The sequence below is a fragment of the Strix aluco genome, chromosome 20 (assembly GCF_031877795.1).
Source record: "Strix aluco isolate bStrAlu1 chromosome 20, bStrAlu1.hap1, whole genome shotgun sequence".
Taxonomy (NCBI): Eukaryota; Metazoa; Chordata; class Aves; order Strigiformes; family Strigidae; genus Strix; species Strix aluco.
In genome coordinates this window covers 8,321,354-8,465,532 of record NC_133950.1, presented here as the reverse complement: position 1 = coordinate 8,465,532, position 144,179 = coordinate 8,321,354, and the positions used below count along the sequence as shown (strand labels likewise).

The 144,179-nt window shown below is 44.0% G+C and overlaps 1 protein-coding gene across 1 annotated transcript; it reads left to right on the top strand.

The window, feature by feature from the left end:
* The first annotated feature begins 48,560 nt into the window (after window positions 1–48,560).
* Window positions 48,561–138,154, top strand: BRINP1 (BMP/retinoic acid inducible neural specific 1). The gene is made up of 8 exons (XM_074846419.1): window positions 48,561–48,935; window positions 77,731–77,998; window positions 110,067–110,257; window positions 115,437–115,606; window positions 116,832–116,937; window positions 123,539–123,775; window positions 129,776–129,998; window positions 136,480–138,154. The coding sequence occupies exons 2-8, from the start codon at window positions 77,781–77,783 to the stop codon at window positions 137,618–137,620; spliced, it is 2,286 nt and encodes a 761-aa protein (XP_074702520.1). The 5' UTR covers window positions 48,561–48,935; window positions 77,731–77,780; the 3' UTR covers window positions 137,621–138,154.
* The last annotated feature ends 6,025 nt before the right edge of the window (window positions 138,155–144,179 follow it).

The window sequence follows — 144,179 nt, the reverse complement described above, 5'->3', positions numbered from 1 at the left end:
TTCAAACACTTGTTATTTTCATGCAATTCATCACTATGTTACGTTTAAAAATCTAGATGGGCTTTGCAAAACTGAGCTGTCCCAATCCACCAGCAGTGTCTTGAGACCTTTCCTTGCCACCTCAAGAGGACAAAACCTTTGTTCCCTCAAAAGGTGTTCCTTCAACTCAATACCATGCTCCTGTGCCTGTCCTGAAAGCCTTACTTTTCCTCTGCCTAAACATGATGTTTTTAAAGGGGTCATTTTAAGGACAAGTTTGTTCTGTTACATTTTTCCTCTGTAAATTGAACCAGTCTCATTGTGTTCCTCACACTGCTCGCTCTCTGGTTTACTCAGCTTATCACCTTCGTCTCTCTTCCCTGGGCCAACCTATTTCCCAGAGAAGGAACCTATAAATATTTTATTGTCCATCTTTGTGAGTCAGTCTTTGCTTTGATTGAATTCAACAAGTTTGGGAACAACAAGTAAACACTGTTGCTGGAACAGACAGCGAGGCAGGCGAGGGATGGTCCATCGCCAGCTGCTGGGCTGAGCTCTCAGCAGAGACAGAGAGTGAAACAGGGGTCTCCCTGTCCCATTTTTGGACCCCTTTGAAGTCCCACTACTCATAACAGCAGGATGTGCACAACTGTTTAGACAACATATCATCATTTCTGTCTTTGAACATCTATTGGAATCATGCAAGTTGCCAGGAAATAATAAGCCAAGCACAAAGTTCAAACCCCGTCTCTGCTGGGTCATGGTCTCATCAGCATCTTCATGCCCCCACCCTGCCTCCCCTCTCCCCTGTGCATAATCTCCAACAAGATTATTTGAGGTTTAGGAGAATAGGTTTGGTCTATAATTAAAAAGAACCTTTTTTTTTTTCATTGTTCTATTGAAACAAAAATATAATTCTATTGAAACAAAAGCTTTTCTCAGTAATGCTTCAATTTCCAACACATTTTCAGCAGAAGAAAACATAAACACATAGTTTTGTTTTTCATTTTGTTGAAGTGGGACTGGTTTTTTTGGCTCTAGTGAAAATGTTCATTTTGATGATATTGTTGAAGTCAAACTCCTTAAACACATAGCTTATATTGAAACAATGAACAAATATTATTGGATGTTTTCTGCTATGTTTGCTTTTCATTCTAATAGCTCGACATTGTTGAGTTGAAGATGTTCATAAAAATCAAGCATCGTGATGCTTCCCAATAATATTTTGACATTTTTGATCAGGGAGTAATTTTGCATTTGCATTTTGATGTATAACAAAAACAAATGTTAAAATTTCAGGGAACTAGCTGTGCCTGTTCTGACCAAGAGCAATGGAGTATTTCCCAGTGATTGTGTTTGGACAGTGGTTGTGATGAGAAGCCCTTCTGCAACTGATCTACTAAAAGAGGAATTTTTTTGCTGTAATTAAAGACGGTTGGCAGTTTAAATTTCTGATGTTAAAGAATTAATTATTAACCCAAATAAAAATGCTTTAGAAATCCAACAAGATTTTATTTAACAAAAAGAAGAATCTTTCCGGGGGAAAAAAATCAGGGTTTTTTTCAACCAGTTCTCTCTCTGTTTAAATTTGAATGACTAGCAAGGGAAGAGCCTCGCATCCATCACTCAGTTTTCCTAAAAATACAGATTTTTTAAAAAAAAAAACCCAAACAAAACTTTGTCTTGTTTGTTAAATTAAGGTATTAGAACCTGTCTCCCTGCTCATCTCTTCTTCTCCAGGCCAGGATTATGTTTTGATTTGTAATAAAATTTGACACAAATCTGACACTATTTTGACCAGGCTTTACATTCTGGAGATTAAAATAAGCATCTGAAAATGGCAGCATCCCCTGCATTTACATTCCCTGGCTTCTTCTCCTTCCTGCTGCTTCTCCTGCCGGTCGCCTCTGCCTCCTGCATCCCTGACACCTCTCTGCTTGCCATCGCTTCCTTGCTCCTCATACCCAGGCTCCATGGAGCCTCCTCAGTCCCTTTCCTCTGCCCAAGGCCCTTGCATCACCTTGATGAGAAGGACTTTCACCCGCTCCCTCCAGCCGCTGGATCCCTTCCACCGCTGTGTCCTCACGTCACAGCAGCATCGCATGGGGACCGTCGCTGTCCCTTACATTTCCTCACAAATTGAATTCATCATGAACGTATGAATAAATCCCCAAGAGAATAAAAGTTCTCAGAGGTAATTGAATCACACAAGACTGATGGGGCTTTCTTTTTTTTTCTTGACTCATTCCCAGCCGAGGTTCAATCAGCATTCATTACTCCCACCTCCCTCCATCTGAAACGGCAGAGGAACTGGGTGAAGGAGGACTCTTAGCCTTCTGATTAAATCTTCCAAACATGATGGCCTATCAAGCCCAGTAATTTGTGAGCCAGGAAACATGAGATTTTAATCCAACATGGATAAAAAAGCACAACCCATAGAACCAGCTGAGAAGAACAGAGCAACAGAATCACATTGAGGGTATGATGGCTTAAAATTTTCTTTTGAAAGGACAGTTTGATTAAAAAGTGTTTAAAAATATTTTCAAGCGTAGAGCCACTTTACAGTAGAAAAATGCTGAAGCAATTAGCAATCAAAATAAAATATTTTGATTTTACATTTTTGCCCTCTTATTTGATTTTGTTTCAGTTTAAGGAATATATTAGAAAAAAAAACTAAAATTGAATGGAAACAATAGCAATATTCCACATATACATGCCACTTGATTAAACACTTAGATTTCAGCGTTTTGACATTCTCAAAATGAAACATTTTGACATTATGAAATGGAATTTTTCAATAAGCTTGTTTTGATCTTTCTAGATCAAAAATATCCTGGAATTCTCCATCAAAACAATGTTTCGAGATTTCACTTCTGGGGCTGATTTGAGGGAATGAGATTTGTGCTTTGCAAAGGCTCCAGGAACCGGTGAGGTGTGGAGGCTGTCAGGCCCGCAGTCAGCGATGGAGAGACACATCTCACCTGACACCATCCCCGGCGAAGGCTCTGATGTGGCACCTCCGGATTACACACAGAGGCACAGCCGAGTAGATATGTCGAAGACTCACACATGCTTTTATGCCGATGAAACTGAGTCAGCCCTCAGACTTACACCATGAAGGCTCTGATGTCCTCAGCTGGGATCTAACCTGTGACCTTCAGCACTAAAAACACAAGACTTTGCCACCTGAGCTAAAGAAAATATTCCGCAGCTGCAAGAAAATCCCAAACTCTGCAGTGCTTTTGCCCACTAGAGGGAAGTGCATTCACACGCACACGGGGTGAGCGTACAGCAGTGCACAAGCGATGGCTTTTACACTCACTCCCCATGCCAGGACTGAGCTGGACCCATTGGGAAGGCTGCTGGAGCGTCCGTCTGCCCATCGCGATGTCTCTGCCCGAGTGCCGATGGCAGCTGAAGGGGCAACAGGTATTGCCCGAGTGACCAAATCCACTCTCCCCATCCCTTGCCATTTCTAGCACGCTTGCACAGGCACAGCCCCACTGTTGGCAGATGTCCCCTTAGTGGATAAAAATACAGTGTCAAAACTTGAGCTCTGCAGGGAAAGGATTGAGCTACATGCTCGCTTGAAGAATATTTATAAAGTTGTGCTTGAATTGGTGGAGGAACACTGAAGATCTGGCCCTAAGCCATTTCAGCGCTGTCTGCACTTGGAAAACTGCTAAATGCACAGATGTAATCCATGCAGATGGGTTTAAACATGAGCATCTAAGGCAATGCAGTAAAGTGCACGCAGTGACAGTATGTATATGTAAGCAGTCAAACACAGGCTGTATGAAATTATGTATATGTGACCAAATACACGCTGTGCTGTCTGACTGTTCAGCCAGCAAGGTTAACATATATTCTCCTGAGTAGATTGGCTTTTAAAACAAAGCTCCTACATGCTAATGCAAATGTAAAAAAAATATATGTCTCCATGATCACAGAAGCAAGGTAAACGTATTTCTGATATGCAGATTTAAGTGAGCTGCACAAACCTATGGCTATAAGCTACCTAATTGCCTGTATAAAACTGGAGTACTGACACGTGGGTACGCACAGAAACACAAGCCGCACTCCTCAGTCCTTTGTGGATGTACTGCTATGGATGCACAGAAAGACTGCTGCATGCATGAGTACACAACCTCCCTCCCCTTACAAAAATATGCTCCAGGTGTGAACAACCCTTAGAAAAGGCAACAGGCAAACCAAGTCAAACGTACCTTTAAAATCCTAGCTAGAGACCTCAGGTCTGAAGAAATAGTGAGCGAAGCAGGAGGGAGACAATACAGCTGGAGAGGAGATGATGAGAGGTCATGGTGAGGAAACCTTCAAGTGGTCTGAGAAACCATGTCCCTCCCCTGGGACACTCAACAGCAAGGCACAACTGCCAGTGCATGACTGTCTCGATGGGGGACACAGTGAAGTATGTCCCTCACCCCTTGAGAGGGGAAATTGCTCTGTCCTTCCCCCTTGGAGCCTCTGTCTCCCTGGGGCAGCATCTCTGGAGGAGGCCAGTAATGCTGATGCTGGTATTGCACAGAGATTCGGTCCAGCAGTGTCAAGCATGGGGTGGAAAACCTTGCTCCTCAGCTTTCACATTAAACCACACTTTTGGACAAGAGTGGGCATCATAATTAACCTGTTGATTTCTGCCCCCAACCCCCCCCCAAGTGTTCAAACTTTTATGAGCTTTAACACTTCAGTTATTTTTTTTCTTGGCCTTCTAAAGAGCTGTCTCCATTCTGGGGAAAGCCCATTGCTATTTCCACTCCTGTTTTGGCATTTTATTGCAAAAACTGATAAAACATGTCCCTTTTCCCTGGTCCATTCCAAGAGCTCTCAAGAGCAAAGTCTTCAGCCAATTTAAATTTGTGATACCCTGTGGAAGGCAATAGAGATTTAATGGAGCTACTTTGTGTTAGAGCATCTGGCCCCAAATTCTCCAGGGAAGCAGAGTATCATGTACCAGATCAAAGGGTCGGGTTGATGTGTGCTACAAACAGGGAATGGGGAAATTTCTTGAGATGGAAAATGATTTTGCCACCTGCTTCCTCACCTTGAGCAGGACCTAAAACAAAGTCCCTGGCAGAGTTCCTAAATGGAGTTATATTACAATAATTAACAGGAATATTATTACTACTAGTAGTAATTTTTGATTTACAGTTTTATGCTTGTTCTTGACTTCTTTCATTCTTTCACCACTGAAAGAAAGAAGCAGCAGAATATTATGAGATGAGGCTGTCTGATGGCATGTTTTAAATATATTTGACAGCTAGAAATACCAAAAACCCATAAAGGAAGCCTGTCTGGGTATAGTGAAATTTCCAGGGTAATTTTTTCCTGATCTGGATACATTGGTGAAAATTCAGCTCAGATTCAGGGTGTTTCTCCAACAAGACCCTCCTGAGTTTTGATCTCATTTCTTGTCCCAGACACCAAATTCTCTCTATGTGCTTATCTTTAATGTGGAATCACTGCAAAACTCCAAAACTGGAAGATTTTTTTTGTCAATGTGTTAATCCCATGCAATAATAGGATGAAGCAGACAGCATATGGAGTGCTGCTTTCTGACCCTGAATTTTCCAAATCAGAAACAGGTACTAGTAGGTAACTGAGTGTTTTCTTCAGGTTCACATGGAAAGATAAAAGAACAGTGTTCAACCCTACACGTGAGCGACAAAACTTAGCATGAGTTAAAATGTCAAACTGACTTTTAAAAGACCAAAAGTAAAATAGAGACCTTATCCCAGATTATTTCAAAGTGACCCATGAACACTCATGACACATGAGCAGTATCTCTGGAGTAAAAGAGGTCCCATCTTGATGACACCAAGCGTTCTGCCATTTTGTGATCCAAAACCCCCACTTATCACCAGTCTTGACCGTCTAAAACACGGCCTATCTCCTCCATCAAATCAGCAGAGCATTTTGTGATGGCCTTGGGGGAGATTTTAGTCTCATCAGGTTTCTTCTTCCCTCTTCTTTTTTTTCCTGTTGTGGGACCAGTTGCCAGGTTTCCACTCTCATTCTGTAACTGGAACCCCTGAGAAGAAGCAGCCTGAAGAAGAGCCAGTTTATTTCATTTACTGATGCTGTAAACCCTGTCCAGCTGCTCTCCTTGTTCTCGTGAGCACCACAGCCAGGACTGCTGCTGTCTCCACATTGCAGTGCCGCTGTCAGTGCGACAAGGCTGCAGCAGCACACAGAGCATCCATCACCACGGAGCAGCGTGACAGGACAGATTCCCTGACACTGTACTTGGCAAAACACACCTCTGCAAAGAAATACCCACATAGGCCTGCAACAGTGTATATGTGCATTTGCATGCATGCTAATATATAAATGTACGTAGTCATCTGCCTGCACCTCAAAGGTCTACACAAATACATTCCAAGGATCTCTACAGAAAGAAATGTATAAAGCTGCCCCATCCCGCCCATGGGACTGAAAAGGAATATTGTTTTATGGGACTGATAAGCTATGTATTGGAGACAACAGGACAAATATCAGAAATGGCAAATTAGCTCCTATCCAGGGTTCACATGCTGCCAAATGAGGTTGTGGAAAAGCATAAGATAATCCTTCCAAAAAAGACAGGGAAGTTGTCTTTTTCATTAGCTTTTGGGGGTAGATTTCTGAATCTGCTACTGTTAGCCAAAAGATTGATCCTGGTTGGCTTTCACACAGTGAAAACCTTGTCTTGTATCTGTGTTGTTACCAGGAACAAGATCAGTATTTTTTTCTGATTTGACTGTCTTAGGGTTTAATTCTTAACTGTTGTATGTTCCCAGTGTGACTCTGATCATGGTCAAATCTCCTTTATAACTACACGTTGTAACAGAATAATGCCTAAAGTGATTCAGAAATGCAAAACTTTGGGCCCATTTATTTCCTTGTAGATCTAACTTGCATATGTACTTTTGAAAACCCTGCTAACCATCCAACTGTCTCTGTGAGTCTTCATCCATCTCCCTAATGTGGAAAATCAGATTGAAGGGCAAAAAATTGAGATATATTAGGCGACTGAAGCTGGAAACAACTGAAATATTTATTAATTAGACACGTTTAGGCAGGTTATTTTGTGGGGAAGAACTTTCCTTCTTTAATTTTTTCTTTGAAAAAACAGAATAACAGATCTTCCCTTCCAAAATTTCAGAATAGTTTATCCATGGGGATGTTACCTTTGGATGCATGGATACCCCAAAGAATGAAGGCATAATGTGGTTCAGGCTCAACTACAAGGTGATTGCAAGCTGGGATCAAACTGGCACAAAGGTTTTGGTCACGTGAGGAGTCATCCCTTTCTCTGTGTGTACCGGAAGCTTTTTCAATCTGTCTAGCCCCTATTAATCTGCCAAGATGGATGGACCATATCAGGTCATTTTCTCTTTGTCTATCTTTCAGAAATACTGTCAGAACTGTTTCCTTGCTGGTAATCCAGGACCTCTGCATCTGATTCCATGTGGAATCAGAATGATTGGAAAACATTGAAATGAACACTTATACTTTTAATGAAAAAGAAGACTCTTGGGTAGGAGTTGGAGGCTTAATTTTTTTTTTTTTTTCATTAATCTGAACCAAGATTTTTCAAGCCTTAGATCTCAAAGAACATCTTTATCCTAACTAGCAAACATGTCCCAGTAGGTCTCCACTTTAACAATGCTTCTTACCTAAAGTCTGTCTGAAGTGGAGGAAACATGAGTGCATCTGTTTGGGTTTCTTTTTTCCCAGCCATTTTTGGTTTGTTCTTTTTGTTTACACAGGCTAATGATAAATTAATGGGATAAACCAAAGGCCTTGCTGGAACAGCTGTAAACTCAAAGCAGGAAGTCATTCAAAGCCTCCGAAACCTGGTTGTGTAATGCTGGAGGAGTTAATGATGAAGAACCAAATCCTCAGCTGGAGCAAATTGGCATGGTTTGCCTGAAATACATGAGTTTCACTGATTTACAGCAGTTCAGGATATGGCCTGAAGTGTCTCACTATTCTGCTTTGTTTGCATTTTAAAGTGATCTCTGCTGGTTTCTTAATGGTTTTGTCTCCTATTGATGTATTCGTGGGATGCCAGTAACCGAGCTGGTCTCCAGCAAACGCAGATGGTAAAGCATGGAAAAGCACTAGCTCAGTTTCCTGGGAAAATCTTTTTCTAAGAATTTCAGAATAGCACTAAGGCTATTCCTATTCCTGCAAAGGTTTCTGTGTGCTGACAGCTGGTACTGCCATAAGATCTAGTATCTGAGGTTCGTCTGTGCTCTTCTAAACATGAGGCAGTTTAATTTTGGAGTGGCTCAAAGATGGTCTTACATTATAGAGGATATTTAGATTAGCTTTCTGACACTATTGAGAGAGAAGTGCTGGAAAAAAATAGCCCAGGAAGATGGTGGAATCATGATGACTGGAGTGTTTAAAGGGTAGACTGGAAAACACCTTTTGGGTACAGTACTGTCAGAGCTGATTCTCCCTTGGGCAAGTGGGATTGACTCAGAATACCGGTTGTGTTCCTTTGTAGTCTTATGTTTTCTAATACTAAAATTAAACCAGCTTGAAAGATTGCTAAATTTACCAAGAGAAAGAGTGAATAAGAAATGAGTTATACATTTGCTCTTTGGCAGAGCCAGAGCTTTATCAGTCAGCCTAACCAAGAGATAGTCTTTCTTCTGCTGATCATATCACCCGATGATCCCAGCATCATCTGGGTCTCCAGTCTGTTAGCAGTGGCAGAGAATATTTTCTTAACACTTATTATAAAGGGGTTTTAGTGGAGAACACATGAGCATTCAGCTCTGCTTTTGCCTGAAAATGAAAGACTTAAAAATTGGAGGAAACAACCTTGTTGCAATTAAGCAGAGGCAAAATTGCCCACAGTTATTTGCAGCTACTAAACTGGAGGCCACTCTCTGAAAGCCAGACTATCAGACGGAGCAGCTACTTCCAATTATATCCTACTGGAGGGGACTCCTAAGCTGCCAAGATTCATGGAGGAAAGCCATTCAGAAAAATCGTGACAAACTTTTCCCCATGGAAAAAAAAGCTGCTTTATCAAAGTCTAAACATTTCCTGGAAATAAGCCAAGTGCAAAAATATTTCCATAAGGAAGATTTATGAGATCCAAAGAGAAATTTCAAAAAGCAGGAGAGAAAGAGAGACAAATAAACAAACGAGCAAACAAACCAAGTGACAGAGGCCAATTTTAAAAGTATGTGGTTAGGTAATAGACCTGGGACGCAGAGAACAAGGCCGAACCTCCAGACCCCAGAGAAGGAGCCTGAAACTGGGGATCCCTCACCTGAAGTAGCTCTGGGCAATGCTGAAAGGTATCAGCTTTGCTCCAGATTGGAGCGAAAATGTAAATGTGCTCTTCATTTCAGATTTTCTCCCCAGACAGAAGAAAAGGCTCTGTCTACTCTTACCACTTCTCATAACCTGTTTTCAGCTTCAGCCAGGGCATCATCTCAATTGCTGTTATCCATTGTGTGTGGCATGCAACAGTTCAGGCTCCAGAGAGCTGAACGGGATTTGCATGACCTGTCACCTTGCTTAACGTGTAGATAACTAGAGGAACCCAAATGGCCTGTCCAGGGAAGGAGGTGGACCAAGTGCCTTGCTTAGCCTTTTAAAGCCTTTGGGCTTTAAAATCTGTGAAACCAAGAGAGTGTCTAGTCAACGTGTAGCACCTGGAGGCAGAGAAAAAGGCATGCCCCAGTAGAGGAACCAGGAATTTTTGATTTTTATATATTTTTTTTTTTAGATGACAATTCATGAAAGGGAGGGAAACAAAATTCCCAGAGTGTCATGTTGTGAAGTCTGTAACCGGAATTTGCTGTTTCTAAACTGATTTGGTTCAATGACAGTTTTGATTTAGAAAATGGGATTTTTGCATGGATATATTGTAAAAGGTGATAGCAAGGAGGGTAGGAAGCAAGAAGTCAAGAGGGAAATAAAATAGAAGTCATTGCAACAGATTGCTTTATACAACCTGTTCTGATTTTTTTTCCCCCAAATTATTGGTTCACACTGCCCTTAACATTTAGATTTTCATCTGTTTGCTCCTTTTTGTGAGAGGAAAACTATGTAGGCATCTCATAAATGCTTACATGGAGATGTTTCCCATCTGCTTGCAGATGCACCATGCCTGCTTTCTGCTAGAGACCTGGCAGTTCTCAATGTTTAAATGAAACAGAACCCACTCCATTTACTGGATGAGCAGAATCCAAGGAGCAAAAATGAACATTTCTCAGTGCTGGTGATTCCGTTGCAGTGCATTGAGCTCTGAAAATATTTCCAAACATCCGTTGCAGGTTGCTTTCTTAAGGAAAGACCCCTTCAATTAAGACCAAGAATTAAGACATCCAAAGCCATTCAAGACGCACATACTCATTTGTATTTTGTGCATAAACAGAATTATTATTTCCATTTTCTTGGCCTCCTTCCAACTAATTCTCCTCCTTCACCATACAACATATGTATCTCTTTCTGATCATGTAGCACCCCAGTACTTTGCCATACATTGTTCAGCGTGGGCTGCCTCCATCCCAGGATGGCTTCACTTCAGCAGTAGGTGGGAAGCACCAAGTTTGCTGTGTTCACTCTGACACTGAGGTTTCGCTGGGCATTGTTAGTTACTGCTTTTGGCACACTTTGAAATACTCAGATGTGTAGGACTCTGCTTTACCCTCTTCATAGGCAACCCAGCCAAAATGCAGCACTGCCATCCAACCACTCAAAACCTTCCCAGTTCTCTGCTTGTGCAAATCTCATCTGTCTCTTTCTCTTTTGATTCGCCTGCCTCTGAAAGGTTTGTGGATTTTGCAGACAGCATGGAGGCGGAGGGCGGGGGTGGCAGGGAAGATGAAGAACTCAGTGATATACTGAGTATATAGAACAGTGTATAATATACTGAGTGATGTAACAGCGAGAGAGCTAAGTGAATGCTACTGCCTTGTGATTTACTGCTTGCAAATGGCTTCTCTTCTTCTGAAATACTGTTAATTTAATAGACAAACATCCTAGGATAAAGGCTCGCCAGAGACGCAACTGATGGGATAAACATCGAGAGATTAAAGACCTGTGGGCAAAGTGTATAATTCTGTTATTAAAATCCCAAAGTGCTCCCTTAAAATTAGACCCTAGCAAAGGAAGAGGAGTGGAAAACCTATGCTTAAAAGGGGGAGTAATTGTGTTGAGCACTTCAGAATCATTTGCTAAGCAAAGTTAAAAGAAATAATAGCACTGAGCTGGGTCTTCCGCTTGTTTTCCTCCTGCTGTCCCTAACTATCAAAGAGGTATCAAAGAAACCTACTTATTAGCTATGTGTTGAGAACATTTTCCAAAGGCAGCCAGAAAGCCATCAGTGACAGCATTTCTGTGACCTCCTAATTGCACCCCACACAATGTGGCTGCTGTTAGGCCCAGAAGACAGATGCATTTGCAAAGTGTGTCCCATGTCATTATATCTTAGCTCACCAGTGAGCATAGCATGCTGAACGGCGCCTGTTAGTGTTTATTTTTGCAATATCTAGTGATTGCAGCTGAGATCAAGCTGTCAGTAGACTAACTGCTGCCCAGGCTATGACACGGTCCGTACCTAAAAAACACAGTCTCCACAGGGAGACCACACAAAAGGAGTTATCACCACCACCAGACTGGACAGCCAGAGGAAGCTGAGGCACAGGGATCCCAATCCTCTGGATAAACCCGATCTGAACAAATCTAGCTCTTGATTCTTTACACACCATTGACCAGTTTCACTGCAGATTCCTTCAACCAAGGACAGCTTGGGCTTCCTCGGTATTGAACACCCTTTCTGAATGTTTTCCATGAATGCAGAACAGAATGCAGAAGTGAGTCCTTTCTGATGTGCAGGTCATGGAGACAGCTAGTTTGGTTTTCTTGAATGAAGGAAGGTCCTGATCTAAGAGAGGAAATGCTGAAGTAGTTGCAATGACACAAAGGAGGTATTTGAGGAAGACCACTGTAAAGCAAGAGAGGGCTTCATTGCCTTGCCAGCAGTCACATCAGCTAGAAGGACATAGCTGCTGTTGGTGACCAAGAGACTAGCAGCTTGGCAGTGGAATGTGAGCATTAGGTAGCCAAAGAGAAAGGCAAGGAGAGCTATAGAACCTGGGTCTGCTTTCTGCCTGAATGCCAGATGTTCTGGCTGCTTCTGTTAGATGAACACTGCTGGTGATATCATGTGGGTACAGTGGGTAAATAATTGGTGAAGACTTAGTTGCTCGTTGCTCGGATAGTATAGTTTGGTATACGAGAGGTTTTTTGACAGGAAGTTTCTTTGGATACAGCTACTGATTAGTTGGTCCTATCACTCTGAAGGAATTTTTAATGCTCTGGTCAAAACTTGGAATTTCTCTTTCAGTGCACATTCCAGTTTTTCAACCTTTTTTTTCTAAGGTGTACTGAAAAATCAACAGTTTCCCATGACCTATGATGGGAAAATTTTGAAGAAAATAATTTTTTACACATCTCCAACAGTTTTCCCCTACAAAATACACATGGATTTTGTTTTGTTTTGGTTTTGTTTGTATTTTTTTTTTGTATATGAGAAGGATAACACGCTTTAAGGGGAAAGAAAGTTCTTTAAGACTGAAAAAATCAAAATATTCTTTTACTGCAGACTAAACAGCTGTCTTCAATTGCAATTTTACTGAAATCAGTGTTTGTTCCTGTAGTACATTTTGATTTTGACAAATGGATGTTTTCCAGTGGGAGAACATCCCATCAAGATGCCAGCTACTTCTGTGATCGGTGGAAATTAAGCTCTTTTTCCATGAATATGTATCCTGTAGTTGAATTCCTGGGTGTGCAGTTAATTAGGAACTCCAACAGAATCAGCTTTTTCATGAAACTTGAGAGAACTTAATATTTTTGAGGCTATTAATCTCTATATCACGTTTAATTAAAGCTGGTCAATCAGTCCAAAAATTACTGGATAGGACTGTGTAGTGGAATAGGTAGATAAAGGTATTCTCATACATTTGCACATTCAAATGCAGAGCATGATTTCATTAGGAAATCAGGCAAATAATGCACCTTTCAAAGGTTAATTTTGGCTCTGCTTTGATTGAGGTATGTCATGTTTCCAGCCAGACACTAGAGATAGGAAAGATCTTCGCACTAAAAATCTCCTTCACTCCCCAGATGCTCCCAGTGAACCCAGAGACACACAAGAAATCAGTGCCACACACCATCCCAGACTGTGGGTCTCTCCATGAGTGGATCACTCCACTCCTTTTTTTATGCAAGGACGTTATACAAGGACACATCCATAGCAAGGCTCCCCCCAGACACGTCTTTTGGAGCTGCATTAGGAGAGAGTGGAAGAGAACCCCCAGATTAACAATTGTCAATGACAAATTACTCTGGAATCAACCGATCATGACAAAATGCATTTTACTATGTATTAGTCACATGTCACTGATAGCAATATTAGAGTCCATAAACATGCTTTTAATGATCAAATATTATTTAATGTATGCCGAATCTCACAGTAAGTGGAAATTAAATGGACAATTTAGTGTATCATCTCTATGCATAGGCTCAGAAGCATTTCTCCAGCGGATAAACAGTGACAGTAAAGCTGTTGTTCAACAGACTACTACAGCTGCCAGATGTTAAAGGTTTTGGCCTTTGAATGTGTTGTCCCAAAGAAAAAGGTTGACATTTGCTGTTATACTGGCATATATTCTGTAGTGAGAAAAAAGGAATTCCAATTCTATTCTGAAGGCAATAAGAGCTGGTGGGTAAAGGAGAGGACCTAAAAGACCTAAAAGATGACTGTTTCCAGGCCTGTATTTGGTCAGTGAGTGGCCATGTCCTGTTAATCTGACCCTTTTTTTCACCACCTTTGTCTTCTGTGCAACAGCTTATGCACTTAGGTATCGGCAGTAAATTATGCTATCAGCTCAGTCAGGTATCAGCCCTGACATTGAGACCAAGTTGCAGCAAGGAGAGGAACGATTTATTTAACTGTCCTTGGCATGACTCTGTCCATTAGTAGTCATATGACCCCCCCTCACCTCAGAAGAAAAGATTTCTATGCGTTTCCTCTTCTAACTTGTATTAGTCCAGCAAAGCGACACAGCAATAGAAAGTATTAAATTAATTTGGCATGCAAGACAGAGCACCTGTTAACTCTCTGGTACCATACTGCATTTGCAGAGGTGGTTGTTAAGAAAACAAATTTCTTTTTTGATTTGTAGACAGAACAAATTTAAACTGGAGTCCTTGAACGCAGTCACTGAACCTCATTGTGCTTTCTGTTTAAAGACCAAAAAAGGAGACACTCTTCTCAAGAAAATGTTTTAAATACAATGAACTCTCTGCAATTCTACAGTTCTTTCAGACTCCAGCATAATGAAAAAATACTGTTAAATTCACATTATCCCACAGTATTGTAGATTGAGGAACCAGGTCTTGGTATACCTGTTCACAATGAGGGAAATCAGGGGAAAAAAATCTGGGTGGGAAGGAAAATGAAAAACAGACCCAAAGAGTGCCAGGAACATCCTGAGACAGACCGTATTCACATCAGGATTCCTTCTCCTTGAGTGGTTTGCATGGACATATACATTTAAAAGTAAACCAAATTAAGGACCTTCGGCAGGTCTCACATATTCATGGGAAATTTCAGTCCCCAATAACTTCCTTTTCTATCTGTGATGTGATCCCAATGTATTATCAAAGCTAGAGCTTCCAGTGGAAAAAATGCTGCAAAAGAATTCCTGCAGACATGATGAGCAAGGTATTCTCCTCTGGGGAGACTATTTACAACCCCAAATCAAAATAACTGGCTTGCACCATAAAACTCCCTAACTCAAGCTTCACCTTCAACCCTGCAAACGCTAAAGGTGGCACATGATGCATTTCCCACTCTCCCACTTTCAGAAAATCCATTTAAGATTCTTTGAATAAATGTCCAAAGAGAGGGCACATGAGCAACAGCTAACTCCTTGTGCGCTGTGACGGCACCTGTATCAGAGGACAGCCTTACCCTGGTCGTGATCGCGAGCAGCTGATTATATCCTCCGATAACCTGCTCTGAAATAAACTCACAAGAGTCTTCCCACGCTTTGCTCAGACTCTTGTACACAAAACGCCAGTTTATCCATAAAATCACAACGATGAGCTAGGGAAAAAAAAATGAATTTTTGTGCGTCCCATCTTAATATTTTATCTTGTCCCTTTGCACAGACTTGCCTTCATGCACAGGAGCCATAAATCTGTGCTGTCACTTTTATGATTATTAGTGGTTAGACCTGATGAATATTGATATGTGGCAAGCGCTCTTTCGACATTAAATACATTTGCCAATTTTCCTCCTCCAAACTCCACCCGTTAATGCTTCATCCAATATGAATCAATATTGGTTTAATAATTAACATGTTTAAACATTTTTTAATGTATATTTCATGATGAGAAGATCTATGTTTATTTTATGATGATAAATTATTTAGAGCTCAGGGAATTTTACTGTGCTGTCATCACAGCGTTAGTTGGGCCCTTTTCCCTCTGCCTGAGGGGGCATCTTTCTGTCTCTTCTCGGCAAAGTCGAGGCTGAAAAGGTTTCAGCTACTTGTACAGAAGGTCTGTTTATGTGCAACTGAAGTTATCTGAAATATGTGGCGGTGCTGGAAGGGAAGGACCGCCTGTGTGTTTGCTGCAGAGGCAGAGTGCCCACTGTTAGCAGAGCAAGCTCAAAACAACAGCAATGGAGATGGACGGGGATCTGACCTGGAGAAACGTGTAACAGGTTCAGCTTCAAAAGCAATTCAGACTAGAAGTTCAGACTCTTGGAAAACATGCACAAAAGTGAGAAAGGAAAGAGAGAAGAGAGAGACTAAACCTGGCACTGGGAAGGCTTTAAAGAGCCCATGGTGCTTGCTGCATAAGTGGGGGCTTACTCTTCCTCTTGAAGTCAGCAGGCTTGACTTTTTGCTGCTGTTTCTGTACTGGCAAAAGCAGGTGTTAAAACAGGTTTCCTGGAGTGGGAAGGTTTGGTGGGAGTTGAAAACCTCCCTACATAAGTGAAGGGGTTATTCCTTAGCGCCTATGTAACATGCAGAGGGTCTTGACAGCCTGACAGGGAAGAAAAATACTTGTAAGGTGGAAAAAGCTTAAGAAACACAGATTTGGTGCTCTGCTGCCTGGCCTTAGCGGTGTCTGGCTCCTCAGATCCTACAAGACCTCACCAGCACATCACCTCGCAGAGGACAAATGCAAAGAGCACGGACTGCAGATCCACGCAAATGGCATTCAGGTGATGCTTTGGCTTTACACCGGCTCTTACACAAGGGTGAATTCTGCTCTGGCTGCCCGGGGCCACCAGGGAATCAGGGATAATGAACGAACTGGCTCTGAATTCACTGAAATCCAGGTGAACGTTTCCTATGAGACTGTGATTAATGTGATAAAGATGATTATGTTTATTTCCATGTATTTGTTGAAAATTATTCAACTGGTCACAGTCCAGCAGCTCCTGATGTTCCACTTCTGGGCAGCAGAACAAATACCTTGTAGTACATCTGATCTGGCTCTAATCAGGTACCAGCCCTGACAACAGCCCTCTCAGAGATGGGTTGGAGGAGCACTGCAAGCCATTTTCAGCAGGGCTGCTGATTGCAGGAAAATACTTTTCTTGCAAGATTTGCTGTGGAACATTTTTATTCCAGAAATGGATTTAAATAAAAAAAAAAAAAAAAAAGAAAGAACATATCAAAGTTATGATGTCTCCTGAGAAGAGATTTCCTTGTCAAGGTGTTTTTGTTTGATAGCACATCCAGAAGGTGGAAATGTAATGTGGTTTCACACTTCACTTTTTGAACCCATGTAAACTTCTGGCATTCGCAAAAAACAGATTTTTACAGCTTAACTATGCATTTTGTGAAGCTATTAGATACTTTATGGAAGAAAAAAAATCCATCAAGGGCATTAAACCCAATGATAACACCTCTGACTCAGGCAGTCCCTGAGCTGCTGATCACTGGAGGCTGAGAAAGTGTAGGAGAGAAATACAGCCACTTACTTGCCCTGTTTATATGGTCTTTCCTCGTGGCGATTTTTGGCCACTATTGAACATATGATAATAGGGTAGGTGGACTTTTCCTTTCATCTAACAAAGCTCTTCTTTTTTTCTTATGGAATGAAATGTGAAGCAGAGCTGGAGGAAGGTCAGTTAAGATGTTGCTTTCTAAAAATACCCTGTGTTTTGATTTAGGCTTAAAAACCTTCCTTTAAAATAGGGGGGAGAAGGTGAGTGCTTGCACATCCTGTTTGACATCAGGAAACTTCCTGCAAGATTTGCACAAATAAATAAATACATTTTAAAAGGAAAAAAAACCAAACCAAAACAACAAACAACCTGACAGGTTTCAAAGGTTTTATTTAACTTCATTGTGATTATTTTCCGCAGCTCTGGTTAGGAGCAGCAATTATATTAATCCTTCTCCTCCAGGTTGTTAATCCTAGTAAAGCAACCTGTTGCTTGGAAGATTGTATGTTGTTAAGGTGCTCCCTGAGAACATTTATTCATGCTTGGGGAGTGCTTTCCTAATGCACGCACGTTTTCATTTAGGCTGAAATCCACCCCTAGGAGGAAGGGGGGCTGTGGTCAAAGCCTAGGTATCACTTAATTCATGCTTAAACCCTTCAAATCAGAGGATAAAGAGAAATCCAATGGAAAACTCTACCGATGTGGTTAGGAGACCTCAGTGCAGAAATCTGTGGGGCTTTGGGTGAGAAAAGGAAGATCACTGAAATTAAAATCACTTCCTTTGCATTTGATGGATCTGAGCCGGTGTGAGAGATGGGAGACAGAAGAAAGATGCTTGAATAGTTACATGAGCTTGTGTATTTATGCTCCAAACCTGAGTGCATAGTGTAAATTGGATAAGACAAGTAAATTGCACCCAACGAGCAGTGAAAGCAGGCAACGGCATTCATGCGGAATCTCAATTTACACCGCAGCTGGGGTCCGGAGGAGCTTCACTAAGGAAGCGGGAGTCTGAATCACAATCTGCTTTTTTTTCCCCTCTTTTTTTCTCCCAGTTGTTCAACATAGTAGGTATGCTCCAGTGAGACCGGCAATAGAGCACTATGAGTCTGCAAACCAGTCACCCAGTGCCTGCAAAGAAGTGTCCCACATCTGAGGACGCGTTCCACATACTGCTAATAGCCTAAGAAAGATTTACATGGGCACCGTGCTCTGACATGGATTGCTGTCATTTCCATGTTAATACGCTGCTGTTCACCAGCCAGCAACCTTTGTCCTTGTAAAATGCTCCCATGGCTTTGTCACAGCAGAGTGGCTCTGGGCGAGCCAAGCAGACTTGCTGCCTAATGCTAATGGTGATATGTTCCCTGACTTTTTCCTTTAAACCTATCAGGGAAAAATTCTAAATTTTGTTGCCCTGAGCATATTAAAAACTCTTCATAACATGGCTGTATCCCAGCCCCTTGCAGATCATTCTACCACCTGCTTCCCACGAGATGCGTGCCCTGCAGTTCCTGGGGCACTGCTGAGGGATGCTGTGGGTGTGGAGCCAGCAACAGGCTCAAGGGGCTCTGGGCAGACACTGTGGGGCAGCCCATCTGCACATTGGGGCTGGGATTCATCTCTTCTTACTTTCAGCAGCTTCAGCACAACTGTCTTCAGCCAAGCTAGCTGTCTAGACTCCCCTTATAGTTGGGAAAGAAAAACAAGCAATTCCACAGCACAATTCATCTGACTTGTTTTAGACGTCTGCCTTAGAAAGAGATGAATTGGGCCCTACAAGTGACAGTTTCTCTGCCTTGATCGTAAAGGGAGGCTTGCCAACCTGCAGGGATGCAGACCTGTAAGCTCTAGATATCTGTACACAGACAGATAAATTCCAGAGTACATGCCTTTTACTGATGTAGCCCAGGGACCCTCCACTCTGGGGTGTTGGGTAACACCCATGGTTGTGCCCTCTCCAGAAGCAAGATCTCCTCTGCTTTAAGAAGTGTGAGGTCCCAGTGCCTCATTTCTCTTGATCACAGTGGTTTGCTATGACAGATATTCCGATCTGTCCCTGTATAAATCTCTTCTGAAAAGCTGTCAGGCCATGTAAGAAAGAAAGATGGAGCTCCTTCTTGCAAAGTGCTGACAGGGTGCTGCCAGCCGGGCACTGTGCACAAGCTGGCCACTTCTCTTTCTCCACAAGAGTCTTTTCCTCTTGATCAGTTTCTTCTGTACCCAGCTGAAGCATGAGAAGGCGTTTTGTTTTGTTCTATTTTTTTTTTTTAGTCCAGCAATAGAATGCAAATTTTTTTCCTGATGGTCTTCTTATCATATTTAAATCAGTGTTTGATTCAATTCTGTTCTTGCCAGTTGTTTGTTTATTTTCTCATATCACTGACTGCAAAGATATTGTTGTTCATAGACGTATTTCCAGGGGAGAATTTGTTCAGTGGCAGCAGACATCTTCCCCTGGAAAGTACTATTGAGTGCCAACTGTCCTCGTGTGTTAGGAGGCATTTTAGCCCAGTTCTCTACAACATGCTCTTCATAAGTGTCTCCATCAAGCTCCACTCCCAGTTTCTGCTGCAGGTCTTCCCAGAAGCCTCATCACCCACTGGTCCCAGTCTCCTCGATGCTGACCCAGCATAATGCACCCTGACCCCTTTACCAGAGTTGTCAGTGACATCTGACAACATAATCCTAAAGAAAGAAACAGGAGAAGCCCAAGAAGAGGAAAAATATTTTCAAACCTTCATTGGTAGAGGTGATTTTCTATGCACACCTCTCTCCACACACTTCCATGGTGCTCGGATGTCACTGAGGGCATGAATGAAGGAAAGTTAAATGGTGAAATTGTTGAACCACAGTATTTGAATGCTGTTGACCTCAAGGTGTGTGAATCACCTTCCTCCCGTGGGTATCAGTGTGCACTCTGAAAGGGCTGAAATGTGTCTTTTCTTGCAGGTGCCTGTCTTCAGACTGGAAGATCTAGCCAACATCAGGTATTTTGGTCATCAGTTGTACAGCTCAGCTCCCTCCTGTTACCCATCAGCTGTGTGTGGTAAGCAATGATGTATGTGCAATCAGAAACCTCCTCTACACACATGGGCATCTGTTTTTTGCTGCTTACATGCTCTCTGCAGGCACACTTGCTTCAAAAACAAGCATGGTCTATGAATGCCAGACATGTCCTGCTATAGCTGCTGCATCAACTGGACATTTCTATAGGAAATGTATATATGTCAAACACACACACATAGCATGGAGACACACAAGAATGGGGTGAGTCATGCATACTTACTAGCACACACCCCCACATACAAATGCAGTGAGACACACTACATGAGCAACCATAGTGTATTTATTTACTGGAATACAGTCCTGTAAAGATCCACAGTGATCACATCCACGTAATCTTATCTCCATGCACAGACGTGCATGCACAAACTCTTTCCCCTGGATTTTTCTGCTGTGCCGTCTTCCAGGGTGAATGTAGCTGGTCTGTCTCCCAGATCTATCACATTCCAGGACTTTATCCAGACCCCTTCAATGCGGTTTTAAATGTTTCTGTGCATGTTTCAATCAGTTCAGGCATGTCAGACAAGTAAGTGCTGTGGAGGTACCTGCAAATTACACCATCTGGCTGCCTCAGTGAGCCAGACAAGAGGCAGACTGCAGGGAAAGGGAGAATCCAGACTTTAAAGGAAGGAGGGGAACATAAAACTAACCATTTGCAGAGGAGGAACACTTAAAAATCACTCCAAATAATATTGCAGTAAAGGTTTACCCGTTTTATTTTATTAACCAAATCTGATAAGTGTGAAAGAATTTTCTTTGGCGTGAACTGGGTTCACTGGAAGATCATTTCCAGCTTAACCTTCGTGCTTTGAGTAAGGCCAGGAAATGTCCTGTGTGGCTAAATCTGCAGATTCCCAGGTTTGGGCCTCTGGGGGTAAGAAATGGTTCATAATGGGAAGACAGTGGGTTCAGTACAACTGACATAAAGAGATAACTCCATGGGTAAATAACAGATGACAGGGCCCTTTCCCCCCAGGCCTGTTTAAAGAAGAATATAAGTAAATTTTCATGCATGAGTCTGCATGAAACAATGTAATTTCCAGCTAAAGAATGGGCTGGTCAGGCTTTTTGTCTTGTGTACAGCATTTCAAGTTTTCATTAAAAACAAAACCCCTCACACCACCTTTGAAAGGTGGCTTTAAATCAGAACTGGAGGATTATTATAGGGGGAAGAAGTATTTTCAGGGGAAATAAATTATTTTCAGACAAAGTAGACCTTTTCTCAGAAAGTTTAAAAGGAGTGGGGAAAAAAAGAGATTTCTACTAGCAAAATAAGGAAAACCAGTTAAGCAGGCTCAGGCTGGGTTCTCAGACCAGGATGGATGGATAACCCTCTGACTGGGAGCAAGTGCTCAGAGCCAGGCTCGCTTGTCCAGGTTGAGGGGCAGGAACAGCCAGCGACACAAGGGCTTGTGTTACCATGATGCAGACTGTACCTAATCTGGAGGTAAATCAAAGATGCTCATCTGTTGCGATGTTGATCTGGCAATTTCCCTTAGCAGAAAGCTCCTAGTGGGAAAACAAGGAGGGGGAATAAAAGTGTTTATTTGTTGAAAGGGAAGCATGCTTTTGTTAACTCAACCTTCATTAAATGGCTCTCATTATTGCCACAGTGTGAGCTGCTGGCACAAGCCTCTGCTCTGTCACTAAACCCTAATGCCATCTGGAAAAGGAGGAGAAGTGAAGCTGGGCAGAAGAGCCTGAGCGTCCGTCCCTCTTCCCATACCCCATCCCCGAGTTTGTCCTGATCTAAAAGAGAGATGCTGTGCTGGGAGGTGCTGGGAGCCCCGTGGCTGAGCTATAAATCTCTCTCAGTCAGAGAGGAAGATTTATACTCACAGCTTGGAAACAACGCCTGTAGCATACATACACACACACACACTTACACGCACACACATTCCCACCCGGCAAAAACCAGCAGCTTTGCCAGAACTGAAACTGAAGACAAGGTGCAGTCCCAGGAACAGCTAAATTGCTTTCATGACTTTCCAGAAGCGTTTTGAAGACAAATTGGGGGCTTGTGTTTTAAATGTATCCCAAATTTGCATTTTGATTGGCTAACAGGCCATGCAAATTCCACAGTAAAGTACTGATCTGTCAAAGGCATCTGACAGTTTTCAACAATCGCTGAAATGGCTTTAAAACAGACCTGAGAGACCTGGGGAGAGAAAAAAAAAAAAAATCAAAAAACTCCGCCTGATGAGTGAGTTCTTTCATCTGCTAAAAGCTCTCCAAGCCCACAAGCCTGAGGCTGACTTTCAATAGAGTCAATGGAGAAATGTCTTCTAGACGGGGAATGATGAAGCCCTCCAATAGTCTCTCTCCCTTTCATTCACACTCTCTCTCTTTCACACATGTAACCATGTGTGAAGTCTCTCCTTCTCCCTCCAGAAAAAGTCCTATCCAGGCTGGTGCTGGGTCCCCTCACTTCTCATGGAAGTCGGAGATGTGTCTGCCATTCAGCATCTCATGGGGCTGAACGTTAGGATGGTCCTGCAGCCACAGGATCATGGGATCTTCTCCAGCGTGAATGATGTTGAGGCTTTAAGGTAATTTTATTATGAAGTAAAGGGATTCTTCACTTTACAATATCTTTAAATGAGTCACAAGGGATTTTGGCACTTGGTTGCCTGTCAGACACAACCTGTTTCTGGATTCAACCAAGAGACAAAATATTTCCTAAGGACATGCCATAGGGAGGCATTAAACTACCCTGGATTCCACTTGGCAGTGTGAGATGAAGCTAGTTGCATGTTCCCACAGCAGGCCACTGCACAAGCACGTCAGCCAGAGCAAAAGAGGCTTTGAGATGCAGTGGCAAAGGGCCCACAGGGCCCTTTTACCAGTTTGTCACAACATTTTTGGGAGACATAAGGCAACAGAAAGAGCCTAAATTTTCGAGGGTTCTACAGCTGCCCTGAGTTACATCTGCAAGCATTTTGTAAGTTCAAAAGATGTTCATATCCTGAAGCAAGTTGCAAAACCAAAAATTCAAGTAGTCTACAAAGTCAAAATGAGTAAAAGAAATATATAAACCCGATGTCTTTTGGTCAAGTGAAACTTTCTCTTTCAATAGGGTATAAATCTTTTTCTTTCATTTTGTCATGTATTGACAAAGCAAACAGAAGCCCTTCAATCCCATAATTTGCTAAGCTACAAAATGAGAAAGACATTGCGAACTGTCATTTTCCACATTGCACAGGAGATATCCTTTGGATGGTTTCCATCACCACCCCAAATCTTTGAGTGAAGAAAATATTAAAACTGGCCCTATCTCCATTTTAAAAAGACTTCAATCAATTTTCAGTTTGGGTTGAGAGAGTCCTGAGACAGTCACATCAAATAGAACCTGAAAAGCATTTAGAAGAATGATGGATAATGAAAACTGCAGTTTCAGGATACCAAGACTTCAAACTGTTTCTGAGTCCAGGGACTGAAAGATCTCACCCACTCCTTTTCTGTGTGAAAGAAGTCAGCTCATCTCTGGATGCCTTTTTATAGATCAGCCCGCGGACCTCTGCGGAGCCTTTAGGCCATCTCCATGCACAGTGACATAACAATGATGGATAAGAATCATTTACCATTTGTGGGGAGCGGCAGAGCAAAAACAATGTTTCTCAGGCCTGCCCCAAACTGTGGAGCCCAGCTCTGCACCGACCTGCCCCCTTTCCCAGAGCAGTGTGCAACTTCTCAGCCCGACAGCACATTCCTCTCCCTGCCCTACAGCTGAGCTCTGATACCCCAGCAGCTTGTATACTTTTGACCTCACACGCATTGCACAATCTGCCTATGAGTCTGTTCTTCCTTTTGCTTCATCTCAGTGATGCAGCATCAGCCTTAGGCGAACTCAGCTGTGAAAAAATGACTATGCCTTGAGGCTGAAAACCTTTTGAGATATGCATGCAGACTCTACCAGCTCCAACAGGTACTTTTACCTACTTGCTTCACTTCTCTTGCTCTTCCTGGTTTCAGGTGTGATGCATTCCCTCTGCGTGGTTCCTAGCACAAATCCTGCTGGATTCTGTTATGTGTCATAAGGTGATATGTAAAATCATCCATAACATGGTGGGATGAGGAAAGAAGGTTGGCACTGAACTAGTGTGGTCTGGGAGAGATCAGTGGTACCTTTGGACTAGCTACACTGAGAAAAAAACAAGGTAATGTGTTTCTGACATATCTGTGAGAATGACAAGGCTGTGAAGGCAACATACTCTTTGTAGCGTGGTGCGATTCTCAAGTGCTTCAGGACTTGGGATCTATATGTCCCATGGGGATGGTGAATATTCCCTCCATGCTTGTCCCAGGTGAGATGATCCCACCAGGATAAGGAGACAACTGAGTCTGGTGTGGAGGTGCAGAGGAGGAAGAGCTGCAGTCAAGGGCCCCCATCCCAGAGCTAATATCCCTGAAGTGTCTGATTCTGACCCAGCTCTGCACAATGATGTATGGCTTTCCCAGCCTGCATTAGCCTTGCATTAGCAATGACTGATGAATCTCTGCACCACTTGTCTTTGCATGCTCTGGATGAGGCCTCAGCAAATTACCTCAATCATCCGCTTCTCCTACACACAGCTTTGGCCTCACTGCACCTCTCCAGTCACCTCTTCCCCTTTTCTGTTCAATATATAGTCCCCAATCTTAACTTACTGGTTCCTTCCTTTAGTGTTCTCTCCCTATTTAACCCAAGCACATTAGTGACTTGGGTACCTATTTAATCCTTAGCTAAGGTCACTGGAGTTGTATCCTTGAAAGAGGAAAGAGCATGCAAGGTATTTTTCTCACTACATTCCCTCCTTCCCCAGGCCTCCCTCTAGGAGGATTTCCCCTTGGCCTTAGCTAATCAGATGATCCAGCTCAGTGAGTGGGGAGAGCTGCCTCAGGACAAAGTTCAAGCCTTTTTCTCCTCAACAGGTTCTTTGTGACAGTTCCCATTCAGCCTTTAGCAGCAAGTAGTTAGTTATTAATTTCCCATCTCCATCAGGTGGATAGTGCACAGGGTTGGCTGGTCTTGGGGCTTACAGACGTTTTCCACTCGGGAACAATTTTTTTTAACGTGTTGCCCTTGGCACAAACTGGATATCTTGGTGGGTTAAACACAAAGATGAGGAGGAGGTTGGAAGGAGAGGACAACGTGACTCCCATGCGCAACTCAGCGATTAGAACTGGATTTCTCTTTTCTTGTTCTTTCCCATTCTCCTCTCGTGCCTTGTAATGGTCATTGGTAGCAATTTGTGTCATGCCGTCCTGGGCTCTGAGATTCCGCAAATCCATTCATTACGGCCCCTAGGAACAAATCCCATCAAATCACCAGTCTATAAACTGCATTTCAGATATGTTATATGAGCACTGATTGCAAATCTGAAGACATTTCCATTTTGCCTGAGGCCAAGATTTTTAATTTAAAAAAAAAAAAAAATCCCGTCAGGGTCTGTGCAAAGGCTCTTTAGATATTCCAACCAGCACAGTTTATTTAAAAATTCAATAAGGCAATTTTCATGCCAGCAAGGAAAAAGCAGCAGTGCTGGTGTCTGCACACCCAGTAAGGAGGAAGAAGCAGCCAGGATCTCATCTCTCAGACCCACTCAAGCCAGACTATGCTGCTACCTCATTTTAGCTCCTAACAGCCTACAGCCCAAAAATCAAGGTACCCTTTCTGCTTGACAATTAAATTTTCTCCAACAGTGGAACAAGGATTAGGGAGTGGAGTGCAGAAATGGCCCTTTTAGAATAATCTGCTGCCCAGGAGACACATTAGCTAACACAGAGCAAATATAAATGATCAAACCTATTTCTGGACTTCATGAGGCTGGTGGCAATGGTTAGGAGAAGTGAATGGTTAGCTTTGTGTAGACATAGCCATGGGAAGTGGACAGAAGGTAAGTTGAATGCATATCAAAAGCAGTTATTTGCTGCTTTCTGTGAACCATAAGGGGCTCCTTGGGAAGTAGAGACAAAACTGAATTGCTGTATTTAGACCAGAGATGAAGAAACATCCCTGGCTGCTCTAGAATAGTAGTAAAGGTAAATTCTACCGCCTTATGGCCATTGCTATCTTGCTATCTGTTCCTCAGTCAGGCACAGACAACAGCCAAGACATCCCCTTGCCTTGACATGGCATCAGGACACGCCCAGGCCCAGTCTTTGGAGGTTTGGGAGGTTTCTATCCCATCAGGAAAGAAGTAGCCAGAAATTTGTGGTGCTTACAGAGAAGAGAACGCAGAGATCTCTATCCCCTATCCTTCCCCTTGAGACTTTAGCCCAAACACCCACCCCACCAAGGAGCAGAGGCACCTGTGTGACTTCCCCCATGATAAGTATTCAGGTCTCAGCCCACTGGCAGAGGAGCTGAAGGACTTTCTGAGCCTGCTGCTAACGAGATCATTAAGACAAACACAGCGATTACATGAACCTTTCCAGTCAGAAGGATGAGGTGGGGTTTTAATTAAGGTAATTATACTCAGCTGGAAAGGCTATTTGCAAAGGCATTTGAAGTCTCTAGGAAGGTGCTGTGCTGACAAGCTGGGTTTAAAGATAGTAATACTGATAAAGTGTGTGAGACCTACTGCCTGGGTGGACCACTGGACTCAAGCTACCAACATTGTGAGTGTCTTGCTTGAGAAACCTGATGCTATGTGAGAGGTAGGCAATGCTTTGCCAGTGGCAATGTCAAGGATGAGTTTGTGCTGAAGCATGTCCATTATGGAGAGGACACTGCTCCCCAAGCTCAGGGGAGTTTTTGGTGTCAGCACTTTTTTCTCACCAAAGAGGACAAAGACTTTTAACTTCAGAAATGTTCCCAGGTCAGTAATTTGTGGGGAGTGGCCAGTATCTGTGTCAGGTCAGCTAGCATTTTGTGTTTGTAATTGAGTGGTTTGGGTGCTTTTTTTTGTTGTTGTTGTTGCTAAACTCTTTTAGTGCACTGATCTACAATTTCTATATGACAAGCCATTGCAACCTGAAATTGGGAACTTGACACTTTGGCAGTGTCACACTTATGACAATTCAAAACTTTTATGAATTGTAGAAAATGTGTCAGAACTGACCCTGGCCTGCAAGAAGTTGGGATTTTGACAAATCAATGCTTTCCTGTACAAGCCCCCATGGAAAACTTCTGATCACCTCTGTTTGTGTCCACTTTACTCCCTTTTTTCACTTTTTCTGACTAAAAGCCATTTACAAACCTATCACCCCTTGTTAGAGGCCTGTCTTTCTCTTCCTTTGTAACAGCTTTACTGAGTATTGGGGGTCCACAGCAAGGACATCTCATTGTTTCCTTATCCTCAGCAAGAAAGATAGAACAGATCAATGTGACTTACACTTTACCCTTTCCCATTCGGTGCTGCCTCTCATTTTGTTCTGCTTTTAATATCATCTTTATTGCAAGTCTGTTCTAATGCTGCCTGTTTATTTATGGCTATTACTGAGACGATGCTTTAATTGTCGGATCAGCGCCTCCAGTCCATCAGCAAAGGAGCAGGCAGCTCTTTATAAACATCATTTTTTATTTAGCTATGCCACATGCACGCACAACACACACACACAATTAGGAACAACAATGGTGTTATTCCCAATGAACCCTTGTGCAGTTCTTTGTCCTTTGCAAGACGGGGTAAAATTACAGCCTTTGAGTCTGTTTACTGTTCTTTCTGCACTGAGCATTTTGCCTTGTAGATCTGGAAAAAGGAAATTTAATTAGAGTAGTATTCAGGATGGTTTTTATATATATTTTCTACCAATTAGCATTTCATTAAGGCAGTTAAATTGCATTTGCCAGAGACAGACACAACCCATTGCAGAGTATTATTTTAAGATCTCATTTCTTTTTTTCATCTTGCAAGCTGAAAATGAAATCAGGTAGTGATTGATTAATTATTAATTCATTACTAGTGATTGGGTTGGGTTGGAACTGGTCGGGAGTGTGTGAGAGAGAGGGAGAAGTGCTAAGACACAATCTTGTTTTATTTCTCTGGACAACTTTGTGGGAGCTACCTGAGATGGACAGGCTCATCCTAGAGCCGAGCAGAGATGCTGGGCTGCCTTGTATGCCTGACACTGCCCGCTGCTGAGTGTTTCCTCACCCTGACCTCCCTGCAGGATAGACATGGTAGATAGAGAGTGGCAATATCTCATCAGTATCACGTCCGAAGCCTTTTGGGCAAGAACCATCCTACTCCTTGGTTAATGCCCCTCTTCCTCATGATGCAGCCCATCAGTGGGATGGATGACTGCTCTTCTGCTCTTTCTGGAGGGCTGATGAAACAGGACACATGCCCACATGTGGTGTGCTCCTGTTGGCTGGCACCAGCTCTCCAACCTGCGCCTCTGCCTTGCTCTAGAAGAGGGTTAAGCTTGCCTTCCCTTTCCTTTCTGCTTGCTCTGAAGGCTCCTCTCCATCCCTCCCTCTGCTTGCAGCATGGCTTTGTCTCTCTTCATTGCTCTCAAGGTCAACATTGATCAGATTGAGTACTTTACAGCTGCAGCCTTGGACGGGCAGAAAGAGAAATTGATTGCAGTCAATTCAGCAGCAGATTGAACTGTATTGACTTGTCCCCTATTCATGCAGACGTGGAACTTTGCTACCTTTTAATTACCACGGCTATCCCTTCTCAGCATCGATGGAATGGTTGGGTGTGTGCACAGGAGTGTGGGTGTTGTGGTTTAAATCCAGCTGGCAGCCAAACACCACGCAGCTGCTTGCTCACCTTCCATAGCCTGGGCGATGGGGGAATGTATTGAAGGGGTCAAGGGAGACTCGTATGTTGAGATAAAAACAGTTTAATAATTGGAATAAAATAAAACAATAACAATAATAGAAAGTACAAACGGGTAATGCACAATGCGATTGCTCACCACCTGCTGACTGATATCCAGCCTGTTCCTAGCTAGCAATCCCAAAATACCAAGATCCCGCAATTGCAATCCCAGAAGTGAGAGAGAATCCCCTCCTTCCCGGCCACCCCTCCTTTATATACTGAGCATGATGTTACATGATATGGAATATTTCATTGGCCAATTTGGGTCTGGTTCTCTGGCTGTGCTCCCTCCTAGCTTCGTGTACACCTGTGCATGGGCAGGACATGAGGAGTTGGAAAGTCCTTGATCTCATAGTAACACTGAAAACATCAGTTTATTATCAACATTCTTCTCATACCAAATCCCATACTGAATCCAGACCACAGCACTATTCTAGCTACTAATAAGAAAAATTAACTCTATTCCAGCTGAAACCAGGACAGTGGGGGACCATATGACCTTGAGGAAAGACCTCTCTGGAGGTCTGTAGGGATTTTTTTTTTCTGACCAGTCAGGACCACATGAGATAGAAGGACCAGTGCTGGTGGCCGGTGAGGGAATCCCAGGGATAGAGTCATCTTTCTTCTGTTTATAGTGACTCTTCTTGGAGGACTCTCTGACATTGGAATTGATTTGTTTTCCATAGTGGAAGGTGGCCATTTTCAAGAGAGTGGCATTCTGCTGAAGAAATGGCAGCCACTTGTGATATAAGGGTGCTGCTCCTTTGAACTGGACACACTTGGCAAGAAAGGCAGAGGTTCATCTGGCAGAAGTCACACTGTGAGAAACATTGCGCTTTCCCTGTCTTTGAGCACACAGAGGAGGGGCATGCTGCTGCAAGCTTTCTCTAATAGCTGGATAAGCCAGTCTCCTGTTTAGCAAAGCTCTTTGGCCAAATCCTGAATTCTCTTGAGGAGGAAGAGCTGGTTTTGTGGTCCTTGCTAACATCTAGGAATCAGGAGAGACTGGGATGTGTTCAGCTGACTCCTGTGGAAAACAAGATGTACGTGATTGATTTCCATGGAGCTGCTCAGGCTTCTCACCCTGGACTCTGCTTCTGGCTCTGTCCGTGGGCTTGCAGGCTTCACCAGCACAGTAATTCATCGCTATCATAGAAAGTGCAGTTGGCATTTTTGAAAAGTGCAGGATTGGCAGCTTTAGAAGACTGAAATCCTCTGTTCATCTACTGAATTGATGCCAGTAGTACCAGCACTAGGAGTGAGAGAAGAGTAGTGATTCCAGCAGGGCTGGTGAATAACAGCTTTTTCAGCAAATTGAAAAGTAAAAAGCAAACCAGAACAACAAAATGACTTCCATTTAGGGTCAGAGAAAGTATTGCATTTTGATTATTTTCTTACCATTAAAACCATTCTGACTAAGACAACAACATTAAAGGAAATTTCGGAAAGAAGTAATTTTCAAAGTAGGGCTAAAATAAACACTTTAAAGACAAGTGGGGGGAAAAAATTGGGTTTTTTTTCCCCCCATTCCCTCTTCTTACACAGAGATCAGAAATTCTGTGCAGTGTGCTGATGTGACCAAATACACCATTTTAGCCTCCTTCCTGGGACTTATGTCCTACACACTTCTCCTATCTCCAGGACTATTTAAGTCTGGACCAGGCACTTTTTGTAAGGATAGAATCACAGAATCATTTGGGTTGAGAGGGATTTTAAAGATCATCCAGTTCCACCCCCCCCCGCCACAGGCAGGGACACCTTCCACTAGCCCAGGTTGCTCAAAGCCCCGTCCAACCTGGCCTTGAACCCTTCCAGGGAGGGGGCAGCCACAGCTTCTCTGGGCAACCTGTGCCAGGGCCTCACCACCCTCACAGGGAAGAAGACATTAGGATGGTAACCCCTGGCTGGGTTTGAGCACTACGTGTCCAGTCACTGAAAGCTGGATTAAGACAAACAATTAATTTTATATGAACTATTAAAACACCATCAGCTGGTCACAAACACAGGCCACAGTTTTTCTTAGAACCCAGACTAATGACCTGTAGGACTCTTTCCTAGCCCTCTCCATATGATGTGGGGTGGTTTTTTTGACTGACTGGGTAGGCAGTGATGTAGGGATCCTGACTTAGAGGCTTAGATGAAATAAGCGAAGGGGCTTCACCTTTTCAATTACCTGCCAAGGATAATAATCCTTTCTTCTAATCTTGCACCAGGCAAATGTACTGAGATGACATGTTTCATATCTGTATATGCATGACTATGACTTTAGCCCCTGCTTTCCAAAAAGTCATTGTATGAAAGTCATCCCTTGTCTTAGAAAAATCACAAACCTTCTGGACAGAATGGGCTCAGCCCTGTACCAACTTCCATGGTGGAGGGATAGGGTTGTTATTGTTAGCAGACCAATGATATCTGTTGACTATTGCAATCCAAACATAACATAGACCAGCTTTACAGTATACAGCCCTTTCTCCTGCCCTTGTAGAGAGACCCTTCCTCTTTTCTTTGCAGCATCCCAAAGCGAACTGAATTCCAGCAGTTTAAAACTCCCAGGGAGAGAATGTACTGTGATAATCTCCCCCAGTTTCTAGCTGTTAAAATAAATTCTTCCCATGTTAGTAAGACTCCCCTGAGGCCTCAGGAGAACAGGTGCTCACTTGACCCAAGTGTCACCTGCACCTAATATATCACATCAGCCTCAGGGGAAAAAAATGCAGCCAAAGCTTCCCTCCCCACACCCACCCAGGGGAGGCCTGGCTCAGCACAACCACAGATGGAGACCTGCATGTGCGCTAGAAACGGCACAGAGCACTCCTCGCGAGGGAGAGATGGGATTTGCTCATTGTGTCACTTAGCCAGCCTGTCTGCTGCCATTTTCGAGGTGAGGCATGTATACCAAATGTCCTTCTACCAGGTGGCCATCCCCTGGCTTTTTGAAGAAGGCCTCTGGGTTCTTATGGCTTTCTGCTGCATAGCCAGTACTGCTGGTCTTGGTCATGGAGATGAACAGCTTCCTCTGATTTTGGTGAATGAGCATTTTCTTGTGCAACCCTCTCAGAAGTAGAAGGAAGTCAAACAAAAATTTTCTTTGGGGATTACATTCCTTCCTGCTGTAGAAAGTCCCGGGTCATCTAGTAACAACAGCTCTTCTGTCTTCTCCCACAGCAACATTAAATTGGCAAGTGTCACTCGAAGTAGCTTCAGTGATGATGCATCCAGAGGAAGATAATTCAACTACAGAAATCCAGGCCTGAATATGTGATTCTAGAGGTGTGTGGGAATATTATGATGAAAATAACAAGGCATGTCCTTTGTACACATGGTTCTGGTTGCCCACCGTTAGTTTCTGGAGGTGGGTTTAAAGGACAGTAAATCCTACCTCTTCTGAAGTTATTGGGGACAGAGATGCTATAAAAAGAAAGTAGAGAAGATTGCCCCTGATATTAATCAACAAGGGATGATAGAAGAGAGAGAGATGTCACTTTATCTGAATAACATCAAGACCCACATTACATCATTACAGCAGTTACCCCAAAGCCACAGCAGCCAGGTTATGCAATGATGGGCTTAAAACATAATTTGCATTCTGATCTTGTTCACTACAACCCAAACTCGAGGAGCACACATACTTAGGCTCTCATTTTTGTCCATATCTAATCATGTGTGCTAATTATTTAGCAGGTTATTAATTATTTTGCTAATTATTTAGACTCTGCATGTGACTGGTCATTCCAAATGATGTACAACATGGGTTAATTTCACACTTCATGCCATGTTTATGCCAAAGTCAAAAAGACATGTTTTTTCATGATTAGAGAGGTGATTGTGGAACAGTTGTTCAACACAAGGTTCCTGGGAATCTCAGCTGGAATTTCTAAGTAGCCATCTCTCTTTGTGTTCGCTTCCAGGCTACATGAAGCTGAGCAGTCATGTTTTGCTGAATGCTATGTCACATGAGGACTTGCATAAACTTTCTATGAGCCTCTAGTTGCAAGTGTTTGGGAACCATCATCTAATATGGAAATAGGTTCAACAGGACCTTATGATTTAAGTGACCAATTGCTGCACAGTAATGATCAGCTTGTGAACAGTTCGAGCATCTGTTAAAAGAGGAGTCTGGGTGGTGAGACTAATGGTTTTGCACTGCAAAGATGCTTCAGAAAATTAAAATCTGTTCATGGAACACTCTGGCAGCAGTGAAAGAGTTTATATTTGTCTTGTAAATTCTTCACCAACCTCTAATAACAAACTGCTTGCAGAAAAAAAAATGGGGATGCACACAGAGAGACATGGGTAAATAGGAATCACTGCATTTATTTGGGGTGCAATGGTGAGCAAATGGAAGCAGGTAAGAAATACACTGATGCTTTCAAAAGACTTGAAGTCAGTTTTTCTGAGTGGCTGTCCATAATTTACTTTGCCTCACTTCCCATAGAATCACAGAATCATCTAGGTTGGAAAGGACCTTGAAGATCATCTAGTCCAGCCGTTAACCCAGCAGGGACAGATCCCAACTACACCATATCCCTAAGTGCTATGTCAACCTGCCTCTTGAACACCTCCAGGGATGGGGACTCCACCACCTCCCTGGGCAGCCCATTCCAACACCTGACTACCTGTTCTGTGAAGAAATACTTCCTAATATCTAGCCTAAACCTTCCCTGGCACAACTTGAGGCCATTACCTCTTGTCCTATCACTTATTACTTGGTTAAAGAGGCTCATCCCCAGCTCTCTGCAACCTCCAAGACATGTCTTGGCTAATACTGATGCTCATTCAAGGATGGACATAGGTCCAGGGGGATGGGATGGGAAAAGAGGAAGAACAGAGAAGCGAAATAGCCTTACATCTCTGTCATGTCATCACAGTGCACACCGAGGAACTGCAGAAGAGAGGACAGTCAGAGTATGGGTGGAAAAGGCATGGATAAACTCTTTCCCATGATTCTCATTTCACTCCCATTATCAAGGCACAGGAAAAATACAGTCCTCAGTTGGGGAGCTAAAAGCTTGTGCGAGTTTTATCTTGTAATCAGACTTACAAACTTTACCTGAGGGCCACCCGTAGAGCAAAACCCTCCTCACTGCAGCCATCTGGGAGTCACTAGAGGCAGGCTGAATATTGTTATTATTTATTCCTCTATTTGCTGTAACCAATTAAACAAAAGCTTACTCAGTCCATAAAGAGCAATACCTGGGGAGTGTGGGAGGGAGAGGCATTGTGAAGAGGCATTTTATCTTTGACACAGGCTCCTGGGCAGAGGATTGAAGGTCAATGAGTACACGTCATACTGGGCTGATTGCAGTGTTGACAACTGTTTACTTAATTTTATGAAATTATCAATTGATCTGTGATTGCAGAATCTAATCAATGCTGAGAAACTACAGTGTGTGGAAAAGCCAGTTGGGCTGGATTGTTCACCCTTCCCTGGCTCTGTGGGAGGGGTGTCTCCAGGAACCGTGCAGCTTCCTGGGACAGGAGTTAATGCCACTTTCCCTTTTACAGCTTGGTAGGATGACAACCTTTACTATCAAATGCCTTGTTTCTTAGCTGACAGGTCATCCTGTCCTATTGTGGTTTAATTCAAGGAGCACAAATTTGCTCACCCACTACAGAAAATGACATAGAATTTTGAACGTATTAATGTTATGAAGATACTCACTTGGATTTGGCTCTGGGTGAAAAGTTTGCATATCACAAAAGAAGTCTCTGGCAACATTTTAAAGTAATTGAAGATCTCTGGGTATTGGCAATTCCATATCCCCAAGAAAGCAGTGCAAATTTCATCTTATGACAGTAATTATTAAAGAATGTTCAACAAACTTCCCATAAAAGGAAGCCACCATCTCTGAAACAAGACAACCCTTGGGAATGCTCAGCAGTGTTTGCTGGAGCCTGAGAATGGAGTCAGAAAGGAGTATGGAACATCAGCAAGGGAAAATCTGATAATTTGTATTATTTACAAAATAATGAAAAGTGCAAGGTTTATCAAAAGGCATCCTGACAAAATATGGGAAAAAAGGACTTTATCAGTAATGTGCACTGGTGTAATATTAACTGGGTTGTTATAAATCTCATAATATCAATTACTTTCTGAAAGACCCAGATCCAGGTGTCATGATTTGGATAGTTCATCTTTTAGCTACTTTAAGAATCAAGTTTTCTGTTTTCATAGCAGAAAAGTTAGAAAATATCTTTTGTGACCCTTCTAAAGGATCAGAAAATAGAAGTAAAATAAAATATCTTTTTCTGTTTAAGTTAGTTTTGTATTTTTGAGAAAGTACCTTACACAGACTGTAGAGAAAAATGTTGTAATTCTTTAAATGCTTGAACTTATCAGTACTGAGCAACATGGAACTGGTGTCAATGTATGGATTTTTCTCCTGAAGCTTTCCCTTCAGAAGACTGAACAACCTCCTACGTCACCATTCTTTTTCTATCAGGATATAGTATTTTTTTAGCTATCTATACTATTTTTTCCTATATTATTTTCTAATCTAAGTACACAGCACTTCCCTTTCAACTCCTTTGCTCTGTCACTGGAAGAGAAATTATGCAGAAGTTGCGGTCCAGCGTTAACCAACCATTAATTAAAAGAATAATGGCACAAATGTTACTTCTACACTTTTGTAAGCATTCCTGCACACCTCAGCCTTCCAAAGTTGGTAAGCTTGACAAGATCCAGAACGCCAGGTGGGGTGATATTGATGATTTTGCCTGCTCTGACTAACCTTCAAAAGGCAGAAAGAACACGCATTAAGAAACCTTAGGAACATTCTCCTTGTTTTGTGTAGCAACTGATGAAACTACTGCAGTGAAAAAAATCAGGAAAACATTTCCATTAACTGCTATAGGAGAGCAATTCAGAGTTCTTGCAAAGACCAGGGCTCTATTGTGCTAGGGGATGCTCAGACACATAAGTAGAGACATACCTGGTCCGAGGAGATTCCTGTCTGAATAGTCAGATGAGTTTTTGGAATCCAGAATATTCTAAAATTCTGTTTTCCAAGGTAACAGTACTGACTTAAGAATACAAGGCTTTTAAAATCAACAATAATGAAGGGATTTGGAATGGTGGAGTGTGACCTTTCTTCTGCAATGTAAGATTTGTTTGTTGGGGTTTTGGATGTATAAATGGACTGTTTTTTTGCCAAATGATGGAAGCAATTCTCGTGTAATCAAAATGAAGCAAATAGACAAACCCTTGACATAATAGACAATAAACAAAGCCCTGACAGTAAGCTTCAGCTTATTGAAGCTCCATATATATGGAGCTTATAATGACAACTCAGACCAAAACAAAAACCCTTCTCTGAAATAGCGAAGAAAAAAAAACAAAAAAGGAGAAATTAGTTTTTCCTAGTCCCCTGCTTTGCAAAAGTGAAGGTAACTGTTCAGAGTCATGCTGGGGGTTGCTCAAGCAGTGAAGTTGTGATAATTGAAATTGGTACCTGTGTTCAAACACCTGCCAGAGTAGTCCTCTACCTTCATAGCCAGGTTTCTAAGCCTCTCTGGTACCCTACCACCAGTTGGCAGAAAACAGCTGTATCAGTTAAGTCCCACTGCTTTATTTCCAAGACCATGGTTCTTCTCAGAAGGCAGCAGAGAAATTGGAGAGGTTATCCCATGCCCTCTCCTGATCTGATTGAGGTGGCTCTAGGAAGCAAATGTATTTCCACTCTCCTTTTAAAATGTTTTACAGTTTAATAAAATGGAAAATCAAATTGCAAGAGAACAAAATGATTTTCATAAAAATTGTTGTGGGCAAAGGGGTCCTTTGGATAATAGCACTTTTATCTCTGTTTTTGAATCTTCAGGCTGCCCTAAATGCATGTAATAACAGTAAGTCATTCACAACATGCACATTCTCACAGAATTACTGTATTAAACAACTGTGTTAAACTGGTGGGGAGCAAAGGTATATCTTTTTTTATTATCCCTGCAAACAGAACAGAAGCTGATTGGTAGAAGCTGGCCTTGCTGCCATGGATAGATAAGATCTAAGCTTATGGAGGTCAGCTCGGACAGTCATCATTTACTGCTCGGAAACACTGTCCTGCAGTCACACAAAACTGCAGGTGGAGGAATGGAAATACATGGTGACATCTGGGGAGCCATAGTGGTGGAAGGGGCTTTTTTTTCTTTCATGGTAGAGATTTATACTTATAGACTACAAGTCAGACTGGAGAGCCATGGAGATGAGTCTTCCCTCTTAATCAGAAACGTTAAAACAAATCCTCAGTCAACAGTCTCTGCACAACCTGTACTGTTACTAACTAAGTTCAGGCTCTGGCTAAAACTAAAATGACTTTTTATCATTACAGCTGAGTCAAAGAACTGGAGAGCACTGAGTAAGCTGGTGATGATGGGGTGGGACTGTTGTCCTCAGAGCCCCTCTCCTTGTCCTGTCTCAAGTTACTTCTGCAATACATTGTCTGCAAGGGAAAGGGAATGTGACTGTAGATATGTGTGTGCTCCAGAGGCAAAGCATGGTCATTCCTCAATGCCAGCCCCTGCTCAGGGTTTACAGAGCAGAGATGGACAGAAATCACACTGCAGTCCTGCTATCTGCATTTCCCTTTGTGTGTCAAAGAGCACAGGGACTGTGGTTCTTTTCCCCCCCTACCTTGAATATCAGTCAGTAGGACAGAGGGACAGAGGGTCAAGCACAGGGGATGGGAGGAATGAGAAATGCATAAGGCTGATCCACAGTGTCCTTTCCTACAAACTGTATCTCAAGGAGTACTCTGCTCAGTACTCAGTAAAGATCCAGGGAGATCATGTGAGGACTAAGTAAGACCCAAGTCAGAGTCCCAGACTCTGACCTCCTGGACTCATCTGCACAACCCATGGTGTCAGACTAAAAGTTTCTTTCTCTTTGTTTTTACTGTAAGTAGAATCCCAAGACTGAGAAGTTTTGTTGAAGTGAAAACCTTTTCCCTGCAAAGTTTGGTGTCAAAAGACTGACATTTTTGAGTGAAAAAACATTTCATCAGGGAATGTACATCCATCTCTATTCTGTAGGTATTGGTCAGTTTGTATGTTTATAACGAGTGCTGAGAAAGGAACATTTTGTCTCCTGTGAATACGGCCTGTTTGGGGAAACTATGTTTTTGATGGATTGCTCTCAGACCTCTCTGTTATTAGAGATGTTTCCCTGTTTGGACTCCAAGGGGTGGAAAAGTTTATCTTTAACAGCAGGAAGCAGATATATCATCATGTGGTAGAAATATTTCCCTCCATGTTGAGAGCTCTTTAGTAACATTTCGGTGGAGAATAATTTTGAATTTTTCCTTTTCCCTTAAATTGTGAAACCTTTCCTAGTAGACCCTCAAAAGAAACACTGGCAGAGCTGAGGTGGTGAAAATGGGAACAACCTGTTATCTCTAGGGCCTCTAGACTTCCTTTATACACAAAGCCATGTTAGTTAATTCTTCACTTATTTCTGATGATATGAAGTCTTGGGTTTTGAGGCACTATGGACTGAAAGCTTCCATTAGAAGGTTGATCCAGGGGTTAGGAAACAGGCTTTCTATTTTGGAAATAATGGTTAAATTTGCTGTCTGGACACATCTTTTCTATGTTACTTTAAGGATAAGTCCCCTCAGGTTGTCAGGTTCTCATATATAAAAATGATAAGAATATTTCCACCTTATTCTAAATGTGTTATGAAATAAATCTAGAAGATTGAGGCTTTCTGTCTCCCTGTGTGCACACATATACATACCTACACTCCCTCCTCCCTTTCTGCAGAGACATTACTTCATTGTTACAGTAGATTCACAGCTTCTAAGAGGCAAAAGTGTTGGCTTGTCCCTGAACCTTCTTTTCTCTTTGCTGTGCAAAATAACATTCTAAAGATGACACAAAATTCTGCCACCAGACATCAATTTCACGGTGCTCTCTGTAGCTGAGGCACATCCTGGTTGAATGTGACTGTGAATAAGCTCATCAAAAGAGGAGTTTGTCCACTAAGATCTGAATCAAGTGGTACATAGTATAACAATGTGGGTCAAAATTCATTAACTGTATTTCCTAGTTATAGTTATGTATAATACATAAATAATGCTCAAATATTAATCAAACGATGTATTATTAATTATCATTCCTATTATTTGAGTCTGAAGAACTATAATATATTTTGGCCTAAACATAGGTGCTTTTTTGCTCTTCTTTTAGTCTATAACAAGCTGATGTATTTCTGTGTGGAGAACACAAAGCATGACATTACAGAACTGGGCTGGGAAAGCCAAAACCTGTTCCAGTGATCCACGGGGCAATTCTGATTAATGCTCTGACAGCTCTTGCTTGAGTTTCCCTACCTGCAGAAGTAATATGGAAACGGTGTCTCGTTAGAGTGAAGCTAAATTTATGTTTGTTAAGTACCTTCAGAATAGAGGTGTTTGGAGCTATACAAAGCAGCTAAGTGTGCATCTATGCACATTCTGACATACACTACCCTTTCTCAGGAAAAGACTGTAATAGAATATTTTGCCCAGTCAGAGGATTTGAGTCTATCTCACCTTCAGCATCAGGGTCAGCACAACCTCATGTCCTAACATATTGCTCTTCTAAGAGTCTAGGGAACATCTCACCCAAGGGAACCTCAGGGCGCTGTGGATATATAAGCAGGGTCTCACCATATTTGGGGTTATCTTGTACACAATTCTCCACCTACCATTTCACTGGTGAGTGCACCGATTGGGAGTTTTGTCTATGGGTCCAATTAGAAACCCACTTGAAATCAAGAGGAGTCTTTCCTTTCAGCAAGCAGGATTTGAATGTGATAGTTTGCAAGACTGCTTGGGCCTCACTGGGATGAAAGGCACCGTCCTGAAATGTAATACAAAAAAGTTCCTTCTTCCACACATTCCTATTCACATGAATATAGGTACATCCACCTACTTCAGTACACTGAAATGAATATCTGCTATAAGAATAAAGCTTATCAAAGCCTAAACACAGTACAATCAGCCACGGTACAATCAGCCTTCTATGTAGATGCAAAACCTTACTGAGCAGCAGCAAAAAGAATTAAACTCAACAGAGGAAGACAGAGACTCATTAAAAAGAGTTATAACAAATCAGTTATCAGACGTTTAAAGAATAAACTTGTTAGAATAAACCTGTTAAATAAATCCTCAGCAAAGCTAATTAGGTCGGTGTTACATTGGCACAATGGCTCCCTTCTTCCATAGAAGACTTAACGATAGCATAAGCCTGTTAAAGGAATACACTAAGTATACAATAAGCCAGCTATTTAAAGGATACCTCAGTCAGTTCATCCTCTAAATCTGACCTACCTACAAATTGTCACTGGTGAGAAATATCTCCCAGGCTCCGAATGCCTATTGAAAACGCAGGCCCGTGTGCCTTGTCGTTTGTGAGAGAGACATCTATGGATGCACCCCTTTTTCCAAACAAAGGGACTGGTGACAGTTGTTGAAGAACTACATGATTGAGGGGTTTTTGTTTTCCTTTCTCTCTGTGTTGTACTCAAGGTGCAGATTAACCAACTGAACCTATTCTGAAAGCTTTAATGACAATATTGATCAACTATTGGTGAAGCAGCAAGGAAAGAATGAGAATAAAAATAATTACTTTGCCCCTATATAGTGGCTTTTGTCAGTGCATGTGTAAGGATGGATGGTTTGGAGATTAAAGACGTTTAACTGAGGCTTAGAATATCTGGGTTTGTCCCAGTTCTGCCTCTGGTTTTGTGTAAAACATACTCTTTCTACATCCCTCTCATAAACAACAGGGTGAACAGCAGGGTGACAACTGCTTCCTTTTGATTTCACGTGTTGCAATACTGAGGTCTGTGAGGCAAGCCTTAGAACTTCCCTCAAGATGATCTACAAAGCCAAATGAGGCTTTGGTGGAGTGTGTTAGCATTCCTGGATTGGCTTAGTCTTGCTAGCGTGGGTAACTGCAGGAGTAGAGATGTAGGTGCAAACCATGATGCTTTCAGTCCTAAGATTTTTGCAAATACCTCAATATGTTGCTACCATCGTGCCTTCATGCTGCTGTGTAGACAAAAATCTGGGTGAGTAACTGCAGTCAGCTCAGTTCTGGCTTCTAGGTGAAAGTTATACAAACAATAACCCTGCCAAAAGGAGAGCATTAGATTGGTGTATTATCACTTATATTACATAGATGGAGGCAGAAACGAACAAGAGTAAAAGTGAACCCCTTGAGATTATGTGGCCATCCAGCAGCAGAGCCAAAAAAAGAACCCAGGTGTCCACGCTGGTCCTGCACATTTTATGCAATAGATCACTCCCTCCATAGGTGAACTGTTTCTTTTCCTCAAGAAACATGGGAAGAGTTAAATGCTGACTGGCTTGGAGGGAAATGATCTAAAACTCGCAGGTAAAGAAATGTTTATTTCTGGAGAAGGTGTCACAAGCAAAAGAAAAGCTTGAAAACAAGAATTGAACACTACATAAAGAAACACTTGACAGGCACAGCCCTTTAAGTTGCCTTGAGTGTCTGTGTGCAGAATTCATTGCTGGCAACCGAAAAACAGTGTCGGCTCTAAAGGCTGAACCTAGGGTAGGAATCTGCTGTAACAGCGCTGGGACACTGGGGATGACAGTGCTCCAGGGGAGACATCTGGGCTGGTTCAGAGCTGCCATGGACAAAGGGATACCAAGAGGGGAAAAGATGGGAAATAAGAGCCTGCAGGATCCCCTAGACTGAATTTCTGCCTAATGTTCAACCCACTCCTGAAGAAGTGCAGTGAATGAAATGTTCGGTATGGAAAGGTGGAACATGCTGGTACTAGAGTGTGTCTGGACAGCAGGAGGTGAAGAAGCATGTAGGCAAAGTTCCTTGTTAGTAATATTAGCATTAGCACGGAAAGGTAGCAGCTGAGTTCAGGACTGCTCAGGGAGAGGTGTGCATACACAGAGTAAGTAGCAGTCTTTGCTTTGGGAAGCATCCAAATAAAATAAACAAGATGGAGTTTTTATACACACTCTTTAAAATGCTGCTTGGGAAACTGTGGCATAAAAGCTACATCTAAACCGTCTGGCAGTTTCACACTGCACACTAAGATCTTGGTCCTAGACACCTGGGTAGGGTACACTGTGGCTTGTTCTTGGTTTACTTGACCGTGTTTCTGGAAACAGACACGTGAATATTTTGCCTTGTCCTTTCCTGATTGGGCCACTAACCAGAATGGCCTGAGAGGCTGTGTTTATGCAGAGATTTTGTAAAGCACTTAGATGTATGTCTTTCAACATAGTTCTTGAAAATCGATCACATCAACTTTTTCTTAACAAGATGAAAAGTCACTATTGTATGTGAGAAATAACGTTGCTCAAGGCATGTGGTGACTGTATGGTAACAATAACCCCGCTTCTCAGGGTGCTGGTATGCACCAGCTATCAACCTTGTGACTCACTGCATACCTGAGGCAAAGTGCAGTTATCTCAGAGTAGCAGCACACTCTAAAACATGTAATTTCTTAGTGATTCAGATTCAAATTTTCTCCCAAATGAATAATAAATGATACCCAGGGGGGAAAATATACTTCTTACTCCTCTTCCTATATTGAATATTTGCCAGGTATATCGGTTTGTCCAAAGATAATGGTGATAGTCCATTCTGACTTAGACTACTGTTGATGAAAAAGTGCACTTTGGTTGCCTGAATCTGTTGTAAAGTGGCGGAGTCCCTGCCCTGGTGATTTGGATCCTTGGGCTCCAGAAAATGGAATTTACCCCCTTTGTTGTGTGACAGATACCCAGGTGGCTTGGTCACTATTTATAAACCGGAGATAAAAAGACAAAGCCATGTTTTCCGGATGCTGGAAAGAAAAAAAAAAAAAAAAAGCCTGTACAATTACAATATATCAGCATCAATTTAACAGTCATGCAGTTGAATGTGTATATATGTTATGACCTGATTTTATGCTGTGGGTGGTACCATTGTTCTGTACTACCATCTGATCATATGACCTTAGCATAGCCCTGCTAGATGTGCACTGGCTTTTCTTGGGTAAATCAGGAAAGAAGCACTGATCCTCTAACTCTCACTGACATGATTCAGAATTGGCTTAAACTACAGATGACAGTGGCTGTCCACGCCCTCCAGCAATCCCTGTTGATCAAGCTAAGAGATCTCTTTCTCATGCTTGGTTCATAAACATCAGGAGATATCAGTGCCTCTTGCTTTGCCATCTCCTTTGCAATGAACATTTTTGGGGCTGTGGGAGATACAGAACAGACGCAAGAACATAGATATGTTGGAGTGAGGAATAAGGAAAAAAAAGCTCAATTGAACATTCTAGTCCCTGCATTTGACTGCATGCGGTTTTCATCTACCAACATTTTTTTTGGAGTGGTCTGAAGTGCTGAGTGATTGCAGATAGAGGCAGAGCGAGGCTTGAAGCCTTCTGTGCAGTGTACAGCTCATGATGGGCTGGGAGTTACGAGTAGTTCCCTTTTGAAAGCCTTAGTCCAAGTTCAGAAGGAAACTAAGCTGCAGGTGATGAATACTGATGACTTGTACTTGGTACCACACAATAGTAACAATAGAGAATATGAAAGATTGTTAATAAAGAGGATGGATTTATGACTAAGACGGGAAAATCAGCAGACATGGGTTCGTTTGCTTGCTCTTCCGTGCCCCTCAGCATTAGAGGAAAGTATTCAACTCCTCTAGCTTCATCCCTCTAAAATTTAGGAATTCAGTCTGAGCTGCTGATTTGGTTCCCTTTAGAGTCAACACAGAAAGAGCCAATTTCAGAAGGAAATTCATCCCATGTTGAAGATAGTGTCTAACATAACAGGAAGATTGGAGTTAAAATTACCCCTTTCTGTTAACTGGAGAGAATATTTAGACAAAAGCCTGACGCCAAATGCCTAGTCTGTTCTAATTCTCCATGAATTCAATGGATTAAATCATTAATTTTGCATCAGTTAGCCTTGGCCAGGAACCTTCATATCAATGACAGTTGGGAAGCAATCTTCTGAGCTGGAAAACAATCAGTTCTCACTGTTCTTTCTGCCCACTACATTTTCCTAGAACTGACCTTATAGTGGTCGCTGTCTTATTTTAGTCTCCAATGAGAGACAAACCATTATTATTTCTTTTTCACAAGACATCTGCTTCCTACCCGAGACCAGTAGGGAAAATTCTAAAAAAGCTAATCAGAAAGCTAGATCTCAGGAGATTGAGAATCTCGTTCTGCAATCCCCAGAAGCTCATGGGGCTCAGAACAAGTACCCTGAAAGGTGAGTGCCTAGGACAGCTGAAGTTCAATTTCGAAGCTGTGACATTTCTTCCTTTGTTAGTTTGATGCTGGAAAGGGATTTATCTCAAAAGTTAGATTTGGGATATGTTAATTTAGGAGCAGTGCAAAGATGGAGAAGCACCTACTTTAAGTTTAGTGAGTTCAGTGTTTTTCAGGCTTCCAGAGCTGCACTGAGGATGATTCAGTTTAATGCAGAGGAACCAGCTGTCAGAAACTCCTTTCAGGGAAAAAAACCCCACAAAAACCAATTCCAAACCATTTCTTCCCACTCTGCTGGGAACTGCCAACATTTTTCTTAGCTTGGCAGGGGATTCCAGCCTTCCCCCCAACCCCTGCTCAAGCCTTGACTGTAAACCTTTAATTCTGCATTGGGAATGGTGGAAACAGTCTTTGCTAGCTCCTTGCCTCTTAGCCCTGACCCTTGAGCCCACTCCCAGACTTCTTCCCACCATCCATCAAAACAGCCTGGTATTGTCTGGCCACACAGCCCTTCATATCACCCATCCCGCTTTGTGAACAGTGAGACACCCACCCATGTGCTAAGGGGTACCAACAGCAAATTAATATGGTTGGTGCTTAGGAGTTAGATATCTCTGCAGCCAACACAAAGCACAGTCTAAATAAGATCACTACTTACTGTGATAATGTTTGCAGAGGAGAAAGAGGAAATACATTTCACAAGAGACTGGGAGAGCACCAGAATATCAATACAATGCTCACAAAGCAAGTTTAATCCATTTTTAGCCTATAATAAACAATGAAGTCTGCAAAACCTTGACAAGAATACATTCTGCATCCTCAAGGAGGGCAACACAACAGGATATGTGGAAAGAAAAAAGTTTGCCAGTAGCATGAGAAGAACGCAGAGTAGGATCTGATTATTTTCACCAGCTCATGGGACTCTGAAGTGAGTTTTTGCTGTAGAAACACAAATAGAAATGAAGTATTCACTGTATGCAGTTGGCTCATACAGCTCCTTTTGCACCAGATAATGGCACTTTGTACTGGCCTGTCTGGGATAGAGTTAATTTCCTTTATAGCAGCTCATGTGGCTCTGTGTTTTAGATTTGTGACCAAAACAAATGCTGTTAACACGCTGATGTTTTAGCTATTGCTGAACAGTGTTTGCACAATATCAAGGCCTTCTCTGTTTCTCACTCTGCTCCCCCAGTACATAGATTGGGGGGTGCACAAGAGGTTGGGAGGGGACACGACCAAGTGAGTGAACTGAGCTGACCAAAGAGATATTCCATGCTATATAACATTGTGCTCAGCAATAAAAAGGGAAAAAGGGGGATTTTAGTTAAGTTAGCCAACTTTTACTTGGGAACCAGCTGGGTATTGGTCTACCCGTGGGATTTGGTGAGTGACTGACTTCGCATCACTTGTTTTGTTTTCTCTTTCTCATCTTCTACTGCTCCTTCAGGTATTAACAAATTTTCTTCTGGCCACCAAGTTTTCTTGCTTTTACTCATCCTTCCCTCTTCCCCCATCCCACTGGAGTGGGGGGTGTGGGCAGCAAGCAAGCAGCTGTGCAGTGTGTAGTTGAATACTGTAGTTAACCCACACCCACAACACACTTGGAGCACACAGTGGAAACCCATTTGCTCATTTTAGTGGCAGCTGTTATGTGAACAACATGGACACTTCTCTCTGCTTTCTAGATCTCTCAGTTTCATGTGACGTCTTCCTAAACTTCTAATTGACCGTCCAAAATACTGTTTCTCCATCCTTGCCACCACCATAATTTTTATTTTTTTTTTGTGTGTGTAGTGCTTGCAAATGGGAGACTCTCTTTTTACAGCATGTGTGTTGTGAATTTCTGTTCTCCTTCACATCCTCCCTTGATTGACTAGTTTCTATTTTCTTCATGGGAAGAATATTATAGTTTAAAAAAATCTAAATATTGCTTTTAAGACAACTGTTGAAAGAGGAAAAAGAAAAAAAGGGAGGATTGGACATGCTGAAATTGTTAACAGATCAAAAAAAATGCTTAGTGGAAAAAGAAATAGAAATTCTTGTTCAATGGAGCTTTGCTGATTTGGGGTGAAGATCCAGGCTTTGTTCATTGCAGGGAGAAGGTGAGTTGAAATATCCAAGACTTAAAAGAAGAGACCACTGAAAAGAGAAAGCTACTGAAGTGAAATAATTTTGTTTTTAAAAATGGCATCCAGAAACCTTATCTTTGACACATAAGAACAGACACATAGCTAAATATGCTGTAACCTGCTTAGGTTTCCAAAGCAGCAAATTAAACCAGTGGACTATGCAGTGAGTGTCCATTCAGATGAGCAAAGCTCATTGAACACAACAATACTGTAAGAGAATATGTTGAATACTCAATGCACCAAATAATCCTCTTTTGATACAGAGACAGTAAAAGCTTTTGGGAAAGAGGCAGCAATAGTGTATGAATGAATTGGGGGGAAAAGAGAGAAAACATTCTGGGACAGGAAAATGATGAGCAAAACTACTGTCTTTGCTTTGTTTTATATTTTCCTCTTATTTTATTTTTATGACATTGATAGCAATTCTTATTTCCAGGCAGGACACCGATCCCAAGAGTTTGTTGACTCTTACTTTCTGGAAGAAGGTGTTACTTTGTAGAGAATATTTGAGTCGTTCTCTAGGTCCGTGAGATCTTTGGGTGCCTGAAGAGTATCATCTTACCTGTTTTCTCTCACTCCCGCTTCACAGGAATATGAAATATCAGGCTGGGTGGTGCCAGATCCTGCTAGGCCCAATCGCACAATAGCCTGCTCAGATGCGGTGCGGAAAGACACCCAGTATTGTTGCATTAGTTGAATCGGTAAATCCTGTGTGACTACAGCGCTTGTTCATGGAGCCTTTGCTTTGATCTCAAACAACCTCACGTAGGACAGAAGGATTCCTCTTCCATTTCTGGTAAAGGCCAAGAACACAATGAAAGAACACACTACTGATAACCCCAAATACCATTTATTTGTTTAAAAAAGTTGCTTTGCACTTGTTTATATGTTCTATATAAGACCTGATCCCTCAATCTCCTCTGCCATGATGTAAGCCTTCTCTGTGGCCTCGTACCAGGGCAATCTGTGAGAATCAATTCAGCCTTTTATTTGAGCCGATGTGACAGGATCAGGGGTGGCTTACCAGGAAGTGTGCTTTGCAGCTGAACAGTCACTTGGAAAAAAGTAAAACTCAGGAGCTTTGGGTACACTGAAACTGAGATAAGCTAAGCTTCAGCCCTATCGGAACAGCCTGGAGTTTAACCAAACAGCTTCTAATTCTGCTTAGGAAAGATTTACTGAAGATTTAGCTTAAGACAATGTTCTGTAGCCACAGGGGATGGATGAGAGAAGGGCAGAGTGTCCTTGCAGGCCAGAGAAGGGGGATGGAAGGAGGGCGTCTCCCATTGCCCTCCTCGCCCCATATACCCTGCATAAGGTGATTTTTTTTCCCTTCTGTCAGCACAGCACAGCTTCTCCGAGGGGTCCCTGGCTGGAACCCTCACACATCGGCGGCAATTGTTAAACCCTCTTCCCACGCTGGGCTGCCTTTGCTGAGCTGCCGGGATTGGGCTGGATGGGTCATGTCCTTGAGGCACCCTCGTCTGCCTTCCCCATCCCAAACCTTCCCCGAGCCCAGCGGTGGGAATTCCGCCGGCCCTGCCAGGCGCGCTCACCCCAGCAGCCGGGCCCGGAGCCGCCGGGACCGCCCGCTGCCTCCCGGGGCGGCTGGGCCGGGCTCGGCTGGGCTCGGCTCGGCTGGGCTCGGCTCGGCTGGGCTCGGCTCGGCTGGGCCGGGCTCTCCCGGTGGCGGGGGGGGGCGGAGCCCCGGGCCCGTCACCGCCCCCCCGGGCCGACGCTGTCCGCGGTGCTGAACCGCGCCCGCACGGCCGGGCGGGGGGGGGGCGACTCCTTCCCCCGCCCCCCCGAGCGGAGGGGGCACCCCGAGTGTGGAGTCGGGCTGGGGGACAGCCTGCCCTCCCCACATCACCCCCCCATACTCCCCCACACCCCCCCGCCATCAGCTGCCGGCTCGGCGGATCGGGCGCCGTGCTGCCTGGCTCCGGTGAGGAGAAAATCGAGGAGATGGGGGGGGAGAGAAAAAAAAAAAAAAAAATTAAATGGGGATGCCTGGAATCGCAACCTGTCCTGATGTAGTCTCCTCCCCAAATCCGAGGGGCAGACAAGTTTAGATCCCCCACAGCCCCGTCCAGCGGCCCTTCCCGGTCTCATCCTCCCTTCCCACAGCCCAGGCTCCGTCTGGCCAGAGCTTAAGTCCCTCCTTTTTGCCCCCCCCCCCCCCCCCAGCCCCTCCTCTTCCCTAATTATGTACAAAACAGTTCTTAGAATAAAATGGCCAGGCTGGGGCTCCTCCCTGCTTTCCTCTTCCCCATTCATCCTCTCCAGACCGCTCCAAGCCCCTCCCCCGGTGGCAAGCCCAGCCTCTCGCTTCCCTCCTGGAGCCCTTTTCATTTTTATTTCTAACCCCCTCTCCATTCTCCCTGCTGCCTCTGCTCCTTCCCCCGATGGCTACGAACTGAGCAGCAGAAGAGAGGGGGGGCACAGGAATAAGGGAAGGGGGAAAAAAAAAAAAAAAGCAAGAAAAAAAAAAAAGGAAAAGGAAGAGAGGGGAAAAAAAAAAGGAATTTTTTTTTTTTTTTTGCCTCTGCCCTTAATGCCCGCGATCTGGATCAAGGAAGGGGATTTTCTGTCTGAGCATGAAAAGGACTGCTAGAGCCCCAGGATTTTCACGCCTGCATTATCAGCCCAGCACCCAGTATGCGAGCTGGACAGAGAAGCTCTCCCACAAGTTCCTACCGAGCCGAATAAAACCCACGGGCGACCCGATCTCCGCCAGAGAGGGACATTAGCATCAGGTAAGGCGAGCGCTGCGCTGCGGCTGCAGCGATGTCCCTGCCCCGGGCTCCCCGTCCTGCCTCGGCCGCGTTGTGTAACGCGCCCCGCGGCGCCTCTCCGCGCCCAGCCGCGCACACCTTCGCCTTCCGCGTTGTACCCCCGCCCTGGGCAGCGCGGAGTTACGTGGGGGGGGTGGCGGGGGGGTGGATGGCAGGAGTCCCGCAGCCCGGTTAGCGATTGCGTGTGCGTGCGGGTGGTGAGCGTGGGGCCGAGATTCGCCGGCACTGGGAGGAGTGGGAAGACTGGGAGCGCTGGTTCCGACGGGGGCAAGACGCAGCCCCCGGAGGATGCCCGGCAAGAGGGGTTCAGCCCCCGACTCGGCTGGGCTGGCGGCGAGGCGGGGGTGGGAGGTAGCCAGGCTCCATCTGTATTCCGGAGTATCGATACATCCCGGAGGGGGGGGACCGTCCCCAAGGAGATGGTGTCATCTCCACTTAATCCACTGCTCCGTTTTAGCAAGTGACAAGCAAATCGCGGAGGAAAAGGAAAGTCTGTCGCCTTGAATCCCACACTGGGCTGATTGCCTCTACTTCTGGTAGGGACTGGGAGACAGCGGCAGAGCCGGGGGAGGGCAGCGATGGCGGGGGGGGGGGGCTGCATCCCACAGCGCAGGAGATTGGTTTTCCCCGGCTCAGCTCTCAGCGCTGCTCGCGAGGCTGGTGTGGAGCATAACTTTGCCTTTTCCAGTCCATGGGGAATAGGGGGACAGAGGGCATCTCCACGCCATTACATCATCCCCGAGGTCCAGCACAGCCTGGGTCTAAAGACCCCGCGACGATCCGAAGAGATCTGTAGGTGTGAGAGTGTGTTTTGGCTTTGGAGAGTCCCTCCGTGCCTTGACTTGGGAGTGGGGAAGGGGAGGGGATGTCACTTCCTAGGTGCAGTCTCCTCTCCATGGAGAGAAATAAGCAGCAGATGAACCGCTGGCAGTCTTAATGTATGAATTTAGCCTTGTGATTGACATCTGCACCAGGCAGGACAGAAGGGTCCTTCATGCTTTACTCTGGCTGCTCTTCTGGGTGCATAATAATAATTTGTTAATGGCAGTAAAGCTGCTTTCCCAAGAGTTGTAGAGAAGTATTTGGGGGATGGTGAGAGGAGGAGGTAGTGAGTAAAGAAGAGATGAGGCTTTGGTGTAAGAAATATGAAAGGTTGGGATTTTTTGTGTTTGATTTTTTTATTTGTTTAAATTCCTTATCAAGGAAAAAGATTGATCAGATCTGCTTGTGAGTGACAGACAGACAAACCTGGACTCTCTCCCTCCCACACACCGCACAGACGAGCAGTCGTGGTCTGCCTCGCATGCATGTACACGCTAAGCACACAAAACACACGCCGTGGGGCTCGCCCCGACCACCCCACGCTTAAACGCAGCATCTTGGTCTGGCTCCCGCATGGATGCAAGCACCTATTCAAGCTGTGCAGCCCCGCAGTTCCCCCGCACTCCGACACACAGACTTGATCTACAGATGAGCACACACCGTAACATGCAGAAATAACTGCTTTGATATTCTTTTTATTCAAACCAAACATTTGGATATTCACAGGAGCACACTCATGCTGTCGTCTTTGCAGGTCTGTCAGTAGGTGTTTGCTCCTCCAGCGTAGTCTTCTCCCTTGTAGTTAGTCCCAGGCATCGATTTGGGGTTTGTCTGACTCCAAAGCCCTTTGCGACTCAGCAGAAAAAGCCTGGTCACATTTTGTGTGTCCACATTTGTTTTACTGCTCTTTGCATGTTCCCAGGACTCAGTAATGGTTCCAGTACTGGAACAGACAAGCAGCAGCCAGGGGACCGGGGAATGGCTGGGGGAGCACTGGCAATCCCAGACCCATCGTGCCCTCTCTGATCAAGAGCTGGAGTCTGTGAGTATGGGAAGTGCTCTGCCAGAGTTACGCTGCTTTTTTCGTCCGCGAGTGTGTATGTGAGCACACGCACCTAGAGCTAAAACACGCGCAGTGCAAGGCTCCACTTCAGCCTTACCCTGGTTCAGAGCAGAACCCTCCCATCCTCAGAGTACAAATACTCCCGTGCCTTTGCAAGCCCCTTCAGTCAGAAAGGGCGCAGGGGAGGTGATGTCACTGCTGTTAGATGTATTTAACCAGCATCCCCCTCTGACCTTCCTCCCTTTCCCCTCTTTCCATCGGGCCTAGTGAGGAGGCTGTGCACCCCTCCAAGAGCAGGAATATAATAAGCCCGGCTCAAGTCTGCGTTAAAACTTTGGCAAGGAGGAACATATGATGAATTGGCCTGCTATAGGTAAAAGGTGTCCCAAAAGAGGTGACAGAGAGTGTATCTGTGTTCCCTCCTCACCTCCACTGTTTACTACATTGGAAGTATGTGTAAGGCTGACGCTAAGCACTACGCAGGAATGGGTCTGCCAGCAGACAATAATCATTGTTGTCTGTGTAACAGAAATAGTTCAAAGCCAAATCCTTCCGTCTTTGCTCAGGCAGAAGCGCCGCTGCCTGCTCTGGGTGCCTTGCTCAGGGAAGCGCTGCAGAAACTGCCTCCAGTCCAGAACCGGCGCATCCGAACGCCTCTCCCTGCCCGCCTCCAGAGCGGGATGTGGATTTGTAGAGTTTAGCCAGGGCTCTCTGGCGACACGGCGTTTGCAGCTGCTGCAGAGGCGCTAAGAAGACAGGAAAAAATAATTAAAAATAAAAAAAACGCTAAAGATCAGAAATGAGGGTGAAGAGCCCCAAAACCAGCCCGAGGCGTGACATTCGTAGACGAAAAAGCAGGGAGGGAGACGCTCCGCCGCCGACCCCCCCGCGGGAAGGACACCCCCCCTCCGCGCAGCTCCGCGCAGCTCCGCGCAGCTCCGCGCCCCGTTGCGCCAGCGCGCAGCCCCTCCGCGGCGGCGGAGCGGTCGGCGCCGCCGTGGCCCAGGAGGGGGCGCTGTGGCTCCACGCAGCGCCGGGGCGCGGAGCGGCGCGGAACGGCGCGGAGCCGGGGACGGGGGGGGTGTGTTCGCCCGCCTCCCCCCTCCTCCCCACACCGCCCCCCCGCTCGCCTGCCCCGGCCTCGCGGAGCCGGAGCCAAGCGCTAATAATAATACGGGGGCGGGAGGGGGGGTGAACGCTAAATAACAACAGGGCTCCTCTTCTCCAGGCAGCCCAGGTGCAGCTGAATGGGCCGGGGCCGGATCCTGCCCGCTGCAAACCCGCCGGGGCGGGCGGGAGCTCTGCTGAGGATCTGGCCCCATCCATGCAGGAATCTTTTGCCCGGTGATGAAATGCAGCTACTTCTGGGACAGAGCCCAGCAGCTTTTCCGTGCCAGCAAATACTACAGGGGAAGTGAAAAATCACTTCATGCATTGAAAGTGCAGAGATGAACTTAGTGAGGCAGAATATAAATTACCCGGAGTTAGGTAGCTTGTGCCCTGTGGTTTGATTTACACCATCCCTCTTGCTAAAGTATCACGAGATTTTTAACAACCGTAAGGACCTTGGCCCATTTCCTTCCAGGCCACGCTGAGCGGCTTCCCAGAAAGGGAGAATATTCCTGCTCAGAGAGATCTAAACAGACCCACGGACCATGGTCCGATCCTGCCGTTCTTCCTCTCGCCTGGAAGATGGCTGCCGTCCGGCGCAGGATGCTGAGCTACTGACTGGTGCTGAGCTGTGTTAGGGCAAAACGTCTCCTCCCAGCCCTGTGCGATGCTCCAGAGCATTCCCCGATGCCAGGGGAGGTTTTTCCCCGCTTGCTGTGCCTCTGCACTGCCACGTCCAGCCGACCTGGTGGGACTGGAGCTGGGTAGGACAGGGCTGCAGCAGGCTTGCGGCTTGTAATCGGTGAGGAAGAGGGGAAGAGTATCAAGCAGAGAGGCCTGGGGAAGGAAACTGGATATATCTACTGGATGCTTCTGTCTGGAGAGAGTGAAATATGGGCAGCGCTGGACTAGACAAATGAGGTGACATTCACCAGGGTTCAAGAGTAGGCGTAGGATAGCTGTTGCTGACTTGATGGGCTAAGCTGTACTGCTTCAGGGGAGAAAAAGTGCTAGGACTAGTGAGAGGGAGGAACAGGAAAAAGAGCAGGAATCAGAGGAGCAGCTGATTTAGACTGAGCTGAAGACAATTAAAGGACTCAAGTTTACTTCAGGGATGCTGGATCAGATCCTAAGTGAAGGTGGCATAAATTGGGCATAAACGTCATTTTGAGAAGGAGTTAAGAGTCAGGATTCCCTCTGTGGTTGGGTCGGGGGGTTTAATACAACATGTCTAAACCTTTGTGGCCCCCCGCTCAGTGAGCTGTTTTCTTGCAGCCTTGAAGCAGGACCTGCAAGCAGCATCGCAGGAGAGAGAGAAAGACGCTTATTTATTTTTGTTATTTGTTCTTCTGAAGTCATGTGCTCTACATCCATTTTATTGTTGCCTACAAGGCGCAGCTGACAGAGCCCACCTATGCACCAGCCGTGGCCGCGTCTGCTGACAGGCCGGCTCGAAGCGCAGTGCTGGGTGAGACTGGGACCCATGGCGGCACCAGTGCCCCTGCGGCTCTGGTGATGGCTTGACTCTAGGTGTTGACAGAACATTCCCCGATGCTTGAACTCTCATCCACACGATTCCCTGCTCCCATTTCAGAAAAACAACTAGTTGCGCTGCTGATGGATCACCTCTTACAGTGGCAATAGAAATAACAGTAAGTCAGTGCAGCAGCAACTGATGGTAGCAAATAATCTAAACCAGCTTCAAATGGTGGCCTCCAGAGGAGGACAGAGTGAATGGCCTTTGCCAGACACATACTGTTGTTGTCCACTGTTTATATTGGTGATAGAAATGCTGGGCAGAGGTAGAAACCCAGGTGCCAGGAGCACCAGTACAGCTTTCAAGCCCTAGAAAAAATTCTCCCTGTGTGTTAGCAGTGGGCAGTCTTCAGGGGAGTATTGCCATCACAGTGACATCTTTCCTCCCAGAGGTTCACAAATTATAACAAAGCCAGATCTGGGATGACACACACCAAGCAGTGACACAAAAGCTTGCAAACCAAGCTATGAGAGGTTCTCATTCATAAGAGAAGCTCCAGAAAAAAACAATTTGCTCCAGGGCTTTTTGCTGGAAATCAAAACAGACTATAGGAGCAGAGGGAGCTCTCACACTTGCATCCATTGTCCCATACTGTCCAATTTCCAGCAGAGTAGCTCTGGTTCTTGCAGTCTGGTCATGCTTGGGACCTGTCTCATGGCTATCCTGATGGAAGGTGCACTCTTTCACCTGGTGGTTATAGAAGATAAAGCCTGGAGCCTTATGACAGGTCTTCTTATAGCTTGGACTTTTATATCTATGCATATTACAGCTGAAATATGTTGTACAGAGAGTACCTGTGAAAAGCTTGGAACCGCTTGCTGTAAATCATCACAGCCTGTCGAAGCCAGGGGAGTTAACTGGCTTCATGGTGAGTGAGGATCTCTTTCTTAGGGTTTGATTTAGAGTGTGATTTAGAACCTGGCCTGTGCTCTAGACTCTGCTGTGTCCATCATGATTTTGGATGCAGTTTTGGCCAGAAGTCCTGAGTTGGCACAACTGATCCTATTTAGCCATCTCTTTACCCTGCTGGAGCTGCGTATGAGGTTGTCAGATACATTGCTAACATTGGAGACCTTTGTGGTAATTTATCCTTGCAGTTGTGGATGCTGACTTGCTAAGCAGGGTAGAAGACGGGGAGGGTGAGCTTAAAAACCATTGCCTTGCACGGGCAGTACATTCCAGGTGTGGCTGCAGGGCCAGAAGAATAAATAAAAGAAGTTTCTTCAATAGTTCGGAGCAATAGTTAGAAAATTACACAGAAACCAAAACTAACCAAGGAAGGACGGAACAAAATGAACTGTGACCCTAGGGAGGAGGGTGACGATTCAGGGCAGGCCAGAGAACCAGGACGAGCAGGTGTGAATCTTTAGCTGGACTTCTGGGATCAGTGCAAGGGACAGCAGTGAGGCGGGCTACGAGTGCCGGAGCAGCCTGGCTGCTTTCGGCATGTGACTGCTCTTCACGGAGGTACAGATGGTGAGCGGGTAAGCGAAGCCCTCAGACATATGCTGGGGTACATATGTGGCTGTGGGTCCCTCCTGGCTAAGACCACCTCCTTGCCTAGAACATGAGGTTGGTAGAGTTATTCCAGACATTTCTCACACTGGCCTGTGCTGGGGGAGATTTGCAGTCAAAATCAAAGGTGTGTTTTGAGGGAGTGGGAAGAGCTCACAAGGTACAAGGGGAGACTGAAGAATGCTTGAGAAATACTGAGAAAGTCAAAGGAAAGAGCTAACAAAGACAGCATAATGTTTGTGCTAAAATTGTGAGTGGAGATAAAAAAGCAGCAACGAGGATACATGTAACGTAGCCTTAAGACCAGCAGCTATTTCTAGAATTGCTTATGTCATGTCGTCCAGATTCAGAGTTGTTTCTGCAAAACAACTCCAGGCTTCGCTGTTTTATGCCTGAGAATGCTGATAATGTGTTTATCTGCCATTTCCACTCTCTTAAAAGAGAACTATAAAGTATTTGAAAATGATGGTGGGTTGCTATACCATATTTTAGGCCAGTGAATAGATAAATCTAATCAGCCAGGGAAAAGCCACCAGTTAGTATTCTCCCACAGTATTTGTATGCTGCTGGCTTAAAGTAACCTAATAGCAGTAATTTGAGTTCTCCTAAGTATTTGGATAAAATCCTTTTTGTGCATTTAGAGATACACGTGTATCAATCCTCTGCTTTTTTTGGGGGAGAAGAGTTAATGTTAAAAGACAGTGATTGGAACTGGATGTGTTGCTCGGGGTATTTGCTGGTGACATGGAGGAAGGGGTGATACGTTTTGGTGATGGAGCTGAATCGGGCCTTATTAAGACTGGGAAAAACTGACAAGTGGTCTAACCAAACCAGTAGGACATGGAAGGGATCAGAAAGGCATGGATGAGTGTTATCACTGCTGGGATAACATTTCAGCTGTTGGGGGACATGCAAAGTCAGTAGTTGTCTCAGGACTGACAGTGTCACCAGGAAGCCTAGCTCTTGTGGCGATGGCTGTTTCTTTATTCAGTCATTTTATGCATTTGGTTTTCACGATATTCTGCAGTAATGGAATTAGTTATGGATTGCATGCAAACGTATTTTGTTTGGGATTTTTTAGATCTGGTACCACGCAATTTCCTTGGGTGTCTCCAACTTTCTATGAGCAAGAGAAGGAGTGAATAACCATTTCCCATTGTCCATCTCTCCTCTGTTTGTGAATGGATAGACATCAAATCATACCCCTTGTGTAAATGGCATGCAGGCCCCGCTTCTGCAGGGTATGGAATTGAGTGCTTAGCTATTGCTCAAAGGATATCAGATACAGGCTTGCTTTCAAACATGTGCTCAAGTGTCGCTGACCCAGTGCAATCATGACTGCAAAGGGCCTGATTCTGCAACCTGATTCACATAGACAAATTTTTAATTACAGTCCCATGGACATAATGAAACCTGTTTCCAGGATCAAAGTCTAAGCAACAGCAAATCCATACACATGCTGAGTGCAGAGTGAATCATGTTTATGATCTGCCGGAGTTCAGCTTCTTTGTTCCAAAATGCTGGCCAGGAAAGCAGAAGAAATATTCCCCGGGATATTATAAAGACTTACTTATCATCAGAGGGAGAATCAATGGAGATTGATGGCAAATTAGATGGATACTTGAGACATTAAAAGGAAGGATGGAAAATAGAAGTGATATTATAATTGAACCATATTAATATATTTTAAATGGCTTTACAAATATTAACAAGTTAAATAAGGAAAGTCTGGAAATAATAGTTTATTTAGTCCGGGAAAGCTAGGAGTAAGAAGGGACATTTGGGTTCCAGTACAAAAGTATATGAAGGTTAGAATGAAAAGTGATCAGAAGCATTTTAACGCTTTGATGATACAAGAACAAGGGGACACATCAAAATTAAAGGGCACAACTTTTAAAGCAAATTAAAAGGAAATAGTCCTTTCTTCAGTGTATAGTGAAGCTACACAATTCCCTGCTGCAGGATGTCGCTGAGATGAAAGTCTGGATGGATTTGAAGTGTAAAAGGCTACATAACTTTGTAGCAATTAATAGCATTTGCAGCTCTGCAATCTAGGACAATGGTAATCAGATCTCATGCTTCAAAGCAAAAGCTGACCATCTTCTGGGGTCAGGAAGGACATTTTCTCTCTGCATAGAAAGAACATAATATGGTTGGCCAGGTAATATGACTGGATATGGTCGATCCTGCTAGAAGCTATGTCAGCAAGAGATTAGCAAATTGCTTCTGTGGGTGCTGGATTAAGGTATTATAAAAAGGTTTTCATCAATGCCAGACAGAATATCAATCCAACAATCTCTTCTTCTGTGTCAACTCCCACAAAAGTAATTTCACTGATTACAGCAGATATTGAAGTAGGACATAAAATGGGTGGTTATAAGCAGCGGCAATGACCCTGAGCTGCATGTTTCAGTTTCCTCTATCACCACTGTTATCTGCAGGATGGTGCAGAGCTCAAATGAGCCTGGAGTCTTCCAGTGCCAGGTACTGTGCAGATGCAAGCTCCCTGCCCTCGAGGGCCTGCAGTCCAGACAGAGGAGGAGGAAAAGAAGCAGGGAATGGCGTCACCTCTGCTCAGTTCCAGAGAAAGTGCAGCACAAGGCTCAGGGATCAATTGAAATCCTATTAGAGTCAGTGGAAGCATTTCACTTTGCAGGAATAGGGGCTCAGGCTTGGCCTTGACAGATTTTGAAAGCAGTTGGTGGGAAGGTAACAGAACATTTTAGAAAACAGGACCCTAAATATCACAGTGGGATATGCTGAACACTTGGAAAATCAGCCTCCAAGGTGTTTGTAAAATGTCACCTTAAAGAATTTGCCCAAGCTTACGCAGGAAGGCTGCGTCAGAGATAAATGCCTGGGTGCATTAAATCTAGAGATTTAACCAAACTAGGCTTGTAGGAGTGACAGAGTGGAGAGAGATCAGTTACGGAGCCCATTAGTGTCCCATCTCCTCTCCCCACATTTCCTCTCCAGTGCCACAGCCCCCCGCAGCAGAGGGTCCCAAGGTGCCTCCCCCAGACAGAGGTCCACCCTGTCTGCCATGTGCTGGGCACAGTCCTGCATCCTGCCCATGCTCTTCCACCATCGCTGGGTCCATGTTGGTGGGAGGAAGGAGGAACCTGCCTTTCTCCATACTCTTCCTCTCCTATCAGCCATTTTTTTGCTGTTGCTGAAGACAGACGTTCAGGTGAAGAGAGAACAGGCTGTCGTAAACAGACAGGGGTGTTCAGCTTTGGCAGGTGACACTTGCTGAAGGCCACACGTCCAGTGGCCATAAGCATCTCTAGGTGAGCAGAGAGGAGACTACTCTTCCACGGTTTTCTGCACTGAGGCCGAGACAGGTAATAAAACTGGATTTCCTTCAGAAAGGTGGGAAGAATGAAAAGCTGATGGCTGTGAGGAAAGCATATATACTAGATGAGAGAGATGTGTGATGGGCTGGGAGGGAGGGAGGGGAGAGCTGGCAGGTAGGAACACAAAGTTCACTGGCAAGGCAAGTGTGAATGCTGAGACGAATTGCCACATCGGGACAAATGATTCCTTGGCTTCCTGGATTGCAAACAAGAGAGAGATGTGACCTGCGGGTGCAAGCCTGCCGATGAGGTGTTTTGTAGGTGTGATGATTACTGTGCTTACAGGCTTGGCTGGAAAGGGGAAGGATGGACAAGGGAGCTTTTGTTCTGCAAAATGCATGAGAAAGATGCATGCAAAAAAAAAAAGCTGTGAGGTAGGATTGCAGTTTACCTGCATTATTGGAAGACTGATTTCTGATGAAAGGAGCAGAGAAAGGAGGGGAATAGAATTTTATAGATGGCAAGAATGGGGATCAGAGCTTTAAAATGGCAGTTATGAGTTAGTATTCTTGAAGGATTGGTTGAAATGTGACTGCAGAGACCAGTGCTAGTTTCTGATTTCCAACCACCTACATTTAAAAAGAGAGAGAGAGAGAGACCAGCAGACTGGACTCAGTGAAATTCTGCTGGATTTTCCCCAGGGAATGAGAATTGTCCCTGCATTTCGAGTACCTGGAAGACTTAAAACACTGACAAGGCTGAAAGGTGAGGCGAGGGTCGAAAGGGAGAATGGCTGGCAGGAATAAGTAGATTGCAGACTAGGCTGGATAATTCAGGGATCTGTAATAAAACTGCATGGTGATGGATAGTGAATAAAAGACTATAGGTATATTATGGTTTACGGAGCACAGGACAGATGTGTCTCTAAGGAGACTGTGATAAGGAGTGGAAGGTAGCAGCAGACCGGGAGCAGCGGCTGTTTTGGGATGCAACAGCATCGTGTGAATAAAGCAGCGCTGTAGCAAGCTAGTTCAATCCTGATGCTGTCACCGACTTGTTATATATGACCTTGGGCAGGTCACTTAGACTGATATTTTTCAGAAGAGCTTTTTAAATGCATGTGTTTCCATGCATAGGAGCTGAATTTCTTACAGTCAGTGCTGCAGTTCTGAGCCCTCCAGCTCACACAGTGGAAGTGAACCACCCAGGGAACTCGGCTACAAGTTTGGCATGAAGAAAAATCTGTATTTTTTATAAGAATTCAGCAACCTGTGTCCTCAGGAAATATAGCCCCCCGAAGACTGGCATTGAGCAGTGCTGTGTCTTTACATTTCCAGTGCTAGGCAAAAGCAGCACTGGATTGCATCTATCTCCCTTCCACCCCAGCAAAATGGCGCAACGTTTAGAAATCTGGCCTGAATTAATTTCTCTTGTCATTGCCTAAGACCACTAATGAAGTTGGCTTTTACTGGAATATGTAAGGGAAGAATATGCTGATTGAATCCGTTTCCCTCCCTTGCACACAGATATGGGGCTTTTACTTACACTACACACACGATGAAGTGTGCAAGCGTGCATGTGCGCACACACAAACACACACACACACACACACGCACACGTTGTGCTTTAAGAAGCCCGAATCAAGACTGCCGTTTCAGTGCAGCATATTAGCCTTTTTACCAACTTCAGCATTTGCACTAAATAGCAATTAATGATAAAGCTGCTTACATTAAAAAGAAGAGCAAGAGAGGCTGATAAGTCCTTCCTACCAGTGGATTCTCCTGCAGTGCTTCTCATTACTTTGTTTGTTTTCAAGTTTGAAGACAGAAATTTTGCCCGTGGCATTTTTTTTCTCACTGCTTTTCCTCCAAGGGAGCTCCTTCTGTAGAGCCTTGAGACCAGCGAAATACAGTCCCCAAACCCTTCGTGTCTCAGATAACAGGGACACTTCTGTGATGCGGGGGGCATGACCCTCCCTCAGGTGCCATAATAGAGGTGGACAGAAGGGCTGGGGACAAATACACACTCTGCTGCCCTCGCACAGCATTACTGCTTCTCTGCAGACCTCCATAAATAAGATTTGGAGCTGGGGAAAAGGAAATCAACAGGAGAGCTGAGATATACTCTGGATTTTATTTTTATGTGTAATTTTAAAATTCCAGGCTCTTGAAAAGATATGAGGGCTGATTTCCAGCTCAATAATGCAGTATTTTTTTGGGTAAGATGCTCAGAATGCATTTACACGCCCCGTGTGCACTTGCAGAGTGTCTGAGTGTGCAGTGTCTTCTGGGACAGCGCTGAAGGACTGTGGAAGATGACAATAAGCCGTTGGAGGGTTTGTGCTTGCTCATATTGCCCACAACTGACGTTAATAAAGCAAAATATACCCAGAACTGGGTTTCTTCTGAGTGGAAGCTTGTTTCCTCCTGAAGAAACCCCAAAAGCAAACTAATAGAAATGCAATGTTTATGGCTAAGGAATGCAGGAGCCAAGTTCTTTGACCATATAGAAACACCCAGAGATATTTAGATGCCTAACTCCTATATATGTGCCTAATTTTCTTTAAATCCACTGGATGCAGGAAACTAAGCAGGTGATGCTTCCCTAAATACCTCTGGGACTGAGATTGCCAGTGGGTGGCTGTGAGCAGGGTCCTACGCTTGAGAGATCAGATGCAGAAATGGATGCCAGACGAAGCCTGAGGAGCAGGATCCCCAGTACATGCTGTTCCCATCCCTGCGTGTCTGTGTCTCACTCAGAGTGCACTTCGGTGGTTCGAATCAGGGATGGCTGATTGCAGGGAGCTATGCCTTTTTTTTTGCTTAATGTCAGATGCACTTGGACCTCACACGTTCCAATTTCCTGTAGGGACCTCACGCCTATTTGGTTACATGTTAGAGATAGTGGTGCTTAAAAAAAAAAAAAAAAAAAAAAAAAAAAGGAGAGCCAAGAGAAGCAAAAAGAAAAAATGCAGAGAAATAGAGGGTAAAAAGGGATGGTGTGACTGTCTTAAAATAAAACAGCATTACATGGCAATTTCTAATGGAAAAAGTAAATCCAGTCTCAGATTATTTCCTGGGAACTTTTCTTTCATTTTTGACACAAGGATTTGCTCATTTATTTTTCTGTAAATCTAATTATTTAACTTTAAATTCTCTGTTGAATGCAGGTTTAGACTAGAAGAGAGCAAAGGACTATGAAAATCATCAGCTTAAGAAACTCACAGAAACTCAGCCTTGCTGAGATCCCTCATGTTGTTATGAAGATCTGACAGACAGCTATTGTAATTCCTCGTAGGGATAGGTGAATAATGATTTTTTTTTTTTTTTGGTCAGTTTGCTTCTGAAACAAAAAATGAAGGGAAAAAAATAATTTTAGCAATTCAAACATAATTGGGATTGGGGGCAAAAATGAAAATACTTTTTTATATGTAGGACTAGAAGGAAAGGAGAATAGAAAATCACCTCAAAACTTCAAATTTTGCAGAAATGCATAGATTTTTTTCTCAACTGTATTATTTAACTTTTTTTAGTTGTTTTTTGTTTGTTTTTTTTTTTCCCTTTCCTTCTAGATCCACTTTGTAAACATCTCAATATGGAGCGTTTAACTTAAGAAATAAGTCATGTACTTTGATTCTTTTAAATTTTTCCCATCCCATTTTTTGTCAGTAACTATCTAATGGATTCAACCTGAATTAATAAACTTTGTCAGTCAATCCCCAAGCACTTTTTTGTGCCTAATTTTAGTATGTGTTAACAATAATGTCTCGCACCTTTAGTGCCTATGATTGCAGTTTCCTTTATGCTACACACAGTTAAAGGCAATCCATACCTCAAAAAACATATACTCAAAGGATACACAGCAGTGGGAGATAAAAGGAGAAAATAAGATCTGTCTGAAGTTACAGAGTAAATCTGTAGCAGAAGCATATAGGGAAGCCTATGGTCTTGACTTCCATTCCCCCGCTCTCTCACTAGACTGTGGATTAATTATAAATCTCTTTCTCACCCATTAGATTTTTCTCATACTTCTTCTACTCCTGCACTTTCTCATTCACACCTTCAATTCTTTGTTACTCTTCCTTTAATTCAACTTTCCTTACTCTCCATTTTTGCACGCTTTCCTCTTTTCTCCTTCTCTTCCCCTCCTGTAGAAGGTTCCTAACGAAGTGGCAAGTGTTAATAATGTGTCTTGGCTGTGCCTGCTGTGATGGATAAAGAAGGAGCAAGGTGGGTGAAGGAGAAGACTAGCAAAGAGGCAGGGAAGGGGGTGATCTGAATTGATTTCAGACTCCAGGTGAGGGTGTGCAGGAAGGCAGAGGAACCATCTGTACACTCGGAAACCCTCACTGCAGTGGGAGCACAGAGTCCAAACCGAATGTCTAAGGAGGAGAGCATAAGCATATCTGAAAGGGGGGACTTGTATCCTCAGGGATACAGGAGCCAAAAGGAGAGCAGGGATTTACAGGACGGGGAGATGTGTGGGTGAAGGGGAACCAGCAGATTCCTTCTCATTGCTGTGACAGGGCCTCAAACGCGGACGTCTCGCATATGATTTATCTCTACGAGTTTGTGTGCAGGGACTTCTAGTGCTTGAGTAAAATCAGATGCAAATATGCATATTCAATCAGACAGGGGTTACGGGTGCTCTCTGCACGCTGGGCATTGCATGCTGGCAGGGATTAGACCGCCATCTGCTTGGTACAATGCACATCACAGGGTCGGTACCTGAATCCAGGATGTCGCTGGAACTCCTGCCGACTTCCTCAAGTCCTGCAGAATAACATTTTTGTCACTGGAGCCTCTGTTGTGTGGTTAATGGACAAATCTGGACAGAGCCTATGGATTTAGGGAGGAGAAGCATTTAAGGGGCAGATAGGAGAAGAGGCTGAAGAATCCATACGTTGGGCTGACACCTATAGCTCCCTGAGGAACACAGGCCAAGCGCACAACAGCTGGTGGGGGGAAACCATGTTGATACCGTGGGAACAAAGATGTTGTCTAGTCTGCAATCCAGGCAGGAGGAGGGAGAAAAGAGAGATGTAAATTAGGAGGAAGCTTCCTCGAGCTGCTTTGGTCCAAAAATATTATACCAAGAATAAAATGTCCAAGAATGGCTGTCTGTCACTGTAAACAGTCACATTAGACATGATAGATAACTTCAGGCTATGTCTTCATGAGCACAGTAGACTCTAAATACCATTCTTTCTTTGGAAACTCCTTCCAAACACCTTTGATTTCACAGGGATAAGCCAGCTAGCTGCATTCCTGTTCTGCATTTGATTTACCACTCACAGAAAATTATTTATCTAGCTAGCTATTTATCATCTAATTCCATGGCTGCAATTGAGGAAAGTCTGTTTATTCCTTTTCCACAGCAGTGTCTCTTTCTCCACAGCTCTGACTAGCTGCTAGGTGTCCTGGGGAATGTCGAAGCAGAATTAATTAATCATGACCAACGATGGAGGTGTTTTTCAGATTTGGATTTGGCCAGCTGATTTCACAGGATCTTTCTGGGAGTCAGGCTGTTGAAGAAACAAATGTGACACCTGCTCTGGATTGCTTTCAGACAGAGTCACTTTGGGAGGCTGCAGAGACATGTAGGATCTGTCAAGCAGTGGGAGAAATCTAGCAGAAGTCAGCAGTGGTGGAGGGGACTGCTCACTCTCTTTGGCAGGACACCATGCCAATGAAACTGTAAACTACATTTTAACATGTCCTGTCCTGTTCCCAGCCTGAAAAGGTGTGAATCTTTTAGCATCTACAAGAAGGTCTTCTAAGCATTCATTCTGAATGTCCCCTTTGGAGCAGGAGCTGTGATGGCACCTGGCACATGCCAAACTGGAAGTCACCCCTTCAGCAGGCCCACGAGTGATGGCAACACTGGCCAACTGTACAGGCTGTGTTGAAGCAGCAGTGTTTGTTTTACAAATAGCTCTGAATTCTTCCAGACCCTCTTCCCTCTCTTTGTAGAGTCTAGCAGAGCATGTACTCTTCTTCCTGGTCAATGATTTCCTCCTGGCAATGGAGAAAGGTCAAGTGTCCATGCCAATTCTTTTTCATCTGTCAGCAGCCTTCAAATCCTCTGGCAATGAAGGGCTAATGATTTGCAGTGTCTGGCATGGATGGGCAATCTCTCCCTGCAGGAACATTCCTCCTTTCCAAAGAGACACCACAGTGTGGCTTGGAGTAATGAAGCATTTCCCTCAAGGACTCTTCCAGGGGGTAGTTCAGTGCTCGGTTGTACTGTTGCTGTCAGAGGGATGGGGCTACAGTATTACGGATGTGTTGATGACAAGGGAGAAGATCAACTTTAACGTAAATAATCCACAGATTTCAGAATTCATCATCCTCAAACATCTTTTTCTGCCTTGAACTTGTTCCATTGTTGCCTAACACAGAAACAAATTGAGGCACTTTTCTCCTTTCCCACCCCAGAGATGAGGCCACGTGTACAGAAATGTTGGCTGGGATGGAGCCATTTGTGGGGCGGGGAGGTGGAAACATCAGCTTTTAATGGAAGTCTCAGACTACAGCAGTACTCACTATTAGCAAAAAGCTGTAATCTATAGTGACAGGCCAGCTGGAGCAACAGTGGATAACCAGGCGAATCTGCATGCAGAGGTGCACTTGGAGCCGTTGCGTGGGGGAATTCAGATTTCAAATTGCAGTGCCTGGCGGTAGAGGCACGTCCCTTTAAGAGGAAAAGCAGACAGAAAAGCCCCCCGCTACTTTAAATAAACCTCCAAAGACTGGGGATGCTTCTTTTTATTCCCATTGCACAGAACACCACGCTCACCCCTGCGAAGCCCACACGGTGCTCAGGACTAACCCCTCTCTCCGAGGGGTTCCGGCAGCCTTGCAATGGGAAGGAGCAGCCCTTCCTGCCTATTTAAACTTTCTTTTAGCCTGATGAAAGGGAGGAGAAGGGAAACGAGGGTGGTCATGCATAGCCGTGCCTCTTGCTCCATCCACCATCACGCCCAGCCTTGTAATAGGGCCACAGGGCCCTGCCTTTGTGTACATTGTTCTCTGCACGTACGCTTAAAATGGACTCTCTGTCCTCTCGCGTTCAGCCCTGCAAAGGGGCACTGGCAGCCCTGCAGCGCGCGGACCTCGGTACCGAGACCTGCTGCCCTCAATCTCTTATCGAACTGCAGTGAATGCACAGGAGCCGTTGGGGACATTTTCATCCATGAAATGACAAATCAATAGAGTTGCCTCATTACAGGCTCTGCTCCACACCGCCGTTCTCTCCTTCCCTTTTGCCACTTGCCTTGCCCTTTTTTTCAACCCATTTTTACCACCACCCACGCAGACTTGATGGCGCAAATTCATGGGTAGCAATTCCCCTCTGCTACACACGGAGGAGCAAAAATATGGTTTAAAATAAGAAAAAAAAATAAATCAGGTCGACTTCCAAGAAAGAGGTGGAATATATCTTTTAAAAGTACCTAAGTGGTTTGGAAGCCAAAGGCCCCAGGAGGTCAATGGTATTCAGACCCTGATGCTCATGAAAACATTTCACCCAAATTCTACCCTGGGAAAAATCTGAATTTTCTTTTTTTTTTTTTTTTTAAACAAGCAGAGAAGTTGTTTTTCTGATGTGCAGAGGGGAGTGGAGCTGTGCTATTGCAGTCCTTGAGCTGACAAAGCTGCTTGGAAAATGGACATGCTATTTCCTTGGGAAATTCTTGCCTTTTGATTCATGGTTGTATTCTTTTAAGCTCCAGTTTGAATGAGAACCGTGTTCCCACAAAGCTCTTATGGCCTAAAAATTCAAAAGCAATAATAATTTAAGATCATCAATATCTTCTGTTTCTGTGGTGCTAAAGCACTAAAATGCTATGGGAAATATTTAATATTGTATAATGATAACGTACAATAAATAAAACAACATCAAGTACTTTATGCAATATATAGTATATTTTAAACATATATCAATACAATACAGAATATGTAAAAATGTCTAAACAAATTAATTGAAACAACATAAAAATAATGTGTTTATCTCCTCAAAATGAAACATTTCAGTATAAGTGAAGAGAGAAAATCAAAATGATTTGTTTTGACACTTTAAACATAAAAAAGTTTGTCAAAATTGACATGTTCCCATGCAACGTTTCAATTTCAAGAGAACTGCATTTTCCTGTGAAAAACTGTTCTGTCAAAATTTTTTGACCAGCTCTACTTACAGTCTATCTAAACAGACAAACATCACAGCCAAGACTCTCAAATGCTCCAGGTGGTCAGAAGATAGATTTAGCACAGAGCAGAACAGTCTCAAAGAAGGAAATAAATAAAATTCACAGCTAGAGGTGGCCTTAAACTTGGGTACCAAACTGCTTTAATGCTTGAGATGCTCAGACCTGAGTGGTTTTAGACTTTAATCCTAGCAAGGACTGAGTTCCTTCAGTTTTTAGCAAATCTGTGTTGCAGGATTGGTGCGCCAATGGAAGAGGCTATTTGTGATGGTGAGATGCCAGTGCAGATTCTCAATATCCTCTGGGATTTTTCAGTTCTTGGCATTGGTTGGGGTCTAGCTAGTAAGAGCCCTCTGTGTTTGACAGATTAATACTGGTAAGTATGAGATGGCTTTATTTTCCACACATCCTTCTGTCACAGAGGAAATCCCAGGCTTAGGGCTTAGGGAATAGGCTGAAATGCAGTGCTGCAGGTAGATCAGCTCTGGCATTCAAGGCTGGTGAGAATGGCTTTGGCTACGAGTTCTCCCACCTTCATGATACACAGATTTTAAATCTTCTCATTATATAAATGCAGTTTCAGGTTAATTTGAGCTTCTAATTTAATATGCTGTTCCGAATTAAGAGTTAATATGATATTTGATTATCTTTTTGCAATGAGATCCAACCCAAGGCTCATTGACTTCAATAAACCTTCCAGCAGAACCTGCGTCTGCAGAGCCTGCGTAGATGCGTGCTTAGAGCAGGAGACCTACACTCAAGATTTCTGGCTTCTGTTTCAGAAGCTGCCAATAAAATGATGTTATTTGAGGCTATTACACATTCTAGCTCACATTTCTAGCCCGAATTTAAGCGCCTGTGCATGAACGTGTATGTAACTTCCCCTATATGGGGAGGCAAGGCAGTAGAAGGAGCTGAACCTGGGTGTTTCAGCCTCAGACCAGTGTCCTGTGCACCAAATGAATCCATCCTAAATACTTAAATCAGTGATTCATGTAACACACCTCTAAGTCACCGGGCAGCATCCATCAGGTACTTGCAGGGGTATCAAGCCCACAGCAGTGAGCAGTTATCCTCACCCTGGTTCTCCTTGCAGCTCTGTTCCTCTGCAGAGGTCTGAGCTGTGAGGGCTCACCTTGCCTCTGGAGTGTCCTGGCAGGACTGTCGCACAAGGCTCTAAGGCAGCGGCTGCAGGAGTTGCTAAATTCACAGGGAGATTTTTATGGCCATAGCGAATTCTTCATCCGCTCAGTGTGATAAGAGAGATGGGTCTGCCCAGGGCTAGAATTTGCAGCCACCAACAACTGGGGGTCCCTTCTGCCTCCTCTCTTCAGCTGCCCCTGGTTCCTTGGCTTCATCCAGTGTGAATGGTGGCAGAACCTGGTGCCCATAGGAAGCCCTGAGTTAAATGGTGCTTTTCATCCTGGCAGGCAGGGCCATCATTATCCAAGCAGCAGGAGCTGTACCAAGAGATGCGAAAGCCTGTGGATTTTAACCGCTTCTCCTCCAGTAAGAGCTGAGGAACACAAAAGACCCAGGTCAAGAGTTAAGGTCCTTTGTGAGGGACAAGAAAAACAGGTAGATAAGTAATTTTCAAGGATCATTAGGTAACCTCAGCTTCCTAGCATACCAAAATAAGCAGTGGTAGCTTGTGTTTCCCAAACCCTATGGAGCGGGATCACTCCATATGGCTGTGGTGGTAAAGTCCCTGCCCAGGAATGAACTTCAGAACAACAAAAATATTTCAAAGAATGTCAGGTGTGGGACAACAGTTGACCTTTTGGATTGAACATTACATTATTGCTCTTCAGGGCAGTTTTGGCATTGATTTTTTTTCCTTCAAGCTCTCTGTTTACAGGTTCAAATTGTTGCAATGGAATATATTAGAAAGTCAAGACTGGCACACAGAGCAGAACAGGCATGAAACCAAAAACCAGGGTTTCTGGATTCTGACACAGGCTTCTCTGAACTTACTTTTCAGATGACTGTCTTTCTCAGATTTCCAGTAAAGATTGTAGGGAACAGTATGATTTTTGTTCAGTGTATTGTGCATGGTTTGCAGGTGTTACTTGTTCCAAAATGCAAGACAAGTATTAAATGAATTTGGACATTTCCTTTTATGCATAAATTACAAAATCTATTTTGGCTCAGTCAAAACACACTGTTTAAGAAAACACTTCATTTTGATTTTTAATGTATATTACTCAACATGTAATGAAAAACAAAACACAATCTTGAACCAATCCTTTCCAAACAGAACACTCGACACATTCTGTTCCAAAGAAAAGCTGACTTTATCAAAATGCTTTTTTTCCCCTTAAATCAACAAATTTCTACAAAGTGTTTTGCCTCTGATGAATTGGCATTTTTCTGACATAAAACGAGCAATCCAAAAAAATTCTAAGCAGCTCTGTGGCAAGTCTTAGCTAATTCTGGAATAGTAGCATGAAGGTGCGTAGGAAGGGTACTGCAAGGAGACGTAGCATTGAGCTGGGACTTAAGAGATTTGGGTTGAATTCCTGAAGCAGTTATAAAATGATCTGGGACAAGCCATTAATTTACCCCATGTCTCAATTCCCATTCTGCAGGATGGGAAAAACAGCATTTTCTGATCTCCTAAAGCTACTGCAAGGATAAAAACCTATTAACACTTATGAGATTACTGGACTTTGATATGAGGTGTATAAATTATAGAATCATAGAATCATGGAATGGTTTGGGTTGGAAGGGACCTTAAAGCTCATCTAGCCCCAACCCCCCTGCCACAGGCAGGGACACCTTCCACTAGCCCAGGTTGCCCAAAGCCCCGTCCAACCTGGCATTGAACCCTTCCAGGGAGGGGGCAGCCACAGCTTCTCTGGGCAACCTGTGCCAGGGCCTCACCATCCTCACAGGAAAGAATTTCTTGCTTATATCTAATCTAAATCTACCCTCTTTCAGTTTAAAACCCTCGCCCCTCATCCTATCCCTACACCACCTGATACAGACCCCTTTCCCCCCTTTCCTGTAGCCCTTTCAGTCCTGGGAGGCCTCTCTAAGATCTCCCCAGAGCCTTCTCTTCTCCAGCTGAACCCCCCCAACTCTCTCAGCCTGTCCTCACAGGGGAGGTGCTCCATCCCCCTGAGCATCTTCGTGGCCTCCTCTGGCCCCGCTCGAGCAGGTCCGTGTCCTTCTGATGTTGGTGCCTCCAGAGCTGCACCCAGCACTGCAAGGGGGTCTCTCAAGATCAGAGCAGAGGGGGAGAATCCCCTCCCTCGACCTGCTGCCCACACTGCTCTGGATGCAGCCCAGCACACGGGTGGCTCTCTGGGCCGCGAGTGCACATTGCTGGCTCACAGTCAGTTTTGCATCCACTAACACCCCCAAGTCTTTCTCCTTGGGGCTGCTCTTATTCCACTCATCACCCAGCCTGGATTTGTGCTTGGGATTGCCCCGACCCATGGGCAGGACCTTGCACTTGGCCTTGTTGAACTTCATGAGGCTTGCATGGTCCCACCTCTCCAGCCTGTCCAGGTCCCTCTGGGTGGCACATCCCTTCCCTCCAGCATGTTGACCCCACCACACACCTCAGTGTCAGCGGTGAACTTGCTGAGGGTGCCTCGATCCCACTGCCCATGTCACCAACAACGATGTTAAACAATGCTGGTCCCAACACTGACCCCTGAGAATGCCATTCGTCACTGCTCAACACTTGGACATCGAGACATTGACCACAACTCTTTGAGTGCAACCATCCAGCCAATTCCTTATCCACTGAGTGGTCCATCCCTCAGATCCATGTCTCTCTATTTTAGAGACAATACTGAGGAAGACAGAAGACAGAGTTGCATTTTTGTGTAACTGAGAATGAAATTATGGGGAAGTGGACTAGCTGGGACAATAATTTAATAATAGTAGGAATAATTTCAAGTTCAGGGCAGTGTTTAATAGAAATCACTGCTCACCACCCACCATATTTTTTTTTTAATAAGCAGCTCAGAAAAGTGCAATTTATCATTACTATTATCGTCTATATTCATTCTATCTCTGCCACTTCACAAATGAGAGGAGTTCCTCACAAACATCTACAAAGCTAGCTCATTATCCAGCCTCCCTATTTATAACTCTCATTTATGACAATAGCTATCAAAATCTTGCCAACAGTAGGGCTGCTGGTGTGCTGACACCACTGCTCCACAGCCCGCTGAGCGGTATTATCTCACTGTTCCCTTGCGTTCCCCCATCTGTCCCTGGCCATCTGGTGTCCTTGGTCTTCTAATTAGATTGTAAGCTTTTTGGGGCATGGACTGCCTTTCTGGTTTCTGTTTGTACAGCACCTAGCACGATACAATTACAGTCTCAGATGCAGCAGAACTGTCTTCAGAATGTGATACTTCACCACATATCTGTGTGCACATGCAGAAGTTCCTTTTAATTCAGTTCCCAATATACTGAGCATGGTTAGATGGATCCCCCTTTCCAAGTAGAGCCCTGAACCAAGCATCTGTGGATCCTGGATTTCAGAGCGGTGGCTTTGGCACCTTGGCTAGTAGATTTATGATGAGGACTAATGGAGTTTAATTCCCTCTGTCCAGCACCACCTGATGTTGTGACTTGATGGAGGTTGCATGCCTGCCACAGTTCTTCAGTTTCAAGCCGCCTCTCATCCTCATCATAATAACACCAGTAGTTTATAATTAGCTGAAGTGTGGGGACAAATGAGCTGAAAACAGGTACCTAGTTGTTACCAGTGTGATTCTCGCCTTGCTATAGGCAAGGAGTAATTAGAGTTTCTGCACAAAACCTGCTCCCTTTAGGCTGCTGGTTGAACTGCATTAATAAGGAAGGATTTGTAGGGTGTTTTTGGTTCACTGAATATTCTGACAAGTTGTAAGCAAAGTGTTGACAAACTGAAAAGAAAAAACCTTTTCTCCTCTAAGTCATTTGGGGTCAAAAGAAATATTTTTATCACTGTTCCCTCTTAGGAGGCTGGAAAGACAAATCAAAAAGAGAAAAAAGAAAAGCTCTGGTAATTTCAAATGGAAATCTGGAAATGTTTCCCCTTGGTGCTCTCACAACCAAACCACTGACATCTCCCAATCATTATTCTTTTCAGTATTAATAATTTGGCAAAAGTGAAGTGAATTCATGGACAGTGTTGGTATTTTTGGAGAGGTGTTTCTTATCCTCACCCAAAAATATTTCAGCTGGTGAATATGTCTCAGGTCTAACCACTCATGCATATTTTAAACTGAAATGGTTTAAAGGATAAGTGCAAATTTAGACATTGGTCAGTGCAGAACTACCAAGTTTTGGGGAGGAGTTCACCCATCACTGCCTGAAATTGAGAAATCCCACTTCCATAAGGAAATAGCTTTACAATCATTTGGGATTTTACAACGTTGCATGCCGCAGTCATCGAGAAAGTCAGAGCCACTGCTGAATTGCAGCTCCATTTCTGACTCCAGTCAGATATCAGCATCTGTAGTTTGAGCTATAAAGACATCTAGGTCAGAAATGGCCAAATTCTGCTTTCCCAGGGCTCAGGTTTATCCACAGTAGTTCATATGACTTAACAAACCCCAGCAGATTGGCTTCCCCATCCCCTTCCATCCATGTTCCCTATTTTCCCCTGGTCCTGACACAGAAAAGATGTCCTCAGCTTGGTTGGATGGCTGGCCAGCGTTTCCAAAGGACAGCTAAGGCTGCTTCATGGGCGGTAACTGCCTTCCAGCACTTTCATGGGCCATCTCTGAATTAGGAGCAGAACATAAATGTTATTGCTCCAGTTGCACCCAGTGACCTAACACCAGTTAAATCCTAAAGGTGTAGGGCAGTAGTTACCTGTCCAGCAGGAATGTGAGTGTACAGTTAACTTAAAGCAGGGATAGATGACTAAAATCTGGAAGAGCGTCTCCCATACTTAAAATTAAGGATACACTTAAGCTGTTTGCTGAAATGAGGTCAGACGTTCGTCATTTTACAGGGTCGAGCTCTAAACTAACATAAGCTGTTTCATCTCTCCCTTGACACTTCAGTCTTTTACTAATTTATCAGCATCCTAAAGCAGTGTGTGAAGTTGCTGCAGCACAGAAGTGTTTCAGATACAAATAGCGATTGTTAGCCTCTTCCCTCTGGTAAATGGCAGCAGGCAGAAACCTCTCTCAACCTGCCAAGAACCAAATGTGGGACACAAGAAAGAGTTATTGGTGCATGAAGCTTAAAAATATAGAGGACTTATTTCTTTACTGCAAATAATGTGCTCACTAATTTCTCTTTCCTGAGTCTGCATTTCTGGTGGAAATAGTTTGCAACAATAAACATGAGAAAACAGAGGGATTTGTGCAAGATCAATTTGAATCTAATAGGAGGGATAAATGAAAGGTACAGAGGTTAGAAGAAAGGTAGAAAATTCCAGGAGGCAGAGGGGTAGTGCAGTGTTCATAGCAAGCGATGGAGAATCAGAGCTGCATTCTACCTTCCTGTTTATAGCAGTGATCTGGGGCTACACAGCCTCCCTCGTATGGAACAGACCTTGCAGTATCATTCTGTGAAAAATCTATCATTCTGAGCTATCCCACTGTATAAAAATTACCTTTTAAGTGGCTAAGTAGACATCCAGCTTTATTCCTTTCTTCTTATTTCAAGAAACAATGGGAGTAACAGCACTTGCCTGCCTTACTAGAGTGCTGAGAGCTTTAATTAATGTCTCTAATTCAATTTGAACTCCTTGGATAAAAGGCGCTGCCTTGTGACAGCAAAGGTATTGCCTAAAATAGAATATAATTAACACACAGATATCAATCACGATGAAATTAAGTGTACATTCAAATACAACTTGCACTTTACAGAAAGTACTTGCCTATTTTTCCTCCAAGAATCCTGAAGACTCATAAGACAAGTAACATTTCATGTTCCGGGCTGAATTCAGATTAGAACAGGCCATCTTAAACCACCTAACAAACTAACAGATTTCTCCTTTTGCACTGATGGATGTGCCTTCATGATGGACGATGCTGGAAACCGACTGTAATGTGACTCAGAATCAGTACATCTAACATTTTTTTCTCCTAGCACTTATTTACTGTGAGCTCTAGCCTATGTCCTAGCTCGCCCACCGGATCATGTTTATTAACAAATGTGACAATTGCATGATCATGTTTGTTGACATGAACCAGAAAGACCCAGATCACTGCATTGCTCTGTAGTGCTTCTGAGTGGAAATGGGCTTTGTAGCTTGGATTTTTTTTAACTGCTGCATTACAAAGCTTGCTGACACTTTGAGATGGTTGTCATTCATTGCTTATAGGACAGGAACCCCTAGGGAGCCATGTGGGCAGCGGGACTGTGTTTTGCTAGGTGCTATACCCAGATGATGGCCTCTCCAACAAGTTCATGGTCCAAGTATTCAAAAAAATACTATTGTGTTCCACGATGATAATTGGAAATTGGATAATTTGCACTGCCCAAGATCATAGAGGGTGTCTGGGGCAGAATTGAGCAGAACGCTGGATTCCCAGATCAAAACCCAGTGTCTGTCTCCACCAAGCCTCCCCTTCAGTGCAGAGATTGCTTCTGTGCCAGATTTAGCTTTTAGCTAGTCTTGGGTCTCCTACCCAAGGGCTATATACTTGGACGCATTGCCTCCCTTCCGCTTCTTCCCCCGTCCATTTTGTAAAATCCCCAGAACGTATCTTACATCAGTGGAGCCCCGTAAAGACACCTAACAAATTAATTTCAGATTCAAACTTGTTAGGAGCTAGATTGAATACACCTCACAATATTGCCTTAGACACAAAATAATCCCACTTTAGTAAGCTTTATAGCTTCCATGGGGACCAGCCCCGTGGTGTGTATTAATCTTTAATGTGAAACAACATCTCGACAGCAGCTACAGGGGGGAAAAAGATACTACTAAAAAATTAAAGTTGATGGTGTGATAGTTGTCTAGACCCAGTTGCGCTCTACCATCCCCCATTGCCTCAGGCACCATTCCCTGCTCTCAGCACTGATACAGCCAGGTTCCAGACTGGAAATGTGTCCATTTCTTCTAGAGATCTCAAGGCACATTCTCCCCATGTCTTAACCCTTGGTTAAGAGCCATCACAACTCTAATCATCCCGTCTCTAACTTTGACCTAAAAGGAAAGGAAGGGAGGATGAAGAGGTGCATGGGGGGAATTAGTGAATATCTCTTCTCCTTTATAAGCTGATATTTCCCCAATGTATGATGCTGGCATGTGGGAGGACACACTGGGATTTCTCTGAAATCCATTTCATTTGGCTCTTCTCATATTTCAGTTTGTACTTGCACTGTTCTGGGAACTGGAGGGGAGCTATCACTCCACTTCGGTATGTAAAAGCTCCCTTCCTCTCTTTGCAATAGAAATTCAATAGAAAGTGAAATGTTTAAAGGAAAACTGATCCAGGCTGGCTGATGAAGGAAGTCATTATGGACGAGTTTAATGAACAGACAACCAAGCGAGTTTGGACAATGTGTACAGAACAACTGATCGTTATCAGCAGCAAATCTGCATACCCGCCTAATGGCAAATATGCTGAGTTTGCAGCTGCTTACTGTGAAGGGACAACGCTGTAGATCTGCAAAGAGCAGCAAGGCAGAGAAGTAGCCTGGATGGAGAAGCAGGAGAAATGAACTTCTGAACTGGAATTTGGAAATGCTGAGGGTGGGATGTAGCTGGGAGTATTTCCCAGTAATCACCTCAGGTTCATGACCACTGTGAGTGGAAAGAGAGATGTACTGTAGACCACCTGGAATATGCTCTATTCCCCTCAGTGTGGAGCTAGAAACTCCCCAAACCCCGGTTTTGTAAGGTAAAGTAGAAACAGTCCTTTCTGAGAGGCGAGGAACTAAAGCACTGGGAACTGCCACATTTATGGGTGAAGTAGGAGTCAGTGGTGAAGGCTAGTATTAAATACATGCCTCCAGAACAGGAACAACCTCCTCAGTCAGGAGCTACAGGTACCATTAGGTTTAATAACAGTAATATTCTATCTGCAATTAGAAAGAAGTTTATATGTGCCCAATAGAAAAAGCGAACATTCGTTGACTTTCCCATACTTAATTTGTTTAATTTCTTCATGTAATGCAACAGCAGACTGTCATTTTTAACCAGACTTACACAACTCCATTTTGTCAAGTGCTGCTGAGCTCACTGCAGCTCCACAAACACATGCTGTGCACACGTGCAGACTCCCACACACTCCGGCGCGCACACACACGCTTGGCACTTGTGCTCCCTGTCACACTCCGGGTTCAATCCACCCGCGCAGTAGACACGCGCGCTTGCTGCAGCTTTGCCATGCTCCTGGTGAAAGCTCTTGAAGCACGGGAGACAGCCACACCGACCACAAATGCTGATGTCCTCTGGTCTATACTATGCTGCTTACTACGCTGCTATACTATGCAGAGGTCTCCCGTTCACACGCAGCGCTGCAAATGTGCACGGCACCTCTAGCACACCTCAGTTTGGCCTCTCCTATGCTCTTAGTGAAACCTTTTCTCTCTGGGAATTACAAACGTTTACAGTGCTTATGGTGGACTCAGACTCAAAACCAGAAGGGTTTTCTGGAGATGTACAAATAAGCCTGACACTAAATCTCACTGTAGCAGAGCTCTGCATAGCTTAATTTCTCCCGCTTTAAAGAGTAGCTACAGTCTCTCTGCACTATATTCTGCAGAAATAGGTGGGTATCACCTGTCCTGAGGACAACTTTTGGCCAGGTTTGTGCTCCCAGAGTGGGGGATGCAGCCTCAAGATCGCTCTGCCTGCCCAGGCATGCCCACTGTGTTGGCACATCCTCCACAAAACTCAGCAAGGCAGCCAGATGGACAGGAGGTGGGCAGGAGGAGGAACACGTCCTGCGTACGGAGACGACTTTTTCAGAGCAGCATCAGCAACTTCCAGCGAGGAGGAGCACAACCCAACGCGCTGGGCTGCTGTTGCAGCTGTGTTGCAGTAGGAAGCAGAAGGGGCGGGGGCCCACGCCAGGCGCAGGGTGCCAGCTAAGCAAGCTGCTCACCTTCCACCAACGGAGCACACGGCTTCCTTTGGAGAGGGGCATCGCGCCAACAGCATGACTGCGGAGGCGGATGATCTAATGACTGAAACGCTGGAAATGGGAGTCAGGAGGCGAGGGCTCTCTTCCAGCTGTATCTGTGGCTTGCTGCGTAACCTTTGGCAAGGCATTTCACCCCTCTGTTTCCCTTCCCACTCATCATATGTCTTGTCTGTTTAGCCGTTAAACACATCGGGGAGAGGAGCTGGCTTGTCGCAGGGCTGGCCGCAGCCATCGTTTGACAGGGGGGTGCAGCAGGACAGCGGCTCTCCCACCACGTGAGTGACAGCGTGCCCTGAACCAGGTGGTGTGAAGCATCCCCTTAAGCTCCCTAGTAAATCTCCCACACTGAATATGCATGTTCAGTACATCACCCCGCAGAGCCTTGATCTTGGGAAAAGCCTTGAGGTCCTACCGTAATAGAAACAGCAACAGACCCTGTCCCCCTCCGCCAGACACACCTCCCAAACACCCAAGCAGGAGAGCAGGTTGAGGTGATTTTTATCTTTCAAAGTTTGGCAGGATTTCATAGTCGTGTGTGTGTGTGTGTGTGTGTGTGTGTGTGTGTCCACATGTGCTTGTCACTGAATCCTGGGTAATTATTTTGTTTTATTTCTTTTTTGGCAACACTTTAAAGTAAGAGCTGGGTCTTTATAGATTGCTCAGGTTGCATGGAGTATGGATTACAGATCATCAGAGAGACATGAAAGCAGAAGACACGTTTCTCTGGCACAGCATTAAAGGGACAATAAAGGGGTAATTGTAGCCTAGGGTGCAGCCACCTTCTGCGCCCAGTCTTCACTTGCCTTTGCGGCACTGCGGAGAACTTCACGAGGGAAATGATGGAAAAGCTGTGGTGAGGATGTCTCAGGTCAGGACCTGGTTATTTCAAAGGTGATATATGCTCAGGAGGTTAAAGTCACCACTTAGGTACATGAATAAAACACTGCCAAATACTCTAAACTGTAACACAGGCAGACTGAGGTCTTTTAAAACTTGATTTTTTATGTCTATTTTCACCCTGAGAGACAGTTGTCAGAGGATCAAAGCAATTCCCTTTTTTAAACTCTCTCTTTCTCTCCCTCCTCCCTCTCCTCCCCTCCATTTTTCTCTCTCTCTTTCCTTCCTCCTCTTCCCTCTCTTTTTCAACAGGACTCCACAGAATGGAGCAAGAATGAGAGAAAAAAGGCAGACAGAAAAGCATGAACTGGAGGCTTGTTGAGTTCCTCTACCTCCTGTTTATATGGGACCATATACTAGTACAGCCCTCCCACCAGGACCCAGCTGCTACCAACCAACATGTCTCCAAGGAATTTGATTGGCTTATTTCAGACAGGGGGCCTTTCCACCACTCACGGAGCTACTTATCCTTTGTGGAAAGACATCGTCAAGGATTTACAACCAGATATAAAATATACAGGTACGTTGGTTTCCTACAACACCTGTAGCTTGGATAAGTTGGGAGGTGGTGGGAACTCAGCCAGTTCCCATGGGCCTAAGGCTCGTAGTCAATGGGAGATGCATCATTGTCCCCATTCCACCTGGAAATGCTTCTTTGGTTCTTCATGGTCCTCAGCTGGCAATGCAAATTGCTTCAAGGACTCAGATGTAATGCTCTGATAGTGAGAAGAAGGCACTGCGATACCATGGCAATGTGCACAACATAGATTGAGATAAAAAGGGACCAAGGGTGTGGGTGTACTTCATTTGTGGTGACAGATAAGTTCACAGGCAGGTTCAAAAGCATGTTTTTCAAATCAATGTACCCATGGGCAGATCAAGCCTCCTTACCAAACTCACACATGTGAACTACCAATAGCTTGAGGTTCACATGGGCAAGAACAGACATAAATATGTCAAGACACACATCAGTATGGCAGTTCTCACACTGCTGTGCATAAGCCTTAGCTGTGTACTTCCTACCACAGACATTTGCAGATTATCTCCATGTATGAGTTGGACTTGCCCCCAGAACTGTGATCTTGGTTTAAAAGTCTTCCAATTAAAAAACTACAGAGAATAGGCAGAATTTGGATTTTCCTTTACCGTCTAGGTTTTGAAGCCTTTGTTGTTGCCTGTTTCAAGCTCTTCTTGCCAGCTGTGATATCCAGAAACACACTTTTCTTTTTTCATTTTAACAAGAAAAGCTGGGGTGCTCATATGAGCCTCCTATTAAAGCAGCAAGCGCTTTGGAGTGAAGGGGAATAAGCCAGCAAGTGTCATGAGATTTGCGCTAAAACCCAAAGAAACTGCAAAACTCTCATAGACATGTGCGCATTTACATAATTATATAGTCCTGTTGTGTTTCAGAAAGACACACTTGCAAACACAACCATGCAAACTAGTAGGTAGGAAAGTACTAGTGAATAGGCTCCTGGCAACATGCAACGCAGATACACATACACGATGACTGGGGAATGGGGGGAGCAGGGAATCCACATGTGTGCAGGCAGTGCTCTCCCATGGGCAGAGAGCCAAAAGCACTCGCAGAGCAATAGCAACATGCGAGACATCGTCTATGTGTGGGGAAGAAAAATGCGTTGTGCCTGTCCCATGGCCTCCAGGGAGTGCAGCATCCCCTCCCCTCGCACCAGCCCACAGAGCAAGGGCAAGTTAGCGTGGGTTCAAGATGTTGTCCTGGCTTGTCCTCTTAATTTAAAACAGCTCAGGGGGAAGACAGACCCAAAAACTAGAAATTATGCTGCTACGCTTCCACTAAGGATGTCTCACTGTCTTTGCTTCCACAGGAGAGCAGAGAAAACATGTCTTTTCCAAAAATACTTTCTTCCTGGTTGTGCATATCCCCAGTTCTCCTCCTGCCCTGCCTGACAACATACAATCTGATCGAGACTGCAAATCTCTGCCCCACGCAATGCCCCTGGCAGTGGCTCTGCCCTTTGCTAAAGAGCCATTCAGCCCTGAATGCCACCGCAGCAGTCTACGGGGGCTGTACTGGGAGAGAAATGCATGCAGTGTATGTGTTCAGACACATCTAAGAACTGTCACTGCAGGTCAGGCCAGAGATCCATCAAGCCTGGGATCCTGTCTCTAAGAATCATGGAGAAACAGGTCTGGAAGGACCTTGAGAGGTCATTTAATCCATGCCTCTTCCCCAAGGCAGACTCAGACATACCTGTGTCACATCAGACAGAGGTTTGGAGGCAACCTCTCCTGAAAGGTTTCCCGTGACAGCGAATTCACACCCAGAGCAGGCAGCCTGTGCCACGGCTTTGCTGTCGCCACTTTTATAAAGGAGCTAAAAGCTTGTTTGTATGTGAAGCCTGCAATTTCTAGCTTTATCTACTATGGGGTAAGGAACAAATTCCCCTTTGGTTTGTAGGAGACTGGTAGGAATTTGAAGGCTCATCTTGGTTTAGGATGAACTTTATATATGGGAAGCAGAAAGGGTTCTGTTTTTCTCCATTTCTGCTGGATATTGCCAAAGCACTTATGAAAGACACTTGTAGCATGGGGAGGACACAGCGTCCTCCTCCTTCCAACATGGGAGAAAAAGGGCAGCAGCACTCTGCATGCATGGGAGGTGTCTGAGAAGGGTCTTGCAGAGGGTCACAATATTCACAAAAGAAACTGGGGATGAGACAAAGTCCAGTGGAAGTGGTCAGGGATAGAGTTTAGAGACATGGCAAGTCTGCGAGGGCACCTAGGGATGCATCTCATGGCCAAATACCATGCACTAAGCTGAAGGAGGGAGCTGAGGGCTTGAGGAAATCAGCCATGTGTGTCATGGTTTGAGCTGCTGGAAACACACTCTGGGAGTAACTTTTGCTCCCACTACAGTCAGCTGAGAATGAGGGGCTAACCCCATGTGCTTCAGCAGAGCAGATGGAGCCATTAGGTAGGAGGCTGGCTAGATGTTGGAGGTTTGTTTGTTTTTAATATCTGGCCCTGTTGGCAGAACTGGTCACTTAAAAACTGGGCCCATGCATTTTTTAAGGAGTGTCAAAAGCAGCCTAGCTATGGCGAATTAGTGGAGCTGCAGCCAGTTCTAGCAGTTAAGAGCTGGACTCTGAGCACACACACCCTCCAGAACATATCATTTTACTGAAACCCACAGGGGTGAAATCTCATTTTGTGGGATCCTTAAATTGACTTCGAGAATCTGTAAAGCTGTTGGGATTTTGTCAACTATTTAATTCCAACATAGAAGCCTCTTTCCTCCCAAATGATGTCTCTCAATTGCTCTTTGCACTAGACTAGCCCAAGGGAGGCACATATTCTACATTAAGGATCTTGCTCCTTTCCTTAGAAAAGCAGCTGATATGGAGCATGGGAATTTTCTGTGTAGTCTTCTCTTTTAATGTTCCTTTGCTCCCATAATTTTTTTGGTTGGCTGGTTTGTTCTTTGTCCTTTGGTCAGACAGTTCCTTGGGGCACTTGTGGTTTTGCTGAATGAGGTTTGACCCGATCACTGCTCTTCTCCTAAGGCCAATAGCAGCAGACCTCAAACCAGCCACAGTGACCAAGGATTTGGAGTGGATGTGAAATCAGGTGAGAGGACCTCACCCGTCCCTAATTGAAACACTGTTCCCTGTTTAGTGGTGATTTCCCCTGTGTCTTGCTGTGAGGGAGTATGGACACAGCGCATTAGGACCGTGTCATTTACATTGAAAACCCACAGAGATAAAGCCACTGTCAGTGCTACACAGCAGCATAAGGCAAAATGCAGCATTTTCTCATTTTTACAGGTGGTGTTAAAAAGGAAGCAACACCAAACTAAAACATGCAACACTCCTCCTTCCATCACAGCTGAAGTCCAGAAAGCTGTCAGCAGCATGCAAAGAGCCTGTTTTAGTTAGCACGGCTATTTTATACGCTGCATAAGCAGAATTGTTGTAGAACAGCATAGCTGCTGATATCTTTTCATAGAATGCCTGGACCCAGATCTACCACCCTAGCACGGAAAGGCAGTTCACTGTGACAGTCTCCAGAGGCTCATTCCCTCCTTCTGTGTATTTTCATTTTAGTAGATTTTAGGTCTCTTTTCTCGCAAACTTGCACCACTGATTTTCCTGGTACCCCCTGTCAAGGTTTGCACCTTGCATGTGGTATTAGGAGGAAAGCAAGAAAAGGGGGAGATGTTTTATATTAAATCACAAACAGTAGGGGTAGGTACAATTTCATTAAGGAAGCACATTAATCAGCATCGATTCATACTAATAAGGCTGGTTTAGGGGGGCCTCTGGCAGGAAAATGCTGCTTTGATCATTATCTGTGCACTCTGATGCTAATGCAGATAGGATGGCAGATGCTGAGAGTGGTTTGTGGGATGTCTGAATATTCATTATCACTATCCTTGTTGTTGTTCCTAGTCATGAGAGCCTTGGCTACTAGGTACTGCACGAAGACTGGAAAACAGATGAAGCTCAGCTTGGCTTTGGGACTAGGGCACTGCTCAGACCAGAAAACATTCCTGTTACCACAGGACAGTAGTTAACAGCTTCAGTCCACTTCTTTGAAGTGTTGTCTTTTTTTCTTCTCCCAGAAACTGATTATTTAGCTATAAGGCAAAGCAAAAGAAGCAGTAGACTGAGCACTTGAACACACTATGCAAATAGCCAGTCAGAAGCACTGACACAGAGGCATTTCGCTAATGATGCTGCTCAGTTTAAACAAGTTCTAAAAAATCAAATCTTTTCTAGAAAAAGTGAGGTGAGACACAGGAGGCAAAGAGGGAAGTGGTGAGCTGGTCTCGTCCTGCCCGGTAGACAGGCTGCCATTGCCAGTTTTCCTACAGCAAAGCAGGGGCAGGACACACCGCCTTAGACAGAGGGACTCACAGTCAGACTGGCAGAGGGGTAACGCAGGCAGTATCTATATTTTTGCCCCAGACTCGTGGTGTGGCTGTGGGTAAGCTCACTTCTCCGTGCCTCAGTTCCCTCCTCACCCCCGTGAGAATGGGAGATGACAGCATTTGTCTGCTCTGCATTGCTGGGCAGACTTAATTAAATGCTGCAAGACGTTTGGACGTAAGGGACGACAGCAATATAAAGTGGATGATCAAACAGGGCTGGAAGGGGAATGTGCATATACAAGAAGAAATGTGGATTTTCCACGTGTGGGAGTTTAATTCTATTTTCTGAAATGACAGTAGGGACAGGGAAATCTGGCTCTCTGTATAAGAGAGCAGGGAAACCCTGGGGTATAAAAAGGAGATCTGCTCGCCTTGCAACTTCTCCTGCAGCGGGACCATTTAGAGGCTGCCTAATTTCATGAAACCCACAAATAGAGAATACTTCTGAGACCTCTGCCAAGTCTGGATAAAATGCACAACACATTCAAAACTTAGTGGGGGATGTGACAAGAAACCAGCCAGTCCTGCCCCATCCCTCCGCCTACAGAGTGACAAAACTGATTGCTTACGTACACTCATTACAGTAAGGTCCCTTGATATATAAAAAGGAAATACAGCTCCTGAGACAGGAAAGGTTGTAAGTAACTGGCTCCACAAGCTAGCTATAAATTGGTTGAGATGGTGCCTGAGGAAAAAAAGCTTTTTTTTCTTTCCCTCAAAAATTGTTTCATCAGGAAGGTGGTGCAGGTTTGGGACAGGTCAATGGAGAGGTGAGGGGTATCTCCATCCTTGGTGGTTTTCAAGGCTTGGCTGGACAAAGCCACGGCTGATATGCTCAAGAGCTGGTGATAGTCCTGCTTCAAGTGGGAGGTTGGATTAGGGACCCTCAGGGTCCCATCTAACCAACATTTCTGTGATTTCCCTGTTTCTCTGATTCAGAGTGGACGCTAAACTGGGTGCTCATAAAGGGATTTGCACTGCTGAATGCATTCGGCCACACTAGAGATTTTTATTTAGTCCTAGAAAACCCACAAATCTGAACAGCTACGTGCTCTCTAAATGTGTCATTCCCTTGGCAAAGAGGAAGAGAATTATCATGAAGCGAGGATCTTTGCTGTGCATGTAGCACGGGCTATGATTGACTTAGAAATGCATATGCTGTTCTGCTGCTTAAATTTTCCCTTAGAGGAAAAAAAATTTTAAAAGGGAAAAAAAAATTTGGTCTCACAAAACTGTCTCACAAAACTTTCAAACTTTTATGGCACCACAAATTAAAAACAATGAGCCAGATTCGCTGTGACATAAATATGTGAGGCTGTTGACTTCAAGGCAAATTCACCAATTTATTGGCTGGAGAATCTGTTTTAGCATATCCAGCATGGCCCACTGCCCCAGGACCTGCATACACAGAACCAGGGTTTATAAGGCTGCTTGCCCTGGCTGTCTGGCTGGGAGCATTATGAGCTTTTATTATTTCTAAGCAAAAGCAGAATGCAATTCCTACCTTCAGGCACTGGACTTGGACAATCTGGCTAGTGAATGTGAGGTTTCTGTGACTGTTTTTAGCAGCTTCTATTACAGAAGTTTTGCCTTTCCTGACCAGACCTTCCAGGCAGGTTTCATGCAAACCTATGATTTCCAAAACTGAGGAACTGATCTGGCAGAAAACTAATCTGGCAAGAAAAATGAAAAAAACCCAACAAAACCCAAACCTAATTTTCAACTAGATCACTTTTCCAGTCTCATTCATGCTGTGGTCAGGTGATAGTAAAGGGACAGGACTGTGTGGAGGAGGGAGAAAGGGAACTAAGGAGACTGGTGAGACTGCTGTTTTCAGCAGCAATGTGGATTAAAGTTGTATTAAAGTGGTTGTGAGAATGCATGCTAAGTTTTGGCAGAGACAAGATCTATTACAGCTGCTTCCACCATTTTTCCAGCCCATTCTTCTTCTCCCATCTCTCCACTCCTCATTGACTCTTTTTGCTGTCTCTCTATTGCATTGAATTTAATCTACTGGTCACTAGAGCTGTACAAATAATTGATTTTGTGGTTCGCTGGTTGTACAGAACAAAAATAACATTAAAATGGGTTGATCTGCAATGGATGTTTGTTCAACTTTTCAGTAAAATGAGAAAATCAAAATGTTTCATTTTAGGCTCAGTGAATGCTTTAAGCTTTGCTGTTTGTTTTCATTTTATTAATCCAGTGAAAAACTTTTTGTTTTCAATTTTTAAGGCATAAAATATCATCTCAAAACACAAAGTCAACCAATGCCACTTAAAAATTGTCAAAAGGGAAACATTTTGATTTTGGGTTTATTTTGTTTAGCTGCTTGGTCTCCAACTTGCTCATTCAATTTATGTTGAATTTGCAAGTAGTTTTTATGTCCTTGAAATAGGGAAGGAGGAAAAAAAAAAAAAAGCCTGGCTGTCCTTATTATTCTCTCTGAGACTTTGAAATCTTAAAATTCCCCAGGGTTCAGCTTTGACTTCCCTTGAGTTCAGCTTTTAGCATCTTAGGATAAAGAATAAAAATTTCCCCAGCACTGCTGGGTGAGGGAGGCACAGCCAAGACGAGCAGTAGAATTGCAGCTTTGCTGTGGAAAGGCACGTGCTTGTTCAAAATGAAGCTGGATGCTGCGACCTGGGTGCTACTGACTTAAGACAAACTGTACAACACGGGTGCAGTCATAGTTCCTCTCTCACACACACACCCTGGCAAGTTTTCACTCCTGTTCCAGTTGTTTGAATGCCTGAAGCACCCAAAAAAGCACCGTGAGGTTCTTCTCAAACAGCATTAAGGTGATGCTTTGCACTGGTACAAACTGATAGGCACTGTTAGGCTTTTTAATCTTTGCTTTGGCTTTTTTAGTCATGCTGAAGTTCTGCTGACAAGGTTTTCCTATTAGGTTTTTATGCTATCTGTTTAAAGGGGACATCAACTTTTATGTTTTCCAGTCAGAGGCAAGGCTTTTTTAGGAGAGGCAACAGCAATTGAAGGACAGAGGGAGCTGAGATGAAAGGAGGCTCTTGCCTCTGCGTGGAATGAGCAATGGAAATCCGTACAGCATTGCATGGCAAAAAATACAAAATCTCCATAGTTTACATTATGCATGTAAACGAGTGATGTACATTGGTTTGTAATCAGTAAATGCCTTGTAAATAAATGTGTGTAAACCAAAAATTTAAATCTATTTCCATAGTGCATGTAAACAATGAAGCCTTCTAGTGTTCTCTTCAATGTAAATGTTAATCTAAAAATGACATTACTACAAGTTTATGCAACTTTACAAGAGAGCCACAATTTACATTCCTGTCTCACCAGCTCTAACACAGCAGCTTGGCAAACACGAGCCATTCAGTGATGGGCATAAACCAGCCAATTCCATCACGTAGCCTCTCCTTTAGCCACAACCTTCATTCTTCATGCAGTTCAGGGACCAGTGTTGTTACATTCCCTGCATAATGTGTCTCCCTGCGTATGGGAAGCTTTTAATATATTTGCATAAGCAGAATAAAGGCAGGAGTGGGGGATGGCAGGGAATGGCTCGGGCTGAGCTGTACAGAGCTTAGTCCTGGGGGTGTTGGGCTGAGCTGTACAGAGCTTAGTCCTGGGGGTGTTGGGCTGAGCAGACAAGGAGCTTGGCCCTCTTGGGGCTGGAGGAGCAGCTGCTCCGGCTGCGTTTAGATTCAGATGGCGAGGGCTTGCGAACATCACTGGCAGCTGCAGGACTTGACAGAAGGACACACCTCTCCTTCTCTTTGATATTCTTGAGAACACAGGGCAAACGGAAGCATAAATGGCACCAGCCTTTGATATGCTCAAAGCTGAGAAGATACAGGAACAGAACATCTGTCCAAGTTTTGGGGAAGGGCAGACCCTCATCTCCACGTGCAGCGCACGCCCAGGCCGTAGGGAATGGCACAGCAGTACAGTTGATAAGTTCGTATCTGATAGGGTGCTTGTGGTTAGGACACACCAGTTGCTCTGGAGAAAAGCGTGCACTTAAGCTGTATGCCTAGAAAGCTGTATCACTCACTGGTTGCCCTGCCTGCTGACCAGGGTAAGCTCTAGTTGGATGGGCTGAGTGTTAGCACAGTTCTGCAGAGCTGCATGCTCAAGCACAAAAATTCCCTTTCTGAATCCAGAATGAGATATTTTAACTGTGCTCCCAATGAATCCCAGAAGGAGCACAGACAAATATTTTGAGTCGCTGAACCTTTCCAAAGAGATCTGCATCCTGCTGGGCTAGGAGGGAGCTGTCTACACAGTCCCCTCTGAGACCTTGTTTGGTGGGGGGGTCTCTCCCCCTTTGCATGACAAGTGGAGGGCTTTGCCCAGCAGGCCTCCCAGGGCTGCTCCCCAGCATGCTGCCACAGCGATGACTCTGCACGTTCATCTCAGGTTTCTTCAGACCAGAAGACTATGGTCCAGTGGCTTGGGAGCATATTTTAAAGGTTAACAAGCCAAGGCAAAGCCTTCACTTTTTTTTTTTTTTTTTTTTTTTTTTTTGTGAGCAGATTATTAATTCTGCTTTTAAGTCAGGCAGATGCTTATTTCACAGAGAAGCTGTTACATTAAAAAAAAAAAAAAGAAAAAAGTCATCCTGTTAGATGCATGGAATAATTTTGTTCTGGCACCAGTAGCACTGGGAGATGGCATGACTGTACCTATTATAGGGGTTTTTCTATTTCTGGATCCCTCTAATGTTTCCCTTGGGTTCCAGAAAGTAGTTTTTTTTCCTTTCTTTTTTGCTGATTGCCACCCACCAGCCTCTGTAAATGGAACAAGATGCATCCCACTGGGGCAGTCGGAGCCATCCAGGCTGGTTTCCTGTGTTAAACTACTAAGCTCAGGTACTGAACCCAAGGACACATCTGAACAGAAACCCAAGAATCAGCTTTGCTGGCAGCAGGGAGCGAGAAGGGTTTGGGTCAGCCCTTTGTGCCAGGATCTCCTCTCCAGGCAGCATGAAATCAAACATGCTCGTGAAGCCTTGGCTTCACCTCCAGAGAGCCCTGGGCAGGTGGTACCTGGTCTGCTCCCGGGGCTCGGGGGGAGGCAGGATTTAGGCTGCAAGGTCTACACTAGGGATGGATGGTGTTTGCTAGTGACCAAGCCTGGAAGCTCTGTGTCTTGGGCGATCAGACCCGATTTCACACCTGCAGCACTTCACAGCCTTCCACCACTGACACGGAGACCACAAAGTATTTTTTGAGGTTCCCTTTACCAGGGAGACATTTTTGCTGGTTAAATACATCCCATCAGGTGGGAAATACCGAGAGGGAGGGGAGGAGAGGGGTTGGGACAGGAGCCGCTGGTGGCAGCGGTATTTACACCCAACTAGCTGTCTGGGCTGGAGGCACTCTGCAGCCCAGGGTGCAGGCAGGAGCTGCCTCATCCTCCCTCCCTGCCAGACTCTTCGCAGGACAGAGATCCTCCCCATCCCCATACTCTGAGGCGTGGGAAAGCCTCCGACTTGCTCCAGTGCCTGCCCTGAAAGGGAAGCCTTGAGGTCTGACACGAGCAGCTGTGAGCAGGGCCAGGCTGGAGCATAGCGGAGGGATGGGATTCTCTGAAGTCACTGCTATGCTTCTAAATCAAAGTCCCGCTGACAACACAGAGCACTAAATGCCTGCCTGGGGCTCTGCTCCTACAGTCATGTGACGACATCAGAATTTAAGCTTTAATTAAGAAACGAGTGCAGGGAGGGAGGGAAGATTCTCTAGCCCTTATGACTGCAAAAGAAAGCTTGGAAACATGACCTGAGTGCAACCAACATCTGCTTTAATGTGCAGATGGCTCCCAGCAGAGGGGTAAGCAGCCGGGAGAGGAAGCCATTACATCAAATTCCCAAGCAGGTCAGGCCTGCTTGTGCTTCTGCTTGCAGTGAAAGAGCTTACTTGGAGAAAGGAGAATTTCCATAAAAGCTGTGCTATGGCAGAATTACACCAATATGCCCCCTCTTGCTGTACATGGCTCTCATGCGGCCTTGCAGGGCCAGATTTTACACTAACACAGCTTCTGCTTGTGGATAGCCATTGTCTAGAGGTGGCAAGTGCCAGCTGACTGCCCCTGTGTTCCTGCAGGCTGAACCCTGCCGATGGTGTGTGCCACTTTTTCAGCAGTGACATGAAAATTCTCTGCTCTGGGATTATGGCAGCAGGTGTTTTGCCTCCTGGAGTTCCTTAGCCCAAACTGAAGGGACTCTTTTGTTATGCCTGTATGGCACGCTACCCTTCAATACTTGCTGGCCCAAAAAATCCATGCTGTGCTTTCTCCTGTCATCAGTTTCAGCAAGGGCAGGGAGCAACTAGATATTTTAGAGAACAGTTAAGGAGAAGCCTCTGGATGCTCTCCATCTCCCAGGGATAAACCTTTGGCAAAGTTCTTTGAAGAAGAACCCTATCTGATGGCTACCCTCTCAGCTAGCATACCAGCACCTGGAGGTTCAAATATCCCTGATATTGCAACAACCTCTCATTCCCATGAATGAATGTCATGAAAAGCCAGCGGAATAGCTGTTCCCCTATAACTTATCGCTGGGACCTGTCTCTGGTCTCTGAATGACTTAGTGATTAGCTCTTGCAAGCATCCTGACACTGACCCCCTTGCTGATGTGGCTAGAGATCTTGTCGTTTCTGCAGTAAAAGTGCCCCTGTGAAAGCTGCAAACAAAGGTTTCATGCACTGGTCACGACTGGCAGGTCTGCTGGAGCACAGACAGGATTTAAGCACTGATTTCAGTAGCTGAGAGTCACAGTGCACTCAGGGGATTCAGCTTGGATGAGGATGCGAACACTGACCAGTGAGGGACACTACCTCTCCACAGCTACCTGGAGGTGGAAGAAGCAGCATTATGTTGGGAGGGCAAAGGTGTTTTCATTGTCCGTGCATCCCTGCCCAACCTCATTTTGCTTTTCCTCCTTTTTACTTCATACTGGTTCTTTCCTGCTCAGCAAAGGAAAATCTGCCTATTGAGTATTCAGCATTAAATATTTCAGCGTTAGCTTCCAGCTCTTGAGCAAAAACCCAGAAAGAACATTACTTTTTACTCCCTTCCAAATGTCTGGGGCTCTCCCTGGGGAGTGCAGGCGCACAGCCTGGGTAAGGCTAATAAGAGAGCTTGGTACACAGGGAGAACTGCATGTTGCATGGTTAAGAGCAAGCAGGAGAGACAGGAATAAGAAAATAAGATTGTTAGCTTCATCTCTGCTTAAAGCTAAATGAATAGTCCCCACCAGACTAATAGGTTCTCCTTGCATTTTGTCTTCCTTCTCCATTTTGCTCCCTTACCCCCCATTCATGCGCAGACTGTGAAAGTCTCAGATTCCCCCCTCCCACCCGTAAAAGACTCCTGCCTCTTTCTTGGGAGTATTTGATATTTGAAATCTGTGCCATACCGATTCAGCAGGCAAGTGTTGCCGAGTCACATGATGAACTGCATCTCAAGACTATTTAATGTCTCTTCAAAGCCCACACTTTTAGAGTCCTGTGATTATGTAAGAGTCTCAACTCAATTTTTAAAGTAAGTTTACGGCCCTCATAATTGCAGAGGAAAACTTGATAATACCACTCCTACATACTCAGAAAGCAGAAGGCAAAAAAGAAGAAAAAAAAATCCTGAAGTTTATCAGATTTAAAAAGTCTCATGAATTTTAAAACCAATCTCTTAATTCTTTTTTGGAGCCTGACTCATGATTTTCAAACAGTTAGCAATATGGCTGTAGGGATTGTAAGGCTGGTTTGTTATCTTATTAGATAACTTACATAAAATATCCAAACCCATGGAGACTCAGAGATTGAGTATTGCACTTCAGTACACAGCTGGAGAGAACAGTGTCTTTTCTTCTGTATAGATGCTGAGGATCTCCTCTTAATCCAGGTCTCTAGTCACTACTGCAGCATAAATATTTCCCTAAATTATATTAGTGCTAATCATGTGAATGAGAATAGCCATAATATTGATCTTCATAATACTTAGGTTATTAAATTTGAGTTTGAAGGTAGTTTTGTGGGGCAATTCATAATAGTAAATCTCGTCAGCATGCATAAGCAGGGAAAGCAAGCCACAGAGCAATAGCACTGCAAACCCAGAGAGAAATACATTCTGGAGTCTTCCATCCTGCCACAAGATTGCACACGGAACAGACACATGTGAATAAGTTAGCAATGCCAGAACTGAAGTTTTGTTAATTGTTTGCTAATCTCAGATGAATCTAATTGATCTGAAAGGGGAGAAAAGCCTTTGGATGTTGAAAAACACTTGTTCCAATGTTTCTATGAGGTATATGCACCACCCAGGGGCACTTTATTCCTGTAATATTTACACACACACAAAGACAGGGATGCTGGTGCGATAAAACAAAGGGGGATTGCCAACGTTACTGTTCAGTGGTGGGTTTACCTTCCACACACATGTTTACTCAGGCTGTCCACATCCAGTTTAAGAGTCCTGCATACTGAAGAGGTAGGGAGGTAGCAGTGCATACCATGCTTGTAGCAGTCCACAGAGCCTCATAAACGCCTCTGTGCAGACAAGAGCATTGATGTTTGAGGTGCACACAGATATTGGGGTGGCTGAAGCATCTTGCATGGCCTGTGGTGGATTAAAGGAAATCTGAGAATACTTTCCTGTGAAATGGCTCTATAACAGTGGACAGAAAAAGTCTAACCAGCTCTTCTAGCATATAACAAAGGGGGAACCAAGATTGTGGAAGAAGCTGAATGCTACTACATGATAAGCTTACAGGACAAATGCCAACTGCATTTGGACTTAATTTTCTTCTGCAGAAGAGTCATAAAAATAAGTTTATTGTTTTCATGCCTGGGGACTGAGATATTTGCATCATGTCTTTTATAAAAGACAGTGCTTTATCTCCCCACTTGAACACATCAGCTCCATTGGTGACTGTCTCCTGTACAATTGCGGGTGAGCATCTGAAGGTAAAGACTTTATATGCACAGCTGCTGTCTGCTAGCTGGAATAGAAGTATCTCCGCTCTCTGTCAGAGTCTTGGCAACTGTTTGTAACCCTGGGGTGGGATTTTCACTCATAGTGGTGGGGACTGTGCACCAAAAGGGGAGCAGATCTGTGAAGTTCTACAAGGATGGAGAAAGGCAAATGACAGGATGGCAAAGTCTTTGCATTTTAGGTGTAATAAAATTGTCTCAGTGAGGTAGAAGAATATCTTCTCTAAAGTAAGGTTTTGTCAAAATGCTTTATTTTATTCGTAGTGTAGTGTTTCAGTCTGATGAATTGGATTCAACATATCTTTGAAGCCCCAGCCTCTCTGGTCACTAGTAACTATGGCAAAAGGGAGAGATCTAAGAAATGAGCTATTTTGACAAAATTTTGTCTAGTGAAAACATTACAAGCTGTTTCAGATTCTTCCAGCATGGAACAAAGCCAGATTCTGCAGCCCTGAAAGTAGCTACAAAAAGGAATAATCTCCTGGACAGCTCCAGCTGCAACTGAAGTAGGAGCTCTCCCAAACGTGAGCGATTTAAGCTTTGTCTGGAGACACAAAACCGAAGCCCTTACCAATTACAGATGAGTTATCATCAGGTGCCACAGGGACAGTGCGAAGGGACTGAGTAGTAAAGGATTATCCAGTGCACACAGAAGTATTGAGCAACTCACTACTACCTCCTATTGTACTCATGCCAGTGGAAATCCTTCTTAGAATGGCATATTTTATTCAATTTTTAAGAGCTCTCAATTTTTCATTTAGGAAAGGAAGTTGGAGCAGCGTCCAATCTGTAATCAATCAGTCCGCCTTTGCAGAAAAGCTCTGAGGAAGCGCTCTTGCTCTTTGGTCCTTTATCTTCTCTGTGAACTCACAGAAATTATATTTCTGAATGGGATTAAGAGTGAGGGAGAGGGAGAACTACAGTCAGGGCAATCCTCAACTAAATCTTATAGACCGCCATCCTGTAGTAAGTAGCCCTACTGAAGCTATCCCCAACCATAGCACTTCTGCCTCCAGTGAGAAGCAGCAGATGATGCTTCAGATAAGCTTGGCCCAAACTTAGAAAAGGTATTTAAGCATTTTGTGTGGGTACTTAACTGCCTAAGTGTCAAATTCCTGGAGATTTTAGTAGGCATTAGAAAATCAGGAGATTTTGAACAGGGTCTGTCACAATCTTAAATGAGGCCATCCATAACATAAGCCATGAATTTATTATCCCTGGTAATAAATCACTAGAAATACACAATGATAGAAGGAGGAATAACAGACACCACTCATCCAGGGATCTCAAAGCTCTTTGCAGCCATTACTTAGAGTTCCTTATGATAGCTGAGGAAAATGCTGGGTTTTGTTTGTTTGTTTCGAATGAATAAATTAATCATTAGTAAAATATTATGCAGTTCATCAAATATATTATTCACTAGCTATTTGTCAAAATAACAGCTCAGTCATATATTATCAGAACTAAACATTTATAATGTGTGTATATCTAGTCATCAGATGATTTATTCAGGCTTTTGTGGAATGAGTTAGTTATTGACCAGTTTAAATCACTGCTCCCTTGGGAGGTAGAGGCGTATTAGGTTCTGAGCTCTTGGTAAAACTTGGACCATCTTTTTTGCTGAGTTGTTGTTCAGCACCTGACACCACAAGCAGAGTCCTGTGTCTGAGGTTCCTTTTGACACTACCTCAATAAAAATAGTTATAATTCTGTTTATCTATAGCCAATGCCAGGTCTATCTCAGGTAGGAAAATTCAACTACTTATTCAAGATCAAACTACAATCTGAGTTCTCCATGTTTTTGTAGGACCAGTGCCTGAACCCAACGCCAAGGTCCTCATCCCTTCTTAGATATCTCAACTCTTTGGTGTCTCCCCACCTCCCAGCTGCAGGAAAAGAGGGTTTAGGAATCCCAGTTCACTGCTCCGTGTGATAGATGACACAATTTTGGTAACGCTGGGAAAGAACAGAGAAGCCCTTTACCAGGTCCCTCCCAGCTCCCTCTCCCATGCCAGCAAGCTGGCCTCCTTCCAAAAGTGCCTCAGCAGAGCGAAGCTACGTGACTGACACTCACTGACTCCCCTTGTTCGTGACCAGCATCCCAGAAGGCTGCAGCTTCTTCCATGCCTTTATTGGTGTCAAACATCACAGCCTCTCCCCTGGGTTTTATTAGGGAAGCTGATGCCAAATCACCCAGCTTCCTCCTACTCGATAAAAAATGTTTATAACCCAGTAAATTCTAACATATCAGCAGCTTGTTATGGAGGGAAAAGGTCACTGGGAGAGACAGAAGAAAAAAAAAAAAAAAAAGGGTGCCCTTCCATTGGAAATTCTGCCTGGGTATATATGAAGGAGTCAGAGCCAGGAAAATATCTTTTGATATGATAAAGTCTCATAATAGAAAATGTTGCTGCAATACAGGCCTCGTTTCTTCAGATAAATATTTAATATAGATCACTAAAGATTAATCGAGTACAGAAAAGAGTCTTTCCTATGGTTGGTGTAAAGAAAACATCTTCTCGTTAATTTATTATGGAGCCTGAAATGAGAAAAATCCTATAGAGAGAAATGCAGGGTACGGTTTCCATAGAGAAGCAGCGCACCGCACCAGAATTTATTTAGTGTGTGGGCAGAGGCCTTCCCAGAACCAGCTGCAGCGTGGCGTTCGCATGATAAAAAATCCCAATGTAGGAAGAAGCCTCACAGTCTCATCGTGTTTTGATGATCCGACTCCTGCAGATCCCAGGGTTTCCAGAAATGGTGAGACAGTAGGAACTATGGGCTCTGGAGAGCACGCTCCACCCTGGATGAAGACTGTACGATGGCCTGTGTGACTTCACAAGCTGCTCCTCCAGGAAAGGGCATTCAGTCCTTTTAGAGTAAGGTGATGCCCCAAGCTCACTGCGAGGAGAGGAGCCCCCAGTCTGATCCCCAAGGCTGCTTGCTTTAGCCAGAAGTCCCATAAGCACCTCCCTGACGATTTCTCCAAGGCATTGTGGCCATTTCACACTGTGCTCCTATCTGTATTGGGCAGAAAAGAATTTTGGGTAGTGGTGTGAGATTTCCATCTCCCATGATGCTTGGATGCGTTTAGTCAGCTACATTTTGATGAATAAATGACAGGATCCCTTTGCTTTCTACAACATTGTCCACAGAAACCATCTCTCCAACTATTTTGCAGGATTAAATAGGACAGTTACAGAGAATAAATCATAAATAACAGCAGAGACAGTATGAGAGAGAAAATAAGACAGTCGCAGGCAAGGGAGGAGAGAAAAAAAGATACAATTACAGCTGAGACTGAAATGGAACAAAGAGTCAATGAGACAGAGAGATACTTGAAGGTTGTTCCAGATGGCCAGCCCCACTGATGTGAAGCCTCTTGCACCACCAGCACCCGCCACGTGTGAATGAGGCGTGACCGCTTGCTCTTAAAGCATTGGAAGTGGGCAGGAGAACCTGGCAGATCTGTCTGTGCTCAGGGATGGGGGAAAGAGAGGAACCCCCTCCTGAACTGCATGTTTTAGAGACCAGAAACAACTCGGGGGAGAGGTAGGCTGTAACATTTTTCCACCTCTCCAACAAGCCAGGTCTAGTTGTTTCTCCAGAGGTGGTACTTTCTCCATTTTCCTACTTGACCTTTTCCTGTGGACACCTTTCCTGTTTGGGGAATGTTTGTGTCAAGCAGTTGACAAAATGCTAGTCCACATGTTTAGCTCTCCCCAGGAGAAAGGCCAAGGGAAGGAAGATTGAATGCCACCAGTCAGATCCTAGTCATGCTGCTCTGTGCATTGCTGGGAGGCATTCAGGAAATGTAGCCAAGAGGAAGATGGAAAAAGTATTGTTAGAAAAGGGTTGTCTTTAGTTTTGTGGTATATGCAATGCAGAGTGTCTCTTCTGCTGCTGCCATGCCTAGCTGATCTCACAGGACAACTTTTTTTGGCTCATGTGGAAGGCAGTGGAAGAACAGAGAGGCTTTAGCATCTGGCATCACAACCCAAGGAACATGGGACTAAAAGGACCCTCCAGGCTTCCAGTCTCCCACTCTGCCAGGCACAACATTTTGCCATTTGAAGAATGTTCCCCCCTAAACCTCTGGGACAGTGTGGGTGGTCCCTTTGCAGACTACATCTCCCAGGCCTCGGCTGCTCCCAGAACCCAAGTGACAACTGAAAACCTAAATAATAATTCTCTCTAATTCTACCACAGGCTATTGGACTTGATACAGGTGTGACTGGATGGCAGGCTCTAGCCTGGGGCCATGGGGGGGAAAGACTAACAGATTTTTAATAGCAGCAGGGACTGTTTCAGTCATCTAATATAAAACTAATCTGTGTTTAGAACATTTATTTGTGGCATGTGGCACAGATCTGGTTAGGAGAATTGCAACAGCTAAACTACCCCCAGGATAACCTGGGGCTGATCAAGGGGCTCTTATTTTCATCTCTGCAAACACTGCGACTGCACTGCAGTTTGGCCCCTATCACCTTGGCAGGGGCTTTCATCAGCCCTGCCCCTCCGACTCTGTCTGTCATGCTTCATACTCCCGCCACAGTGAGCCACAGATATAATCTATGGAACACAAACATGATTTTATAATAAGTTTTCTATGCAGCCAGGATAAAATGCCAAACAGAATCAGAAAACAATCAGTCAGTGAAACTCGGCACTGCTGATGAGTGCGCTGTTTGTGATGGTTCAGTGCCCAGGAAGATTGAGGCTTTAAATACAGCCGCCACCTGCCCTTCCAAACACGGGGATACATGGGGCAAGGAGACAGGGGCAGGCAGGGCGACGGGGCTCAGGGCAGTGGGAATACCACAGTGTATCCCCTGTTCGGAGTAAGTTAAAACAGAGCAGAGCTGCAGAAAGGCACCTTAGTATGGAGTCGCTGCTTCTTAAATCCGGATATCAGCAAATGTGCCAGCAACTGGGCTTTGCGAGTGACAGTGCGAGGCTCAGGGACAAACAGGGCTGGCGACAGTCTGAGATAAACGTGCACTTGCTGTGGAGGCCTCTGGGTGATGCTCTTGCACAGGGCCCTATAATTGATTCACAGAATCACAGAATCACAGAATCATCTAGGTTGGAAAGGACCTTGAAGATCATCTAGTCCAACCGCTAACCCAGCACTGACAGTTCCCAACTACACCAAATCCCTCAGCGCTATGTCAACCTGCCTCTTAAACCCCTCCAGGGATGGGGACTCCACCACCTCCCTGGGCAGCCCATTCCAATGCCCAACAACCCATTCTGTAAAGAAATGCTTCCTAATATCTAGTCTAAACCTTCCCTGGCACAACTTGAGGCCATTACCTCTTGTCCTATCACTTATTATTTGGTTAAAGGGGCTCATCCCCAGCTCTCTGCAACCTCCTTTCAGGTATTCCTCCCACTATAGGCAGTTTTAGGATGCTTCTCCCCACATCAGGCTTGCAACAGCCCCTGCCCTCAACTGATTGAAGTTTACATCGGGTTCTACATCCTACCACGAGAATATCATCTGTAGGAGCCTACATCTGTACTGCTTGGCACAATGCAACGGTGCGGAGGGAAAACAAGGAGGGCTGGGAAGTGTGAAGAGGGGAAGCAACTCCACCAAAGAGCAGGAGAAAGAAAAATATTGCGTATCTTGGATTGGAGGGGTTGTGCTAAAAAGAATCCTGCTGGCTTGAGCAGCCGCTCAGCTAATTGGGCAGTTTACCTAGTTCAGGAGAGGGTAGGGCCATACTCCAGGGGATAACTACTGAGCCCCTGGCAAGGAGGCAGACTTTCACCTGTCCCCCTTCTTCCTGACACTTGCTCAGGCACTGGGAGTTGTGAGGTTTGTACTCCATAGCAGGAAATGTTAGGACCAGCGCTCTACTAGACTGCACAGATTTTTAATTTTTTTTTTCTCCAGTATTTGTAAGAGTTGGCGTATTCATACTAGCTTTTTCCTGTCTTCTTTAAGTACTCCAGGCTTGAGTCATATAATTGTATAACTCACAACTTCCATTTAAAAAAATAAGAATAGGGTATCTTTTAGGATTGCAAAGAAAAACCAGACAATATGAGTCTTTAAATCTCAAAACCCAGAAGGCACATAAAAAGCATTGCAGATATTGTTGTTTTGTTCAGCAGATAAATATATACATATGCATGGGCTTCAAAATTCTGGAGTCCAGTTCATTATTTCTGAGTAGAGGCTCAGATGTGCAATAGCACATCATCCCTTATTCAGCCATATCTATGGCTTTAGATAGCATAAGAGCTGCTGCTTTCACTTTGCCCAGTCCTCGCCCCCTGAAATAGCCATGAAGGGAGGTCTTAGCTTTTCTGCAGCATCTGATCCCCCCAGACTAAGTTTCCAGTATCTTGCCTCAGAGAGATCCTGACTTTAACTTAGCACAAACAAAAAAGCCTACCATGAAAGAAAACAGCACAGGCGAGAGGGAAAGAACCAACCTCATAGAAGCTCTCACCCAGACTCAGCAAAGGATTCCCAAGCCACGATAAAAGCGCAAAGCAAATACCTTCCAAGCCAAAATGAAAATCTGAGCCATAAGAGCCCCCTTCACCCTCTATTGAAGTGCCTATTAAACTTAAAAAACCCCAAACCTCCCCCTCAAAAAACCCCCAAACACCACTCCCCCGCAAAAAAAAAAAAAAAAAAAAAAAAAAAATCCCCAAATCCCCAACCCTCCCCACACAGCTGACCTCTCTTTCCCCCTAAATAGACCTTGAATGGTGAGGCTATAAATCTCTGCAGCTGGCTTTATCCTATGCTATAGGAAAGAGCCCTGTGTTCAGGGAAGGGGACTGTGCCCTTTGCTTGGCAGCAGGTCTTGGCTCCAGCTTGCTGCCCCAAACCCTAAATTTTCATACAGGAGAGGAGCTCTGCTTGCAGCTTAGAGACCTGCTGGGCTTTAAGACTGCCTTTGCATGTGGGCTGGATGCTGCCTGCACTGAAGTTGAGGAAGTTTTGCTCTTAACTTCTCCGAGACCTAAATTTCACATCTGGAACTTAGCATGAGTGGGTTTTTCTTTGTAGCTGAATTAAGCCATTTGTGCAGACAGGTGCTTATGTGGCTCTGTGCGCACTGCGAGGCAGTTTGCACGTACTGCCCTTTCACTGAACTCCCTCCACCATGCTGCAGATTTTATGCCCGCAGCATGGGTATAACAACCCCTCTCAGCTATTTTAGGTGTGTTTGAGGCTTAGTCGGTTAAGGAAGCACTCTGATGGTCCTCTTTACACTAAAACTGTCCTGGCTATGGTATATTCATAAAATTGTAGGAATTCAGACAGGCACAACCTGAAGTGGTACAGGCTAGCATCACTGGAGGCCTTAGAGGTCTTCAACCTTCTCTCCCAGACCATCCAGTATGTTATTCTTTGCTGATTGGAACACAGTGGAGCTGGCAATCGACATAGCCTTCTGAAGGAAGAGGTTTGCATTTCATTAGATTGATTTCACAGCCTTTGGGGTCCTATTACCTCATGGAAGATAAATGCCAGGGGTGTGCATTTGATCCCTCTTGCTTTTGCTATAGATCAGGTCCAACACTCCCCCTGTGGCATGACTCCAGCTCTCTCCACTTCATGTTTTTTCACTGTTTGCATCTTCCCCAAGGGGCTGGGATTTGGGAATCTATGTGCAGTGGTGATTTTTCTAATAGGCACGTACTTCTGCCCAGCTTCTGTCCTCTGTGTCCATTGTGGGGTTGTGTTTGCACTTTGCCACCCTGACCCTTAGCCTTATTGAGTATGCTGTGGGAAGCATTGCAGCCTGCCAAACTGAGCCCTGTGCAGGCAGCAAGGACCCTGGGCAGGATGGGCAAAGGCAAAATGGGCAGCGAGTTTGGCCATGACCCCACCACTTACTTTAGTCCTTGCTGGTGAAATACTTTGTCCTGCCTCTAGACCTGAGTTAATTTTGTTCATGGCTGTCCTGTATTCTGGGTCTTTTCCTTGGAGAAGCTGTTCATCTCCTGCTACCTTAGCTTCTCTGTCTACAATGACACATTTGTTTAAAAGTGCTTTGAGATCCGTGTATCAAAGTCACAAATAACAGCTAAAGGAAACATGACTCATGATTGGGAAATTGCTAAGCATGTGCCTGAATAACCAAGTGCTTCAGAGCTTCACAAACAGATCTCAGAAAACAAAAGCATTTGCATTCACTAGTCTCTGTTCCCTGGATAGCACAGGACAAAAACAAAGCTTTTCGTTTATGAAATGTTGCACAAAAATCATGGTTGTCTTTTTATTGCAGGCCACTTTGCAGAATGCAAAAAGATTGCCTTTCTTCAAGAGTTTTTGAATTTTTATTTTATTGTAGTCTTTTTATTTCCTTCATCAAAACATGTCTGAGTTTGAAATGGCATGACTAGGAATGAAAATTAAATACATCAAAACTGATTTTTGTTGAAATGAGATTTTGGAGCAACCAGGGACTGTTCAAGGCTTTCTCACAGCTTGTGTTCAGTTTTTTTGCTAAAGAGGGATGTAGTCTGAGGAAATGGGTCACCTTTTTCCTAGAGAAAATTTCTTCAATTTTACTGTAATTCTGAAATGTCACAGGCTTTTTGGGACAGTTTTTTTTTTTTTTAATCTTGAACAAAGCAAAAATGTCTCTGATTATGGATGGCTTGAATTTTGCTGCAGCTATACTCTGCATCCTAATTTTTTTTTTTTTTAGCCCTTTGCCTCTTACCTTATACCCTTTACTAGTAATTTCAGGCCCGGTTACCATCCGAATCCTATACTGAGAGGGGACAGTCTCTGCATATAGCAACAGTGTATGTCCCTGCTTGCTGGATGTCACTGTTAAAATAGCAGCCCTTGGCGAGTGGCCTGAACATGACAGCACAGCTTGGAAACCAAAGGGATGTTGAGCCACAGCTCTCAGGGTGAAGGCCCAGAAATGGGTGTTCTGAGGAACCATGAGAAGGAACCACTGCTTTCTCCTAAACCAACTTGGAGGAAATAATGTCACAACACTAAAGGAATAAAGTAGGAAAGATCAGTGTGGGAGGGGAGTGTGGTTGTATTTTATGATGTCAAAACAGTTTTTGTTCACTTGCACTCTTACACCTCCACCATGTACTCATGAATGCTTTCTGCAAGGTCCCTTGCAGCGGCATGGGTGATGAAGGATGCTATTCTTCATCACATGTTCTGGGTTATTCTGAGGCTGGTGACCATGTGTTAGATCTAGGTATGCTTTTAGGAGCAGGCAGTGATTGGTTTGTCTGTCCTGTTGCATCTCTGCAGGTCATGATTTCCCTACATACTCTTTACATGCAGCCTGGAGCATGCCCTTCCAGCTGAAGGATATTCACTGGCAGGGAAGGGTATGGACCCCCTTCACTTCACTTAACCTGGACAAAAGCCCCTCAGCTGGCTTGCAGCACAAGATCCCTGATGTAAACGGGTGGCTTTGCCAACTGGCTGCCTTTAGGCATCCAAGCCACCCACCAGTACCTGCCTTACAGGATTGCTAGCGTCTCCATCAGCTGAGAATGACTCAGGGGCGAGGGGGTGGGCGGGAGGGGACAGCTTTCCTGTCACTGCCTTCTCTTGCTGAGCCCACCAGTGTGGTAGCTGTGCCCAGATGGCTCTGCCAGGACTGCCATGAGGGCACTGCTGGGTGTAGGAGGCAACGGGGGGCTTTGTATTTTAACATAATTTTTTTTTATCTCCCGACATGGTGAATTTGAGCATTTGCCAAGTGAGTAGCACAACTGACCAGAGGGGGGTGATGGCTCCATTTTCTAACAACACTTCAAGTTTTGAAACATGGTTGCATGCTGCGTTGGAGAAAATTTTGTGCTTTTTGAGAAAAAGGGCAATCAAGGCTAAATTTCCAATACTTACCTTCCCAGCATTGACAAATGCTGTGCTTAAGTTGCCAGTAGTGCAGTAGACAGGTACCCTAGCCTGTAACGTGAGAAATTAAGGTTCAAGTCCACATTTTTCACAGTTTTTTCATCTGAGTTAACTGTGAATCATGATAAGTAAAGAGCAAAGCTTGGGGCTGTGGTGTCACAGGCTGAGGTTATCAGCTTGCTACAGCTAAAATGAGGAAAAAAGCCTGTAGTCCACACACCTATATCTTCAAGAAATGAAGCAAGTGCAATTTAATGAAATGACTTGTTCCAAACTGTTCTTGTTACAGCCTTTGATTCATGCTGTTGTGCTCATATGAACACTGGTAAGCAGTGAATCTAGATGGTGAATTTTGGGGCAAGGCAGGCCTAGCTTGCTGAAGGGCTCTGTGGGGTAAAGAGTGTTCACCATTACTTAACATGAGCCAGTTCTCCCCGGGGTGATTTTTTTATCTGCTCTATAAATTAAAAACTGTCTGCCTGTCTTCTATTTCAAACTTACTTTCAAAAGTAACAGATTTAAATACTTTCATGTACTACTTAGCCATAAGAGGAGTCCAAACAAACACTTCAGTGTGAAAGGGTCTCCTTTTTTGTTTTGTTGGTTGTTTTTTTCTTTTCCCCCATACCAATTGCTACAACACAAGACTGAATAATCTGGGGCCTTCTCCTGTCTATGTCCCATGCTCCTATACAGCCTTAGTTAACTGACTGACCATCCTGTGTCTTAGCCTCCCTTCCAACCTGTTGTTGGCTAAGTCTAATTGGCTGATGTATGCCATCAGCTCTCTGGACAAAGATCATGTGTTGATCGAAGAAGTGTACAAGAAGGAAATTGGAAGAAGTGTGGAGAAGAGAACCTAAAATTGTACCAATTATTCCAGGTTTCTTCAAGACTACTTTAAAATTCCTTCCAATGACTTGGATGTTTCCATCTATTGCTTCAAAAGTGCTGCTCTCTGAAAGCATCTTCTTGACAGCTCCTTGACTTCCCAGGATCTACTTGATCCCAAATTCTGGGTCAAACTCATAGAAACATAAATCTAGGAGACCATGCTATGAAAAATAATATCAGTGTCATTGTACTCATAACTATAGAACTCAAAATGCCTGATTCAAAGATGAGTTTCTCTAGGCTACCTCAGGTATTTTAGTGAGGAATTGCTCTGGCTGCCTCTCTCATGATTTTTCATCATAATTCACAGTAAAGCAATGGGTGTCTATATTGTCCATTCCAGTGCTTGGAGCACAGGTCCCTGCAGCTTGTTAGAATAGCTTCCTCGGTAGCTTAATAAACCATGTCTGGTTTAGGTAAGCTTTTAGGAAGAAAACAGCAGCAGAACAGAACATTTCCTATTGTTGATAATGTTTGTTAAGCTGCAGCGGCGCTAACAACTCTGGGAGCTCCTGTAGAGATGTCACTCTGGCTTCTAGCAGCTAGTATCAACAGCTATGTAAGTTGTAGTGGCTTAGAAGTGCCGTCAGCCCAATGTTGAAAACAGCTGAAATGGTGTTAACAGTAATGGGAACTACTTACAAGGAAGTCTACAGGGTGGACAAGGCTTAAACAGGCTGGTGTTGGAAAGGGTATCTCTAGTGCCTGAGGTGTGTGCTTTTTGCAATTAAATCAGCACAAAGAGCATTATGGGGAAAGTTGAGCAGAATAAATGTCCCACAAGTAGTTTGCACTGTAACCTGATGGATGTGATGAAAGGGAATTGTAGCAGCTGACTCGGGTGAAATATGGGAACAGATCAATAGATGACAGATGAAGGCAGCTGGTGAGTTTACTCTGTGTTGAAGAAGTCTAGAAGTTACTATGTGTTATCTGAGGATGCATAAACATGTAACTTGGAGGTGACCCCATTCAGTTGAAGGGGTAGTAACCTGCTCTGTTTGCTTGTGATTGCCTGATTGCAATGGTAGCTGTGTTTAGATTTGAAGTCAGAGCTAGGAATCATAGCCACGTCCTGACCATAGTCAAATTTAATAATTTAATAATAAGCAAACTTAGTAAAGATCAAATTTAATGACCTATCTTTTAACTTGTACTTACCTATGCTGAATCACTCTTCTTTGACTCTCTAGTAATAAATTTATTCCAGCTTCATCTTTTTTTAAACAAATCGATCTTTTCAGTGCCCAACAATTACATGTTGCCTCCTAAGAGACCCAAGTGTAGTCCCATCCTAAGAGAGAACACAAGACTCAGTCATGTCTGTCTGATTGGTTTTTAATTTGGTACTGGAACAATCTGTTTACCAAGGCGCTTTCAAGGTTGCATGAAATCCACCTATCTTTGAAGCAATTTTCTTTCTTTTTCCTTCTTGAAAACTTCATGTCATTCTGGACCTATTAGTTACCTTCCTCTCCTTCTACAAAAAAGTTTTCAACCCTTGGAACAATTAAATATTTTTAAGAAGAATATCAGAGAGATGAAAACAAAACTCTGTTTGTAACAGGAAAATCCAACAGGCTAAATAATTACCCAGGAAAGGGGAAGCAGTTGAGGTTTCAGATACCTCAGACAACACCAAACACACGGTCAAAGTATAGACCAAGTTAAAAACAACAGAAGATCTTCCATCGTCCTGTGGAGACAGGTGAAGCAGTAAGTAGTCCAACAGCGTTGTTTTATTTCTGCCATATGATTCTGCTGAATCATCCAAACACTGACGGTCTTCTCCTTGGGTTCAGTCCTACCCAGGTAAATGCCCTTATAGGAATAAAACTCCTGCAGACACCACAGCATTTATCAATAGATCAATAGTCAATTTATTTATCTAATTCACCTGCCAGCTGTCATACATGAGCCTGTCTGCTTGCCTGGTTGTTATGCAAAATGCTGTCAGACTTTCAGCTTAAGTGATTTCTTTTTCATACTTTCATGGAATTAGGTTTTTGTATTTTTTTATTCTCTTTTGTGACAGAGCTTCATCCTCTCTCTAATTTGGAACTAGTTTGAATCTATGGAGTGGAGTTTTCTTAAATAGATTAGGGGGGATGAGTGCCAAACCCTCACAGGAAACTCATTCTTGTAGGTCCTTTGAAAAGCTCAGCTTTGAAGACTGACTTCTTCATGCTGGCCTAGATAGAGAAGAGGCCAAGCTGTAGAGGAAACTGCTAAAGGAATATTGCACTGCTCAGCCTGGGGCTGTCTGGCATTTTGAGGGCACAGACTAGAAATAAAACGTCACTGACCCCACCGTAATCACAGATACCCTGTACAGACTCATATTAAGCCAGATCTGGCAGTAAAAGATAAGCATTATAGTGCTGTTGTTATGCTCGTATCCTGCCCCCGTGGCATTGTTTGCAGTCAAGGGCTCACAGTAACCTGGAAGAGCTATCGCCCTGGCGACTGCAGATAAACGTGACTTTGTACAGCCCATGACTGGGACAATTAGGCTGAGAAAAGGAAAGACAAAACAAAAACCCCAAACCAACAGCTCTGTTGTAGGAGCGTCTGGGAGGATTCTGGAAGACTTTGGGCTAAGCTCCTGATGCTAAGACAAAACTTGTTTTTTACCTGAGCAAGACCTAAAATCTGCCTGTTTTGGTTCACACTCATTCTAACAGCTAATAACACTTGTCTGCAGCATACATAGGGGTGTCCAAAAACATCTGTCTTAATGATTGTGAGGTGTTTATGTGAAAACAAGGGGCAAAGATATGTCTAGGCAGATGCCATTGTGTGTACACCAAAATCCAGGAGAGAAGAAGGCTCTAGGAGTTCTCTGTCTCTGCCTGGGGATCCTACTGACATCAGAGACTCAATAATGTGTGCAGTATGCCGGGTAGAGGACATTAAGCAACATTTGCATCTTGCTGTTACTGAAGAGGGTGCCACCTTTTGAAAGGCTCTGTCTGCTCATCACCTATGGGAGCAGTTGATGGCTTTTGAGCTATGATCTATAAAAAAGATAAAGAACTGCTGAACAGAAAGGAGCTGGTGCTTTCTCCTTGCCCAGTTTCCAGGGAGTGATGGGGCTGGTGCTGTTTGCCAAACGTGCGCTGTGAGTGGGATGTGCTAACTGCCCTGAAGGCAATATATCCTGCAGCAGGAGGTGTTGGGGTGTTCTAGTTAGCATGACAGTTAGAGGCTTTGTTCAGTGTCTTCCTGCTCTGCTTCTTTTCCTTTTTCAAAGAGACTGTCTCAACCGTTGTTTAATGCATTTAATTTCTTTTTGGTTTCCAGCGCCAGCCCCCGAGGTCTGTACTGAACTTGTTTCTTCACTTGTGTCCTTTGGTGGCCTTGGCCATTTGAAGATGGGGAATTTAATTTGCTCTGATGGCCTCTCTCTTTCAGACTTCTCTCCCTGGGTAGAGATGCTCAAGACCTTGGATTCTGCTAGCCTCTCTGCTGGTGCAGTGGGGGGTCTGGGTGATGTACCCACTTCAGGCTTTTGAATTTTCCTCCCTCCTCCATATTTTTCCCCCTTTTTTCTGTTTCCCTGGAGGGGTCATAGTGCTAATGAGCACTGAGACATCCTTAGTGGCTCCCTCGGTCTCTGACATGCATGGCCTTGATGGCGAGCTCATTAACACAAGCTCTGAAGGGGCAAATATTTTTCTCAGATATAGACATATACAAATAAAATGTATCTCCTTACTGTGACAGAGAGGAAGGCCTGAACTATGTGTATTTGCCTCCCTCAGGCAGTATTTCATCCCTCTATTTCCTCTCGTCTCCCTTCCCCCTGCTTCCTACCCCTTCAGCCATTAGAAGAGTAGGCTCTTCAGTGCTTTCACCAGACATTAGAGTGCAGATTCCCCTCCGCTGACCTGGCAGGCATTTTCCTGGGTACGCTCCACATTAGCATGGGCTGTCTACACCGGCGAGACATTAGAGCATAGACAAGTGCCTCTCCCCCCCACTACTCAGACGTTAGGTCATAGTTTCTCCTTATCCCATCTCTGCATCAGGGATACAGACTCTTCCTCCTCCTTGCTAAGAGGTTTATCATCTTTCCAAAGCCCTTAAAAGCTTCCCCACTGGCAGAAGTTCAAGTCCTTGCTAGGGATTTCCCCTGAGGGTCAGAATACTCTGTACTAATCTAACTGTATCATGGGGTGCGATCATAATCCTGGTCAAGTCTTTGCAACTTCTTCAACTGGAAAATGAGCAAGGAACAGTGCAATATTTCTCTTTTATAAAGTGCCTTGAGACCTGTAGAGGCCTCACCTGTGCTTTCCAGTCAGTGGCATTGAGACTGTGGTGTCACTGATGGTTCTGAGAAGCGATGATCTGTGAAATGGCATCTGAGAGTGATTTCTGGGAGGAATGATTTCACTGCCCTTTTGCACACATCATCCATGAATCCAAGGCCTTGGTAGATCCTCCAAAGATTCACAGATTCAAGGATTCAGTGATGACAAACACGAGAGCATGCTTACCTAGCCCAGTGCCATGGATTCAGTTTTGGTCAATAGCAGCTGCTTTGGCAAAAAAATGCAAGTAAGTAGCACTGAAAGCTAATAGAAAACTTGTTCATGGGGGTGCTTCTTCACAGACTTAAGGAGTTACAGGTTGGATCATTGCCTAAGGCCAGAGCTATACTGTTCCCTGCAAAGATCTCTTTATCACCTCAATAATAATAAATGATTTCATTATCCATATCCATTAATGTTAAGTCTGTTTTCCGAAATTGTATCATAATCTTGGCCTCGGGTGCATCTTACAGCACAGAGTTCTACGGGTTGCATGGCAGACTGCTAGTATTTAGGGGACTGCTTTCAATGTAAAATATTCTGGAACTGGGAAAGCCAAGTTTAAGATGTATTTGTGGTCACTAATCAGGAAGCTTAATAATACCATATCATTTGCTTGACCATTCCCAACCAATCAACAGCACCCAAAGAAAGAATACAGCCAAACTCTATGCAAAACCTTAAAGAAAAAAGGCAAGCTTAAAAAATGTCACTAAGTAAATTCAAATAATGCATAAATTAGAGGGAATTGTAACTGGCTCATGGATATTCTATGAGCAGAAGATAAACATCTAAGTTAGTTGCATAAATTATTCATCATAACGTATTTGCTCAGCTTTTCTCATCAGCTGTGGAAGCCACACATCCAAGCATTTGGAGAGTATAACAGAACTGGGCTTTTACCTCAATGATACGCCCTAGGAGTAGGAAGCCCTGGGGAGGGATGTCATGCATAAGAACTGAGTGGAAAAGTCTCCTTCACTGTGATTTTTTAGATGTGGCTTATTCCAAGGGCTTGTCTACTGTGTGAATGGCAACTGGAATTGTCCCTTGGCATCAGGCAAGGCTGAGGATATGGCAATAATTTCTTCTAAACTCCTCCTTTTGCCTCCTGACAGTGGTGTCATGAGATGATGTTGGAGCTGATGTAAAAAATGAACCCAGTTTCCCTTTGAACACACTGTTTACTGAATTTTACTTCTCTGTTCCTACCTTCTTCCATCTTTATTGCCCACTGCTTTCCACTCCATGGTCCTATTGTAACTGTGCCCTGTCCATCTCCACACACTGACTGAATGGAGACACTCCCAGGGTTTGGGTGCTGATATATCAACAGGGCCCTAATTGATCAGTTGCATGTTTCAGCTCTACGGACTTTGCTTTGGACTTGACAGTAACAAAAGCAAACTCTCTGTGCTTTGAGGGGGAACATGAAGCATTCCCCCAGCCCTTTCTGAAAGCATGCTGGCTCTGGAGGGCTCTAGTCACTCCTGACTTTATTGATAATGCTTGCAGGAAGAAGTAATCTCAGAGCAAAAGTGTGCTTGAGTTTTTCAGGAAGTAATAACTGTCTCTTTGGAGAGGAAGCACAGATGGCATTATTTCTGTGCTTGCTAGTTATGATCTTTATAATAGGAACATGGGAACCTCTATTTATTATAAAACCTTGCCTGCCTTTTAGCATCCAGATCTGCATCTTCTCATGCAGCGTAGGTGCTGAAGGGACCATTCCTTCTTCATGCAAAGGGGATTGCCTTGTATAGGGAGGCCTGGGACTGCAACTCTAATCAGTAGTGATTAGAGCAACCTCTCTGTGTAGTGTCAGAGAGAAGCTAATTGCCTTTTAAGGTTTCACCTGTTATTAAAATCAACTGTGGGACCCCCAAACATATCCCTTCCACAGATACTAAGTACTGGGCTTTTACACTATTCTGGGAGCGCAGAGAAAAAAACCTGTATTCTGCAGTGAATACATGGAGGTTGGTAATGTATTCATTATCTGCTGAGAACTTTGGAGCCAATGGCCTATGTTTTCTCCACTCCTGGTATTAAGATCCTGGTGTACGGGGCTTTTTTGGCCTTTTGACAGAGGTTTTTCTAGGAAAGATTGACGTTTCTACTGATTTCAAGGTTTGACACTAATGACTCTTAGGATGTGGTAAGAGGGGTGTTTTGCTTTGGCATTTTTACTTGGCTTGTGAAAGCGTGGGAGCTACAGAAGGGATATTAGCTCAGGTGTAAGGAGATATTTTGAAGTAAAAAGCTGGCACTTTGCTATTTTGATGAATGCAACTGCTGTTAGGCAGCCTGGGGTGTTGTGATGAGGTGCAATCAAAATAAATAATTGTATTAAGAAAAATAACCTAACACACACAAAGTGGACTGGGTGTAGAATCAACCTGGGAAAAAAAAGATCTGTTTTGTGATCCTGGATCTGCAACAGACTTAGAGCATCTCCTAAATTTGCCTGCATGTCAGGTTCTCTACCAGCAAAGTGGAATTGCCAGTGCTGGTTGACACACATTGATAGAAAGTGCTGCGTCAGTGCCAGGTATTGTCATTCCTATTATTTAAATGAAATTTTTGTCTTAAACCTGAGTTACAGGAATAAATGAATGAAAAGTGACAGAGAAGCTTGTGACTTGATTATCTGGGAGATAGCTTAAGATAGTGCAGGTGAGTTGTAGGAGAGTAGTTATATATAATATCCTTTCCTTTTAAGAAGGCCTTGCTCAATATTTTTCAAAAGACATTAATAGGTTTCTCATCTTTTAGGTGCTCAGCTGGTGATGTATTTCAGAGGCCTGATTTTTAGATCGCAGGTGTGCAAGGTTTTCTCCAGGCATTTCCCTCTGTGTCGTTTCAAAATGGATACCTGCAATAAAGAGCTGCTTTTGCAAACATTAACTTTATTTTTATCCAGTTGCTATCAGTTTAAAAGAAGGGATTTGAAAATCACTTATAGGGTTTTTTTAAAAAAAAAAAGAAAGAAAAGCAACCAACCTCCATTTTCATCCTGGCCTCTGCTTATAACTGAATCGATCCTTTTAGATGGCTTATCAAATGTATTGTTTTCAAAATGGTCTTTTGCTGCACTCCTGGTGCTGAAAGATTAAGATGTTTGGAAAAAGTGTGTTTCCTTCAGCCTTGCTTTGCAAAATCATGCCAGGAAGTCTTGTGGACACAGGGATATAGAAATGATCAGACTGGTCTAGATCTACAGTCTGTCTGACTGACCAGCTCTTTTTCTGACAGAAATCAGAATTTGCTGCTTTATGGAGAGGTGTAAGACCGCAAAATGTGTGAGGGTGAAAGGACCAGCCTGCTTTCTCTGTAGAGAAATTCAGCCCTCTGCCAAACATCCCTGGAGACTCTGAGGCTAACTCCTCATCGCCCCAGCCCCTGATCCTCAAAGTGTGTTGTTACTGTGCAGTAATGTCTTGCTTTTCCTCTCCTCCCCCTTCCCCTCTGTCTAGCTTTGTGGCCTCACGTGTGTATCCATGTGGGGATGTCCAACAGGATTGTCCCCTTCTCTATCCTCCTTTCCTGCCATTGTTGGTCCTCCCTGCCTCTCCAGACTCAAAACCTGACCCCTGTTGTGTTTCTGTGTTGTCGCATAGGGAGTTTGCCCGTTGGAAGGTGAGGAACACAGCCATCGAGCGGAGGGACCTGCTCCACAATCCACTGCCCCTGATGCCTGAGTTTCAGAGGAGCATCCGCCTCCTGGGCAGGAGACCCACCACACAGCAGTTCATTGATACCATCATCAAAAAGTACGGCACCCACATCCTCATCTCTGCTACCCTGGGAGGTAGGTGGCAACCTGGGCTGTTTTCTTACACGGGTGTTGGCGGTGGGGTGGTGAAGGCACTGGGCAGCACCTGCAAACCTTGGCCATGCCGCATGGAGACTGGCTGGTAGCACAGAGCCAGGCTGCATCTCCCCCAGCCAAAGCCCGTCAGATGGTGTGAAAATCCCCAGAGTACGAATAGCCTTTGCAAATGAATTCATGGCGCAATGCGTGTGAGTTCAGCATCTGTGATACGTGTGCACCTGTGCTCCTCCGACAATGGCGTCTGTGTGCTGGTGTGTATCAAGATAAACACGCTTCATTTAGCCGGGGAGCCTGTCTGTCATTCCTGCCCCTCTGTCCTTAAACTGACAGTAGAATGTGTTGATCCCTCTGTTTTTTTCAGAATGAAGCCAAATGCAGGGAGAAAAGCAGCCTTTCTTGATGGAACTGGAGGAATTTTAAAAAGCTCCCGGAAAAGGGAGTTCAAGGAGTTGGTCAGGGAGTGTGTGCAGCAGGGAAAGAGACGGCCAGAAAGGCCTGTGCTGAATGCATAAGTGAAAGCAGTAACATGGAGTAGACTTCTGAAAAAAACAATAGTTAAGTAAAGTTCAAAATAAATAGGCAAGGACAGCAGAGAAGTTTGCATGTGCAAGCAGGGTGTGTTGGTGATGACATAAGACAGAGTGCTGTAGGGCCATTAACACATGAGCATGCACGGCTGTTGGTGCTGCATAAACACTTCAAGTACTGACTGTTAAAAACAGGAGGGGTGAAAATCAGCTCCTCTTGATATTTGCTGCTGACTTGTTTTTTTTTCTCTCTTGTACTTTTTTTTGCCATTCTTTATCCCTTTCGGGTGTATATTTAAATGAGAACTACTATCTGTAAGAGCGATTCTGCAGTGGTCAAGGGTCTTAATTCTAGTACAAAATTTGTGGCTGTTGCTTCTTCTAATGTACCTGACTTCCAGCCTTGCCGCACTGTGAAGTTTGCAGTGAACTTTGAGGAATTTCTGGCCATCTGTCTGTTCCCAAAGCGTTCTGCAGACACTGGGATGAGACAGAGATGAGATTAGATGTGTGCATATGATTCATGCACAAATTAGGTGGTAGGTAAATTGGCTCAGATCCATTGAAGTCAAATGGCCTCTCATATGGCAAACGTCCTTCAAAGATCCTCAAGCTGCTCTTCCAGTCCAAGCACTCAAACCATCCACTCCATCAGCAAGAAATGTGAAAGTGGGTTTCCATGCACTGAAGAATACAAGTGATTACCTTAATGAAGTCTGCGTAAAGATAAACTCATTTTTATTGAGAAAATTGCTTTTCAGGGCCATATTTCACAGAGCCCAAGCCAGCCAAGTAAGAATCCAGTAAAGTGTTGAGAACTGGTTTAGTGGGTTTACTTTTCTTCCCATTGACATGCCTTTTTCTTCTTTCCACTCACATCCATGGGTATTCAAAATAAGAAAGACCTTTGATGGTAAAATATATTTTTAATTTTGCCTGGGTGAGGTTGTGAATTATTCACAGGGGCTTGTTTCTTCTCCTGATTTTTACAACACAACAAATTTAAATATGCAGAGACTTGTAACAAGAACTGGTGTTGGAGAGGAGTGCTAAATGCTCCATCAGCCCAGAGCATGGTGAGCAATGGTAGGGGAGAAAAGAAGGATTTATCTTGGCAATGGCAGTCCCAAAGAAAATGTAGATGAAGCTGGGCATGCATTATGCAAGGAGGACACACTCTAATCACAGTCTGTGGGCTAAACAAGACCACTGGGATATAAAACCAGACATGTCCTGGCACCCTTGCTTTCCCAAGACCTATGTCTCCTCAGAAAAGTTACAAGAATTCTGCTTTGGATTACAGTTACTTGTAACTTAGCCTGATGTCTTATTAAGTTGCAAACGAGTGACAAACACACAGGAAATTGTCTTGCTTTTAAATGCCAGCTGTTGCATGGACCCCAGGAGGCTGGGTGATGGATCAGGCCAGCCCACCTGAATACAGCAGCTATTTTCACACCTGGCCACATGAGGAACAGCTCTGATGCCTTTCAACCTAGAGAGCAGCCGGGTTCCCCTGGAGCCTAATAAAAAACCAGCTCTGCTCCAGTTTTGTTCTGACAAAGGGATTGGTGAAGGGTCATTTTGAGGGCATCCATGCTCCGGGATGGAGCACACAGAGCTAAAAGCCAATTTGCAGGGAAAGCCCTGAAGGAAAGACAACTTTGAACATAGCATCCGCTTAATAAACGAGAAATTAAGACTTAATAATGCAGCAAAAGTCTATTAACCTCTCTTGATCTAAGGGTTGCTTTCTCATGCGCATTCTCCATGGGGATACTGTGCTTTTCCAGGCCTGCACACATGTATACAGAATAGGTTTTCAGCAACATTATTTCTGCTCAGCCCTTTTCACTCCTAGGGACAGTATCTGTCCCTCAGGAGAAGCATCAAATATCCTGGGCTTTGCTTTCCTGGTTTTTTCTTCTTCCTCCCAGTGGAGGGGTCCAAACACCTCAGGGAGGAAAAATGACAGCTTTTGTGGGGAAATCGCTGATCTCTGCTACCCTAGAGCACAGGTTTCTCCTGTCTGATGTCTAGGAGCTGTCTCAACTGCTCATTGTCTGCTCTGTGTTGTCTGGGGACTAAAAGCTAATGGTGAATCTCCTGGTGATCTGAAACCAGTGTTGTTGCCTGATGAAATTCGGCCCATGCTTTCTGGTTGCTCTCTGTCCAAGGGATCTCCAATATCAACATTCCTCTACTAAAATTAACTTGTCTGGACTGAAAGATCCTGATTTTTTCACCTTGGCTATTAAAAGAAGGCATGATATTTTTCCAGAAAAAGCTGTTTTTTCCAGTTACTGATGGAATTGAAGAAGGGTTGATACCTGAATCCCACAGGTTCCTCTGAGAATCACAGCTAAGGGGAGAATTATCCCTGGTCTTCCCTCTCCTTTCACAGCCTCATGAAATGGAGGGAAAGCATCATTAATGTCTGCTGCATCTCCATGCAGGTAAATACTTCCATTACATGAGACACACAAAATTTTTGGCTCAAAATACACCACTTTCACACCAATCCAGCCTATCTTCCCCCAGGCCTTTTGGCTAACTTCCATGCAGGCACCTTTTTGGTGACAAAAGAGTTGCCTCATGAAAAGTCACAAAGTCTGACCTTCCTTCAGATCTCCCTGTAAGACTCGCCTCAAAGATGAAACTTGAAAATGCATTGACAGCAGCCAGGCATCTGGTGTGCGTAGACTGCTGTTCCTCACACTAATCACAGTCATCTTATTACCTTGTGCTTCGCCGGCTGTTTGTTGTATACCCCTGTTGTGTTTCATCAGATACATGGGGTTTAAATCCTCTGGGACAAGAACCATCTTTCTGCTGTTTGTGTGGATGGAGTCTGATGTGACAGTGCCTTCATCCCTGCCAAGGTCTCCTCACACCGCCCAACACATAATAATGTTAATGGTGATAAAGGACATCAAAGCTGGTCATTTTCCAGGGAAAGTGTTTTTGTGAGAAGTAACAATGATGATAGTGTTACTACTACAACTTTGATTGTGGTCAAAGGATAGCATGTTATTTTTAACAAAATATTAAAGAGAGAGTTTTACATGCCAAACTTTTCTACTTAGCTCCCGTGAAGCCAATTAAAAGATTTCAACTGATCGATTCTTTTGATGAAAGGTATCTTCTTTACACTAAAAATTTCCATTTTTCGTCTCAAAGCCAAAGGCTCAATCTTCAACATACCAATCGTTTGAAAAACTGAAAACTAATAAAATATTTTGATTTTCAGCCAGAATATTTTTGGTTTCTTTTCAGGCATTTGGCTTCCAGATAAAAGCTGGAAAATTTCCAGGGAAAGCAAGGGGGAGGGCTTACTGTGGTTTGGGTTTTTTTTGCATGTATGTAAAAGAAATGATTTGGACAAATCAAACTATTTCAGCTAACACGAATTTTTAAGAAAAGTAAGTGCTTGTTCTCTTAAAAAAACAAAAAGACAAAAATGCTGAAGAGCAAAATATTTCTTGGCCTAAAAAGTGGTGATGCATTTTTTTGACCATGCTATCATTGCCAGAGGCAATGAATTCATCAGTGGTTCATCTATCAAATCAGAACAAGTACCATTCTTCTCATTAAAAGAGCTATGTAGAAATGGCACATTCCTACCCTAGGTATCTATTATCTTCATTTATTAAAATCAGAACTTCAAATGTTAAGAATGCAGGATGGTATTCTACCTTTTTACCCCTATAACGCCAGCCTTATGTTAAGAATGAACTGGATTTTAATCTGGCTCATACAGCACAAATGGAACTTTCAGGTAAATATTACTTCTCAGCTTTGTGTCCTTTTCATGTATCTTTTGTTAGATTCAGGTTTCTGCTAATATTTAGGAAGTTTGGTGCTGTCGGGTCTTAACTGCTTCACTCCTAGATTCTCTGTGATGACTGTCTCAAAATGACCTGTTGTCCCTTATCTTTCACAATATTTTTCACTCTCCACTTAAAATCACTGAATGAGACTCTAGGAGAGGAGGAGGAAAAAAAAAGTAGAAAGGGTGGCTGGTTTAACTTAACTTTCTCATTTGCTCTTTCCTGTGATTTCTCTCCTTCACTCAGCCCCCTGCCCTTGCTGTTTTGCATGGTAACCAGAAGCTGAAGAGGTACAACTAGCATTTGTTTGTTCCCTGTACCCACCTATGTACCTGTGTCCTATTTGCAACTTAAATCATAACTTGTTCCTTCTAGAAACCAGGTCAGAGAGAATTGTTTAAAAGTGGCATCTTCTCCAGTCAGGTGTGTATTGTTCCAGAGGCACTGCTCACAGAGAAGAGTGTTCCTCAAGAGGGACAAATGGTCTGAATCCTTTCCAACAGTTGTGGTAAAGCTATGCTGGCTAATAAACATCCAAAATGTTATCTACTCCATTTAGTGGAGCTGATCTACAAGTGTGGTGGACCTGTCCTTTCTGGCTGAACAGAGAAGGAGGCTCCTATATACTACACTGAGGTTCCAATACTGGTGAGGAAGGGTGGGTTCATTTAAGAGTGCTTTAGGTGTTGGTCTTTTCTTTCTTTAGGTGCAACATGTGACATCATGTGTTCCTGTTCAGATGACCCTTTATGGCAGCCTCCTGGGCCTTACTGAAATCTCCTTTTCTTTCTGCTGCAGGAGAGGAGGCCTTGACCATGTACATGGACAAAAGCCGCCTTGACAGAAAGTCAGGAAACGCTACCCAGAGCGTTGAAGCATTGCACCAGCTTGCTTCCTCCTACTTTGTAGACCGTGATGGCACCATGAGGAGACTCCATGAGATCCAGATCTCTACCGGAGCAATCAAGGTACTGCATCTTGCCTTGGGAAGAGAAAGAAGATTGTGAGTCCATACCAGTACTGTAGGGATATGGGGCAGGACTTTGCCAGTGTGATGTCTTTTCGATCACAAGTTGTTTTGTTCCCACACTCTTTTCCCACAGTAAATTGTTCTCTTATGGACCTTACTGAAGAATTGATTTCCCCAGGGCCAGTAATATCTGGAAAGAGGTGGGCATTCAGTGTGATGGTTATGTAGGATAGGAGACTCCCACTGTGTGTGGCAGTGACCTCTGGAAGGGAGAGGGGACAGATAATGCAGATCAGCAATGCAGGTTTTGGAAGGGAAAGGCAGGTCTGTGAAATGGGCAACCCCATGCAACGCAGAAGTATTTTCCTCTTGTGGGTGTAAGACTGCTAAACATCCCTCAGATGAATTTAGTACAAGAAAAGGTGAAAAACTCAGTGTGGCATTACTGAGGCATCTGGAATGAAATGGACTGAGAGACAGCTTGGGGGTTGCAGCAGGAAGGAAGGGGAGTTTCTCAGAGCATACAGAATAGGGAAAATGGCTCTGCAGACAAAGGCTGCCTTCTCTGAAAGCAATCATCCTATACTGGGGAGGGATTTTATTGTTGCAGAGTTCACTCCAGGGAAGGTGATGTGGATGGAGTCATCATTGTTAGCCATTTCTGAAAGGTTTCAGCTCTTGTTATTGTTCTGTGGTGTCTCATGGCTGAGTCTGTTCCCTTCTGGATGGGAAATCGAATTGAGATATTGAAACAGTGACAGCAGATAATCGCCCTTTGTGAATTCAGGAAGAGCAGCTCTCCTCCATGGCTGAAACCAACAGCAACAACCACAGCAACAGCACTGCAGGTCATCTGTGCCTCCATCTATCCTCAGCACAAGGATGGTATGCACATATGTTGTGGGAGCACTAGGCACCATTGTGGGCTGGCAATCCATCTCTGTATCTTGCTTTCCAGTAAGAGAAGCCAGGGAATAATTCCTCTACTGGCTTCTGATGTTCTCCAGTGATCCTCTATGAAGAAACATCAATCTTCAGGACCTCACTGTCGAGTTCAGAATAACATGCAGTACCGTAAAGCAAGCAGATACAATTCACTCTGTTTTTTTTCAGCTTTTGTGTCACACATTAGTTATGTTTATCCAGTATAGGGCATTTTTTCTTAGTTAAGATGTGATGCTGCAATCAAAGGGAATGCTCTCTCTTTTCTATATCCTCCATAGGTAACAGAAACTCGGACTGGCCCCCTGGGCTGTAACAGCTATGACAATCTGGACTCTGTGAGTTCTGTCCTTCTGCAAAGCACTGAAAGCAAACTCCACCTGCAAGGTAGGGCACAGGAATGAGGGAGATGGTAATACTGAGCATAGAGGGGTGTGTGTGTGTGTGTGTGTGTGTGTGAAATGAAAGAGGGGTGGCCTTTTTTCTAGCCTTTTCGCCTCCTCTGTTTGCTGTGATTGCCTTCACCATAAGTTCCCTGAAGCAGGACCAGTGGCTTCTGGTGGTTTCATATGAAGCCTTAGCACAGCAGAGCCAGGGTTCAACAGGGACTGAGCTAAAGGTGCAAGGAACTGCAGACTGGACCCCAGTGGGTGCCTCCTGCCATTGAATTTTGATGGACTTCAGTACATTATATGTACACTGATATAAATAAATGTGAACTTTTCCATTATTATTGAAGGGGCATTCTGTCCACGTCTCTCTTTGTCCCTCCCAAATTACTGATTTGCGTAAGAGGTTTGCAGATCAGCTTTTGGGACTCTCTAATGACCATAATCTTTGGGAAAAGTCACAGAGGTTTTATTTGGAAGCTAGAAGCCATGGCTTCAGTCCCAGTTGGGGATCTAGTCCAGAAGTCAACATATAGAGGTCATGACTGAATTAATAAATAAATACATGCTGGTTAGCAAGAAGTCAACTTCAGTATAAGGAGGAAATTCACTGGGCGTGTAATTTACTAAGGTTATTCCCAAGTTTTTGACAAAATAAGGAAATGTGGGATTTAATTGCTCATTTGCCCAGATGGTTTTATTTCTGGAATCCTTGTACTTGCACAAATTTTAATTTTTCAGATGAATGGGCTACATTACATCTTCCGCTTTGAGTATAATTTGGCAAGTGCTGTTTTAATCTTGGTTTCACAGAAACTGGGTTTCATTTACTGAGTCATGTTGTGGATATATTATTATTGTTGTTATTATTTGCCTTTAAAAATAATAGGCAGGTTGTTTTCACTATTCCGGTGATTATCTAAATCACTGAGTTCTGGTTCTTACCTAATTAACAATAAACAATTTGAAGCTTTTTATATGCTGTGATGATGGCTGCTGGTAATGAAAACCCAAGGACTGCACATCAGATAACTAGGTAAACAGCTAAATAAGCAGACAGATCAGTTTATAGGCAGACAAACTGGTAAGTAGGTAAATCGATATATCTCTATTGGCTATCTGATCCTACAAGAGAAGAGAAAAAGCAAGACACCTGGGAGAGAGAAGGAGGTGGAGGAAGAGGGAAAACTTAGGAGAGAGAGGGACTGTAAGGTGGATGAGGCTGTGATTTCTGATGGGAACAGAGGACCTCAGGGGTCAACCACACATGAGTTTCATGGAGATTCATGGTACCAGTGCAGAGAGAGGCCAGACCCGTGCCAAGGGAGACAGCAAGGGAAGAAAGGAAGGTAAGAACTCTTCCTAACAGAACAAAGTGACCTTTAAAGCTACACCTGAGTGTTTTCTGCCTAATCTGGAGTGCGGTTCTTGGGATAATTACCCAGGATCCTTCCTCTGCTCTGAGAGGCCTCATTAGGAATTAGTCACAGGGCTGCAGGTAATGGATCGTGACTGAGTCTCCTCTGATCTGATTAGCAGTCGAGCATGAGCTGCTGACAGAAATCCATGTTACTACCTTCGTGTCACTCTGGCTCTGAGGCTGGCTCAATAAAAGAGCAGCATCTTCGTGACAGGGAGAATTTCTGTTTCTGAACTTGCTTTGTGCTGCCCAGCCCTGAGAGTCGTGGTTTCAAAGATGTGCCCTTTAGGAGATGCAATGGCCAGACCCAGAGCTGAGGTACCTTCATGCCCACATGTAGGGTTCGGGAAGGTCAGCCAGCCTGGAGGTTTAGTGGAGGACCTGGATGCAGGCACAGTGCAGGGTGTCTGGTTCTGCACCTGTGGTTACATGGAACGAAAAGCATCACTAATTTATAAACCAGTGTCCTTGTGGACCCAGCACGCACGTACATCTGTGTCAGATGCCTGCACTAGGATATATACACATTTATTGCAGTAGGTCTCCCTTTGTCCTAGCTCTACCTGGGGGCAGGTTTCCTGTCCTGTGCATGGGGAGGGCTGTGCAGTGATGCAACCTCCCGCACAGGAGTGGAGGGGATCTTGTTAGGGCCCAGGATCTCACAGGTGACTGCGCTTATTTGCACTTAATATCCTCCTGTCCCTGTCACCAGCGTGAAAACATCCCGTCACCTGCCTCCGCCTCCCGTGTGGCTGACGCACGAGCTGCCTGTGCTGCCTGGAAAAGGAGTAAGCCAGAGCATGGGAGGGGAAGATGCTTTACAGCAGTCTGGTGGGAAACAGGAATTTGTGTTCCCTAGAAAAAAGCCCTAGGCTGAAATTTGAAAATTTGAGTGAAAAAAAAAAATCAACATTTTGAAAAGTTTTGGGAAACTAAATTTCCAGAGACATACCCCTTTGCACATGTGATATGTGTCAATACTGCAACGTGGCACTATTGCAATAAGGTAAAATCTGTATGTGCTATTCTAAACATTTCAACATTAAAAAGGAAACATTGCATATTAGGTAGTTTGTTATATTAAATATGGTAATAGTGTATTAAAGTTTGCATTACAATTAATACTAAAGTCTTTGCTAAGATGGACAGAGCAGTAATGAAAACATAAAATATTTCAGCTTTTCAGCAACAAAATGAGGAAGTATGAAATACATTTAGACCCTTCCCTGTCAAAAGTGCTTTTGGAGTCAACATGCTCTCACAAAATGCTTCAATGAAGCTGCATTTTCAACAGAGAACTCTTCTGTGCAAAATGTTTCAAATAGCTCTAATTTAGAGCTGAGGAAATTTACCTCTTTTAATGCAGAAAGCCTTTTATATACAGTCCAAAACCAAACATCTCTCTCTAATAGTTTTTCTAGGTGAATTAAGGACATACTCCCTTGTCAGACACTTCATATTCTGCCTGTAGTTATCTCAGAAAAACCTATACCAAATCTGTGCTGCTCTTAATTTTTAAAGAGGAACTTCATGCTTTACAGTCTGGCAGAATTCCTTCTTCTGATCAATAAGTTACCTTCAAAACTAAGATATTCTCCCTAACACTCATCACCAGCAAACTTATCTTCTGCATCTATTATCAGCTACTGATATTGCTGTGGAGCATGAGCCCATTCCTTGTGCACCCTGGCTTGGATTGAGGTATTCACCCCATGAAAATGGTCCAGTATCTCAGTCTTTAAGACCAGGTTGCCCCCCTGCTTGGCTGCTGACATGAGACAACACTGAAAGATTTTTTTTTTTTTTTTTTTTAACGTTTGCAATATTCAAAGAAATTTCTTGGAGAACAAACCAGCATCTGGGGATGTTTTATTAAGACCGTGTCTGGCAGCAGGGCTTTCCCAGCTAGCAATGGCTGGCTGAAAGCTGCTCTGTGGGGCTGGTGTGCTGTTACAGTCCTTGGGACTACAGCTTTCCTGCTTTAAAGGTGGCAACAGAAGCACCCAGAGCAGTGGTCTCAACTAGTATGGCCTTACAATCTCACGTCTGTAAAGATTACCTTAAAAATTATTAATCACACCGTGCTTTACTGACTGCTGTAATCAACACAATCTCAGTGATATTTAGTCACTGGGTGTGGCATGGAACTACATATGAATGAAGAGGGTCCCAGGATTGAGTGAGATGCTACTGGCCCAGTACTTGTAAAATATCTTGCTAGGATCTGGTCACAAGGATGCTCAATATAAACCCAGAAATATTGATATGAATCTGCCCTTGTGTGGGTATTTTTTTATTTCCATATATCAAGGTACAAATGTGAAAGCAGGCATGGTTGTATTTCACACTGATTTCTTCCACAAGGAAATTCTTGTCTGGAAGATCTCTGAGTCACGTTTAATCCCTACAGCATGTTTACAGTTTTAAAGTTATGGCTTTGCGTTTGGTGTATGCACACTCATGTTTTGATAAGTAGCTGGATTTGTGTGTCACCTGTGTTCCTGGTCTAAGCACATATTTGACTATGTGTTGCTTGTTAAATGCTACAATTAACTGCATGGAATCCAGCAGAACTGCTTACCTGATTAAAGTTAAGTATTTATATAAGTGTTTTTTTAATTGGTGCTAAGTGTACAGGGGGTCTGATTACCTCTTAAACATGAGATTATTTCTTACAAGAGGTTATCCTGGAAATGTGTTTTTTAGAAACTATGAGTTCTGTGGACAAAAAGCAAGCATCCACATGAGGCACTCTGCAGTGTAGGATGGGACCATGTTATGTTTTGGAGATTACAGGGTATTCATGTTTCTGCATGTGCTGAGGTACACAATGGATGTCCCTTGCAATGGGAAGTGTTTCCCTGAAACTTTAGTTGCTCTTTCTACCCCTATTCCCTCCAGGAAAAAAAAAAAAAAAAGCTAGTATCATCTGTAGCTGGGACTAGACAGGTTGTCATCCAAGTTAAAATTCAAAGAGAAAATATGGTGAGCTGAAGAACCTGTGGTCATTTGGGCCTCTTATTCAAAGGCTGAGGCCAGGGCAGATTTCTCCTCCATGAAGCAGAGAGTGGAAAGATTTATTCATGGGACTTGGACCATCAATAAATGAGGTCAACATACACCAAGAAGTCCAGCCTCTGCTTCTGTGAGCTTGCAATCTCTATGAGTACAACAGCATTCAGGCTGTCCAAGGTCCTTTTGTAGGAAAGTCTTGGAGCCTGGCAGGTGGGACCATCCCTAATGTCTGTGTGAAGGTTTGAAAAGGCACCATCCTTCTGTGGTATTTGCTTCAGATAAATCTCTAAAAGAGACTGAGCTTCAGTACTTCCTGATGACGACAGGAAGAAAGCTGAGCTGCTTCTTGAGAAGCACCTCAGGAAAGACCAAAAGGACCTTAAAATGCTTAGACTAGTTTTGAGGTGGTTGCAGGGATGCCATAGACTGTGGTCAGCCCCTTGCATGTTCCCTCCCTTCCCTGCAACAGCACTGCAGAAGAGGCAGCAGGAGCTACGCAGACACTGTGCCTCCAAATGCCAGACTTGAAATCCTTCCTTGTGCAAGTGTCACAAACGTCTTCTTCAGCTGAAGGTTGCTCTGTGTTACTCCTGCCTGGCGGCTGCCGCTGCTCCATGCTCGGCTGCGAATTAGGTCAGACAGCTCACTGCCACCAGGCATGATGCTCACACAGACCATGCCCTGGCAATAGCAGAAGGGGGAGAGGAAACAGAGGTCCTTGTGCCTTCAACAACCTCCTGATCTCCCCAAACTTGGTCTTCCAAAGGGACCTTGTCAAGGCTGAGGTGTCTCTGTGGAACCAAAAGCAAAAGGGTAATGGGAGTCCTGGGGCCACTGCCCACCACTTTTCTCTTGTCTTGAACATGACCCATCACCGAGATGAGCCTGAACTCCTGAAAGGAGTCACAGCCCTTCTTGCCCTTCCTGCACACTCTCATCCTCTGAATTATTGTCTTATTTTCATTCCACTTCAATGAGCTGTCAGCCACAGATACAGTAATTCAGCGCAATAGAAACACAAACAGATGGGTAATTGACCCGCGTGCCTTCATTACACTGGAGTTCAGTGCTGCTGTTCAAGCCATAAACTCCTTTATCTGCCACTCCAAAATCCCTGGGCCTTTTACAAGGAAGGCGAAGCAGGCCAGACTTCCTGCAAAAGGCTTGCTCAGAGTTATTGTCATCTCTGCTTCGTGCACCACAGACGCTAACAGAGTCTGACAATTAGGACTCACCAGGTAGAAGGGAACAGCTGTGAATCCTCAGGGATGTCTGCAGGGAGCCTGGAGACAAGGGGTGGAGAAGGACAGGATTCAAAATCATGTATACTGTACACAGGGCAAATGCTTAAACTGTTATCCTGTCCTCTGGTACCTGAGCAAGCGTACACCTACCCTAATGCCTGCACAGATGGATGGATACACAAACACTTGTTATGGAGAAAGAGACATGGGGATAGATCTCTCAGCTAATGTAAATCTTCAGAGCACCACTGAAATCATTGGCACTAAATCCATTTGCACTTTTATAGGATTTGGGAAGTAGCCTTCCTAGCAGGGAGTGACCTGAAAAGACTCAGGTACCCACCTCCTGTGTTTATACCGTGGGAGCTGGGCGCTTAACTCTGCAAGGGTCTTTTATAAATCCCTCCTTGTATTATTTTCCTTTCTTCTGTTTTCCTTCCTTTCTTCTTTTCTCTCTCTGTGTGTAGTTTCCTTGTTTCTGTGGTACCAAGCCTATTTAGTGTCTCTCAAAACAGGTCAGAACAGCATAATGCTCATCACTTCTGAACTGGCACTTGGTTGCAAAGTATAAAAAAACCTGCACCTGGGAATAAGGGAGGCTTTGCATTCAGGTGCTTTGTACTGTACTGGGATCCAGGACTGGGATGAAGGGCGTACGCTGGGCATTGGGAAGGGGGAACTTACTTGTCACCTTTCTCTCATAGAGCAGATGGCCTCTGTTCTCTAACTCTTGCACTGGAGGTGTGCAATTTGTACCCCACCTTCCTTACTCATGACAGCTCCAATCCCAGCAGCTTTTAATTCCTCAGCATCACTTTCCCAAGCTGTTAATGAAACGGGTTTTGAAATGCACAACAGATACCGGCAATGACATTTCCCCCCTCTCCCCCCCACATCCCTGCCTCTTGTTTCTATGCCAGGTCTCCAGATCATCTTCCCTCAGTATTTACAAGAGAAGTTTGTCCAGTCTGCCTTGAGTTACATCATGTGCAATGGCGAGGGGGAGTACATCTGCCGGAACAGCCAGTGCGGCTGCCAGTGTGCGGAGGAGTTCCCGCAGTGCAACTGCCCCATCACCGACATCCAGATCATGGAATACACACTAGCAAACATGGCCAAGACCTGGACAGAAGCCTATAAAGATCTGGAGAATTCAGGTAACCGAGGAAAACACATTTTCTGATTGATTTATTTAAAAGAAAACACGTTACATTACACCAGTTAAGAATCTTTTCTTTCCTCAATATAATGCTCCAGTTTGGATAAAAAATAGAGGATATTGAACCCAAAACCATGCTTTTAGTCTTGAGGAAGTGCCTTTTTTTCCCTATTGCATGTACAGACAAAACCACATGCCATGTGTAATTCTATGTGTAAAGGGATATTTTCCATGGAAGAATTTGTTTGATTTAAAAATCTGATTTTTCATACCAAACCAGCACAGAATCTCTAATAGTTCTACAGCGAAACTTCCACAATATGAATGATGCAGAAATTGCTTTTCAGATTTGCATGAATGATTTATTCTGCTTTGGTGAAAGGCAATTCAGAGATAGAGAGCACAGGCCAGATGACACCTCATTTGAGATAGAGAGGAGAAGGGAAAATGACTTCTCTCTCCTACAGTGCCGATGTCTGCTGGTGTGAACATTTCTTTTCTCCCTCCACTTTCTCACGGGGTGACACTGGGGATGTCAGTGGGGTTTGTTCCACGTTGGTGCTGGTAACACCCATAGAAGGTGGGCTATATTACTTACATGATATGCGGTCTCAAGGGCTTGAGATATGAAAGAGAGCAATACTATCAGTGCAATTACATCCTTTTCTTTATCAAGTGTTCTGCCTACCCTGAAGCCACATGGGCAGTAAGCAGAACTTAATCAAGAACTTATGCCTGTGCTAACTCTCATCTCTAAGTGTTAGCCAGTTACTTTACAACACATTTTCTTTAAATGATTATTGTCATAACTGTCCAGGTCTCCATGTGTGGTGGTTTTACCTCAGCTGGCAACTAAGGCCCACACAGCTGCTTGATCACTCCTTCCCGGTGGGATGGGGGAGAGAATCAGAAGGGTAAAAGTGAGAAAATTCATGAGTTGATATAGACGGTTTAATAGGTAAAGCAAAAGCCACGCAAGCAAATGAAGCAAAATACAAAATTCATACACCACTTCCCATCGCAGGCAGGTGTTCAGCCATCTCCAGGAAAGCAGGGCTCCATCACACGTAATGGTGACTTGGGAAGACAAATGCCATCATTCCAAATGTCCCCTCCTTCCCTCTTCTTTCCCCAGCTTTATATGCTGAGCAGGACATCATAGGGTACGGAATATCCCTTTGGTCAGGTGGGGTCAGTTGTCCCAGCTGTGTCCCCTCCCAATTTCTTGTGTACCCCCAGCCTGCTCATTGGTGGGGTGGGGTGAGGAGCAGAAAAGGCCTTGGCTCTGTGTAAGCACTGCTCATCAGTAATGAAAACATCTCTGTCATATCAATGCTGCTTTCAGCACAAATGCTAAACATAGGCCCATATCAGCTATTATGAAGAAAATTAACTTTATCCCATCCAAAATCAGCACACTGTGTTAGGAAAGAAAATGATGAGGGAAGGGACCATTTAGCTCCATTCAAGACACTGAAGAATTCTTCTTCAGAAGTCTTCCCAGAAGCAATTTCTTTCTTCACGTTGAAGGTCACCTTAATCCCCTTAATGACTGAAATGAAGCAGCCTATGATGTTTCCTCAATGGGCTGTTGAGGCCTGCTTCGTACTTCAATATGTGAACCCTACTGGCGTGTCTGCTGTTGCACAGATTCTCATGTCCAAATCATGCTGTCAAGCTGGTGCTCAGCTGAACTAAGTCAGAGTAGTAGTTAATGTCAAGGCTGATGACTCTCTTGACAAGATCCCCCCATATACTATGGGGAGCCACAAGGCTGGGGCAGTTCCAGAAGCAGGTCACTAGCTGAAGAGGTCAGTGGTTTTCTGGAAGTTTCTATAGATTCATGGGTGGGGTGGGTACACCAGGGCACACCAGAAATGTGGATTTCAGAAGCTTCTGCTAGCTTAGTACTACACAGATTAGGGTTACTAGCAGTGCCTACCAGCACAGCTCTGCCACTAGTTACGTGTTACTAGTTGCTAGTTCTAGCATAGGATCTTCACACAAGATGCTCAAGAGCTGCATGTTGACCACCACTCATCAAACCCCTTTACATTGCCAGGGGATCTAATCCATGCAGACACTTAGAAGGTGAGAGCCCTGTGGAGAGAGAAGAATTACAGTCCCACAGTGATTGTTTTACTCTTACATTCTGTACTTGTTGCACTCGATCTAAGCAAAGACTGTGGTGGATAATTATATTCAGTCTCCCTCCTCTTGAGATTTCAACAGGAGAAGGTGTTTTTCATTTGCCGTGTTAAAGTGACACATTGCAGTGCAATTCTCTGCTGTGCTATAGCCATATTCCACCCAGGGCTGGAGGCTTTTCAGGGCTAGATGGAGTGATTATCTTTATGTTTAAAGCTGCTGCATCTCATTCATCACTTTGTTGCATCATGCGTGAACTTATCCTTTGAGATGAAAGTTGCTATCACAAAAGAATATAGTATTAGTATTTTGCTCCTTTGTTTTCATAAATATTCCCAGTAACTGGAGGATTTTCTTCATTATGAACAGCAGAAAAATCTCTAATGACATCGGAAGGCTTTTCCAATAAAGTGGGCTGAAAGGCACGTGAGTGCTCTGAAAGCAAATACCATTTGCACAGGAAGCTGCTGATAGCCTAAAAGATCTATATTCTGTTTCTGATCTGTGTTGGATTCCTACATCAATCTGAAAAAATCATGTGGGGCAAATCAAGAGTTGGTGTGATTTGAGATAGCATCTTCAAAGTCAAGGAGGCTGCAGTGAACCGATGCTGCTTTAAAACAGCTGAGGATCTCTCTTAGTCCTGTGCTTCATTGCTCATGCGTAAATTGAGAAAATTAACAAATTCTTGGTATTTTGCTATGGCTGGCCAAGAAGTTCTGCATCAGAACTGATTCTGGATTTTAAAACAGCCTTTTGATTAAAAGTGGGGGTTTTTGCCATACTATTGCTTTCTGATGAAAATGTGATTTTTTTAATCTGAAAAGACAACCACTGGAAAAATGAAAGTTTCATCTCTGAAAGAGATGTTTGACATGGCCATTTCACTGTGATGCCACCACTCTTCTCCAGAGGCTGGACCCTCTGGCCCGTACCACCTGCGATGGTGAGTCATTGCCATGGGACCGCCTGCAGGGACAGGGTGACTCGGCAAAACGAGAGGCCGTATTGTGTTATGGGGGATGTAGTCCTAGCCATCACCAACACTTTCTGCGCAGATAAATAAAATAAAACCAAACGCAAACAGAATTATTAGTTAATTAGAGATTCTCAGGGTTAAGAATGAGCTATTCCCAGAAAGGTACAAGGCTTAGCACAATGCAGCTATAGTCTTGGTTGGGGCCTCCAGGGATAATTCTAAATAAATATAAATAAATAATGAAGAAACTATTCTTTTTGGAAAGTATTTTCTTTTTTCACCCCCTTTTTTTAAAACAACCCCATCCAGCTTTTATTTTGCCAGTTTTCTTTGCTCATTTGTTTTTCCCCCAACGTTGCACTGCAGTATCAAAATGTGCACACTGCACTGAAATTTCTCCCTTACCCGTCTCTATGAAAAATGTAGCACATTCATCATCAGAGGGAAAAGAGCTTGGTCTTTTGCACAAACAGGCTTTTGAGGAAATTGATTTATAAGGGGCGGGAAGCAAATGCAAGGCTTTTACTGCTGAAAGGTACCAGGAGTAATCAGCATGGTCAACAGAAGCAATTATACATGATGATAGTTTCAGAGGACCACTGAACAGGAGAGAATCATTTTTGGGGAGGAGAAGGGCACTGAAAGCAGCATTTCAAATACAGTGAAAACCTGAGAGATAATTTAAAAAAAAAAAAAAAATCTCAGTTATCTTTGGGGAAGAAAGGAGACAAACAGATGTCCTGTGGATCTTGATAGTACAATGATGATAATTATTTTTATTAGGTGATCGGTTTCACCATGTGATGAGTAGGACATGAACATCCATTTACCATCTATGTAATGATGGTACTGACTAATGCATAGATATTCTTTGTTAGGCAGTTAAGCATGAACTGCAGGTTGCAGAATAATAGGAAATCTGTTATGCAAATATCTATAAGCTTTGTATGATAGGTTGTAATTTATCTGGTCTGATTTTCCCCAATAATTCTATGGATTTTTTGAAAAGCCTTTACAAGCTTTCATGTTTTGGGGTTTTTTTGGCTATTGTCCTCTTTTCCTTCTGAAAATGGGATGAAGGAATTTTAAAAAAGAAATTATTAGGAAAGGAAGAAAAATAATGTAGATAATTTACAGGAAAAGATGGCTGCATTTCTTGTTGAATACTTTGTGGGGTTTATGGCAGGGCTCTAGTCCAACCTCCCTCTAGAAGCAGACCTACACCAGCACTAGATCAGTCAGCCACAGTTTTGTCTAGCAGAGTCTAAAATGAGAGATTCTTCTACATCTCTGGGCAGTATGTTCCAGTGCTGCATTAACTCCAAGTGAAGAAGTTTTTCAATAAATCATTTGATCTTCTCAAGCTGTGAACTGTCTATTACTCCTTGTTTTATCATCTGTTTCTAAAAAGAGAGTTTCTCTCCTTCATATTTGTAAGTACCATTTAAGCAGTTGTAGGCTGTAATTAGATTTCCCCTTGGACTCTTCTTTACCAGATTAAACTGCAGCTCCCTCCACTTTATAGGACTTGTGCTGCAGGCCCTTGACCATCTTGGTAGCCCTCAGCTGTGCCCTCCCCAGTTTCTCAACACCCATCTTTAATTGGGTGTCCCTAAAGCTGGCAGGGAAATGCAGGTGCAACCTCGGTAGTGCCAAGAAGAGGGAAATATTAACTTCCCCAGCCTACTGGATTTAGCCCAGTATGCAGTTTGTGTTATCTCCAGTGAGAACATAGAGTTGAGGCACATTCAGCATGGTGCCCACCATAACGCCCAGGACATTTCTAGCAGCTGTTTTTCAACTGGTTGTTTCCAATCTTGTTCTCTCCTGGTGCAGAACTTTGTTCTTTTCTTTATTGCACTTTATGGGGTTTTTGATGGCCCACTCCTCATGTTTCTCAAGGTCTCAGTGTGTTGAACACAGTCCTCTGGTATAAAAATTGTGTTATTTTCTACTGAGAAAGTTGGAACCATCTGTTTTTTCTATACGAGGATGTCCCAGCCTGGTAAGCAGAGTCTAAGCAAACTATACTTCACAGTTAGGAAGAAAGGGGGGGTCATAAACAGAAACAGTATCCCATTTTCTGTTTTGTGATGAAAAAACTCAAAACAAACACTACATAATGTTTTTTTCATTATCAAACAAAATCAAACAGAAACAAAGTGATCACAAAACAACATTTAACAGCACTTTTTTTTTATCAATTACATTTTTTCCTTTGGCTAAAATTGACACATTTTGTTCTGACCTTAGCTTTGAAAACTATTTTACTTTATTTTCATCGTTACATAAAGGAACTCATTTAACTTCAAATGAAGTTAAATGAGAAAAAAAGAATCAGAATGCTCTTTTTAAAAAATGAGAAAACAGGACATTTTAACACAACCCAAACCATTCCTCTGGGGATTTTTTAAAGCTTTTTTTTCCCTCTTTTTTAATGATACAGCCAAAGTGATTTGACTTCAACAACAAATGGCATTTTAGGAGCAGCTTAAAAACAATTTAAATGAGAACTCTTTAGCTGACAATGATTACAACTCACTGCTTTTTGTTCATAACCCCTAGACTATAATCCCATGCTCCAGGGACTTCTCTTTCTTTATTTCTCCACCCTGTACACATTATCTGTATTGTTTCACCCTAATACTCTCTGGGTTTCATTTCCTATATCGGAGCAGTAACAACCATGGAATTAGTGGGCTTCCTGGGGCAGAATGAGAGACCAGTGAGCTAATGGACATCACCTTCCTTTAGCAGAGCACTGATGGCCTCACACATCATTGCTGTTTCTCCATCCTTCCAATGAAAAGCTTTGTAACGTCATTATAGTTCAGAAACCTCTGTATTTCTCCACGTTCTTGTGTGTTCCAGATGAGTTTAAATCGTTCATGAAAAGGCTACCTAGCAACCACTTCCTGACCATTGGGAGCATCCACCAGCACTGGGGGAATGACTGGGATCTGCAGAACCGTTACAAGCTGCTGCAGAGCTCCCTGGAAGCCCAGCGCCAGAAGATCCAGCGGACTGCCCGCAAACTCTTTGGCCTCAGTGTCCGGTGTCGGCACAATCCTAACCACCAGCTGCCTAGAGAAAGGTTCGTTCCTCACTCCTTGGGGATGGGTGTGGTGTGATGGGTGGCTGATGGAGCTGAGCCTGGGCTTGGGCCTAAACCCAACAGCCAAAGTGTTTGGATACAGGGTGTGCTGACATGGAGGTTTGGGGGAAAACGGTAAAGTCTGGGATTGGGTTGAAATTTCTGGAGGTGTAAGTAACCTTTATCACATCCCTAAGCATAATCACATCCCTTCAGTGTGGTCTTACATACCCAGGTAAGGGCAGCCGCTTATTCTGTAGCGTTCTGCAAGAATATTACAGGGCTGACATTGACAGCCAAGCAGACTAAGCTGCTTTTTAAGCAGTTTTGCCTCATGTACCACAGCCAAACTTTAAGCTTCCATTTGCTGTTAAAGTGGACATATGGAGCACAAGATGCTTCAGCCCATTTTTGAGTTGTGCTCCTCAATGAGTACAGCCAGAGTGAAAGAGAAGCTTTAGTTTTACTTGGAATAGAGCACATCTCTTCTACAAAATGCAGAGTAAACCTGCACTGACCAGAAGCCTCGCAATGTTATTACAGATGGAGAGAGTAGATTTTCCATTACAGCTACAGCAACTATTGATATCCAATAGTCACCTCCTGCTGGCTCCTTTCAGCCCTGACCTATAGCTGAGTTTGAGTTTGCTTCCAATCATTTTTGGAGACTTGCATCCATGAATTTTAATAAACATCACTTGCTGTTTCTTTCTACGTTGTCTGGAGTGAAGTAAAACTGAAAATCTTGGAAAAAAATTAGTCCAAGTGCCTTTTCTTCCATGCTCTCTTGGAAGGGTCAGGCCAAGTTAACATTTGTAGAGAAACTGTTTTTTCACCCCCTTCATTAGCTAAATATTCAGACTCAAGAGCAAATTAACTGATTGCTTGCTGTCTCCTTTTGTCATCCAGCCCCCTGGCTGCTAAACACACCGAGTTTTCATTTCATCACTCTGCAGCTCAGGAAAATTTTCCAGGGCTTAACATCTCTTTAATTACCAAGAAATCTCATATTACTGGACAAAGACTTGATGGACTTCCTAGGGATGAGAAGAAATATCTATTAAGTTTAAGAGATTATGAAAAAAAGTCTTTGGAGAACTTCCTAAAATTGGCCCATTCCTGCCAATTGGCTGAGCTGCTATAAACAAGCCAACTGGTGGAGGAGTCACAAGCATGTCCAGGCATTATTTTGAGTTGTGCCACAACAACAAAGCGAAGCAGCAGCGAGCAAATATCCAGCCAACCATGTTTCTGCAAAGCATTCAGATAAATATGTCTTTAGCATTTCTGTTCTATTTTAAAAAGTCAGCCACGCAGAAAGGGAGCCTCCAACTAATACTATAAAATCTGGGGGAAGGAGGACGAAATGGATGATGGCAGCTGGGTTTTTAACTGACTGATGTGCTTGATTTGTTTAAGTCAACACCACCAGGCATATTATAATTTCTTTTCTTATTTGTCATTCTGCATTTGTAGCTACACAGGGGAGGGGCTCGGTAGACAGATATGTAGTGGAAGAGGTATGCATTTCATCGTGCTTTACACAGAGCTTGGAAATACTCTAATTTTCTAATTGTTACTGCACAGAACGACAGATGCTTATCAAGCGTGCCAGTGGCTTTGAAAGGATGGAAAGGTTCTATTAAGAGCAAGCCTCTCTCTCTTTAATACACATAATAGTAAGCCAGTATTATATATTCAAAAGCAATGTAAAAAAGAAATAGGATTGCTGTTGATTGTCTTCAGGGAAAGGAAGAGTTGATGTTTCCAAAAGAAAGAAAAAGTAGGGATTTTGGCAATTAGGCTGATTCTCCATGACCTTTTGCAATAGCTAAGAAGGAGATATGTGTGTATATATATATATATGCATATGTGTGTGTGTGTATATATATATTTGTGCTGCACTGCTTTTGCTTAAAAAACACCTCTTTGCAAACAAGTTTGTTTAAAAAGAAACCACTCCTCAGTTGTTAAAGCTTCCATGTTGAATGAGCACCTATAGTTGCATTTTAAAACTCTGGATGTAAAATATAAATAACATCCAAAGGAATGGGGGGTTGATACATGTTTTGGACTCCAGCCAAATTGTCATTAGTTAAGAATACATCTCACAGCTGCTGAGAATAAAAATAGCATTTTTTACTTCACTGTTCCATACAGAAAGTCCAAAAGTACCTCCACAGCAGCTAGTGCTGGTTGGAAAGTGAAAGGTGAGTTTGAAAAGGAAAACTTGTTAAATCCCTACCTTTTCACTTACAATTCTAAAAAAAGAATCTCTCCTGCTGGATTAGGGTTTTGGTTGTGGTTTTTTTTTTTTTATGGTTTTATTTTTTGGGGGTTTTTTGTTGTTTTTTTTGATTCTGTATGGTCTGGTTTTCTAATCAGCTCAGACACCATTTACAACAAAGCTGCATCTTTGTCTCAAGGGACACCCATCAGCCTCTTTCCTTCCCCAGACCTGATTAATCCTGAAGAATGACAAGTCAGGAGGAAAGAAAATTATTCATCACCTTTCTGTATAACCTGACCTCTGCTTCTGGTCTGAAAGCCCAGCACTGTCCTGCAAAACATTTTTTTTTTTTTTGTCATAACAGATCGGTTTCAAATGGTGAAACAGCTCTGCACGATTACCTGGCTTTCAGGTCCCAACATTGCCAGGGGACTGCATGTCTCCAGTGAGCAACAGCAGGAAAATACTGCAAAATAACCCTCACTCACAGCTTTGCCTGGATGTAATTTTTTTTTTCATTTTAGTTTTGGAATGTAAGATATTAAAGTTAAACGTAAAATTTCTTGACAGTGACCCTTGAAGACGTCGTTTTCCTTTTTTAAATTCCACATGCACTAGTACTTTATACTTTGAACTGGCAAAGGTAGCGAACGTTAGGCAAAATCACTTTTACAATGATATTAAGAGGGACAAAGATAAACTGATGACTCCTTAATGAAAGAGAAAATAATTAAAATGAAAACCTGTGGCTACTCTGCTACTGGCTTTCAGCTTTGAAACAGTGGCTCTTTTCAGCTTCCTTCTGCCCTGACATCTCTTGGTTATATTCACACGAATCTCAGCCATCATAGGTGTGTGTTTTAAGAAGTTATCTCCTGTCACATGAAGGGCTGTGACTCTTCCTACATATATTCTTATTCTGTCCCAGTTGCAAGACAAAAGGGGGTAATTTATACCACTTTTTTCCTCTCTTTCACCCTATCACATTCCATTGTCATATTTGTAGCCAATGCCCAGTTCTGCCCTGGATTCTGCATTTTCATTTAATTATGTCCTTTATTGCTGCCATCAGCAGATGGTGGGTAGCCTTCTTTTCTTTTTTTTTTATTTCTGTCCTACTTATGTCTTCTTTGCTGAATGCTTACACACACACACACCAAAAAAACCCAACCCTCTTTCTCCTGATCTCCTCCCATCCTTCCTCCACAAAGTTGATCTGGGGAACAGGAAAATTACTAGTTTTGATTGCAAGATATCATCCAAGACTCCTTTCTCGTTTTGCTCTGCTGACTGCCAGTATAAGAGAAGGATAGAAGGATAGCATTTTTTTTTCCTAAGACAGAACACACCTAAGACAGACAGGGTATGGTCATCTGACTCTAATTTTTATTGTGTGCCCCGCTGTGTAGCCTGGCAGTCCTTGTCCCATGAATTCAATGACATCATCAACATGTAAAATATGTGTAAAGCATCAAGCCAGCACTACACAAATACACTGGGAATCCTGTGCACGAGCGAGTGCGTGAGGAAATCAGGAGAGTCCTGTTCACTTACACAGAGCTGGAATTGAGATCCATGCATGGGAGTTGTTCAGCATGTGTTTGGCTGTCATTTGCACATGCACCTGTATGAGGCTGTTGGCAGCTGTGTGAAAGTGGTGGCAGAATGTGCACACACACACACACTTCTGACAGTGCCAAATACCTCATCAAACCCACCTCAGAAACCACCTTTAGTCCTATGAGCAACCACTACTACCTCATCTGGAAGCCCAGTCCCATAAAAAGCAACAAATGTGACCATGGAGAGAGCTGTGGAACTCAGGGAAATACTGTCCTCACTTCACAGACAGGGGTAGGGATGCTGAGAGGGTACCTGATGGTGCTGGACGTTACCATCTATCTGCCACCAGCCTGCTGCCTCAGCTCTTCATTTTCTTTGTGCCACCGGCTTGTCCTTGTTTTGGTAGAAATTATGGTAGGAGTGGTCCTAGGGATGAGGCTTGGGGCTGCAGGAGATATTCCCTTCAAAGCAACCTCTGATTTTCATCACTGTCATCAAGCCCAATCATGGGAAGAGGCAGCATGCAGGAACCTTGTGCTTCCCTTCAGCAATTTCCCCAACCCAGCGAACCCAGGCAGCCAGTGTGCGTATATCGGAGGGGTGCTTTGGTTTTAGTTCATCCTTCACTTGCTCATTATCCCTCATCTTCATGCTTAGATTAGTGGTTAGAAGCAAAGAAAGATGCTTTCAAGGAGGTGCGCGGAGGAATCAAGGTGGGTTCACAGCACCTTAGGGAGACTGGAAGTTGGAATCTGGGTGCCTTGCTACATTCAAGTGCATCTGGCTGGCTTTCCAAATGGAACTTCAAGGGTTCAGATGGGGTAAAAAAAAAATGTTGTATTGCTGAAAACGTGAGCAAAAAACTCACCTATGAGCAGAAGGCAAACTTGGCCCCCAGGGGAGGGTTTTGAGAGTGCTTCTTGCTGTCAGCAATGCCATCACACTGTGCTGTGCTGCCCCTACCCTCCCAAGCAGAGCTGTCCTAGAAACCAGGAGGAGCCCTGTGCACTTTTGCTAGGGATCAGGGCTGTCACTCTCTCCCTCTACAGAAGGTATTTATAGAGGTCACTGTCCTGCTCCCAAGCTCCCCAGCCGACCTTGTCTTTTCCACTAGCAGGAGAGCTCCTGTTAGCTGTGAATAGGGGAAAGAGACCCTGACAGCCCTCTAGCAGAGGAGGAATGTGAAAATTCTCTCTTCCCACATTCAAGGCTTCAGAGTTTTCCTGCTAATGCACTTCCTTTTTCCTCATTTTGTCTCTTTTTTTCCCCCCCCTTTCACTATTTCTTCTTGCTGCTTTTCATTCCTGCCTGTCCTCTGTCTTTCAGTTGTTGCTGTTGTTTCAGTTTTCCCCTTTCTCCATTCCTATTCCTCCTGCCCATTGCATTTCTCTCATTTTTTCTTTTACCTGAACATTTCCCCCCTCTTTCTTCCCCTACCCTTTCTGCTTCTGCTCCTTGATTATTTCTTTCCTTCCAGTGCTTTCCTCTGTCTTATACTCATCCCTCCACTCGCTCCCTCCCCCTAATCATCTTGCTGTTCTTTGCTGCTGTATCATTTAATGCCTTCTTTGATACAGCCTACAGCTTAATGATTATTCGGAGGTCAGGCGATGCAGGTGCCATGAATTTCACTAATCCAGCTCTGAGAGCCTCTGTCCATAATCACTCCTCCCGTTCTACAGGGACTGAATCCTAATTTGTCATTAGCCAGTCCTCTCACTGCAGTGCTACCAAGAACTTTTTGCCCAGAGGAGACAATGAAGTATTCATTAGCTGAGGGGAAGGCGGAGGGGAGGGAGCAGGCGGCTGAACAAGGCGTTCTGCTGAAGGCTGCTGAGAAAGGAGTCGCTGTGCTGAGATTTCCCGGGTTGGTGAAGATGGGGGCAGCAAGGCAACATTGCAAGTGGGTTATACAAAAAGCAAACGTGGGTTAGAGTGGCATTCATTAGGAGTCGTTCCAGGGCTGCAGGACGTGGAGGTGAGGGCGCTGATATAGCAATTATGGGAGTGGTGGGGCCTGGGAATGGGCAAGTGTGGCTGCTTGTTAAGGGGAGAGGCTGTAAGAGGAGGTTAATTAGCAGCAGGGGTTTTTTTAAAGGAGAAGCTGTTCTAGCAGCTTTGCCTCTATGCACCCTGTCTTCTACTCTCTCTTCTGCTGTTATTGAGCTCTGCACCATAAGCAGAGGTTACTACTGGCTCTGCCTCATCCCATTACAAGTCTGTTATTGGAGAGTGGGGGGAATTGTCAACGACATGGAGAGGAGTTTTCTCCTGCCAGTCTAGGAGTTAGCTGACCTGCAATGTCTGATAGCACCTCAGCCTCTGGCATGGCTTTATCAGCTCCATTCCCATGGTTGAACTTTGTCACTGTGGCACTGATGGGATCCTTGGCAGGCAACTCTGCCAGTCTCGGCTCCTAGAGCAGTGTGAAGAGACTTCAGATGAACAGCTCTAACTTCTAGCTATTTCTTAGAGGGCTTTTGCTCTCCACCAAAGGAGTAAACAACAGATGAAAGAATCAATCTAGAAATAGACTGGAATAGCTCCCAGATGCCACAGCAGGGCATCAGTGTTCTGAGAGCTCTGCCTCAGATATATCCCTGAAAACACTGTGGCTCTAGCAAGATGCCAACATGAAAGACTCTGTGAGGCTCTACAATGCTAATGCTTTCTTACTCCTACCTGCAGGACAATACAGGAATGGCTTACCCGGGTCCAGTCGCTGCTCTACTGCAATGAGAATGGGTTCTGGGGGACCTTTCTGGAAAGCCAACGGAGCTGCGTTTGCCACGGTGGCACCAGCCTGTGCCAGCGCCCCATCCCCTGCATCATTGGGGGCAACAACAGCTGTGCCATGTGCAGCCTTGCCAACATCTCTCTCTGCGGCTCATGTAACAAGGGCTATAAGCTTTACCGGGGTCGCTGCGAGCCTCAGAACGTAGACTCGGAGCGGAGTGAGCAGTTCATCAGCTTTGAGACGGACTTGGACTTCCAAGACCTAGAGCTGAAGTACCTGCTGCAGAAGATGGACTCTCGCCTGTATGTGCACACCACTTTCATCAGCAATGAGATCCGCCTGGACACCTTCTTCGACCCCAGGTGGCGCAAACGCATGTCCCTCACCTTGAAGAGCAACAAGAACCGGATGGACTTCATCCACATGGTGATTGGGATCTCCATGAGAATCTGCCAGATGCGCAACAGCAGCCTGGACCCTATGTTCTTTGTCTATGTCAACCCGTTCAGTGGGAGTCACTCTGAGGGCTGGAACATGCCCTTTGGGGAGTACGGCTACCCACGCTGGGAGAAAATCCGCCTCCAAAACAGCCAGTGCTACAACTGGACCCTGCTACTGGGCAACCGGTGGAAAACCTTTTTTGAGACCGTCCACATCTACCTACGCAGCCGGACTCGGCTGCCCTCCCTCCTGCGTAATGAGACTGGCCAAGGGCCCGTGGACCTTTCTGACCCCACCAAGCGTCAGTTCTACATCAAGATCTCAGATGTGCAGGTGTATGGCTACAGCCTGCGTTTTAATGCCGACCTACTGCGCAGTGCTGTGCAGCAGGTCAACCAGTCGTACACGCAAGGTGGGCAGTTCTATTCTTCCTCCTCCGTCATGCTCTTGCTGCTGGATATTCGGGACCGAATCAATAGACTGGCGCCTCCCGTAGCCCCAGGGAAGCCCCAGCTGGATCTGTTCTCTTGTATGCTCAAGCACCGCCTGAGACTCACCAACAGCGAGATCATCCGTGTGAACCACGCTCTAGATCTGTACAACACCGAGATCCTCAAACAGTCGGACCAGATGACAGCCAAACTCTGCTAACCCGGACTTTTCGATGGACATGTTGGTGATTGATCCTTTTGCTGTAAAAAAATAAAAGAGAAAAAAAAAAAGAGAAAAAAGTAAAAAGAAAGAAAGCAAAGCGGGGGGGGAAGTAAAGAAAGGGGGAAAAACAAGATTTGTAAAATGTAATTAATATACAAAAGAGAAAAAAAAGAGGAAATTCTTCATTTGTTGAAAACTAAACCCGTTCTAGCAGCTGTATAAAACTGTCAGGCATGTTTGTTATTTCTATAATCCATCATAAAAGGGTAACACCTTACTCTCTCTTGACCTTGGGGGTGTTGCTTGCTAGTCCTCAGGGGCAGCAGAGTAAATAAAGGGAGGAGCAGAGAGAGGGAAACTTCTGTAATGAACTGTAAAGTTTTCTGCTATGCAGGTGCCAAGACAAAGACAAACAAAAAAAGTCAAAGCAAACAAACAAGAGTTATATGTAAATGTAAAAGAACTGCCATTATTCCTATAGTGGGAGTAAATGGTTAAAGATAAAAGATATTTCTTCTTCTTGAGATTTATGCCAGCTTTATGTTGAGTTATTCATGCAGCCTGTGCTGAGCTTTGCTGGAGGACAGAAGGTGATGGCAGTCCTTTGAGAGTAAAACTAATGCCTCATTGGTGAGAAGACACAGGAGAGGTGGCGGGTGGGTGCAGGTCTAAGGTGTCTCCACTTTGGGATTTCCATCTTGGAAGACTTCTCACCAGAGGTAGAGTCTCAGCATTTGCTGAAGAATAGGATGTGTCAGGTGGGGTTACTCTGTCAGATTAATTTGCTGAACTGGAGTTCATGCCCTGCCACAGACTGCTGTTGCCTTCAGTGATGTCAGAGCTTAACCCCTTGAGGATCAGCACCTGTAAATCTTCGGAGTCACTCATCTTTAAGGTACTTCAACAGAGTCCCTAAACCAGAGAAAGCCAAAATCGTATGCCAGTTTGATAAACCTAGACTTAAAGGCAAACCTGAATTTGGCTTTTTGCCTCATGTTCTGGGTTTTCCGATAACACTGGGCAACCCTCATCACCACAAAAATCAAAGCACAATGCAAGAAAATAGATTTCCAAGGAAACCTAGAGACACTGAAGGGTACACGTGTCATTTTGGGGTTTTGGGGAAGGAAAAATTCCATTTACTTTCTTATGTTTCTGTGGCTGTGAATAATATCCTTGTTTCACTTACACTTTCTTTGTCCACAAAAAAAGAAGACAGAAAACAGATGAGAAAATTTTATTAAAATATCTGCAAAAGCACTAAAAAGGAGTGGGGGGAAGGGAAGAGCACAATAACCAAATCTACCCTGAATTTGCAGGATAAAGCCAAATTTAAAAGGGTGGAGTTATCAAAAAAATAACTAAAATAACTAAAAGGTGGGTAAAATTTTGTGGAGTGTGTGTGTGTTCACGTGTGTTTGGATTTTTAAAAAATAATATATTGAATGGAGCGTATGAATGTAGGATCAGCTGAGCTGGGTGATGAAGCCTGGACACAGTGGGAGGGGAGTAGTGGTGTGTTTCTCTTAATCTCACTGGTTTTTAGTTAATGTTGATTGTGAGAAGTGCTAACGAGAGACTAGAATTTCTGCGCTCCTAGAAGGGAGAGAGAAATTTCTGATCCTGCTGGCTTCTAGAGCTGGAGGAGTATCCTGGGGAAAAACAGGCCTGAGCAGGAGGGACAGCCCTGATTCAAAGTCCAAGATTCAGATCTGGCTCGGGGTTTAACGTGTTGATTCAATCGAGTTCAAAACAGTCTTGTAGAAATTTTGACCTTCTTATTTGGAGACTTTGGCTCAGAATCTGAGAACATCAGTTCTTCTGGAAAGAGCTAAATGCATTGTGGTGTTATTCATGTGACACCAGGGACTTAGACAATGAAGTTTGACTTCAGGTTTAGTTTAAATTGTGTGACTTTGGTTGATACTCATCCAAATTGAGAAGACATTAGATACCGTAAGGAAAATATGCATTCACTGGACTCTCCTGCTGAACTAGCAATTGAGGGCACAAGAGAAAAAAGAAAGGAGTCCTAGTCACAAAAGTACACATCAGTCCCTCTCTGTCTACCAAAAAGGTGGGGAAGTGCATGCATCTGAAGAAGTGCTGAGTGAATTAAACAACGAAGAGGTTTCTAGGGACATCCATCAGTTTCCATTGGTAGTAACTTTGTGTTTTCCCTAACTTGCATTGAGATCTCTTTCTATCTCTACTGGTCAGTTTCAGAAACAAGAGTTTTCAAGTTTGCCTACTTTTCCCAGTTTGTTCATTTGTTTGTTTTTCATTTGATTGGTCTTTGCTTTGTGTAGTAGACGTTCATGCTTATAGACCCCACCATTCAGAGAGGATTCTTTATAGTTGTGATGTTCCTGCATCTGCTTTCTGATAAGAGAAAATTCACCAGCAATAGTATGCATGGAAGTTAGTTTTCAGCAAACACTAGAGAGTGTTCATGGGAAATGAATGTCAAATTTGTAATTATGAGTGGAAATAATGTTCCTGACAGTTACATCCATCCAAGCAGGGAATAGAAATGTACTGTTTAATTTACATGTATGACCCAAAGAGCTGACATAGAAAAGAACTATAGTTATTGCTCTAAAAATACTGAATACTTCTTATGAGAAACCTATAGCCTAAGATGCAGTCTGCATTCAGTGATGGGTTTCCTTCATGACCGGGAATAGTGAACGTGCTAACACAAAGTGAAATTAATTTGATAAATTGCTTCCCAGTGAGATAAGTATCCAGCTCTAGTGACTAGAAGCCAGAGAAGTTGCAATTAAATCTCAGATCTCGTAGGTAACGAGCAACACATTAGCTAAAACTTGCCTCTTATTTGTGGGACTGTTACGGATCAAATCAGTTGCTCTCATGTATCTTTAATGATGCCTTGGGATGATCAGCCCCCAGTTATACTGGGCTTCAGCAAGGGGAGCAGCACTGTAAACCTTAAGCAGGACATTGGGTGACCACAGAACATTAAATCACTGCTGTTCACTTCAGACCCAAGCAGTGGTAGACAACCGTGGAGTTAGAGAGGCCTTGTCTAACATGAGCTAGCTTTTCCACCGTGGCTGGGAGTGGTGAAGCTGGAGCATAGAAAACCAGTGTGGGGAGATGGAAGGAAGTTTGGCGAAGATATGCTGTCAATGTGTGGAACTTACCTTGGGACTACCTGATGGTGCATCACGGCACCAGGGTATGATGACACAACACAAAAATCTATAGCCATGTTGCAACATGGCTACATAACATATTGTGATGGAATGAAGCCAAAATAACAAGAATAAATTCCCTCATCCTTCAGGGTAGAGGAAAATGAAGTTATCTGGCAGCTCAGCCACCATTTTGGGCTCAAGGTTTATGCCAGAGACAAAAAAGAAAAAAAAAAAACAAACAACAACCCAATCAAATGTGGCCTGGACCATGCTACACTCTGCTTTTGATGCTAGAACAGAAATGTCTCCCTCAAACAGGGCACATGGTCTGCTTCGACTGCTCAGCCCTTCCCCAGGTAAGGGGACAGCCTGTGGCAGCCAGATCCAGAACCAGATCCCACATGTTTGTTTTAGGGTACTTGTTCTTCAGGCAATAGAAGATCTGGTGTACCTCTGTCCTGATAAGAGAAAGTAGTTCAGATCCACCTAGAAAGGCCACACCAGTGCTACAGTGGTGTTAATGGGCTTCTGAGGAAATTATGTACAAGTCTTCCACTTGATCAGAAAAAGATGTTTTACAAGACAATGACTAGAATGGAGATTAATTAATAGAGGAGAACTAGATGGTGCCCAGAGAATTCTTTCACCCATAAAATCAGATTCACTAAGCTGCATGATCAGTAGGTATTGTTAAAGAGTTTAATAATAAAAGGGACCTTCATACTTTGAAATATGAGTGACCATTCTCTGTATGAGAATGAAACTCAGCTTCCTTCCCCTGTACAAGGAGTTAGGGAGCAATCCATAAGACTGTTCAGCTAAGCTCATACAGAGCTGGTCCTACCAAATCATGGCAGAAACTTGACCCTTGCTGCAATTAAATTAGGGACTGCATGAAAGCTGAAGCTTCCGAATAACTCAGAGAAAAAAAAAAGAAAAGCCAGATGCCAGGTGTCCCAAAGGCAAAGCATGGCAAAAACAGCAGGTAGAGCAGAATCTACCTGCTTCTTCCCTTCAAACGCAGAAGACTTCTGGGATCAATTGCTTCAAGTCACATGAGAGAATGCACTGGGAGCTTACTAAGAAATGTGCTTTTTTAAGTTATTCAAATTTAAACTTAACCAGCCGATGTGGCAGAAAGCAAAGGACGTCAGCAAGTCTTATTAATATGCTGATGCTACGGCTTCAGAAGTGTACAGAATGCCCATTTGGATCAGGGCTAAGAGCACAGCATGGAGTTGCCATGGAAACATGGGGAGGCTATTAATTAGCTATCACATGAAATCATCAGGAAGAATCTGGACCTCAGCAGCTTTGCCCTCCTCAGAGGCAAAGGGCACAGCCCCAGTGTCCCTGTAGTCAGACCCAATGACCCCTCCATAGCTCCAGCAACAACCACCATCCTGGAGTAGAAATGTCTTCTGGGAGGCACAAGAAGTGGGTGGATAAGTAAGGGGGAGGGGGCAACAAGGGCAGAAGGCAGAGAAGTAAATACAGGATGGAGATGTTTTCTCCACTTACTTCCCTTTTCCCAGGAAGCCCGTTTTCTGATGCATAAAAGAGACCTGCTGCTTTTTGAACTGGTGGGACTTATGCCAGTGACCTCAAAGAAATCAAGACTGGCCGCCTCAATTAATGGAGTTAGCATCTTTCTGGGTGAGCTGCGCCTGGGATGAGTGAATGTTAATACTCCCTGGTGCTGTCCTGCTCCCCAGAGCCATCTCTGGCCATGCTAAACCAGGAATTCCTTTCCCCAAAGGGAAACATGGGCAAGTAAGGAGGTTTACTGGCCATTCGCCCAGCCTTCCTCCAGAGCCAGAATCCACCTCCAGCCCAGCCTGTCTGTGTATGTTCCTGTGACAGCTGTGATGGACTTCAGCTGCCATGTACAGGATGTTCTTTTTAGCCCACTTGCTAAAACACCACTTAGGAGGACATTTGGCAGATGGCATCTCCTGCACCAGGGTGTAGCAAGATCCCTAGCCTGGCTGCTCAGTTCCCAGTGCTGGAGGAGAAATGTTGAATGGCAATCCAAACTGTGTGCTCCTGCCTCCAGCTAAAGCTCTTTCCTTGATGAATCTACCCTGGTGCTTGTTGGAAGGAACAAATGCCACAAGGATTAGGTGCTGCAGTTTCTTGTCTGGAAGCAGAGGCAGAGGAGGGTGGTCAGTGGTGTGTGTTAGGGGAGAGGCAGAAGGGAGACAGATGAGACAAGGCATTAGGAGGTCATGAGGGAAACATTTCCATGTTCTTTCCACCCTGAAAAGTTTGAAATTATACATTTAGACCTGCTGGACCCAGTCAGATTATAGGCCTTCTCATCCAAGATACTTCTTCTAATCCACATGTCAGTTAACATCCCCTCACATTTTCTTTGTGACTTTTTCCAGTAAACATTTTTTCCATAATCTAAAACGGCCTTCTCTTAATGTCATCAGGATTATTGTTCTGTAAATTAAATAAATATGGAAAACTGTGAGGACTAAAAGCTATATAAAAACCTTGTTGGAAATTTCAGTCCTTCCTCCTGAATTTTCAACTGACAAACAATGGGTGCTTTGTACAAATACATTGTTCAACCAAAAATTACTCCTTTTGTTTAACAAGAAAAAACCCAAATGGTACCAGTCTATGCCCCTTGAATATGCAAAACAAGCCTCTCACATCCAAGACTGTCCATATGAACCCTGACCACAAGAAACAGGCGAGCAGTGATACTCCCCAGCCTACCAACTCTGCAGCTTCTCAGATAAATACCGACAATGATACCACCACACACTGTGGTGAAAGTGGGTCTCACAATAGGAGTATCCTTCCAGTCTGAGCTGGATTAAGTTTAGGAGGACACATGACGTGGGATGTAGCTAGCTAAACATCTTAATGGTGTTTACTGCTATTAAAGATGTCTACAGGAACAGCCCCAGGTTCACCATTTTGTGTCCCCATCTTCAGTGTTTATCTGTGCAATTGCTGAGTGGTTCCTGTTGGCCTCCAGTACTTGCTTTTCAGACAAAAAGGAAATTTGACCTTGTGTAGAGACCTAGAAAAAAACAGGCCATGGGTCCCTCCCCAGGAGAACTACAAAAGGTATTGCTAGAAAAAATAATCACAGCAGTAGAACCTGTGCAGGAGCAAGATCTGGTTAGGTGACCCTGAACAGACATAGGCAGGCACAAAAGAAATTGGATTACTGACCTCACCACTCAGGGAGCGCTCCTTTCACTCCCCAAACCCATCCTGTCTCTCATCATCTCCTCTTTTATGTTTTGGCTCAGTAATGAACAAAACCAGCCCATTAACTATTATATATAATACACATCATGTAAGTGCAGCTTAAAATAATATTTTAATGCCACCAAAAATTCAAACAAATTGAACTGAGCAAAGAAGCAAAA

Bases quoted from the DNA above. Each gene is read 5' to 3' on its own strand.
- BRINP1 (XM_074846419.1), top strand. From the start codon at position 77,781: ATGAACTGGAGGCTTGTTGAGTTCCTCTACCTCCTGTTTATATGGGAC. The intron at 77,999-110,066 runs GTACGTTGGTTT...GTTGTCGCATAG, and splicing joins ACCAGATATAAAATATACAG to GGAGTTTGCCCGTTGGAAGG. The intron at 110,258-115,436 runs GTAGGTGGCAAC...TTTCTGCTGCAG, and splicing joins CATCTCTGCTACCCTGGGAG to GAGAGGAGGCCTTGACCATG.